Source organism: Musca autumnalis, unplaced genomic scaffold (genome assembly GCF_047663935.1).
Source record: "Musca autumnalis isolate F117 unplaced genomic scaffold, ASM4766393v1 scaffold_4, whole genome shotgun sequence".
NCBI lineage: Eukaryota > Metazoa > Arthropoda > Insecta > Diptera > Muscidae > Musca > Musca autumnalis.
The window spans coordinates 207,939,933-208,058,161 of NW_027411977.1; the positions used below are offsets into that span (position 1 = coordinate 207,939,933).

The following is a 118,229-nucleotide window of genomic DNA, read 5'->3' on the forward strand; positions in this document are numbered from 1 at the left end:
TCAATTCCTATTTTGTTTGGGCTACATAAATACTTATTGTATCACATCAATATCCATTTATATCAGTTTGTACAAACCAGATATAAACAAATATGTTCTTTTTTTTCTGTCTATACCAACTCATATCATACCTGTTTGAAAAAGTATCAGTATCAACTTGTAACTGAAACTACATTCTACATATCCATACTCACTCAATGATGAAAAATGTCGGAACTGATATATTCAGTTGTATCCATGCAGGTGTTTAGTCTGTTCCAGTACTGCAAGAATCTACTAATTTTTAAAAATTTTTTCGATAACATAAAGGAAAAAATTTTATCGTAGTAAAAACTAGTAGCTTCTTGCAGGTTCTGGAACAAAGCAAATTTTGATTTCAATTTTAAAGTTGATGTAGACAGACGGCGAGATTTGAGTCTTCAGCCCTTACATATCCGAGTTCATTCATCATTTTGGAAGTTATGTTCTGTGCGCAAACAGAGCAACCTAAGTAAGTAAGTAGCCATAACATTGTTGTTTACCGACACTGATTTCCATGAATTATCCGTTTAAAAACAAAATTAAATCAATTTAAAACACTGTACAACAAAATTGTTTTTTTTTTTCAATTGCAAGAAACCCAAGAGGACCGAAAACAGAGACACGTGTATCGGCGTTTTGAAAGTTTACGTCGGGAAGTACCCCAAATGCGCAGGGAAAATTCCCCCTTTTTTAAATTTTTGGAAATATTCGAATTAGGATTCCATGGAATATTTGCTTTATAGGCATATAGTGTATTTGGCAATATTACTGTCAACAATGCGAGGAGTCTCTTAGTTACAAAATTTAACCATCAAGCGAGTCATTAAAGGGGTCTTGTTGGTCCCTTTTTCCAAAAACGTTTCAAATCCCCTTTCAAATATGATTGAATCGGATCCGAATATTCTACAAAAATGTTCGCCATAAAATTTCACTAGAATACATTAGAACTTAAAATTTTACCTGAACAACCAGAATCTGTAAAAATCAAAAACACTTGTTAGGTTTAATGTTGTACTTTATCTATGTTTATACCATGTTTATAAAAGTCCCAATTTACATTGGGCGAGTTTACTTGCGGCAATTGTCATTTTGTAGGAGAGAGAGGTGAGGCATATGGTAACCCTTTGCCTCTCAGCACCCTCTCTCACCTACAAACTGACAATTGCCGCAAGCAAACTCGCCTAATGTAAATTGGGACAAAGACTCCTCGCACACGGTGTGCCTTACCCTGCGTTTACAAATGCCAGTATTGGCAAGACAATATCAAAAATACAAACCTTTTTCACAAATGCATTTACAAATTTTTAAATATGTATACAGAAAAGTATGAATGTATTGGTGAAAATGGTTTGTAACTTTGCTATTGTCTTGCCAATACTGTCTGTGTGTAAACGCCTAGTTAACCAAATTTAAATGGAAGGTGCTTACACCTGGGAAGTTTTTGCAGATTCTGAAACTACAATGCTTATAGATGAGAAATATCGAGAAACAAAAACAATCGCCGGAGGGATTTTCAAATAAATCGCGATTTAAGTTCACATTTTTAGGGCTTCTTAAGTTTTTCACGATTTTGCTTGGAAACCGCGAGTCCTATGTAAATGGACCTAAAGAAAATGTTGTAGCTGTGAAAATTCTCCACAAAATTGACGTTCATGATATTTTCGTAGGTTTTACCGTTGAAAATGCCGGTATTGGGTGTTTCTGGAGGGAAGAAGATGCTGGATATACGCTGTGTTTTGGATAGAAAATTACTCCGTGGATATCGAAATATTTTCCTCCGGTTGCAGTTTTGGCAGGAGTGGAAGAAAAAGAAATAAAACACGGGCGTATAAGTGACTTGTAAAGAACAGTAATGGTTCTTTATTTAGTTTATTCAAATTTGGATATTTGAACAAAGCGCTTACCGAATGAACAACAATAATGGTTGACGATTTGGTAACAAGTGTTTATTAAGAAGAAAATTACAATGTAGGTTTAGTAAGAATGTTCAAAGAGAGAAAATGAGAGCATACAGGTACCATTCTGAAAAGAATTAGGGATGCCGATTGCAAGTATTTCGGAACGTAGGAAAATGTGAATTAGGGTTGTCGATTGGGGAAATCCGGCGTAAACATTCCGGGCCCCTTGCAGTATCACTGCAATAAAATATGCATCGCTTGTACCGTGTATTCTCTCATTGCGTAATATAAATATAAATAATTTTAAAATAGAACAATGAATTATTAAAATCTTGTACATAAAACTAAAGAATTTAAAGTTGATCCGCTCTGTCATGGTGCTTCCAAGGTGAGGAAATGAATTGCAGCATCGATTGGCAGCTCTCCTTTCGAATATTGTGTACGTGGATGTATCTGGAAAGGAAGTTTGTGCTTTGTAGGAAAGAAAATAAAATAGTGCTTTCGAAGTGTTGAATGAACAGAAAAGAATTTGGAACATGAGCTTGAACTTGTACTTCGGAAAGGGTACAACAGTATAGGAAAAACTTGTTCAAAGCGGATACTTGAATTTGTACGCTGGAAATAGTACAAAAATATGGAAAATATTTCTCTGCAGTGGAATTTTTTAGTTATACTTTGGAAGCAGTACAACCAACTGGAAGAATGGAACTTGCATTTGGATGGAATCAATGCGCGAATATTATTTGGAATGGACAACGTTTCCACTGGCGCAACACTTACTTTGGAAAACCCCTGGTGAGTGGATACGGACGTACATGTGGCTATTCGCAGGTAGAAAGGAATAATGAGAGAGGTTCTCGGACGTTGAATGAAGCCGACGAACTGGATATAAGAGTGTAGAGAATAACTGCAATGGTTACGATCTTTGATCCAATCTGGAGTCGGTGGAGGTACCCGAAGTGAACACCTAGCTGATGGTAACACACTTTTAGCAAGTGTTTTGAACCGGATTGCAGCTTTATATGAATGTGTAAAACAAAGTACATCACGTCGTGTTCTGCTTACATCAGGAATTGGAAATCGACCTCGTTTATGGAAAATCAGAATAGCCCAGTACGAGTTACAAACGACAAGGAATGTGCCGATTTGTAAATGGAATTCATGAACTATGTCACCTGGGTGGTTGCTAAAATGAACTATCTGGGATGGAGTATGGTTGGAATGACGAGTATTGGATACATGGATGATGAAGTTGTTTCGTAGGAACCTCAATTTTGGAGGATGGCTTGGAAATCTCGAAACCCGCAATAGATTCAAATTTGGAGTCTGATTGTCGAAAAGGAACCAATTCAACTTTGGAATCAGTTGGAAAATCTTTGACGCATTAGTGGCTTCTGGCAGCAAGGAGTAATTTTGATTCCAACGCAGAGCCAGAAAGAATTTATCTTTAATTGGAATAAATTCTGGAAATAGGTGATCACATTCCCAATAGTGGAGAATATGAATCGTATCTTTGAGATATATGTGTATCGGAATGGAGTTGCGATACCCACGAATTAAAATGTCATCTTGCGGACCAATGCATTTGGAAATGGTCTTATACTCCATCAAGCCAGAAAAATTCACGTTGTGGAACGGAATAATGGAAACACAAGGAGACCTCTCGGAAGTGGAGGGCTCTTTCGGATTGTAACCATGAGGTGCAAGAACTGGATAACTAACACCGACATGGAAGTCATTCAGGAACGGAATAATGGATACACTGGGGGACCCCTCGGAAATGGAGGGCCCCTTTGGATTTGAACCATTGATTACAGGAACTGGATGAGTAACATCGGAAGGAAACTCACCCTGGAATGGAACAATTGATGCACAAGAAGACCTCTCGGAAGTGGAGGACTTCTCTGGATTAGAAGTATGGAGTACAGGAACTAGACGAGTAACACTGGAAGGAAACTCGTCTCGGAATGAAAAAATTGACGTACCAGGAGACCTCTCGGAAATGGAGGGCTTCTCTGGATTGGAACCACGAAGTGGAAAATCCTGATGAGTAACTCTGAACGGAAACTCATCATGTAATGGTAGAATATATGTATCAAGAGGCCTCACGGAAGTGGAGGTCTCCTTTGGATCCGGAACAATACATGGAAGAACTGGATAGGTAACACCGACAGGAAAATTATTTACCAAATCAGAACCTAACAGACCACATTTTGAACTTGAAGAACATGTTTGAATGCCTTCATTGGAACAAGTGGACTGGATGAAAGAATCGGAACATTGGATGGAGTCGACATTCAAACAAGGATTGGAAGTTGTGGTAGGTGACTGAGTCGGTGAATAAGTGTTACCAGAATCATCGTGGAGCATAGCATGATGTCGCTTTTGACAGTGGACACATGTGCTTTTGGAAGGACAATTGCTCACACGATGCGTTTTGGAGAAACAATTGCAGCAAAGACCAAATTTTTTAATCTTTGCCGAACGCTGTTGTGGATCCATAGAAGTGAATGACGGACACTTTCGGATTGTGTGTGATGATGAGGAACATAGCCGACATTTTGGAAAAGAACAATTGCTTTTAGTAGGTGTCGAAGTATTTGGAATCATTTCATCTGGAATACTACTTAAGATTGATGAGACGTCTGTATTCTGAAGACGGACCATGACTTCTGTCAATCCCGCCATGCATGTGGAATAAACGGATGAGGCATTTAGGAATTTCTCGTGAAGTCTAGTTAACTTCAGAGATTTATCAGATCTTGTATCTGTATGTTCTCGAACACATGTATCGAAGGCGGATTTTATGTCAGCCCATGTGGATTCTAACTCGTTCATGTGAATTCTCACCAGCTGAGATGAGGTGAGTGGAATAATGCCACTATTTATGGAAGAATTGAATTGAACGAGGCGACTGACGGAATTCAGAAATTTATGAAAAGTCATTTTCATTATTACTGGAAATGGTATCGGAGGGAGTAAATGGAAATACGCTCTGTGAGACGAAGTCGACAAATTATATGAAGTGGAAAAGGAAACGAGAAAAAGTAATGTTCTCGTTATCAAATGGAAACTTCACACGGAAATAGAAATAATAAGCCAACTTTCCCACAAGAGCAGTAACTGCTTCCTTGAAAATAATAAAAAGTAATAAGTAGCACTTCGGAAAAAATCACACGGAATTAATGATATACTTTCCAGAAAGTAGCTAAATCCAGGAATGAATCGGAAAAATATTGAAGGAATTACGTCTTTATAAGTACTTCCTTGTATGGAAAGTGCCCTCTAGCGGTCGCTGTATGTAATACAAGACAATAGAAGTGCAGGAATTCACAAATATTGGAAAAGAATATGGAAAGTATAGAAGAACCGGAAGAAATTCGTTCAGTAATGGAACAATTGACGTTCTTCTAGCTAATTTCGTTTTGTAGAGCGACGCCTAGCGGAAGTATGGAGCACTATAAATCAAGGGAAAGTTAGGCGACTTGAAAATGTTGAAGATGGTGCCGATAAAATACCGAAAAGTCCGAATAATTTGGAAGAAATATTGAAAATCAAGAATTCGCGGCTATTTCGGTTGTATGAGGAGCGACACCTAGCGGCGGTACGCGACACTACGTATTTGGAAAGGAAACCCAAGCCGACGATATCGAAGGATTTTCAGAAGAATTAGTAAAAATCCCGAAGAGATATGAAAAACCGTGGAAAAAATAAGGTTTTTGAAGTATTTTACTTTTTACGGGCGACACCTAGTGGCGGTAAAAGGCACTACAGGTGACGGCGAGTAGCGGATAATGGATAACTATTCCAAAGGATCCGGAATAATAAGAAAATTACGGAAAAATTGGAAAAAATATGATTTATCAGCTCTTTTTGTATATAAACAGCGCCCCCTAGCGGCAATATGGTGTACTATAAGTATGCAGGAAGGAAGTACCTCAATACACCACTTCTGTATATATGTCAATATACGATAATATATATGTGTCGCGAACCAGTTACAGTCCGACCATATAAAAGGGCTTGCTGTAGGGTACACTTTTAGTAAAGAGCACAACGAAGAGAACAGCCAAGGAAAGATCAATCACTGTTGAGTGGAAATCACCAACAAACACTGTGTTGGCGGGGTGGACGAACGACTCAACAGCGAACAACAAGAAGTAATATGTATGTGCGTTTATGTGTGAATTAGTAGTTATGTTGATGAAGAGACTATTCAACAGTGGATATTTCTCTAACAACAACAACAACTGCAGTGGAAGAAAACGGTGATGGATAAAAAGTATAAACACACAAACCAATAGAAATAAATAGGAATATTCTCGCAGTAAGAAAAATAAAAAACGAGAAGCACACTGTCGCGAATGGAAAAAATGAAATAAATGTTATAATTGCAAACAAATAAATACAAATGGAAAATAAAATGCAATTATTTGTAATTATAAATTTAGTGGAAAATATTAATTAAATTACTTTAATTAAATTATTCACTCGATATTGTGGAAAAATTGGAAAATGAATTTACGTTAATTAGCACAGAGAAACAAGTGAAACTAATTAAGCAAATTGGAACACTGTGCGTCGAATAAACGAGAAAAGGAAAAAATCAATTTGCCGACGGCAAAACGCACTTTGACTTTAACACTTGAAATTGATATGCACTATTGTATTATCACTTGGATAATAAAAGCACAAACTTACCTTGATTTTGATGAAAAATGGATTGAAAAAATGTCTGGATGGATGGAAAAATTACACAGCAATAAAAATCCGGCTCGAAGGACCAATGAAAATGCCGGTATTGGGTGTTTCTGGAGGGAAGAAGATGCTGGATATACGCTGTGTTTTGGATAGAAAATTACTCCGTGGATATCGAAATATTTTCCTCCGGTTGCAGTTTTGGCAGGAGTGGAAGAAAAAGAAATAAAACACGGGCGTATAAGTGACTTGTAAAGAACAGTAATGGTTCTTTATTTAGTTTATTCAAATTTGGATATTTGAACAAAGCGCTTACCGAATGAACAACAATAATGGTTGACGATTTGGTAACAAGTGTTTATTAAGAAGAAAATTACAATGTAGGTTTAGTAAGAATGTTCAAAGAGAGAAAATGAGAGCATACAGGTACCATTCTGAAAAGAATTAGGGATGCCGATTGCAAGTATTTCGGAACGTAGGAAAATGTGAATTAGGGTTGTCGATTGGGGAAATCCGGCGTAAACAACCGTTTTTTGAGATATAGAAGTTCAAATTGAGACAATGCACTGACTGTATCGCCTCCTTATAAAACATTATCATGCTCAGTGCGCCTTAACTAACTTTTGATGAAAACCGCCTACCCATGGAAAGATTTCGCGGATTCTGAAACAACAATGTTCATAGATAAGAAAAATAAAAAAACAGAAAAACTCGCCGGAGGGATTTTGAAATACATCGCGATCAAAATTCACAATTTTAGGGGTGTTTTAGGTTTTCACGATTTTGATTGGAAACCGCAAGTCGTATCGAAATGAGTCTAAGCTGTGAAAATTCTCTACAAGACTGATCTTTAGGTTTTTTCGTAGGTTTTACCATTTTTGATATATAGAGGTTCAGTTCAAATTTTTAAGTTTTTATCTTAAGTCTTCAAGATTTTGCTTGGAAACCGCAAGTCATATCAAAATGGGACTAAAGAAAATGTTGAAGCTGTGAAAATTCTATACAAGATTGGATGATTTATTTTTCCTAGGTTGTACCATTTTCAAGATATATAAGTTTAATTTAGGAAATTGCAGTAATGACATTGTTTTATAAGGAGGCGATTCTGTCAGTACATTGTCTCAATTTGAACTTCTATATCTTAAAAACGGTAAAACCTAAGAAAATAGCATAAAGGTCGTTCTTGTGGAGAATTTTCACAGCTATAACATATTCTTTAGGCCCATTTACATAGGACTCGCGGTTTCCAAGCAAAGTCGTGAACTTAAGTCGCGATTTATTTGAAAATCCCTCCGGCGATTTTTTTTTTGTTTCTTGATATTTCTCATCTATGGGCACTGTAGTTTCAGAATCTGCAAAAACTTCCTAGGTGTAAGCACTTTCCATTTAAAATTATTTAGCAGTAATATTGCCCAAGGCATTAAATGCCTAAAACGCAAGGATTCCAAGGAACCCTAACTCGATTATTTCCAAATATGTACAAACAGGGGGAACTTCCACGACGCATTTGCGGTACTCCCCTACGCATGGTGGTTCGGAAACCGATTTTCCTGGCAAAAAAAATCAAAATTTTGTTTTGTCAAAGATATTTAATTTCTATATGGGATTCGATAGTAAACATATTGAAACTAACCCCTTGTTTTTGTACCCTACACCACAATGTGGATAGGGTATTATAAGTTTGTTTTTCGAAAAATGCATGTAACACCGCGAAATATTCGTCGTAGACCCCCCATGTGGTATACCAAAATTCATATCTCGACGAGATAAAGCGATTTTGAGATGTGTGTCCGTCCGTCTGTCCGCCCATTAAAAATTGTACGCACGCTACAGGCCGCAATTACGGACCAATCATCACAAAATTTTATATGGAGGTCGGGTTCAGACCAGAATAGACCCCTATAGTTTTTTCGATGATCGTAAAATATTTAGGGGGTGAAATGTACCAAAAACGAAATTTGTATCCAATTTTGCAGCGGCTCTATAGGTCGCAATGGTAGTCTGACCGGCGGGAAATTGTAAGTACGGTTTAGGTTTACGATAAAGAATATGCCTGCAATTGTAGATAATGGTCACCTAATATTTAGATGTTTAAATGGACCAAAACTTTTGTGTGCAAATTGGTAAATTTTTATATAATGACTATATCTTTATTGCTGGAACACACCCACGTAAGCTATATTTGAAAGTGGAACTCTTGACCTTTCCATTGATTCAAATTATGTTGATGTACCTGGTCATATAACAGAGTTACATCCTATTTTATACAGGGATCCCACAGTTTTAATTGTGTAGTGTACTCATAATCGCGCTAGATATCGCAGTTGTAGCTCAATACTGAAACATTTATGCACGAGGTAAGAGTTTTGGTCAAGGAGAATGCCAATCGTCTTGGATAATAATAGGATAGTAGTTAGCGGGTGAAATTGACCCTAATTTTTGTGGGAAAAATATTCAAATTTAGTTCTTGTTCCATATTTTGAATTCTTGGGGGTATGTTCCGACACTTTATGAACGCGAAACTTGAAAACTTACTCTTGACCTATCCGTTGATGCATATTGTTGCAATATATCGGTTAAATAACAGAACTACTATTGTCGAACATATAAGTCGGTTGCTTTATCGTTTTGGTTTGTTTGCTGTAGTTATTTGCAAACAAACCAAAACGATAAAGCACCGCATACCGCATGCTAGTAAATGTCGCAATCATTATGGAATCATGATAAAGAAATTCCCAGTTTTTTTTAAATTGATGCAAATTACAATTCTGTACTGGGTCTGAAGTTTGTGTACCACCTTTGGAAAAGAAATGCAATACCTCGAAATATTAGTCGTTTTATACATAAGCCTTTAGGCTAACGATGGTTTATACACTTGAATACGACCAAATATGTGTCTAATCGAAATAATGGTTTCAAACTCCAAGCAGGAGTCGATTTAGCCCTGTCTGTCCGTCTGTCTGACTGGTGCAATGAAATTTTGAAGTTCCTAATATTTTTCTCGATATTAGTTTAAGTTCGAAAATGGGCCATATGGACCCACTCCTTCTTCCCACGCAAAAGTTCAAAATTTTTCTGTAAAATGGTGCGAACGATAACTCTTGAAGGGAGCAATCGATTTGGTCCCAACTTTGCACATCATATAATTTCTTCTAGACATACGTAGGGTTCGAATATGGACTATATCGGTCCCGGCCTGCGGGTACCTAACACAAGATATTTGGGAAAAGTGCAGTGTGAGGACTCGGCTCGGATCAATTTGTAGCAAACTCGTGATACAAATCAATATATTTTATTTTTTTGGTCAGAGGCTGGTGATATACATATTAGAGTTGGGCAATCTCGTTCAATTGAACGATCCGGATCACTATATCGAATGAGTAACATCACAAAAAGCAACGTGTGAAATTAAGTATACGTAGTTCTATCAAAGAAATTATCGAAGTCCATTGAACGAGATAGTGATCCGGATCTTTCAATTGAACGAGATTGCCCAACTCTAATACATATATTCTTCGTCAGCACAGCGGTAAAAGTTGTCTAATGATAATTTATAAATTCTTTTAGTTTCATTCTTAATAAAAATTTTAAAACAAAATATAAAGTGTCGCAATAATATAAAATAAATTCCGTGTAAAAGTCCCAATTTACATTAGGCGAGTTTACTTGCGGCAATTGTCAGTTTGTGGGTGAGAGAGGGTGTTGAGAGGCAAAGGGTTACCATATACCTCACCTCTCTCTCCATCAAACTGACAATTGCCGCAAGTAAACTCGCCTAATGTAAATTGGGACAAACTAATGCTCAGGGCAAGTGGTGTAGGGTATCACATGGTCGGCACGTCCGACTATAGCCCGCTCTTACTTGTTGTAATTTAGTTTTGTTCGTTCGTCTATATTCGTAATAATTTAGGCACCCATAGCTCAGCTCCAGAAAACATACATACCTACATTTTCGTATACCCGTTCCATATATCGTTAAGAATTCCTCATTTAAAAATCAGCGCTCTACATCTGCGCTAAAGCGAATAAATCGATCTACAAAATTTGACAATTCGTGTGAAAAGAATACATTTGTTTACAAAACAAGTAAAAAAGTATCAGCATTGCCGACAGAGATATACCCTCAGCCTATGTGAATTGAAACTTTCATCTACGGTCAGATCGAATGCAGTTATGGCCTTTTCATTATTCTGTGGCCTTTTTTCGGACATTTGAACTTGCCGACGAAAATATGTATTAGGATTAAAGTTCAAAAGTGTTGCAGAGGATGTACTTAAAGGAATGGCCCGACATAGTCCATAATGGAATTGGATTTTATTTTGAGAGTCATATGTTTTCGATAGATATCGCGCCCACTAGTCATTTCAGTGGGTCATCGTATAACTTATGGACCAGTATGCCAGGAAGCATGGACTTGTCCACGGAAAGCATAATATCACTGTAAGCAGGACAACAACGAACAGCATCGGTATACATTTTCAAAAGATCTTCGAACAGACCTTAAACTGCACTTAGACACAAATGTTGAAAAATTTGAGCAAGGCCAATTTTGGACCAAACCGGTTAGTACGAGAGTTATCGTGCTCTCCAGCCACTACATATGGTGCCATAGGGTTTTTACACCTTTCGGGCTGTTTTCTCAAGAAGTATTTACTTACCCCTGAAATAACTTTTACCTTCTTAATTGAGACAGCGAATACAAATTGTTTAAAAAAATCAAAGTGATTCTAGATATATTAGGATGTGTAAAGTATGGACTAAATCGGTCACTCCCTTCAAGAGTTAACGTGCGAACAATTTTTTCGAACATTTTTGAACTTTTGTGGGGGAGGTACCTGAAGGAGTGGACCGATATAGCCCATCTTCGAATTTAAACTATGTTTTGATAAAAGATTACGAAGGCCAAAATTTGGACCGAATCGACAGATCCGTTCCGGCCATTTTCTCGGGAAGTATGGACTTGCCCCTGATGAAACTTGTACCGTCGTATTGGGGAAGTGAATACAAGTTGTTGCAACAAAAATCAAAGCGATTCGAGAGCAGGTCCTAAACTGAATTTTTCCGAAATTTTGCGTGGGAGGTACTCGAAGGAGTGGACCGATTGAGTCCATATTGGAACTTTATCTAAGGCTGGTAGAACTTTCACGCTGTACAAAGTGTTGGTCAAATCGGTTACTCCCTTCAAGAGTTATCGTGCGCACAAATTTTCCGAACATTTTTGAACTTTTGTGGGGGAGGTACCGGAAGGAGTGGACCGATATAGCTCATCTTCGAACTTAAACTAAGTTTGGACAAAATATTAAGAAAGACAAATTTTGGATCGAATCGGTTGATCCGTTCGAGAGTTATCGTGCGCACCAGCCAGCCAGACAGACAGACTGACAGACGGACGGAAATTGCTAAATCAACTCCAAATTGTCTGAAACACATTTCGTCCAAACATACTTGGGGTCTAAAACCATTATTTCGATGAGGCACATTTTGCCCGTATGAAAGTGTTTATACCCTTTCTAGCCTAAAGGCTGAGGGTATAAAAATAGCTTTTTGATGAACCGCATGAGGGTTAAAAATATTAACAAAAATATTCCCCATATCCTCCTCAGTAAAGTTGCCAAAGACACTACATACCTAAAATGCAAGGATTACAAGATATTTTAAGTCAAATGGGCGGAACTTGCCCCGCCTACTTTGGTTACTTTCCGATGTAAACTTTTAAAACGCCGTCTCATATTTTTAGCTCTACTTTCATCATCTACTCAGCTTTCCTTGTCATTTTTTGGTTGTCACACAGTATTTACCGACACTGATTTCCATAAATTATCCGTTTAAAAACAAAATTAAATCAATTTAAAACACTGTTCAACAAAATTGAAAATATTACTGCCAACAATGAGAGGAGTCTTTTATTTACAAAATTTAACCATCAAGCGAGTCATCAAAGTGGTCGTTTTACCCTTTACCGTAGCGTTTACACAACATAAGCTATTTTATTTCTCCCCAGGTATGAAATACCCAATTTAGTGGGCTTGAACTTTTGTGGAACAACATCGAACAAAGTTCTGTTTTCACAAAAAGATGCCCGAGAGTCTTCCCTTTCAGCCCATATATAGTTTTGTATCCGTCCGGTTCCGTCGTTTCACACTTTTTTCAATTTATTGAAATTATATGGGTAAAAATCTGTTTTTTTCCAGACCGTTTCCCATATGAATTACAGTTTTTTTACACAAATTGACATTTTTTGAGTATATGAGTTTTTATACGAGTTATATAAGTTTTATGAAAACCCAAGGATTATTTTTTTTTTAATTTCTGAAAAAATTTAATTTTTTTGTATTTTTTTTTTTATTAAAAAAAAATAATCGATTTTTCTGGCTTTTTGGTAATTTTATAGTTTATTTATTGGTGTTTGGCCGTCTTTAATATATAGGAAGATATAAAAATCACAAAAACACTCATATTTTTATGAATAATAGTAAAAAACTCAAAAGTTCAACTTTGACCTTGAATTTCTCTGCAACTACCAGACCGAATTTCATCTGAAAGCTGATTGTGTTACAGAATTTTGACCATACACGTGTCTTCTATTTTTCGCTCCTCTTCCATAATCTGCCCCAGTTTACCTGTAATTATTCTTTGTGTTGTACAGTGAAATGTTCATACTGGTTTGAAAAAAATATTAATATTTTAAAATAATACACAAAAATCCAATCATTTTCGACAATTTTATTTTATTGAGTATAACTTCGTGTTTTTAAATAAATTAAATAAATAATAGTTTTTTATAATTACTTCAGATTTGATTGTTTTTAAAAGTTCTTCCTTCTTCCCTAACTTTAAATCTAAACAAAACTAAAAAAAGAAAACGAAAACAATCAAAACCGTTCACACTATCACTTCCGAAGTCTTTTATTGAGAATAAATAAATCAATCAATACATTCAATTTTTTTTGTTATAAACCAAACTAATTATTTCACACAAAATTTCTTAACAGTTTTTTTTTTCTTGTAAACTACTACGAAAAAATGATAAATAATCACGTTAATGCGCTAACCACGTATATATGTATGTATGTATGTTTTGTATTTATGTTTATATGTCTGTATGCATCATGTACTTATCTATTTTAATATATATATAAATGTATAAATATAGGGGGATGGGGGAGTTGATGTATGTAATTTTATGTTTGTAGTTGTATGTTTTTATTATAATTATTTTTTTCTTCTTCATATTATTTCTTATTAAATATAATATTTGATTTATGTTGTTGTTGTGGTTTTATCGTAAACATATTAAGTTTCTGTTTTGTTTTTTCTTTTTTGTGGTTGTTGTCATCAATAAAAAACGAACTATTCGAATTTATTCAAAGCTATCAAAGGTTGTTTTTATAATAATGTATGTCAGTATGTAAGTAATTAGGTTTGTGTTTCCGCAGGGAAAAGGGAAAGCGATTACAATAAAGTTAGACCAAGAAGAAAGCCATTGATCTTTAATCTTTCCTTTTAGATTGTGATTTAGTTAAATTTTAAACTTCAAAAATTTCTACTGAGATATTTTAGTTTTTGAGCCATTATTAGCATTGATTTGAAAAGTGCTTCTCCATGAGTCCTTCTTGGGCTTCACTGTAATCCATTCCCCTCCCATTTCCTGTAAGTTTCTTTTGTATATAACTCTGTATGTAGCTGTGTCTTATATGAATTGTATAATTGTAAATTATTTAAGAATAGTTTTAATAGTCTGTACGAGCGTATGTGTAGTAATCTGTGTATCCTTGTATTTGTTTTTCATTTATATCTGTATGTATGTGAGTGTCTGTTTGAGTGTCATTTTAATACTCGTTACATATTTGTTCTGTCTTATCTTAAACAAATTCTTCTTTTTCTTCTAGCCATGGATGATTTAGACATTCAGCTGCCGATGCTCTTATAACCGGGTTATATTCCAACATTGGTAGCAGGAAATCGGAGAATTTTTTCGCTTCAATAGGATCCCAATCGTATTTTTCTATAAGAACATTTATCAGACTCCATGGTTTTAGCTTTGTTATATTTCGTAGACTTCCTGCAAATTGTGGGAAGAAAGGGGGGAAAGAAAATAAGGGAGAGTTAGTTTAAAAAATAAAATAATGTTTAATTCGATTAATCAAAAATATTTTATACAAAAGACAGTAAGAAAAGGTTTTAAGCCTGGCGGAGTCGACTATATGATACCCTACACTACTTCCATAGACCGTTTCTGAAAAAAAGGGTGCTTCTATAGACCCTTTCTCAAATAAAGTGTGCTTTTATAGACCCTTTCTCAAATAAAGGGTGCTTTTATAGACGTTATCTCAAAGAAATTGTGCTTCTACAGACCCTTCCTGAAAGTAAGGGTGCTTCTATAGACCCTTTCTCAAAAAAATAGTGCTTTTAAGACCCTTCCTGAAAGAAAGGGTGCTTTTATAGACCCTTCCTGAAAGAAAGGGTGCTTTTATAGACCCATTCTGAAAGAAAGGGTGCTTCTATAAACCCTTCCTGAAAGAAAGGGTGCTTTTATAGACCCTTCCTGAAAGAAAGGGTGCTTTTATAGACCCTTCCTGAAAGAAGGGGTGCTTTTATAGACCCTTCCTGAAAGAAAGGGTGCTTTTATAGACCCTTACTGAAAGAAAGGGTGCTTTTATAGACCCTTACTGAAAGAAAGGGTGCTTTTATAGACCCTTCCTGAAAGAAAGGGTGCTTTTATAGACCCTTCCTGAAAGAAGGGGTGCTTTTATAGACCCTTTCTGAAAGAAAGGGTGCTTTTATAGACCCTTCCTGAAAGAAAGGGTGCTTTTATAGACCCTTCCTGAAAGAAAGGGTGCTTTTATAGACCCTTCCTGAAAGAAAGGGTGCTTTTATAGACCCTTCCTGAAAGAAAGGGTGCTTTTATAGACCCTTCCTTAAAGAAAGGGTGCTTTTATAGACCCTTCCTGAAAGAAAGGGTGCTTTTATAGACCCTTCCTGAAAGAAAGGTTGCTTTTATAGACCCTTCTTGAAAGAAAGGGTGCTTTATTAGACCCTTCCTGAAAAAAAGGGTGCTTTATTAGACCCTTCCTGAAAGAAAGGGTACTTTATTAGACCCTTCCTGAAAGAAAGGGTGCTTTATTAGACCCTTCCTGAAAGAAAGGGTGCTTCTATAGACTCTTATTGGAAGAAAGTGTGCTTCTATAGACCCTTGCTGAAAGAAAGGGTGCTTTATTAGACCCTTCCTGAAAGAAAGGGTGCTTTATTAGACCCTTCCTGAAAGAAAGGGTGCTTTATTAGACCCTTCCTGAAAGAAAGGGTGCTTCTATAGACTCTTATTGGAAGAAAGTGTGCTTCTATAGACCCTTGCTGAAAGAAAGGGTGCTTTTATAGACCCTTCCTGAAAAAAAGGGTGCTTTTATAGACCCTTCCTGAAAGAAAGGGTGCTTTTATAGACCCTTCCTGAAAGAAAGGGTGCTTTTATAGACCCTTCCTGAAAGAAAGGGCGCTTTTATAGATCCTTCCTGAAGGAAAGGGTGCTTTTATAGACCCTTCCTGAAAGAAAGTGTGCTTTTATAGACCCTTCCTGAAAGAAAGGGTGCTTTTATAGACCCTTCCTGAAAGAAAGGGTGATTTTATAAACCCTTCCTGAAAGAAAGGGTGATTTTATAGATCCTTCCTGAAAGAAAGGGTGCTTTTATAGACCCTTCCTGAAAGAAAGGGTGCTTTTATAGACCCTTCCTGAAAGAAAGGGTGCTTTTATAGACCCTTCCTGAAAGAAAGGGTGCTTTTATAGACCCTTCCTGAAAGAAAGGGAGCTTTTATAGACCCTTCCTGAAAGAAAGGGTGCTTTTATAGACCCTTCCTGAAAGAAAGGGTGCTTTTATAGACCCTTCCTGAAAGAAAGGGTGCTTTTATAGACCCTTCCTGAAAGAAAGGGTGCTTTTATAGACCCTTCCTGAAAGAAAAGGTGCTTTTATAGACCCTTCCTGAAAGAAAGGGTGCTTTTATAGACCCTTGCTGAAAGAAAGGGTGCTTCTATTGACCCTTTCTTAAATAAAGGGTGCTTCCATTGACCCTTTCTAAAAGAAAGGGTGCTTCTATTGACCCTTTCTGAAAGAAAGGGTGCTTCTATTGACCCTTTCTAAAATAAAGGGTGCTTCTATTGACCCTTTCTAAAAGAAAGGGAGCTTCTATTGACCCTTCCTGAAGGAAAGGGTGTTTTTATAGACCCTTCCTGAAGGAAAGGGTGCTTTTATAGACCCTTCCTGAAAGAAAGGGTGCCTTTATAGACCCTTCCCGAAAGAAAGGGTGCTTTTATAGACCCTTCCTGAAAGAAAGGATGCTTTTATAGACCCTTCCTGAAAGAAAGGGTGCCTTTATAGACCCTTCCTGAAAGAAAGGGTGCTTTTATAGACCCTTCCTGAAAGAAAGGGTGCTTTTATAGACCCTTCCTGAAAGAAAGGGAGCTTTTATAGACCCTTCCTGAAAGAAAGGGTGCTTTTATAGACCCTTCCTGAAGGAAAGGGTGCTTTTATAGACCCTTCCTGAAAGAAAGGGTGCTTTTATAGACCCTTCCTGAAAGAAAGGGTGCCTTTATAGACCCTTCCTGAAAGAAAGGGTGCTTTTATAGACCCTTCCTGAAAGAAAGGGTGCTTTTATAGACCCTTCCTGAAGGAAAGGGTGCTTTTATAGACCCTTCCTGAAGGAAAGGGTGCTTTTATAGACCCTTCCTGAAAGAAAGGTTGCTTTTATAGATCCTTCCTGAAAGAAAGGGTGCTTTTATAGACCCTTCCTGAAAGAAAGGGTGCTTTTATAGACCCTTCCTGAAGGAAAGGGTGCTTTTATAGACCCTTGCTGAAAGAAAGGGTGCTTTTATAGACCCTTGCTGAAAAAAAGGGTGCTTTTATAGACCCTTGCTGAAAAAAAGGGTGCTTTTATAGACCCTTGCTGAAAGAAAGGGTGCTTTTATAGACCCTTCATGAAAGAAAGGGTGCTTTTATAGACCCTTGCTGAAAGAAAGGGTGCTTTTATAGACCCTTGCTGAAAGAAAGGGTTCTTCTATAGACGCTTTCTGAAAGAAAGGGTGCAGAAAGGGTGCTTCTATAGACACATTCAGAAAGAAGGTGTGCTTCTATAGACCCATTCAGAAAGAAAGTGTGCTTCTATAGACCATTCTGAAAGAAAGGGTGTTTCCATAGACACATTCTGAAAAAAGAACTCTTTCTAAAAGAAAGGGTGCTTCTATTGACCCTTTCTGAAAGAAATTTTGTGTCTATAGACCCCTTCGGAAAAAAGGGTGCTTCTTTAGACCCTTTCTGAAAGAAAGGGGTGCTTCTATAGACCCTTTCTGAAAAGGGTGTTTTTATAATCTCTTCCTGAAAGAAAGGGTGCTTTTATAGACCCTTCCTGAAAGAAAGGGTGCTTTTATAGATCCTTCCTAAAAGAAAGGGTGCTTTTATAGATCCTTCCTAAAAGAAAGGGTGCTTTTATAGACCCTTGCTGAAAGAAAGGGTGCTTTTATAGACCCTTGCTGAAAGAAAGGGTGCTTTTATAGACCCTTGCTGAAAGAAAGGGTGCTTTTATAGACCATTCCTGAAAGAAAGGGTGCTTTTATAGACCCTTCCTGAAAGAAAGGGTGCTTTTATAGACCCTTCCTGAAAGAAAGGGTGCTTTTATAGATCCTTCTTAAAAGAAAGGGTGCTTTTATAGACCCTTGCTGAAAGAATGGGTGCTTTTATAGACCCTTGCTGAAAGAAAGGGTGCTTTTATAGACCCTTGCTGAAAGAAAGGGTGCTTTTATAGACCCTTGCTGAAAGAAAGATTGCTTTTTGAGACCCTTGCTGAAAGAAAGGGTGCTTTTATAGACCCTTGCTGAAAGAAAGATTGCTTTTTTAGACCCTTGCTGAAAGAAAGGGTGCTTTTATAGACCCTTGCTAAAAGAAAGTGTGCTTTTATAGACCCTTGCTGAAAGAAAGGGTGCTTTTATAGAACCTTGCTAAAAGAAAGGGTGCTTTTATAGACCCTTGCTTAAAGAAAGGGTGCTTTTATAGACCCTTGCTGAAAGAAAGGGTGCTTTTATAGACCCTTGCTGAAAGAAAGGGTGCTTCTATTGACCCTTTCTTAAATAAAGGGTGCTTCTATTGACCCTTTCTAAAAGAAAGGGTGCTTCTATTGACCCTTTCTGAAAGAAAGGGTGCTTCTATTGACCCTTTCTAAAATAAAGGGTGCTTCTATTGACCCTTTCTAAAAGAAATGGAGCTTCTATTGACCCTTTCTAAAAGAAATGGAGCTTCTATTGACCCTTTCTAAAAGAAATGGAGCTTCTATTGACCCTTCCTGAAGGAAAGGGTGTTTTTATAGACCCTTCCTGAAGGAAAGGGTGCTTTTATAGACCCTTCCTGAAAGAAAGGGTGCCTTTATAGACCCTTCCCGAAAGAAAGGGTGCTTTTATAGACCCTTCCTGAAAGAAAGGATGCTTTTATAGACCGTTCCTGAAAGAAAGGGTGCCTTTATAGACCCTTCCTGAAAGAAAGGGTGCTTTTATAGACCCTTCCTGAAAGAAAGGGTGCTTTTATAGACCCTTCCTGAAAGAAAGGGTGCTTTTATAGACCCTTCCTGAAAGAAAGGGTGCTTTTATAGACCCTTCCTGAAGGAAAGGGTGCTTTTATAGACCCTTCCTGAAAGAAAGGGTGCTTTTATAGACCCTTCCTGAAAGAAAGGGTGCCTTTATAGACCCTTCCTGAAAGAAAGGGTGCTTTTATAGACCCTTCCTGAAAGAAAGGGTGCTTTTATAGACCCTTCCTGAAGGAAAGGGTGCTTTTATAGACCCTTCCTGAAGGAAAGGGTGCTTTTATAGACCCTTCCTGAAAGAAAGGTTGCTTTTATAGATCCTTCCTGAAAGAAAGGGTGCTTTTATAGACCCTTCCTGAAAGAAAGGGTGCTTTTATAGACCCTTCCTGAAGGAAAGGGTGCTTTTATAGACCCTTGCTGAAAGAAAGGGTGCTTTTATAGACCCTTCCTGAAAGAAAGGGTGCTTTTATAGACCCTTCCTGAAAGAAAGGGTGCTTTTATAGACCCTTCCTGAAAGAAAGGGTGCTTTTATAGACCCTTCCTGAAAGAAAGGGTGCTTTTATAGACCCTTCCTGAAAGAAAGGGTGCTTTTATAGACCCTTCCTGAAAGAAAGGGTGCTTTTATAGACCCTTCCTGAAAGAAAGGGTGCTTTTATAGACCCTTCCTGAAAGAATGGGTGCTTTTATAGACCCTTCCTGAAAGAAAGGGTGCTTTTATAGACCCTTCCTGAAAGAAAGGGTGCTTTTATAGACCCTTCCTGAAAGAAAGGGTGCTTTTATAGACCCTTCCTGAAAGAAAGGGTGCTTTTATAGACCCTTCCTGAAAAAAAGGGTGCTTTTATAGACCCTTCCTGAAAGAAAGGGTGCTTTTATAGACCCTTTCTAAAAAAAGAGTGCTTCTTTAGACCCTTTCTGAAAGAATGGTGCTTCTGTAGACCCATTCTGAAACAAAGGGTTCTTATTTAGACCCTTTCTGAAAGAATGGTGCTTCTGTAGACCCATTCTGAAACAAAGGGTTCTTATTTAGACCCTTTCTGAAAGATGGGGTGCTTCCTTAGACCTTTTCGGAAAGAAAGGGTACTTCTTTAGATCCTTTCGGAAAAGAGGATGTTTCCTTAGACCCTTTCTGAAAGAAATGGTGCTTCTTTTGACCTTTTCTGAAAGAAAGGGTACTTCTATAGAATCTCTCTGAAAGAAAGGATGCTTCTATATACCCTTTCTAAAAGAAAGGGTGCTTCTATAGACCCTCTCCGAAAGAAAGGGTGCTTCTATAGAACCTTTCTCAAAGAAAGGTTGCTTCTGTAGACCTCAAAGGGTGGTTTTATTTTATATAGTCCTATTTATTTTATTCTTAAAAAATTAAAAAAAAAAACTGCACTTTTGTTTTTACTTACCATAACTGGTGAAATATTTCACACCATGTTTTCCGCGAAATATTACCGACGGTGGTATTGTGCCCAACAGCTCCACAATATGAGCCAGGTGATCTTCGTCCCGTGAATACGTTTCACCAGCATGGGGATCAAACAGATAATCTCCGGTGGCCAATTCAAATGTCAAGCATGCAGTACTCCAAATATCAGCGGTATAATTATAGGGGGCACCCAAAAGAACCTCTATAGAACGATATTGTCTTGTTTGGATATCCTCGGTAAAGTGATGATACTGCAATAAAATCCAAACCGGTGATTACAAATTAATCCAGCAAATTTAAAAACATAGTGCCAACCTACCTCATAACACGCATTACCCAAATCGGCGATTTTCACTCGTACATTTGTATTGTTGATCAGCGATTGTATGGCATTCGTATAGGATTGTGTCTGAGGAATTGTATTGGTATTTGTAATATTGATATTATTTAATTGATTATTGGCGGTTTGTTCTGGTTTATCAGAACAACCTGTAGTAGAAGTAGAAGTAGTGGTGGTGGTTGTGGTGGTTTCAGTGGGCGGCTGTGAGAAAATTTTTAACAATGTTTTTTTACACAAAAAAGAAAAGAAGAAGAAACAGAAGGAGAAAAAAAGAAGAAAAATGCAAAAAAGAAACATAAACAAAATAGTTTGGTGCAAAACATTCAGATGATTGTTGTTGTAGTTCTTATTAGTTATTTTAATTGTAATAGACAATATGAAGATGTTAGGTGTAGTCGGTGTTTGCCGACTCGGAATGTAACTCTCTATCAAATATTTTTTTTAAAAAATCCACGTTAATGTCTATTGAAAAAGTTTTAAAATTATATTTCTAAAAAATAAGTTTTAAAAATATATTGATATTAATTTATTAAAACTATTTTTTAATAATTTTATGGGTATTGACAATTCTTTTTATCCAAAAATTGTATTGGTTATTAAAAAAAATTAAAGATTTTTTTAACAGCGTCTATGGGTATTGAAAGACATCAGAAAACATTTTTTAATTACATTTTTTTAATCCAAAAATATGCGCTTTGAAAAAAATATTTTCTTAAAATAATTTTAATGATAAATAAAAAAACTGTTTTAAAAAATGATTTAAAATAGATTATGTTTTCAATAAAGTTTTAAAAATTTGTTAACATATTTTATAAATTTTATTTTTAATATAATTTATTAATGATACTTTTTACATTTTTCTAAATAATTTTTTAAATAAAATTAAAAAAATACTTTAAAATATATGTATATATTTATAACTTTTTTATTTCCTAAAAAATATTATTTTTAAGAATATAATGATAAAATACATAAATATCATTTTTAATACCGTTTTGTGTTTTGATAAAATACTTAAAAATACATTTTTTATCCAAATATCCATGTAAAATATATAATTTATAATATATTGTAAACAATAAAAATTTTTAAACATAATTTTAAAATATTTACGTCAAAAATGTCTTTAAAATAATTAAAAAAAAAATGTTTTTAAAATAGTTTATAAAAACTATGTTCGTAACAATTTTTAAATAATTTTTTAAATACAAATATTTAACAAATATTTTTGAAAAAATATTTAAAATAATATATATTTTAATAAAAAAATCCACGTATTGAAAATAATGTTTTCCTAAAAATATAGGTATTTAAAAAAAATTAAATAATTATTAAAAAAATATTTTTTTTATTTTTCATTACGTAGTTTTTGGGCTTAAAATGAATAAACGTGGTTTAATTGAAATTACATTTATTAAAAGTTTTATTTATATAAATAATTGAAAAAATATTTTTAAAAAAATTATTGAAAGAAATGTACTTGTGTATTTGTATTAAAAATTGTACTTATTAAAAATTATTTTTTCCATATCCATAAAAAATATATTTCTTCAAAACTCATAAATTTGGTATTCAAAAAATATTTGAAAAATTATTTAAAAAATTTTAAACAAAATATTTTTAAAAAATATGTACAAATAATTTTTAGAAATACTTTTATTATTATTTAAAAAATATTTTGAAAATAGTATTTACAGAAAATTTAATAATTATTTTTAGAATTTTTTTAATAAAAACTTTTCTTAAAATTTTTAAAAAATATACTTAATAAATCATTATAAAAACAATATTTTTAAAAAGTTAATTACAAAAATATTTTTTTAAAAATTAAGAAAAAATATATTTTGTAGATAATTTAAAAACAAATTTTTGAATAAAAGTTTTAAGAAAATAACAATCAATAAATGGATATTCAATACGTGGATATTTGTAAAAAATTATTTTTTAAAAATGTTTGTAATTTTTTAGGTAATAAAAATATATTTAAAAATTATTAAAAAGAAATATTTGAAACTATGTAGAAATATTTGAAAAAATTATTAAACATATTTTATTATTTATTCTTTTTTATTTTTTATCTATTTTCATTCTTATATCAAAAAATATTTTTCTTTTTAAATTTTAAAAAAAATATTTCGTTTTTTAATCTGGCTTCATTCCATTGTTGTTGTTTTTTAAACAATATTTGTTCTTTATTAAAAAAATATTTGTTTTTTAGTCCATATTTACATTAAGCTATTTTCCTTGCGGCAATTGTCAGTTTGTCGGTGAGAGAGGTAAGGGATATGGTAACCCTTTGCCTCTCAACACCATAATATATGTAGGTATGGACTTATTTAAAAAAAGTATTTTTAGATACAAATTCTGGAATAAATTTTCCTAAATATTGTTTTCAATATACAATACGTGGATATTTGAAAAAAATTATTTTTAAACATGTTTGGAATTTTTGAGATAATCAAAATGTATTTGAAAAATATTAAAAAAAATTATTTTAAACGATTTTAAAAAATATTTGAAAAAAATTATTAAAAATATTTTATTTTTATATTTTATATTTTATTTCTATTCTATTTTATTTTTTATCTATTTCCAATCTTATTTCAAAAAATATATATTTTTTTTAATTTAAAAAAAAAATATTTCGCTTTTTAAATAATCTGGATTCGTGCCATTGTTGTTGTTTTAATATTTTAATACAACGAACTTATTACTTTATTTACTAAAAAAATATATATTTAAAAAATGTATTGAAAAAATATTTTTTAAAAATTATATAACATATTTTTTCAATTAAACTACGTTTATGGGTATTAAAAATAAAAATATTTGTAAAAAAATAGTTTTATGTTGACAAAATAATTTTTTTAAAATATGTTTTCAATAACTTTTTTTTAAATATTTGTTCTTTATTAAATATTAAAAAAATATTTTTAGAAACAAATTCTGAGATATTTTCTAAATAGTCAATTAAATTTGTCTAAATATTGTTTTCAATATTCAATACGTGGATATTTGTAAAAAATTATTTTGAAATTTTTTAGGTAATAAAAATGTATTTAAAAAATGTTAAAAAAAAATATGTTAAACGATTTAAAATTATATTTAAAAAAATAGTTTTATGTTAACCAAATCAATTTTTTTAAACATATTTTTTCAATAACCTTTTTTAAAAATATTTGTTCTTTATTAAATATTTAAAAAATATTTGTAAAAACCAATGCTAAAATTTTTATTAAATGGTGCATTAAATTTTTCTAAATATTGTTTCAAAATAACTATCATCATCATTCTTTAAAAAATATTTTTCAAAATATTAATAAAAATTGATATTGTTTAAAAAATATTTTTATATATATTTTTTTAAATATATCATTAAAACTAATATTTTTATAAAATATTTACAAAAACTTTATTACGTAAATTATTACAAAAATATTTTTAAATATTAAAAACATAAATATATTGAATATATAAAAAAAATATGTATTATTTTAAATATTTTTTCGAAAAAAGTTTCATTATTTGTTAGTAAAAATTTTTTTTTAAAATTTTTAAAAAATATTTTGTAAATAAATTATTTATAAAATATTTTTCAATAATTAAGAACAAAAAAATAAAAAATATTGTCAAATATTTTTATTGAAAAAATATTTTTAAAAAATTATATAAATAAATATAAATTATATATAATATAAATTTTTTTATTTTTTTCACAAATAGTTTTATTTTTTGTAACTTTTGAAAGTAGCTTTATGTTGAAAAAAATATTTTATTATATAATAATTAAAAATATTTTTTCAATAACATTTTTAAAAATACATATATATTTTTTATATATATATTGTATATATTTTTTATATTTTAAATATTTAAAAATCACCTTTAAAAATATTGTTTTAAAAATTCGTTTTTTAATGATTTCTTGAAAATATTTTTTATAAATATTAAAAAAAATTTACATATTTTTTACAAATATTCACGTACTCAAATAATATTTTTTTTTATAAATTCATTGATAAATTTTAAAACATTTTGTTAAAATTTAAAGAAATTTGTATTGAAAAATGAATTCTAGCGAAGTACCACACACTCAAACACTATGCTACGACCGTTTCGCTGGTGGTTTAAGCCAGCTCATCTGGCATATTTTGAATGTAAATGGCTAGAAGACAAAGACTGATTTTGATAACTTCTATTTATACAACCATTTTTACAAATTTGTAGATATGAAGTATTTCTTGAAGTCTTTTTCTATATCAAGTCACCCTAGTGTCTTGTCTAGGAATCATTTTCTCAATACATACACATGTACCATCGAAGGGGGGTTTCCTTCGGCTCGATTAGTTCAAATAAATTAAAAAACTTTCATAAATAATAGCCTTCGTCCTAAAAAGACAATAAAAAATAATTTTTATTTGAAAATTTTGCCTTTAAGGACGAAGATAATTTTTAATTAATTTTTGTTAGAACAAATTGCATTTGAAGGAAGAAAAGTTCGATGACAGAGAAGCCGCTCCACAGCAGGTATGTCACATAGTGGTGGTTGTGTGGGTTCGAATCTTCGGCTTTCCTTTTTCACTTGCATCATTGGTTATTAAGCTCGATTCCAACGAGAAATTAAGTAAAAAATAATTTTTAAATTTTCCATCATAATTTTTTTAAAAATATTTTTTTAAAAATCATGTTATGAGTATTGAAAAAATATTTTAAATATGTATTAATTGTAATATATTTTTTTATTTTTTTAATATCTTTTGTTTTAATATTTTTTTTAAAACGTTTATTGTAAAAATATTTTTCTTAACCACGTTTATGCGTTTTTAAGAAAAATATTTTGAAAAAAAACGTGTTTATTTGGATTGAAAAATAAATAGTTCTAATCCAAAAATCCATGTTTTGAAAAATATTTTATTAAAAAATATTTTTAATAGGTATTTAAATTTTTTTTAATTTTCTTTTAATATTGCATTTTAATCCAGGTTTATGGGTATTGAAAAAAATTGTCTAAAAAGTCATATCTATAACTTTAAAAGTTTTTTTAATATACATATTTAAAAATTCCCAAAACTTTGATAGAGAGTACATAATTAACACAGTATTGAAATGTTTAAAATTCATTAAATATACCAATTAAATAATTTCATTTTTATTTTTGTTTTTAAAACCATCATTAAGTTTTAATTGATTTACATTAAATGTATGTATGTATATGTGTTATATGTTAACAATTCACAATAAAAGAAGCCTTATATACATGTAATTCTAGTATTGATGTTTGTGTCAGTGTGTTAGTTAAATGATAGCTAAACAAATAATAGCAAAACGTAAACTAATTAAACGAACAACAGACGGTGTTTCAATAGCGCTCCTATAGTCATTTTCTGAAAGAAAGGGTGCCCCTATAGTCCCATTCTGAAAGAAATTGTGCTCCTATAGTCCCTTTCTAAAAGAAAGTGTGCTCTTATAGTTCCTTTCTAAAGCAAAGGGTGCCTCTGTAGTTATTTTCTGAAAGAAAGGGAGCTTCTATAAACAATTTCTGAAAGAACGGGTGTTTCTATAGTGATTTTCTAAAAGAAAGGGGACTCCTATAGTCCCTTTCTGAAAGAAAGGGTCCTTCTATAGTCCCTTCCTCAATGATACGGTGCTTCTATAGTCCCTTTCTGAAAGAAAGGGTGCTTCTATAGTCCCTTTCTGAAAGAAAGGTTGCTTCTATAGTCCCTTTCTGAAAGAAAGGGTGCTTCTATAGTCCCTTTCTGAAAGAAAGGGTGCTTCTATAGTCCCTTTCTGAAAGAAAGGGTGCTTCTATAGTCCCTTTCTGAAAGAAAGGGTGCTTCTATAGTCCCTTTCTGAAAGAAAGGGTGCTTCTATAGTCCCTTTCTGAAAGAAAGGGTGCTTCTATAGTCCGTTTCTGAAAGAAAGGTTGCTTCTATAGTCCCTTTCTGAAAGAAAGGGTGCTTCTATAGTCCCTTTCTGAAAGAAAGGGTGCTTCTATAGTCCCTTTCTGAAAGAAAGGGTGCTTCTATAGTCCCTTTCTGAAAGAAAGGGTGCTTCTATAGTCCCTTTCTGAAAGAAAATGTGCTTCTATAGTCCCTTTCTGAAAGAAAGGGTGCTTCTATAGTCCCTGTCTGAAAAAAAGGGTGCTTCTATAGTCCCTGTCTGAAAAAAAGGGTGCTTCTATAGTACCTTTCTGAAAGAAAGGGTGCTTCTATAGTCCCTTTCTGAAAGAAAGGGTGCTTCTATAGTCCCTTTCTGAAAAAAGGGTGCTTCTATAGTCCCTTTCTGAAAGAAAGGGTGCTTCTATAGTCCCTTTCTGAAAGAAAGGGTGCTTCTATAGTCCCTTTCTGAAAGAAAGGGTGCTTCTATAGTCCCTTTCTGAAAGAAAGGGGGCTTCTATAGTCGCTTTCTGAAAGAAAGGGTGCTTCTATAGTCCCTTTCTGAAAGAAAGGGTGCTTCTATAGTCCCTTTCTGAAAGAAAGGGTGCTTCTATAGTCCCTTTCTGAAAGAAAGGGTGCTTCTATAGTCCCTTTCTGAAAGAAAGGGTGCTTCTATAGTCCCTTTCTGAAAGAAAGGGTGCTTCTATAGTCCCTTTCTGAAAGAAAGGGTGCTTCTATAGTCCCTTTCTGAAAGAAAGGGTGCTTCTATAGTCCCTTTCTGAAAGAAAGGGTGCTTCTATAGTCCCTTTCTGAAAGAAAGGGTGCTTCTGTAGTCCCTTTCTGAAAGAAAGGGTGCTTCTATAGTCCCTTTCTGAAAGAAAGGGTGCTTCTGTAGTCCCTTTCTGAAAGAAAGGGTGCTTCTATAGTCCCTTTCTGAAAGAAAGGGTGCTTCTATAGTCCCTTTCTGAAAGAAAGGGTGCTTCTATAGTCCCTTTCTGAAAGAAAGGGTGCTTCTATAGTCCCTTTCTGAAAGAAAGGGTGCTTCTATAGTCCCTTTCTGAAAGAAAGGGTGCTTCTATAGTCCCTTTCTGAAAGAAAGGGTGCTTCTATAGTCCCTTTCTGAAAGAAAGGGTGCTTCTATAGTCCCTTTCTGAAAGAAAGGGTGCTTCTATAGTCCCTTTCTGAAAGAAAGGGTGCTTCTATAGTCCCTTTCTGAAAGAAAGGGTGCTTCTATAGTCCCTTTCTGAAAGAAAGGGTGCTTCTATAGTCCCTTTCTGAAAGAAAGGGTGCTTCTATAGTCCCTTTCTGAAAGAAAGGGTGCTTCTATAGTCCCTTTCTGAAAGAAAGGGTGCTTCTATAGTCCCTTTCTGAAAGAAAGGGTGCTTCTATAGTCCCTTTCTGAAAGAAAGGGTGCTTCTATAGTCCCTTTCTGAAAGAAAGGGTGCTTCTATAGTCCCTTTCTGAAAGAAAGGGTGCTTCTATAGTCCCTTTCTGAAAGAAAGGGTGCTTCTATAGTCCCTTTCTGAAAGAAAGGGTGCTTCTATAGTCCCTTTCTGAAAGAAAGGGTGCTTCTATAGTCCCTTTCTGAAAGAAAGGGTGCTTCTATAGTCCCTTTCTGAAAGAAAGTGTGCTTCTATAGTCCCTTTCTGAAAGAAAGGGTGCTTCTATAGTCCCTTTCTGAAAGAAAGGGTGCTTCTATAGTCCCTTTCTGAAAGAAAGGGTGCTTCTATAGTCCCTTTCTGAAAGAAAGGGTGCTTCTATAGTCCCTTTCTGAAAGAAAGGGTGCTTCTATAGTCCCTTTCTGAAAGAAAGTGTGCTTCTATAGTCCCTTTCTGAAAGAAAGGGTGCTTCTATAGTCCCTTTCTGAAAGAAAGGGTGCTTCTATAGTCCCTTTCTGAAAGAAAGGGTGCTTCTATAGTCCCTTTCTGAAAGAAAGGGTGCTTCTATAGTCCCTTTCTGAAAGAAAGTGTGCTTCTATAGTCCCTTTCTGAAAGAAAGTGTGCTTCTATAGTCCCTTTCTGAAAGAAAGTGTGCTTCTATAGTCCCTTTCTGAAAGAAAGGGTGCTTCTATAGTCCCTTTCTGAAAGAAAGGGTGCTTCTATAGTCCCTTTCTGAAAGAAAGGGTGCTTCTATAGTCCCTTTCTGAAAGAAAGGGTGCTTCTATAGTCCCTTTCTGAAAGAAAGTGTGCTTCTATAGTCCCTTTCTGAAAGAAAGGGTGCTTCTATAGTCCCTTTCTGAAAGAAAGTGTGCTTCTATAGTCCCTTTCTGAAAGAAAGTGTGCTTCTATAGTCCCTTTCTGAAAGAAAGTGTGCTTCTATAGTCCCTTTCTGAAAGAAAGGGTGCTTCTATAGTCCCTTTCTGAAAGAAAGGGTGCTTCTATAGTCCCTTTCTGAAAGAAAGGGTGCTTCTATAGTCCCTTTCTGAAAGAAAGGGTGCTTCTATAGTCCCTTTCTGAAAGAAAGTGTGCTTCTATAGTCCCTTTCTGAAAGAAAGGGTGCTTCTATAGTCCCTTTCTGAAAGAAAGGGTGCTTCTATAGTCCCTTTCTGAAAGAAAGGGTGCTTCTATAGTCCCTTTCTGAAAGAAAGGGTGCTTCTATAGTCCCTTTCTGAAAGAAAGGGTGCTTCTATAGTCCCTTTCTGAAAGAAAGTGTGCTTCTATAGTCCCTTTCTGAAAGAAAGGGTGCTTCTATAGTCCCTTTCTGAAAGAAAGGGTGCTTCTATAGTCCCTTTCTGAAAGAAAGGGTGCTTCTATAGTCCCTTTCTGAAAGAAAGTGTGCTTCTATAGTCCCTTTCTGAAAGAAAGGGTGCTTCTATAGTCCCTTTCTGAAAGAAAGGGTGCTTCTATAGTCCCTTTCTGAAAGAAAGGGTGCTTCTATAGTCCCTTTCTGAAAGAAAGGGTGCTTCTATAGTCCCTTTCTGAAAGAAAGGGTGCTTCTATAGTCCCTTTCTGAAAGAAAGGGTGCTTCTATAGTCCCTTTCTGAAAGAAAGGGTGCTTCTATAGTCCCTTTCTGAAAGAAAGGGTGCTTCTATAGTCCCTTTCTGAAAGAAAGGGTGCTTCTATAGTCCCTTTCTGAAAGAAAGGGTGCTTCTATAGTCCCTTTCTGAAAGAAAGGGTGCTTCTATAGTCCCTTTCTGAAAGAAAGGGTGCTTCTATAGTCCCTTTCTGAAAGAAAGGGTGCTTCTATAGTCCCTTTCTGAAAGAAAGGGTGCTTCTATAGTCCCTTTCTGAAAGAAAGGGTGCTTCTATAGTCCCTTTCTGAAAGAAAGGGTGCTTCTATAGTCCCTTTCTGAAAGAAAGGGTGCTTCTATAGTCCCTTTCTGAAAGAAAGGGTGCTTCTATAGTCCCTTTCTGAAAGAAAGGGTGCTTCTATAGTCCCTTTCTGAAAGAAAGGGTGCTTCTATAGTCCCTTTCTGAAAGAAAGGGTGCTTCTATAGTCCCTTTCTGAAAGAAAGGGTGCTTCTATAGTCCCTTTCTGAAAGAAAGGGTGCTTCTATAGTCCCTTTCTGAAAGAAAGGGTGCTTCTATAGTCCCTTTCTGAAAGAAAGGGTGCTTCTATAGTCCCTTTCTGAAAGAAAGGGTGCTTCTATAGTCCCTTTCTGAAAGAAAGGGTGCTTCTATAGTCCCTTTCTGAAAGAAAGGGTGCTTCTATAGTCCCTTTCTGAAAGAAAGGGTGCTTCTATAGTCCCTTTCTGAAAGAAAGGGTGCTTCTATAGTCCCTTTCTGAAAGAAAGGGTGCTTCTATAGTCCCTTTCTGAAAGAAAGGGTGCTTCTATAGTCCCTTTCTGAAAGAAAGGGTGCTTCTATAGTCCCTTTCTGAAAGAAAGGGTGCTTCTATAGTCCCTTTCTGAAAGAAAGGGTGCTTCTATAGTCCCTTTCTGAAAGAAAGGGTGCTTCTATAGTCCCTTTCTGAAAGAAAGGGTGCTTCTATAGTCCCTTTCTGAAAGAAAGGGTGCTTCTATAGTCCCTTTCTGAAAGAAAGGGTGCTTCTATAGTCCCTTTCTGAAAGAAAGGGTGCTTCTATAGTCCCTTTCTGAAAGAAAGGGTGCTTCTATAGTCCCTTTCTGAAAGAAAGGGTGCTTCTATAGTCCCTTTCTGAAAGAAAGGGTGCTTCTATAGTCCCTTTCTGAAAGAAAGGGTGCTTCTATAGTCCCTTTCTGAAAGAAAGGGTGCTTCTATAGTCCCTTTCTGAAAGAAAGGGTGCTTCTATAGTCCCTTTCTGAAAGAAAGGGTGCTTCTATAGTCCCTTTCTGAAAGAAAGGGTGCTTCTATAGTCCCTTTCTGAAAGAAAGGGTGCTTCTATAGTCCCTTTCTGAAAGAAAGGGTGCTTCTATAGTCCCTTTCTGAAAGAAAGGGTGCTTCTATAGTCCCTAACTGAAAGAAAGGGTGCTTCTATAGTCCCTTTCTGAAAGAAAGGGTGCTTCTATAGTCCCTTTCTGAAAGAAAGGGTGCTTCTATAGTCCCTTTCTGAAAGAAAGGGTGCTTCTATAGTCCCTTTCTGAAAGAAAGGGTGCTTCTATAGTCCCTTTCTGAAAGAAAGGGTGCTTCTATAGTCCCTTTCTGAAAGAAAGGGTGCTTCTATAGTCCCTTTCTGAAAGAAAGGGTGCTTCTATAGTCCCTTTCTGAAAGAAAGGGTGCTTCTATAGTCCCTTTCTGAAAGAAAGGGTGCTTCTATAGTCCCTAACTGAAAGAAAGGGTGCTTCTATAGTCCCTTTCTGAAAGAAAGGGTGCTTCTATAGTCCCTTTCTGAAAGAAAGGGTGCTTCTATAGTCCCTTTCTGAAAGAAAGGGTGCTTCTATAGTCCCTTTCTGAAAGAAAGGGTGCTTCTATAGTCCCTTTCTGAAAGAAAGGGTGCTTCTATAGTCCCTTTCTGAAAGAAAGGGTGCTTCTATAGTCCCTTTCTGAAAGAAAGGGTGCTTCTATAGTCCCTTTCTGAAAGAAAGGGTGCTTCTATAGTCCCTTTCTGAAAGAAAGGGTGCTTCTATAGTCCCTTTCTGAAAGAAAGGGTGCTTCTATAGTCCCTTTCTGAAAGAAAGGGTGCTTCTATAGTCCCTTTCTGAAAGAAAGGGTGCTTCTATAGTCCCTTTCTGAAAGAAAGGGTGCTTCTATAGTCCCTTTCTGAAAGAAAGGGTGCTTCTATAGTCCCTTTCTGAAAGAAAGGGTGCTTCTATAGTCCCTTTCTGAAAGAAAGGGTGCTTCTATAGTAGCTTTCTGAAAGAAAGGGTGCTTCTATAGTCCCTTTCTGAAAGAAAGGGTGCTTCTATAGTCCCTTTCTGAAAGAAAGGGTGCTTCTATAGTCCCTTTCTGAAAGAAAGGGTGCTTCTATAGTCCCTTTCTGAAAGAAAGGGTGCTTCTATAGTCCCTTTCTGAAAGAAAGGGTGCTTCTATAGTCCCTTTCTGAAAGAAAGGGTGCTTCTATAGTCCCTTTCTGAAAGAAAGGGTGCTTCTATAGTCCCTTTCTGAAAGAAAGGGTGCTTCTATAGTCCCTTTCTGAAAGAAAGGGTGCTTCTATAGTCCCTTTCTGAAAGAAAGGGTGCTTCTATAGTCCCTTTTTGAAAGAAAGGGTGTTTCTATAGTCCCTTTCTGAAAGAAAGGGTGCTTCTATAGTCCCTTTCTGAAAGAAAGGGTGCTTCTATAGTCCCTTTCTGAAAGAAAGGGTGCTTCTATAGTCCCTTTCTGAAAGAAAGGGTGCTTCTATAGTCCCTTTCTGAAAGAAAGGGTGCTTCTATAGTCCCTTTCTGAAAGAAAGGGTGCTTCTATAGTCCCTTTCTGAAAGAAAGGGTGCTTCTATAGTCCCTTTTTGAAAGAAAGGGTGTTTCTATAGTCCCTTTCTGAAAGAAAGGGTGCTTCTATAGTCCCTTTCTGAAAGAAAGGGTGCTTCTATAGTCCCTTTCTGAAAGAAAGGGTGCTTCTATAGTCCCTTTCTGAAAGAAAGGGTGCTTCTATAGTCCCTTTCTGAAAGAAAGGGTGCTTCTATAGTCCCTTTCTGAAAGAAAGGGTGCTTCTATAGTCCCTTTCTGAAAGAAAGGGTGCTTCTATAGTCCCTTTTTGAAAGAAAGGGTGTTTCTATAGTCCCTTTCTGAAAGAAAGGGTGCTTCTATAGTCCCTTTCTGAAAGAAAGGGTGCTTCTATAGTCCCTTTCTGAAAGAAAGGGTGCTTCTATAGTCCCTTTCTGAAAGAAAGGGTGCTTCTATAGTCCCTTTCTGAAAGAAAGGGTGCTTCTATAGTCCCTTTCTGAAAGAAAGGGTGCTTCTATAGTCCCTTTCTGAAAGAAAGGGTGCTTCTATAGTCCCTTTTTGAAAGAAAGGGTGTTTCTATAGTCCCTTTCTGAAAGAAAGGGTGCTTCTATAGTCCCTTTCTGAAAGAAAGGGTGCTTCTATAGTCCCTTTCTGAAAGAAAGGGTGCTTCTATAGTCCCTTTCTGAAAGAAAGGGTGCTTCTATAGTCCCTTTCTGAAAGAAAGGGTGCTTCTATAGTCCCTTTCTGAAAGAAAGGGTGCTTCTATAGTCCCTTTCTGAAAGAAAGGGTGCTTCTATAGTCCCTTTCTGAAAGAAAGGGTGCTTCTATAGTCCCTTTCTGAAAGAAAGGGTGCTTCTATAGTCCCTTTCTGAAAGAAAGGGTGCTTCTATAGTCCCTTTCTGAAAGAAAGGGTGCTTCTATAGTCCCTTTCTGAAAGAAAGGGTGCTTCTATAGTCCCTTTCTGAAAGAAAGGGTGCTTCTATAGTCCCTTTCTGAAAGAAAGGGTGCTTCTATAGTCCCTTTCTGAAAGAAAGTGTGCTTCTATAGTCCCTTTCTGAAAGAAAGGGTGCTTCTATAGTCCCTTTCTGAAAGAAAGGGTGCTTCTATAGTCCCTTTCTGAAAGAAAGGGTGCTTCTATAGTCCCTTTCTGAAAGAAAGGGTGCTTCTATAGTCCCTTTCTGAAAGAAAGGGTGCTTCTATAGTCCCTTTCTGAAAGAAAGGGTGCTTCTATAGTCCCTTTCTGAAAGAAAGGGTGCTTCTATAGTCCCTTTCTGAAAGAAAGGGTGCTTCTATAGTCCCTTTCTGAAAGAAAGGGTGCTTCTATAGTCCCTTTCTGAAAGAAAGGGTGCTTCTATAGTCCCTTTCTGAAAGAAAGGGTGCTTCTATAGTCCCTTTCTGAAAGAAAGGGTGCTTCTATAGTCCCTTTCTGAAAGAAAGGGTGCTTCTATAGTCCCTTTCTGAAAGAAAGGGTGCTTCTATAGTCCCTTTCTGAAAGAAAGGGTGCTTCTATAGTCCCTTTCTGAAAGAAAGGGTGCTTCTATAGTCCCTTTCTGAAAGAAAGGGTGCTTCTATAGTCCCTTTCTGAAAGAAAGGGTGCTTCTATAGTCCCTTTCTGAAAGAAAGGGTGCTTCTATAGTCCCTTTCTGAAAGAAAGGGTGCTTCTATAGTCCCTTTCTGAAAGAAAGGGTGCTTCTATAGTCCCTTTCTGAAAGAAAGGGTGCTTCTATAGTCCCTTTCTGAAAGAAAGGGTGCTTCTATAGTCCCTTTCTGAAAGAAAGGGTGCTTCTATAGTCCCTTTCTGAAAGAAAGGGTGCTTCTATAGTCCCTTTCTGAAAGAAAGGGTGCTTCTATAGTCCCTTTCTGAAAGAAAGGGTGCTTCTATAGTCCCTTTCTGAAAGAAAGGGTGCTTCTATAGTCCCTTTCTGAAAGAAAGGGTGCTTCTATAGTCCCTTTCTGAAAGAAAGGGTGCTTCTATAGTCCCTTTCTGAAAGAAAGGGTGCTTCTATAGTCCCTTTCTGAAAAAAGGGTGCTTCTATAGTCCCTTTCTGAAAAAAGGGTGCTTCTATAGTCCCTTTCTGAAAGAAAGGGTGCTTCTATAGTCCCTTTCTGAAAGAAAGGGTGCTTCTATAGTCCCTTTCTGAAAGAAAGGGTGCTTCTATAGTCCCTTTCTGAAAGAAAGGGTGCTTCTATAGTCCCTTTCTGAAAGAAAGGGTGCTTCTATAGTCCCTTTCTGAAAGAAAGGGTGCTTCTATAGTCTCTTTCTGAAAGAAAGGGTGCTTCTATAGTCCCTTTCTGAAAGAAAGGGTGCTTCTATAGTCCCTTTCTGAATGAAAGGGTGCTCCTCTAGTAGCTTTCTGAAAAAAGGGTGCTCCTCTAGTAGCTTTCTGAAAAAAGGGTGCTCCTCTAGTAGCTTTCTGAAAGAAAGGGTGCTCCTATAGTCCTTTTCTGCTAGAACGGGTTCTCCTATAGTCATTTTCTGATAGAACGGGTGCTCCTATAGTCCTTTTCTGATAGAACGGGTGCTCCTCTAGTCCCTTTCTGAAAGAAAGATGCTCCTATAGCCCTTTTCTGAATGAAAGGGTGCTCCTATAGTCGCTTTTTGAAAGAAAGGGTGCTCCTATAGTCCCTTTCTGAAGGAAAGGGTGCTCCAATAGTCCTTTTCTGAAAGAAAGGTTGCTCCTCTAGTAGCTTTCTGAAAGAAAGGGTGCTCCTATAGTCCTTTTCTGATAGAACGGGTGCTCCTCTAGTCCCTTTCTAAAGGAAAGGGTGTTTCTATAGTCCCTTTCTGAAAGAAAGGGTGCTCCTATAGTAGCTTTCTGAAAGAAAGAGTGCTCCTATAGTCCTTTTCTGATAGAACGGGTGCTCCAATAGTCCCTTTCTGAAAGAAAGGGTGCTCCTATAGTCGCTTTCTGAAAGAAAGGGTGCTCCTATAGTCCCTTTCTGAAGGAAAGGGTGCTCCAATAGTCCCTTTTTGAAAGAAGGGGTGCTCCAATAGTCTCTGTCTGAAAGAAAGGGTGCTCCTATAGTCCCTTTCTGAAAGAAAGGGTGCTCCTATAGTCCCTTTCTGAAAGAAAGGATGCTCCTATAGTCCCTTTCTGAAAGAAAGGGTGCTCCTATAGTCCCTTTCTGAAAGAAAGGGTGCTCCTATAGTCCCTTTCTGAAAGGTTCTGAAGGAAAGGCTGCTCCTATAGTCCCTTTCTGAAAGAAAGGGTGCTCCTATAATCCCTTACGTTTTAGATGTTTTTTGCTCATATTCTAATAATCCACACTGTACCCTACAAAATTACACCCACATATCTAACTGGCTATACACGAGAGAACATCGACAAGTGGACGCAAACACAAATTCTTTTCGAGAGGATGTACTCAACTATAGTTTTTTTTGATGTTGTTGTTTTTGTTCTAAAAGTTAATAATGTTTGTTGATGCTTTTATTTGTTTGACTAGACCAAAGATGTAGTTGTTGTTGTAGTAGTGGTGATTGTGATAGCGAATGTGAAAAAAGGCAGCAACAACAACAAAAGAGAAGAATATAACTGCAGAGATAATCATGGAAATTGTAATGATAATGGGTTGACTGGTCGGTTGGTCGGTGATGGTAATGGATGGAAACCTGTTACTAATGGGTGATAGATGAAAGATAGAAGAGGGAAAGAGGTAATATATGAAGTGGTCAGTTACTGGGTCACACACATATCAATGGGATTTATTTTACTTTATACACCCATTACGCAGTTAAAGTAACAAAAAAACACAGTTATGAGAGGGCATACAATGAATGTCAAAGAGATGGGAGGGAAATGGGTAAGAGCGTGAGATTGAGAGGTATTGTAGTTAAAAACGGTGATATACCGGTAAGTGAATAGATATGGGGGAGGCAATGGAAGACAGATGAGTTATAGATAAAAAAAGCATGAAAGGGAAGGACATGAAAATGACAGTAGTTAAAGCCTGCGATTCCGTTTAGGTCATTGTGGCATTTGATGAAGAGAAATGTTTGATGTTGATGATGTGAAGCGTTTGAAAGACCAAAAGAGGGGGCGGGGAGTTGATAATGGAATGTAGTGCAACTTTTTTGTTGTTGTTTTTCTTTTTGTTTTGTTTTTGGTTTACCTTTAATATCGATGATGTTGATGCATCATTAATTGCTGTTGTAGTTATTACTGCTGCTGCTGCCGAAGTGCCAGCAGCAGTAGTTGTAGAAATAGCTGATGATTGTTGTTGGGATATTGTGGCTGTTGTAGTTGTTGCAGTTGCTGTTGCTATTGTGCTTGTGCTTAGGTTAGTTGGTGGTTTATTGACCATTACCGGCAATATTTGTTCACTTAGATTAATTGGGTTGGTGGAGGTGGTGGTGGTTGTTGTTGTGGTGTTATTGTTGTTGCTATTGGTATTGCTAGTGGGTGGGGAGTTTATTGTTGGTGTTGTTAAGGTCTCATTTGTTGTTTGTGCCAACAACACCGGGGATTTGTGCTCTTCATTAGAGGCCGCCGTCGATGCCATAAGGAGGGAATCATTGAGTTGAGGGCTTTGTTTGGGTTTTTCATCTTCAGCATAACTACAAGCACTTTGGTCCTTTGCCATATCATTCGCTGTCATAACATCAGTGGATTCTACGTCATCGCTCTTTAATTTTGTTTCAAATTCATATTTGTTTTGTGCGTTATAGGCGAATTTGTGATGAAAGGTCAGTTAGGGGTGTATTTTTTAGATTTTTTTTTATAAAATTTACAAAATCAATTTGTTTTTGTGTGATAAATTGTGTAATTTTTAAGATTTAAATATAATATGATAAAATAATATTTTTATATTCATTTTGTTTGTGTATATATTAGGGTGTGGGGTGCAAATTTTACATTAAAAAATATTTTTTAAGAAAAAAATTAAAAAAAAAATCATATTCAAAATAAATCCAAAAATCAAAGAAAAACAAAATGAATTCGAAAAAAACTCATTACAAATCTGACAACAAACAAGCTTTTTGGTGTTTGGTATTTTTATATTTAAAATATATTACAAAATTTGTTTGGTTAGTGAGAGAAAAAGTTGGGTGGGGGAAAATTTGGTGCACAAAAACTCCCTCTTCTTCTTTTTCTGCTCAACTCACTTGTATTGCGTTTTAATATTTTGTAAATTATTTCCATGGCACTTACCTTGGCAGTGATTTTCTTTTCAGCTCTATAACGATTGTTGATATTTCCTGTGGTTGATGAATTGGTGGCATTTGTATTGGCACCACCGCCATTGCCTACTCCTCCAACGCCGCCTCCTCCTCCTCCTGTGCTACTACCACCATCTATACTATCACCCATTAGGCTTGAATACTTCGAAGCAATCGAGGAGGTATCCTCTTTATCACCACTCAAATTGTTACCCGCCACACCCAATGGCGGTGGCAATGGTGTCGATGAGGCAGAGTTATTAGCTGTATTTGTATTGGTTACATTGGCTGCATTCATTTCGATGTTCTGTAATGGCCATTTGGCTCGGGTTTTCGTTTGTTTTTCTATCGAACTTACTGGAATTGGAGAAAAAAAGGAGAGAAAAGGAAATTAGAAGAAATTAAACATAGAACAAATATTATTTTACTTTAAAGAATATTTTTTTTTCAGACCAATAAACGTGGATTTTTTAAATAATTTTTTTCGAGGAACCTCGGACTATTAAAAGTGGATTTTTTAAATTAATGTTTTCGAGGGCTCTCAGACCAATAAACGTGGATTTTTTACATAAATTTTTTCGATGACCCTCAGACTAATAAACGTTGATTTATTAAATAAATTTTTTCGAGGGCTCTCAGACCAATAAACGTGGATTTTTTAAATTAATTTTTTCGAGGGCTCTCAGACCAATAAACGTGGATTTTTTAAATTAATTTTTTCGAGGGCTCTCAGACCAATAAACGTGAATTTTTTAAATAAATTTTTTCGAGCACCCTCAGACTAATAAACGTGGATTTTTTAAATTAATTTTTTCGAGGGCTCTCAGACCAATAAACGTGGATTTTTTAAATTAATTTTTCGAGGGCTCTCAGACCAATAAACGTGGACTTTTTAAATTAATTTTTCGAGGGCTCTCAGACCAATAAACGTGGATTTTTTAAATTAATTTTTCGAGGGCTCTCAGACCAATAAACGTGGATTTTTTAAATTAATTTTTTCGAGGGCTCTCAGACCAATAAACGTGGATTTTTTAAATTAATTTTTTCGAGGGCTCTCAGACCAATAAACGTGGATTTTTTAAATTAATTTTTTCGAGGGCTCTCAGACCAATAAACGTGGATTTTTTAAATTAATTTTTTCGAGGGCTCTCAGACCAATAAACGTGGATTTTTTAAATTAATTTTTTCGAGGGCTCTCAGACCAATAAACGTGGACTTTTTAAATTAATTTTTTCGAGGGCTCTCAGACCAATAAACGTGGATTTTTTAAATTAATTTTTTCGAGGGCTCTCAGACCAATAAACGTGGATTTTTTAAATTAATTTTTTCGAGGGCTCTCAGACCAATAAACGTGGATTTTTTAAATTAATTTTTTCGAGGGCTCTCAGACCAATAAACGTGGATTTTTTAAATTAATTTTTTCGAGGGCTCTCAGACCAATAAACGTGGATTTTTTTAAATTAATTTTTTCGAGGGCTCTCAGACCGATAAACGTGGATTTTTTAATTAATTTTTTCGAGGGCTCTCAGACCAATTAACGTGGATTTTTTAAATTAATTTTTTCGAGGGCTCTCAGACCAATAAACGTGGATTTTTTAAATTAATTTTTTCGAGGGCTCTCAGACCAATAAACGTGGATTTTTTAAATTAATTTTTTCGAGGGCTCTCAGACCAATAAACGTGGATTTTTTAAATTAATTTTTTCGAGGGCTCTCAGACCAATAAACGTGGATTTTTTAAATTAATTTTTTCGAGGGCTCTCAGACCAATAAACGTGGATTTTTTAAATTAATTTTTTCGAGGGCTCTCAGACCAATAAACGTGGATTTTTTAAATTAATTTTTTCGAGGGCTCTCAGACCAATAAACGTGGATTTTTTAAATTAATTTTTTCGAGGGCTCTCAGACCAATAAACGTGGATTTTTTAAATTAATTTTTTCGAGGGCTCTCAGACCAATAAACGTGGATTTTTTAAATTAATTTTTTCGAGGGCTCTCAGACCAATAAACGTGGATTTTTTTAAATTAATTTTTTCGAGGGCTCTCAGACCAATAAACGTGGATTTTTTTAAATTAATTTTTTCGAGGGCTCTCAGACCAATAAACGTGGATTTTTTAAATTAATTTTTTCGAGGGCTCTCAGACCAATAAACGTGGATTTTTTAAATTAATTTTTTCGAGGGCTCTCAGACCAATAAACGTGGATTTTTTAATTAATTTTTTCGAGGGCTCTCAGACCAATAAACGTGGATTTTTTAATTAATTTTTTCGAGGGCTCTCAGACCAATAAACGTAGATTTTTTAAATTAATTTTTTCGAGGGCTCTCAGACCAATAAACGTGGATTTTTTAAATTAATTTTTTCGAGGGCTCTCAGACCAATAAACGTGGATTTTTTAAATTAATTTTTTCGAGGGCTCTCAGACCAATAAACGTGGATTTTTTAAATTAATTTTTTCGAGGGCTCTCAGACCAATAAACGTGGATTTTTTAAATTAATTTTTTCGAGGGCTCTCAGACCAATAAACGTGGATTTTTTAAATTAATTTTTTCGAGGGCTCTCAGACCAATAAACGTGGATTTTTTAAATTAATTTTTTCGAGGGCTCTCAGACCAATAAACGTGGAGTTTTTAAATTAATTTTTTCGAGGGCTCTCAGACCAATAAACGTGGATTTTTTAAATTAATTTTTTCGAGGGCTCTCAGACCAATAAACGTGGATTTTTTTAAATTAATTTTTTCGAGGGCTCTCAGACCGATAAACGTGGATTTTTTAATTAATTTTTTCGAGGGCTCTCAGACCAATAAACGTGGAGTTTTTAAATTAATTTTTTCGAGGGCTCTCAGACCACTAAACATGGATTTTTGAAATTATTTTTTTCGAGGGCTCTCAGACCAATAAACGTGGATTTTTTAAATTAATTTTTTCGAGGGCTCTCAGACCACTAAACATGGATTTTTGAAATTATTTTTTTCGAGGGCTCTCAGACCAATAAACGTGGAGTTTTTAAATTAATTTTTTCGAGGGCTCTCAGACCACTAAACATGGATTTTTTAACTTAATTTTTTCGAGGGCTCTCAGACCAATAAACGTGGAGTTTTTAAATTAATTTTTTCGAGGGCTCTCAGACCACTAAACATGGATTTTTTAACTTAATTTTTTCGAGGGCTCTCAGACCAATAAACGTGGAGTTTTTAAATTAATTTTTTCGAGGGCTCTCAGACCAATAAACGTGGATTTTTTAAATTAAGTTTTTCGAGGGCTCTCAGACCAATAAGCGTGGATTTTTTAAATTAATTTTTTCGAGGGCTCTCAGACCAATAAACGTGAATTTTTTAAATAATTTTTTTCGAGCACCCTCAGACTAATAAACGTGGATTTTTTAAATAAATTTTTTCGAGCACCCTCAGACTAATAAACGTGGATTTTTTAAATTAATTTTTTCGAGGGCTCTCAGACCAATAAACGTGGATTTTTTAAATTAATTTTTTCGAGGGCTCTCAGACCAATAAACGTGAATTTTTTAAATAATTTTTTTCGAGCACCCTCAGACTAATAAACGTGGATTTTTTAAATAAATTTTTTCGAGGGCTCTCAGACCAATAACCGTGGATTTTTTAAATTAATTTTTTCGAGGGCTCTCAGACCAATAAACGTGAATTTTTTAAATTAATTTTTTCGAGGGCTCTCAGACCAATAACCGTGGATTTTTTAAATTAATTTTTTCGAGGGCTCTCAGACCAATAAACGTGGATTTTTTAAATTAATTTTTTCGAGGGCTCTCAGACCAATAAACGTGGATTTTTTAAATTAATTTTTTTTAAGGGCTCTCAGACTAATAAACGTGGATTTTTTAAATAAATTTTTTCGAGCATCCTCAGACTAATAATCGTGGATTTTTTAAATAAATTTTTTCGAGGGCTCTCAGACCAATAAACGTGGATTTTTTAAATTAATTTTTTCGAGGGCTCTCAGACCAATAAACGTGGATTTTTTAAATTAATTTTTTTTAAGGGCTCTCAGACTAATAAACGTGGATTTTTTAAATAAATTTTTTCGAGGACCCCCAGACTAATAAACCTAGATCTTTAAATAAATTTTTTCGGGGACCTCTAGACTAATAAACGTGGATTTTTTAAATAAATTTTTTCGAGGACCCCCAGACTAATAAACCTAGATCTTTAAATAAATTTTTTCGGGGACCTCTAGACTAATAAACGTGGATTTTTTAAATAAATTTTTTCGAGGGCTCTCAGACCAATAAACGTGGATTTTTTAAATTAATTTTTTTTCGAGGGCTCTCAGACCAATAAACGTGGATTTTTTAAATTAATTTTTTCGAGGGCTCTCAGACCGATAAACGAGGATTTTTTAAATTAATTTTTTCGAGGGCACTCAGACCAATAAACGTGGATTTTTTAAATTATTTTTTCGAGGGCTATCAGACCAATAAACGTGGATTTTTATACCCTCCACCATAGCACGATGGGGCCAATGACAGGTTTTCGAGGCAACAAATCACTGGGGCAAGCTAGACCTTCCAAATTTTGTACATATGTTTATAATGGGCTTAGAAACTAATATGCCAAATTTGGTTCATATCGGTTCATATATACATATAGCTGCCGTATATATGTTCGCCCGATTTTAAGCAATTGATGGACCAAACACGCAAATTCTGCCCTATTTTTATGCGATTTGGAAAATACCACGGAATTATGACTACAAATAAGTTTGCCAAGTTATATTGAAATCGGTTCAGATTTTGATATTGCTCCCATATATACTTTCGCCCGATTTTAGGTATTTGGTGCACCAATCCCGCTATGTATGTCCAATCTTGATGAAATTTGAAATGTGTGACGGATTTTGGTCTAGAAACATTTTTGGCAAATCATATTGAAATCGGTTCATAATTGGATATAGCTCCCATATATATGTTCGCCCGATTTCAGGAAAATTATTGACCAAGCATGCAAATTCCATCAAATAACAATAACATTTGGAAAATGTTACGGAATTCGGACTACAAATAAGTTTGTCAAGTTATATTGAAATCGGTTCAGATATAGAAATAGCTCCCCTATATACATATGTTCAAATTTCATGGTTTTGTCTGTGGTTTGTTATAAGTTAATAAAAAAAGGTTCCAAATTTAGTAAAAATCGGCTAAGATTCCGCCACAAAAGCCAAAGTTTGCGATATCTTTGAAATTATATATTATTATTATTATATACGTCTATTAAATTTTTCCGAAATCCAATTGGTAACATTAATGGGTTTCCGATTATTCGCCAACCAAAACATAAATATGTCCATATTTTTAAGTATTACGACACCTGAAATCAGATTTTTATGAAAAGGCGCAGATAGGCGCAGCTAATTTTTTCACAAAATGATAGTACGCATTAATACCTTTCACCACATATATATAATATCCTAGATCTACCTAGATCTCAAAAGTTATACTCCAGAGAACACATGGATAACAAAGCAAAATACTGCAAAAAAGACATAACATCTTAACTCAAAAATACATTTACCACACATAACATTTTTATTATTAGTTAACACTATCTTATTTTACATACCCATTGAAGAGCTTTCCATGTTTAAAAAATATAAAAATGTTGAAATGTTCTTTTTGGCGCCTAAAATGCTTTCAGTACTTATTTATAATGAATGTCGGAAAATGATGCATAAAAAAAATATGTCACCATTGCCACATCAGTATGTCGCTATGTGATGTTACCAGATTGATTTATTTTTTTATTTTTAGTGATTCAGAGTGTTGGCAATCGAAATCCGTTATTATTTTTTTCAAATTGTTCACTTCAAAAATTGACTTTTTGCCTCGAAAACCTGCTATTGGCCCCATCGTGCATAGTATGGAGGGTATATTAAGTTTGTTTTTCCGTTTGTAACGCATTGAAATACTCATTTGCGACCCTATAAAGTATATATATTCTTGATCAGGGTAAAATTCTAAGTCGATCTGAGCACGTCCGTCCGTCCGTCCGTCCGTCCGTCCGTCTGTGGTAATCACTCTAGCATCCACAAAAATGGAGATAGGACGCTGAAATTTTGGGAAAATGCGTCTTTTGTTTGCAGGCAGGTCAAGTTCGATGATGGGCTATATCGGTCCACGTTTTGGTATAGCCCCCATATAACGGTACCCCCCGATTTACGGTATTTTGACGTTTTTAGCTACATTTTCAGACCGATTTGGCTATAATTTGACATTTAGGGTTCTTAAGTATCAATAAACAGATATAACAAAACTTGTGGACATAGGTCCACGTTTTGGTATAGCCCCCATATAACGGTACCCCCCGATTTGCGGTATTTTGACGTTTTTAGCAACATTTTTAGACCGATTTAGCTATAATTTAACATTTAGGGTTCTTAAGTATTAATAAACTTATATAACAAAAGTTGTGGACATAGATCCACGTTTTGGTATAGCCCCCATATAACGGTACCCCCCGATATACGGTATTTTGACGTTTTTAGCTACATTATCAGACCGATGTAGATATAATTTGACATTTAGGGTTCTTAAGCGTTAATAAACTTATATATAAGAAGTTGTGGACATGGGTCCACGTTTTGGTATAGCCCCCATATAACGGTACCCCCCGATTTACGGTATTTTGACGGTTTTAGCTACATTTTCAGACCGATTTGGCTATAACTTGACATTTAGGGTTCTTAAGTGTCAATAAACATCTATAATCAAACTTGTGTACATAGGTCCACGTTTTGGTATAGTCCCCATATAACAGTCCCCCCCGATATACGGTATTTTGACGTTTTTAGCTACATTTTCAGACCGATGTAGCTATAATTTGGCATTTAGGGTTCTTAAGTGTCCATAAACTTATATAACAAAAGTTGTGGACATAGGTCCACGTTTTGGTATAGCCCCCATATAACGGTACCCACCGATTTGCGGTATTTTGACGTTTTTAGCAACATTTTTAGACCGATTTAGCTATAATTTGACATTTTGGGTTTTTAAGTATCAATAAACATTTACAACAAAAGTTGTAAACATAAGTCCACGTTTTGGTATAGTCCCCATATAACAGTCCCCCCCCCGATATACGGTATTTTGACGTTTTTAGCTACATTATCAGACCGATGTAGCTATAATTTGACATTTAGGGTTCTTAAGTGTTAATAAACTTATATAGCAAAAGTTGTGGACATAGGTCCACGTTTTGGTATAGCCCCCATATAACGGTACCCCCCGATTTACGGTATTTTGACGGTTTTAGCTACATTTTCAGACCGACTTAGCTATATTTTGACATTTAGGGTTCTTAAGTGCCATTAAACTTATTTAACATAACTTGTGGACATAGGTCCACGTTTTGGTGTAGCCCCCATATAAAGGTACCCCCCGATTTGCGGTATTTTGACGTTTTTAGCTACATTTTCAGACCGATGTAGCTATAATTTGACATTTAGGATTCTTAAATGTCAATAAACTTATATAACATAAGTTATGGACATAGGTCCACGTTTTGGTATAGCCCCCATATAACGGTACCCATCGATTTACGGTATTTTGACGTTTTTATCTACATTTTCAGACCGGTATACCTATAATTTGACATTTAGGGTTCTTAAGTGTAACTGAACTTATATAGCAAAAGTTGTGGACCTAGGTCCACGTGTTGGTATAGCCCCCATATAACGGTACCCCTGATTTACGACATTTTGACGTTTTTATCTACATTTTCAGACCCATTTAGCTTTCAATTGACATTTAGGGTTCTTAAATGTCAATAAACTTAGATAACTAGTGGACATAGGTCCATGTTTTGGAATAGCCCCCATATAACGTTACCCCCCGATTTCAGGTATTTTTAGAATTTTACCAGCAAGTTTTAACCGAATTATCTGTAATTTGAACATTTGACATTTGAAATTCTTAGTGGTCACCACACCTCTCCACTAAAAATTGTCAAGAAAGCCCCCATATAACGGTACCTCCCGATTTTCAGTAATTTGATGATTTTAGCTACAATATTAAACCGAACTAGCAGTAATTTGACATTTGAAGTTCTTAGTGGTCACAACACCTCTCCATCAAAAATTGTCAACATAGGTCCATGTTCGGATATAGCCCTCATGTAACGGTACCTCCCAATTTTCAGTAATTTGGCCATTTTAGCTAAAATTTTTAACAAAACTAACTGTAATTTGACATTTGAAGGTTGTAGTGGTCACCACGCATCAATAATTTTCAACATAGCCCCAATATAACGATATTTCCCGATTTTCGGTACTTTGAGGATTTTACTTAAAATGTTTAACCGAACGTAGGTCCATGTTTTTGTATAGCCCCAAAACAAACCTCCCGATTTTCCGTACCTTAGCTTTATTTCTGGACGAACTTTCTGTAATTTGAAATTTAAAAGTCAACAAAAATGGTTCATTTAAGTTCATATTTTCGTATAGCCCAGATACCTCCGAACTAGCTGCTAATGACATTTGAAGTTCCCACGTTATGTACCGATTTTCGATATTTTGAGGATTCTATCTAAATTTTTTAACCGAATTAGGAGTTATTTGACATTAAAGGCTCCCATCAAAAACTCTCAACATAGGCCCATGTTTTATTATAACCCCTATATAACAGTACCTCCCAATTTCTAGCCCACCAAAAATTGTCAACAGTTAGATATAGGCACAATAAAAAAGGGCCTCCCGAATGAAGCATTTTATGTACATTATCTGACATTTTAACGTACTCACTTAAAGTTGGGGACAGGAATGAATATTTTATGGTGGAGGGTATGAAAAGTTCGGCCCGGCCGAACTTAATGCTTTTTTACTTGTTTAAATTAATTTTTTCGAGGGCTCTCAGACCAATAAACGTGGATTTTTTAAATTCATTTTTTTGAGGGCTCTCAGACCAGAAAACGTGGATTTTTTAAATAATTTTTTTCGAGCACCCTCAGACTAATAAACGTGGATTTTTTAAATAATTTTTTTCGAGCACCCTCAGACTAATAAACGGGGATTTTTTGAATAAATTTTTTCGAGCACCCTCAGACTAATAAACGTGGATTTTTTAAATAAATTTTTTCGAGCACCCTCAGACTAATAAACGTGGATTTTTTAAATAAATTTTTTCGAGCATCCTCAGACTAATAAACGTGGATTTTTTAAATAAATTTTTTCGAGCATCCTCAGACTAATAAACGTGGATTTTTTAAATAAATTTTTTCGAGCACCCTCAGACTAATAAACGTGGATTTTTTAAATAAATTTTTTTCGAGCACCCTCAGACTAATAAACGTGGATTTTTTAAATACATTTTTTCGAGCACCCTCAGACTAATAAACGTGGATTTTTTAAATACATTTTTTCGAGCACCCTCAGACTAATAAACGTGGATTTTTTAAATACATTTTTTCGAGCACCCTCAGACTAATAAACGTGGATTTTTTAAATAAATTTTTTCGAGCACCCTCAGACTAATAAACGTGGATTTTTTAAATACATTTTTTCGAGCACCCTCAGACTAATAAACGTGGATTTTTTAAATACATTTTTTCGAGCACCCTCAGACTAATAAACGTGGATTTTTTAAATAAATTTTTTCGAGCACCCTCAGACTAATAAACGTGGATTTTTTAAATAAATTTTTTCGAGCACCCTCAGACTAATAAACGTGGATTTTTTAAATACATTTTTTCGAGCACCCTCAGACTAATAAACGTGGATTTTTTAAATAATTTTTTCGAGCACCCTCAGACTAATAAACGTGGATTTTTTAAATAATTTTTTTCGAGCACCCTCAGACTAATAAACGTGGATTTTTTAAATAATTTTTTTCGAGCACCCTCAGACTAATAAACGTGGATTTTTTAAATAATTTTTTTCGAGCACCCTCAGACTAATAAACGTGGATTTTTTAAATAATTTTTTTCGAGCACCCTCAGACTAATAAACGTGGATTTTTTAAATAATTTTTTTCGAGCACCCTCAGACTAATAAACGTGGATTTTTTAAATAATTTTTTTCGAGCACCCTCAGACTAATAAACGTGGATTTTTTAAATAATTTTTTTCGAGCACCCTCAGACTAATAAACGTGGATTTTTTAAATAATTTTGTTCGAGCACCCTCAGACTAATAAACGTGGATTTTTTAAATAATTTTTTCGAGCACCCTCAGACTAATAAACGTGGATTTTTTAAATAAATTTGTTCGAGGACCCTCTGACTAATAAACGTGGATTTTTTAAATAATTTTTTTCGAGCACCCTCAGACTAATAAACGTGGATTTTTTAAATATTTTTTTTCGAGCACCCTCAGACTAATAAACGTGGATTTTTTAAATAATTTTTTTCGAGCACCCTCAGACTAATAAACGTGGATTTTTTATATAATTTTTTCGAGCACCCTCAGACTAATAAACGTGGATTTTTTAAATAAATTTGTTCGAGGACCCTCTGACTAATAAATGTGGATTTTTTAAATAATTTTTTTCGAGCACCCTCAGACTAATAAACGTGGATTTTTTAAATAATTTTTTTCGAGCACCCTCAGACTAATAAATGTGGGTTTTTTAAATAATTTTTTTCGAGCACCCTCTGACTAATAAACGTGGATTTTTTAAATTAATTTTTTCGAGGACCCTCAGACTAATAAACGTGGATTTTTTAAATTAATTTTTTTCGAGGACCCTCAGACTAATAAACGTGGATTTTTTAAATTAATTTTTTTCGAGGACCCTCAGACTAATAAACGTGGATTTATTAAATTAATTTTTTTCGAGGACCCTCAGACTAATAAACGTGGATTTTTTAAATTAATTTTTTTCGAGGACCCTCAGACTAATAAACGTGGATTTTTTAAATTAATTTTTTTCGAGGACCCCTAGACTAAAAAACGTGGATTTTTTAAATTAATTTTTTCGAGGGCTCTCAGAACAATAAACGTGGATTTTTTAACTAATTTTTTCGAGGGCTCTCAGACCAATAAACGTGGATTTTTTAAATTAATTTTTTCGAGGGCTCTCAGACCAATAAACGTGGATTTTTTAAATTAATTTTTTCGAGGGCTCTCAGACCAATAAACGTGGATTTTTTAAATTAATTTTTTCGAGGGCTCTCAGACCAATAAACGTGGATTTTTTAAATTAATTTTTTCGAGGGCTCTCAGACCAATAAACGTGGATTTTTTAAATTAATTTTTTCGAGGGCTCTCAGACCAATAAACGTGGATTTTTTAAATTAATTTTTTCGAGGGCTCTCAGACCAATAAACGTGGATTTTTTAAATTAATTTTTTCGAGGGCTCTCAGAACAAAAAAAGTGGATTTTTTAAATAATTTTTTCGAGGGCTCTCAGACCAATAAACGTGGATTTTTTAAATTAATTTTTTCGAGGGCTCTCAGACCAATAAACGTGGATTTTTCAAATAAAATTTTTCAAGGGCTCTCAGACCAATAAACGTGGATTTTTTAAATTAATTTTTTCGAGGACCCTCACACTAATAAAGGGTTGGACCCATTTTAATTTCACTCTACAGTATTTGTGTCCCTGAAGCGTATGAGTGACCTCACAAATATCAGATACCACTCATACGCAACCTCAAACCCAAACAAAATGACAACCCGTTTTACTCAGTGTTAAAAAAATTTTCTTAGTTTTCCGATCTGTTCACTAAAGCCGAGTGACCAAAGGTTCTAGTTATGTGAACCCTACTAAAATCTAGGTATATATTTTTAAATTATTTACTTACTATACGAATCTGGAAAATCCACGCCCTTTATACGTAAACTGGTGATCTCATCATCGATTTGTTGATTCATAGCTGCCGCATTATCAATTACCAGCAAAATATTTTCCGGCTTAATGTCCGTGTGAATAATGTTACATTTACTGTGTAAATAATCCAAACCCTCCAACACTTGTTTGATAATATTTCGCACTTGGGCCAAAGCCAAACCCTGATAGTTATTCTTAACGATTAACTTATAAAGGCTACAGCCCAGTGCCTCAAAAACCAAACATGTGTGAACACCATTCACGCCGCGCACCGTAAAGTGATTGAGCAAACGTACAATACGTTCACGTTTCACATCCAAGGGATCAGCATCACGTATAGCCTCGAGGAGGCGTATTTCATCAGCTGCAGTCTCAATATAATGGGGGGCACTTTTCACCACTTTCAGGGCGACATACTTTTCTTCTCTGTAAGTAAAGACAAAACAAAAGAGACAGATACTAAGGCTGGAACATTTCGAACTTTCTCTTTTAACTTACTTGAGATCTCGACATAGCCACACCGTGGAAAAGTGTCCCCAGCCCAGTTTACGCACAACTCGAAACCGATTATCAAATATATCACCTATAACCACCGGATGATAACCGCCACGACAATATTGGGCCGCATCTTCCTGCTCCTCATCCGACCCATATAAACTGCTGTCGGGTGAATCGGGAAATATTTCATCGGTGGTGCTTAAAGTACCACGAGGTTCAGATCTGAAATCAAAATAAGAGAAAATTTTATTATTTTCCATATAAGCGAACAGCATAAGAAGATATCGAAAATCAGGTTGAAACAAAAATTAAATCAAAACATAATAAATATAGAATGTCATGCTCAACAAAAATCCTACAAAAATCGAAGCCTACTTCGACAATTAATTTGAAAAAATATTTGTCAGAGCTCTGTTTTTACGGAATATTTTTGTTTTCATCCTCACACCAATAAACGTGGATTTTTAAAAGATTTTTTTTTCAAGCATCCTCCGGCAAATAAACTTGGATTTTTTAAAGAATATTTTTCAAGCATCCTCAGACCAATAAACGTGGATTTTTTAAAGAATATTTTTCAAGCATCCTTAGACCAATATACGTGGATTTTTTAAGAATATTTTTCAAGCATCCTCAGACCAATAAACGTGGATTTTTTTAAAGAATGTTTTTAGGGGATGGAAGATACCAAGGAACAGTCCTGACCGGTTTTAACATGGGAAAGCCCAGGATTTATCTTGGTCCCTCTTTCATCAAAGTGGACACTGACCTCCCCGTGGTGTCACCTGGGGAACTGACTTTAACACCCGTTAAAGGTAGTGAGCTAACATGTGCCGCGCGTTCACCCATAAGAACGTTCAAAACTTGGGTTTGGGCGTCGGGTTAGTAACCCTCCCCTAGAAAAACAGCCTACTATGAAAAAACGAAAGAAAGAAAAACAAACCCCTCTAAAGTTGATGAACCCCGCAAACGTTTTAAGGACCATGATCTGCGAATCTGCACCTGGAATGTTCGCACTCTTTATAGAGAAGGTGCAGTCTTCGCATTGGCAGACGTATTATAGCTGCCATGACGTAAAGCATGAGTTTGGTTGCGCATTCGTAGTTAGTCGGAGGCTAAAACATCTGGTATCAAGCTTCACCCCAGTGAATGAAAGACTTGCTGCAATTCGAATAAAAGCTAAATTCATTTCATTTCATTTTTATTTACTTAATAATGCAAAAGCTGAAGGCAGCCAAATAATTAATAATAATTAATAATTAATTAAATTCTTCAACATTAGCTTTATTTGCGCTCATGCTCCCACTGAAGGAAAGGACGAGCAGACCAAAGATATATTTTACGAGCGCTTAGAAGACACATATGACCGTTGCCCTGCCCATGACATTAAAATTATTCTAGACGATTTTAATGCCAAAATTGGAAAGGAGAATATCTTTGGCCCAACAGTCGGGAAATTCAGTCACCACAGTGAAACATCTGATAATGTTATGAGGCTGATAAACTTTGCAGCTGCAAAAAACATGGTAGTTAGCAGTACCAGATCATCTCGATATTCATAAGGACACCTGGCTGTCTCCAGATCAGAAAACAAGAAATCAAATTGATCATGTTGTGATAGATGGAAGACATTCATCGAGCGTGTTGGATGTACGATCGTTCCGAGGCGCAAACATTGATTCGGACCACTACCTTGTTGCAGCAAAGGTACGCACCCGCTTAAACGTAGCAAACCAAATACGAACAGACACAACACGAAAGTTAGTTGTGATTGCAGTTAGGTAAGCTGCAATCACAACAGATAGCCACAGCATATTCCACTCAACTACCCCAATTGCTTAATCAAAGCACTCATCATCCCGATAAAATATCAGCGCAATGGCAAAGCATTGCCACTCCATGCAAACAGCCGCAAAATCCATACTTGGATACCAGAGACCTCCACCAAGGAATCCATGGTATGATCAGGAGTGGCGTGCTGCCACCGAAGAGAAAAATGCGGCATATAGGCCTACTTTACACTCCGTAGCAACGCGTAGCGCACGAGAGAGATACAGCAAGAAAAGGAGATAGGAGAAACGTCAAAATGAAGTTCGAAAATTCTACCAAAGAGTCAAGCATCAAACTGATGGCTTTGATACAGGCACATCCTCCTGTAGAGACCAGCAAGGTAATTTGGTAACTGATACAGATAGTGTACTCAGGATATGGAAAGAACATTCAAAACTGTTGGTATCCAATAGCAGCGAAGACAACGAAGATACCACATTCCCAATCCCAGAAGATGGTATTGAATTTACACCGCCCATCCAAGATGAGCTAAAGACAGCAATAAATCGGCAGCAGGAGCCGATGGCTTACCAGCCGAGCTGTTCAAAACCGGACGTAAGGTGTATTCATCAGCTAGTTAGCACCATCTGGTAGGAAGAACGAGTACCCGTCGATTGGAACCTGAGTATCATGTGCCCCGTCCACAAGAAGGGAGATAAGACTGTATGCTCTAACTATTGGGGCATAAGTCTACTCCCTATTGCCTACAAGATCGTGTCAGGGATATTGTGCGAACGACTAAAGCCTATGGTCAACGAGATAATTGGACCATACCAATGCGGCTTTAGACCTGGCAAGTCCACCATTGACCAGAAATTTACTCTGCGGCAAATCCTGGAGAAGACCCAAGAGATGCAGATCGACACCTACCACTTTTTGTCGATTATAAAGCAGCCTTCGACAGCCCGTTCAAAGGTATTCCAAGCCATGTCTGAATTTGGTATCCCCGCAAAGCTCATCCGGCTTTGTAAAATGACTTTAACTGACACGAGGTCCTCAGTTAAAATAGGAAAAAAACCACTCCGAAGATTTTGGTACCAAAAGAGGTTTCAGACAAGGAGACAGCCTTTCGTGTGACCTCATCAACATCCTGCTAGAAAAGGTTATACGAGAGGCAAACGTCAAAAGAAGTGGCACAATCTACACCAATAGTCAGATGTTACTTGCTTATGCTGATGATATAGACATCATGGGCCGATCAGTAAAAGAAGTAACTGATACCTTTATGAAGGTCGCAGGAGAATCTGCTAAAGTGGGTCTGGCGGTAAACGGTCAGAAGACCAAGTTGATGGTGTCGACGCGCAATGCGTCCATTGACCGACTATCGAAGTTGGTTCCTATAATATTGAGGTAGTAAAAGACTTCGTCTACCTCGGCACCTCCGTAAACACAACAAACGACATCAGTTGTGAAATAAAAAGAAGAATTATGTTGGCCAACATATGCAATTTTGGCTTAAGTAAGCAGTTTAAAAACAAGGCCACATCTCGTCAAACAAAAATAACGCTCTATAAAACACTGATACTACCCTTGCTAATGTATGGCTCCGAAGCCTGGATACTTGCGCAAGCAGACATGGCAATGCTTGGTGTGTTTGAGAGAAAAATTCTTCGAAAGATCTACGAACCAATCTGCATTGACGGTCAATATCGACGTCGCATGAACCACTAGCTGTATCTGCTATACAACGACATCAATATTGTTAAACGTATCGAGATGCAGCGATTGCGTTGGCTAGGCCATATCATAAGAGTGAGCGATGATGAACCCGCTAAAAAGGCGTTTAAATACGGACTGCTTGGCGGTGCACGCAGAATTGGCAGGCCAAGGAATATATGGCGCAAACAAGTGGATGATGAGATGAAAAGGCGCGGTATTCCAGAGTGCGAAGCAACAAAATGTTCTGTAATGGGCCAGCTAAGTAAGTAAGTTTTATTCTTCTAAAAATCCTCGTTTATTGGTGTCTTTTAAAGTCTTTTAAAAAATTCTAAAAAAATTCACCTTTATTCTTCTGAAGGTCCTTGAACTATGTTCTTTAAAAATACCACTTTTATTCGTCTGAGAGTCTTGAAAACATAATCTTAAAAAACCCAAATTTATTGGTATAAGAGTCCTTATTCTCTAGAAACATGTTTCTGAGGGCCTTTGAAAAAATATTCCTAAAAAATCAAGGTTTATTGATTGAGGGTCCTTGAAAAAAATTCACTTTTATTGGCCTGAGGGTCCGTGAAAAAATATTCTTAAAAACACGTTTATTGTTTAAAACCCATAATTTGAAGATCCACATTTATTGGTCTTATGACCCTTCAATAACTTCAATACTCAATTTTCAATATACATAAGTCTTCCATCACAGCCATTGTTTATGCATAAATCAATTAAAAATATACGTTTGATATTTTGTATTTTAATTTCCAAAAAACTTTGTCACGCATAAAATATAGATATTACCTTAAGAATTTTTAATGGTGCAACAAATCAAATAAAAAACGAACATAATGAAATTGTAATTTTTTTCTTTATATTTTAAAATTCCAACAAAATGTCCTTCCAACGATATTTTGTGTGTGCATGTGCAATTGCAGTTGTATGTGTGTGCATGACACACACATCTTGGGCATGCATGGATGCATGTTTCAGTCTACTAATGTATACTTTTTGGACATGTATATCGTACATACTCTTGTAAGTATGTATGTAAGCAGTAAATAAGATGACCTCATGAATTTCTAACACAAAAAATAACTGCTATTGTTTTCCCTTCATAAAGTGCACAAAGAGTTGAAAACAAACACACACGCACATAAATAATAATAGAAATGTTTTATAAAAACAGAACGAGAGGAATAATAAAAAGAAAATATGAAATTTTATGAAACTAGTTGATGCTGCTAGAAACACAATGTTAGCTTGTAATGGGTAGGTGGCAATGAAGGATAACTTGTATTGTACCGCAATTCCTTTGGTATAGACCTCATTAAGAGTTCAAAAATATTGTAAGTCATCATTGCAGTGTTAAGCTTAGTTAAGGCAAAACTACTCTGGTTGGTCATGGCAGCAGACCCACCTCTGCTGCAATAGATGAAGGATTGTATTCACACTATACTTGTTTATGGCATCTGGGACTGCATTTGTGTGAATGCTTTCAAACCTGTTTGACTAGGCTCGCTGATCTAGAGGTCCTCTCTTGAGGTCTCTCTCTCTCTCTCTTCCTCTAGATGATGGAGGAGCTATCTGTCGTGCTTGGGGGGCGTCCTTTCCACCATATACAGATTATTATGGTTCTCATGGTAACAACCAGCACGTATTGCAACGAGACCATACCATTGTGTTGCTCTACTGGAAGAATTTTTGTCTCCTCATGTGGATGGTCCACTGAAGATGTGAGAAGTCAACCTGCTGCATTTCTCAGAGTGGCTTTCTGACAGGTTTGAATATTTTTCCAAAGCGTTTCACTTATATTCATCGACCACACTGACAACGCATAGCTTACCGCAGATCGCTTTATATGTGGTCAACAAAGTTGGTTGGTAGGGCTTTGGTTGCCCTCCCCAGACTTGTGGACCTTATTCCTACATAAGTTTGTCGCAAATATGTAGCAGTGACTTGCAAAGTCGATGTGAACGTACTATCGAAAATGACCCATACAATTTTGGGGTAGTTAGTGGTCGGAATCCTGTTGCCATCGACAAGGACATTCCGTTCAGTGCAAATATCTGCAGTCCATGTGCTGAACAGAGTGGACTCCAATTTAGTAGCGGCTATTTGCATATTCCTTCCTTAGGAAAGGTGGCGAGATCAGTCAAATAGAAGCTCAGCTTTCCACAAATGACATCAGGGAAGATATCCGATGCCATCTACAAGGTATGGAATCCAGAAAAGGTAGAGGCTAAGCACTTGCGGAGATATCACCCCACCTAGGGGAACAAGAACCGTAGAGGGAAACAGAGCTACTGGTTTTGGACTTCTTTTTCCTGAATTCTACATACAATTTGCGTCCACACATATATTTGATTATCCAAAGTTTCAAACTTGGCCAAAGGGTTTTCTGCTCGATGACCTCAAACAGCATGGAGTGCTTGATAGTATCAAAGGCTTTTGATCACAGTTTACCGCACGGCATGCTTTGGATGAGTTCTGCACTAATTTGTGTAGAGATGGCTTGTAGCGCTGTTGCCGTGCTGTGCTGTTTGCGGAGCTCATGCTGATGATCGAGAGGACTAAAGCCTCATGGGTTTTTGCTCCGGCAACAAATGCAAAATCTTTCTGCACGATTCACGTTTACTTTTACTTTACTTTTATTTATTTATTTCAGTCTTAAGAATATTATAAAAGTATTCCTTACAGACTATGCCTGAATATATTAAGTGCTTGCACATTTGGATAGGACCCCACCCAGGCATATCGGCAGGGATCTTAATGATCAAGAAAGAGAGGTCCAACGTTCCAAGAGATAACCCCCAGATCAACATTCCTATCAAGCAAGTTTAAATACGGATAATATTCATACGGATATATTCCCATATGACACCGAGCAAAACGTCTGCCCAGCATGCGGCGCAGGCCCGCGCGTCTCACACGACATATTTTGAATTTTGCTGCCAAACCTACTCAATTAACTCCAGCAGATCTGTGGTTACATTTCATCGAAACATCCACATTCCTAGGACTGGAAATTAGCCCATAGCCAGATTAAGCAGAAAAAGTAACAAAAAAAGTTAAGTTCGGCCGGGCCGAACTTTCTATACCCTCCACCATAGATGGAACATTTTTCGACCAGAACTATATCCTGATCAAGAATATGTATACTTTATAGAGTCGGGCGTTACAAACAGAAAAATAAACTGAACATACCCTCCATACTATGGTGGAGGGTATAAAAACGAACCTACAAAAATTTAAAAGCGTTAAGTTCGGCCGGGCCGAACTTTTAATACCATCTACCATGAAATACTCTGAGCTAATATGGAATTATTATTTGGAATTATTATTATTTCTTTCTATTGCGAAAGTACCTATACCAAAATTTTAGGTGGAGACGTGACTTGACCACTAGAAACCCTAAAAGACAAATTATAGCTAATTCGGCCAGAAAATGTAGCTAAAAACTTCAAAATACCGGAAATCGGGCGGTACTACTATATGGGGGCTAATTCTGGAGGCTAATTCTGGGGGCTAATTCGGCCAGAACATGTAGCTAAAACTTCAACATACCGGAAATCGGGCGGTACCGCTTTATAGGGTCTATAAAAAAAACGTGGACCTATAACCATAATTTCTGGTGGAGAAGTTTATTGGTCACTGAGAACCTAAATGCTAAATTATAGCTAATCCGGCCAGAAAGTGTAGCTAAAAACGTCAAAATATCTCAAATCGGGAGGTACCGCTCCATGGGGCCTGTGCCAAAACGTAGACCTATGACCATAATTTTTGGTGGAGAAGTTTTTTGGTGGAGAAGCATTTAGAACCCTAAATGCCAATATTACAGCTAATTCGGCCAGAACATGTAGCTAAACACTTCAAAATACCAGAAATCGCACGGTACCGCTATATGGGGGCTATAAGAAAACGTGGACCTATGTCCATAATTTTTGGTGCAAAAGTTTCTTGATTACTGGGAACCCTGAATATAAAATTATACCCAATTCGGTCTGAAAATGTGGCTTAAAACGTCGAAATATCTGAAATCGGGCGGTACCGTTATATGTGGGTTATACCAAAATGTGGACCGATATAGCCCATCTTCGAACTTGATCTAAGTTCAAACCAAAAGCACATGTTTACAAAGTTTTAGCCTTGTAGCTCGACTCGTTCGGAAAATTACAACAGACGGACGGACAGACATACGGACGGGCAGACGCATGGACATCACTAAATTGACTTAGAATTTTCCGATCAAGAATATATATAATTTATAGGGTCGCAAATGATTATTTCGAAGAGTTACAAGCGGAATGACAAACTTAATATACACTTCATATTATGGTGGAGTTGTACCAAAGGCTCACAAACTGCGTATACTTAATATCACACGTTACATTTCATGATGTTACTCATACGTTTTGGAACTAGTACAAGGAACTAGGAACTTGATTACCCAACTCTAGTATACGAATATAGATACTGTTACAACAACAACCCCAGTGCGTATGATTGTTATTATAATCTTTCTAATTAATAACAATCATACGCAATGGGGTTACAATGCCGTCGAATCAAATAATTCCGAGCAAAATCTGTTGATAGCGTTCTATGAGCTCCCAGCAAAAAGTTTGCCTCCAAAGAGGCAGTTAAATCATATGTACAAGTGATCTGGAAGTGCATCAAATTATGCATTTTCACTCATGATTTTTACAAGAGCGTGACTACGGAAAGAGGCACTCCATTGCACTGCATTTTAACTGACCCTTTGGCACTGCATTTTAACTGACCCTTTGGCACTGCATTTTAACTGACCCTCTGGCACTGCATTTTAACTGACCCTTTGGTGGGTTGTCTTCCCATCACCAATTAAGTTTTCGACATGTACTCCAACAGCACTCCATTCGGAAATTTTCTTCTCGTGAGTTACCGGAAAAATGTTCACAAATTAAATATAATTTAGTTTGTATTAACAAATGTTTGGAAATGTTAACACGCTTATCTATTTTTGTAAAATGTATACCGCTGCCTGTAGAGATGTACAAACTGATTTATGTACATGTAGGGATCTCTAACAACTGCTAATAAAATGTAGCGAACGGAGTGCCTTTTTCACGACTCCGTTTGGACTGCATCCGGATGCTGTTAAATTGTGAGGAGTTGGAGTGCCTTTTTCACGACTCCGCTGAACTGCATCTGGATGTTTTTAGAATGTGACAAGTGGATGTGATTCTTTGGATTGCATCCAAATGCGGTTAAAATGTGAGGACTGGAGTGTCTTTTTCAGGACTCCGGTTGAACTGCATCAAAACATGCAGTGACAGAACTAGTCCACATTGCACTACTTCCAATTTATTTTGCTGGGCTATTATTCCAATTGTTTCGCAGACATCATCCGGGCAGTCTCTTAAACAGACTGTTATGATGACTTTGAGGCCCGTGAATATAGAGCGTACTAAGAATAAACTTGTGTACGTCTGTGTTGATAACTCAGATCTCCTCAAAGAGATCAATGATATATATTTTTTATGAGAATCGCCTTCTAGAGATGCTCCGTACCCAGATAGCTCCCTTCTCTGTGCTTTGAATAATTCTTTCAATATATTTATGAATGCTTTGAAGTCGATTGCTAGTTTAGATGACAATAGTTCAGTTCTTATGACCTCAATACACTCTTCCGAGAGATAATTTAATTTTACTTTTTCGCAAACTTGAGACTAAGTCGTTTGTTCCCTAGTCAAAAGGTTGAGAATATAACCAGAACTGTGCAACGGAAAAGCTATGGTGAAACTTGATCGGTCGAAGGCTTTTGATAACGTCTACCAATTCAAATAATTCGAAAATTCTATCGAACAAATGAAGAATTGTACGAAAATATGGAAACTATATTATGATTCTTCCCACCAATGCTAGCATATAATGGAACTCTCAAAAACTTCAAAGTATAGCCATACAAATAATAATGCCGCCATCAGACCATCTGCTTTTTCACATGTATGTTGTCACTTTGGGTATACTAATATACAGACCAGCTGATGTCATAAACGTGAAAAAGCAGATGGTCTGATGGCGACTTAAGAAAGTAACAGTCTCGGCACAGCTGTATACACAAAGAATAGTATCAAACACAACACTTCTGACGCCTATAGAAGTTTATTGAGTTTTTGGGCCAATGTCTCAGGAAGTATGGAATTGCCCTCGAATGAAATTGTACCCTTTTAACCAGGGTCACATACAAAACATGTTGTCAAAAATTTAAAAACGTTCCCAGACGAGTCCTTTATCTGTCCCCTTTCTATACTTTACATGGGAGGTACCAGAAACAGTGATCGATATTCGGACATAATTCGAGGCTGTGAGAAATAATACGATGTACAACGTTTGGACTAAATCAGTTTCTTGCATCGAGGGTTATCTTACATACTACTCAATTTAGTTGGGATACGCAGGCTTTTTTTTGAAGATTTTGGGCCATTATCTTAGGATGTATGGACTTACCCCTTTGGAAAAATTCAAAACGACCTAACGAGCTTTTAAACTACACTTTTCCCAAATTTTGTGTGGGAGGTACCCGAAGGACGGAATTGTTTCTCGCTTCGAGGGTTATCTTATATACTACTCAATTTAGTTGGTATAGGCAGGCTTTTTTTTTTTGAAGATTTTGGGCCATTATCTTAGGAAGTATGGACTTGCCCCTTTGGAAAAATTCAAAAGGAGGTACGCGAAGGACGGAGTACATCACTAGATGATACATCACAAACTGATACATCACTAGATGAAATAATACGATGTGCAAAGTTTGGATCAATCAGAAACTCCCTAGGAGAGTTTTCTTCCGTACTTGTTATTTTTGTTGGAGCCGTCAAGGTTACTTGGATCTTTTAGGCCATTATCATGGGAAGTATGGACTTGCGCAAGAAAAAATGGTACCGTTATAAAGGGAGCCGCAAGGACAACCTACTAAAAAAATTTCAGAACGATCCGAGGGGTGCCCCTAAAATTCATTTTACCCGAATTTTGTGTGGGAAGTACCCGAAGGAGTGAAATTTGAACTTTTGTGGCCTATCTTCGAACTTAAACTAAGTTTGGTCAAAACATTACGATACCCAAAATTCGGTTCGAATCGGTTTACGATACCCAAAATTTGGTTCGAATCGGTTGATCCGTTCGAGAGTTATCGTGCGCACCAGCCAGACGGACAGACATGGCTAAATCGACTCCAAATTGTCTGAAACGAATTTCGTCCAAACATACTTGGGGTCTATAACGGTTATTTCGATGAGACACATGTTTGGTTGTACCAAAATATATATACCCTTTCTAGCCTAAAGGCTGAGGGTATTTGTTTTTGCATTTGACGCGTTTGTTGGTAGTCACTAAATTCTCCGACAATTCAACATCAAGAATACGTCCTTTTTCCCCAAGCAACAAGTTCCCTCATTGGAAAATGGTTTAGACTACGAGGAGATAGGAAATAACTCCCACAGAATTTGATTTAGAATGAGTGAATGTGGGTGAAGATAAAATTCTCATCTTCCACACATTCAAAATAGGGCTGATTTAATTTTGCTTATTTTATAAAAATCGTTTTCCTAAAGAAGACATTCCGGAAGTCTTCTAAAAAGTCTTCTTACATTATCATACTTTCAAAAGGTAAATTTCTTTCAACCATAGAAAACTTTTTATACGTATTCTTCTCACAATAAGACCTTTTAAGGCCCTTTTCAAACAAAGACGCTCATTAAAAAGTCTTCCTCCCTTAAAAAGGTTTGCTTCTTTAAAAATACTTCTTTCCTATGTATGACTTATTTTAGCTAAATTTTTGACCGAATCGGCTATTTATTGGTGCCGTCAAGATTTCTTGAAGCTTTTAGAACTTTCGAACTTAAACTAAGTTTGGACAAAATATTATCAATGCCAAATTTTGAACCCGATCTGCTGCTTCGTTCGAGAGCTATCGTGTGCATTAGCCAGACAGACAATCGACTCCAAATTGTATGAAACTGATTTCGTTCATACATACCTGGGGTCAAAAACCATTATTTCGATAAAGCAAATTTTTGGTCGTAGCCTAAGGGCAGAAGGTCGGAACACAACGGAATAGCACCAGACATATAAATATGAAACATTTTCCAACCAATTAAGATGAACGGGAGTGTATGTATGCATCCCTGTTGTTTCAGGAATTTAGAAATAGGAAGTTTAAGCCCCTAGACAGCTCAAATTATCGCATAAACTACCTCCAAGTCATCACCTCAAAACGCTATTTGAGATAAAGAGATAGAGAGAGAATGAAAAGACCAAAGATACCCATATCAAACAGCCCAACATTGCATTGTAAAAACTGTTCTCAAGACGGTGGCGGAGAACACCATCTGCCAACGGAAAGGAAAGTGGATTTAGTCCAGTCTCAAAGACTGAAATTTTCAGAGTATATCACTCACTACATGGCCTAAAAGTAACATAGGCTATAAAAAGTTTTAAAATTCCGCGTTGATCCGGAGATATAGCATCAGAATCGGATGCACCCCCAAAAAAATTAGGTTTTGTATTTCAATATCTATAGAACGGTCACAGATCCACATATTTGGAATGTGTGACGGAATTTGGCCTAAAAATAAATGTGTCAATAAATGTGCCGTATATATTTTCGGCCTATTTCATATATTTTATGCACCAAACACGCTGTGTATGTTCAACGTCAATGAAATTTGGAATGTGTGACGGTATTGGGTCTACAAATAAATTTGCAAAATTGTATTGAAATTGGTTCAGATTTGGATATAGCTCCCATATATATTTGGTCGGGGTAGCGAAGCGCACCGGGTTCAGCTAGTAAAATATAAGGGTGAGACTATCTTAGGACCATGGATCTTCCAGGCGAATATCGATTTTCGAGTGATTAACATTTCTCCATGAAAATAAAAACGCCAACAAATTTAGATTGGGATAGCTGAGCTATGTATGTATCTGGGATACAATTGTTATATCTCCGTTGCTTGGCCACCTACGCCAGTTGAGAAAGTGAGATGGTTTACTTTTATTGACATGCTTTTCTTTTGGATTAGCCTAATATATTTGCATTCGATTAACAATTTGAATATTCCCCCAACAGAAGCTATTTGTCCATTCTGGCACCCATCTCGTGACGATCGATCACAATTGCGGCCTATAGCGAGAATACAAGGTATAGATGGACAGACGGCTGACACAAAATGCCAGATCGCCTCAACTACTCGAGGTATATATAAAGAAGGTTCTACTTTTGAGCCAACACCAACTTACTTACTGTTTCCACAGTAATCTTGCATTTTTAACATAACTTATATTCGATAGATATCAATAATATTTAAATATTATTTTAATATTCCTCATTCTAAATTTTCATTTTTTTAAGTCGCAGTAACTTCTGCTGAAATTGTCTGCATTGGAAAAAATCCATTTTTTACCTGTAAAACACATCTAATACACGAAATACATTTGCGTGATTGCTATTGACTTTGAATAATAAAAATATGTCACTTTGTGTGTAACTTTAATCTAAATATAGAATGGTCAACAATATGTAGACGGTCAAATAAACTTTGTTATAAATTGTTGTTAAAGGTTATTGTAAGTAAATTACAATAAATCCCACGAGAAACATAAATCAAAAAAATATGTCAGTTTATTTTTAAATTCAAGTGAAGAGAGTACAGGCGGCACAATACCAATTGGGCATATATACAATATTCTGGATCGTAAAATAATAATAACTTAAAAAAAACGAAAATGATGAATTTTACGAGTATCATATAACCATCAAATAGATATTTGGGTAACGCAGGGAATAAAACCTAGCAGGTCCGTTCATTGATGCCAAGTTTTTATACCCTCCACCATTTTAGGAAGGATATAATTAAATTTGTCATTCCGTCGATTCCTCAGTGTTAACCATGGTATTCTGATGAAAACGCACTTCCCGCAGAATACCATGGTTAACACTGAGGCATCGACGGAATGTATTAACTGATCGGAAAAGGCACCAAAGATCGACAGCTTAATGGCCCAACAAGCCATCTTAAGCTTTTCACCATATAAAGCAGCTGGACCAGACCAGATCTTCCCGGCTTTACTACAGAGGGAAGTGGACATTATAGCGTCCAAACTGGTTGGGATCTTCAATGCATGCTTAAAACTTGCATACACTCCTGTAGCCTGGCAGGAGGCAAGGGTAGTCTTTATACCCAAACCTGGCAAGGCAAGTTATGCAACACCAAAATCTTATCGACCGATAAGTTTAACTTCATTGTTACTCAAAACAATGGAACGGACAATCGACACCATGATAAGGAGTAAGATCCCCAACGATATGCTTAAATTCAAACAACATGCATACGTTAAAGGCAGATCAATGGAAACTGCATTGCATGAGGTAGTACACCACATAGAAAGAACCTTCGAAATGAAAATGTACACACTTGCTGTATGCATCGACATCGAAGGCGCTTTCAATAACGTAAGCACCGAGACACTTATCCACTCCTTAGACGAGTTTCAGGTAGACAGGGCCTTAAGGAACTGGATAAGCCACATGCTAAGGAACAGATGGATAAGTTGCGGGCTATACGACGCGAAAATAAGGGACAAAGTTGGACAAGGAACCCCACAGGGAGGGTTACTTTCACCTCTGTTGTGGGTTACCACCATAAACAGTCTCTTGAGGACCTTAACCGAAGAAGAATTTGACCCAGTCTGCTACGCAGACGACGTTATAATACTTCTGAGGGGAAAGAATCCGAATCAACTCTGTCGAAGAGCAGAAACGGCTTTTAAAAGTTGCTTTTAACTGGGCCAGGCCGAGAGGTCTGAATGTCAACCCGAAAAAAACAGAATTATGTCTATTCACTAGGAAAACGAAAATGGGACACTACGAGGAACCAGTTTTTCTAAATAAGACAATAAATATCTCTTGTACAGTTAAATATCTAGGAGTAATTCTGGATAGGAAACTTAAATGGAAAGACCATATACAAGAAAGGGCCAACAAGGCCCAAATATGTTGGTCAACCTGCAGAAGGGCGATAGGCTCAAAATGGGGGTTCAATCCTAGGATGATACACTGGCTATACAGAATAGTAATTAGATCAATTCTAACGTACGCGTCTGTGGTATGGTGGACAGCCATGGACAAAAAATGCAATGTGGCAATATTGCAAAAGGTCCAAAGAACATGCTGCCTAAGCATTAGCGGAGCAATGAGGACCAAATCGACTAGGGCTTTAGAAACAATTTTGTTTGTACACCCAATAGATATTCAGGTAAGGTATGAGGCAGTCATCGCAGCTGCAAGGCTAAAGTCGATGAGCGAGTGGATCGAAAAGAGCCACAAAACATACCACCAAAACATATTAAAGGTCACAACGGGTGAATCTATAAATCAGGTAGTATCGGACCGTATACCTGAAACTAGTGAAGTAGCCTTGTGTGAAGTGTCAATACCTGACAGAGACATGTGGATCGGGGGAGCTCTAGCACAGATTCCCGCTGGAAGCTGTGGGTTTACGGATGGGGCTGTGCTAGGGGAGAGAACCGGACTGGGTCTTTATATAATGGAACCGGAAACGGAAATCTCCCTCCGTCTGCCGGATCATAACACGATCCTGCAGGCTGAACTCCGCGCGATAACAGAGTGTCTGCTTTGGTTTGATACTCACACAAGGCCTACCACTGTAAATATCCTTACGGATAGCAAAGCAGCCATTAGAGCTATATCAACCAAGACAGTGAAATCTAGAACTGTTTTGGAATGTATTAAATCTATAAATAATTACTCTCAACACGGTAAGGTAAACATTATATGGGTATCAGGGCATACCGGGATTAGGGGTAATGACATAGCAAACTCCTTGGCAAAACAAGCCAAGGAGCAACCCACGGTAAGTCTAGAAAACGCTAAGCCGTTTAAAGCTACGCGACTAGAACTAAAGACATGGGCAAAAAATGCACATGTATCCCTCTGGAGTAGTGAAAAGAAGGGGAAAAACACAAAAATCTTATGGGGAAACCCAGACGAGGACAAAACAAAAGAATTACTTTTACTAAGTAAAAAAGATATTAGTAGACTGACAGGAATCCTTACAGGTCACCTAGGTCTAAAAGCGCACCTGCACAAAATAGATTGTGCAGAAAACAGTGAATGCAGAGCATGCGGAGAGGACGACGAAACGTTGGAACATTATCTCTGTCATTGTCAAGCCCTTACAAATCTGAGAACCCAGTTACTAGGGAATGACATTATACCAGGACTCGACCAAATTAGGACAATCGAGTTCAAAAAGATCAGAGACTATGTAAATAGGACAGAGATCCTAGACTAAGTCAAAAAAGATAATCTTCCATAATCCAAAATTAGAACGCACAACAGGCCTACTTATGGCTTAAGTGTATGTCCACATGGGCATGTGATGATCTAGTATCACCCCTCTTTTCAACCTTACCTAACCTAAATTTGTCATTCCGTTTGTAACACATCGAAATATTCATCGGAGACCCTATAAAGTATATGTATATGATCATGTAAAATTCTAAGTCGATATAACCATGTCCGTCCGTATGTTGAAATCAAGATACAGCTCGCAATTTTGAATATAGAGCTTTGTAATTTGGTATAAAAGTTTCTACTACACCTAGGGTGTTTACAAACGGGCTATACCGGTCTACGTTTTGATATAGCTCCCATAGAACGGTATCACCCAATTTTCGGTAGTTTGAGGGTTTTAGCCCCATTATCACACCGAAGTTGCTGAAATTCGGTACTTAGTCTTCGTTGCGGGTATAAAACTTTTACCAGAAATTTGTCGGTACCAATCCACGGCTTAATATAGCCCCCATAGAACGGCACCACCCGATTTTTGGTACTTTGAAGGTTTTGGCCTCAATATTCCACCGAAATGGCTCACATTTGTTATTTAGTCTTCGTTGAGGGTATTGAACTTTGCCCCAGAAGTTTGTCGGCACAGGTCCACCCCTTAGTATAGTGCCCATAGAACGGCACCTCCCGATTTTCGGTATCTTGAAGGTTGTGGGCAAAATAACCTATCAAAACGGCTGAAATATTATATTTAGTCTTTGTTGGGAGGTATTCAACTTTCCCCTCTAAATTTTTCGGTATAGGTCCACGCCTTCATATAGTCCTCATAGAACGGTACCTCCCGATTTTCAATATTTGGAAGCTTGTGTTCACAATAAACAAACGGAAAGACTGAAAGTTGGTAGTTAGTCTTCGTTGGGGGTATTCAACTCCACCCAACCTAAATTTGTCGGTATATATATAGCACCCATAGAACGCTACCTCCCAATACTCGGTATTTTGAAGGTTGTGGCCTCAATATTCAACAGTAACCCCCGTTGAAGGTAGTAAACGAACATATGGAACGCCATTATTAAAAAAACTAATTGCTTTGGAGTCCGATATGAAGAAGGCTTTACAACAGAGTTCAAAACGATAGTTGGACTATCGATCATTTACCAGCTCTATTTCTGGGTCGATTTACGCATGTCCGTCTGTCCATGTACATGTCGCATTTATTGTTCGATTTGCATTGTGGAAGATCGATTTTTTGGGCGCTATTTATTTTGGTAAGAATCGGTGCGGATTTGCATATAGCTCCCATATATATTTTCGCCCGATTTGAGATATTTAGTACACCGACCACGCTATGTAAGTCCACTTTCGATTAAATTTTGAATGTGTGACGGAATTTGATGTAGAAAAAAGTTTGCCAAATTACATTGAATTCGGTTCAGATTTGAATATAGCTCCCATATAATATATATGGTATTTATAGGTATTTTTTTAGGTATTTGATTGGTATACCAATCACACTATATACATCCAAATTTGATTAAATTTGAAATGTGTTACGGAATTTAGTCTAGAAATAAATGTGCCAAATTAAATCGAAATCGATTCAGATTTGGATATAGCTTCCATATATATTTTCCGCCGACTTGGGGTATTTGATACACCAAACAGAAATAAATATTGAAATCGGTCGAGGTTGGGATATAACTCCCATATATATTTGACTTATTCACAATTGTGTAGGGTATCATACAGTCGGCATCGCTCGACTTCTATTCTTTCCTTACTGGATATCACTTGTTATGCCTTCATCCTTGAATAACTGATTTGTTCAAGGGTTCAGAGAATTTCCCTCTGTTCCTCGGGTAGCTGAGAGAATTTCCCGGGATATCATTACAGCGGCTCACTACATATATGATGATCGAATACCCAAAATTATACCAACTTTTCGAGCAGAGGAGACGGGACTAAAAATGAGCGCCACAATTTACGCTGAACGATATTGCAAATGTTATCCGATACGCGAATTCACTTTAAGCGTTGAGTCCACCCGGAGTCTCAATGGTAATGCCTGTGTAAGTGGATAAACCCAGAGTTGAGTATTTGACAAGTGTTCTCAAATTATAGTTAGCCACCCATATAGCACCAGAAGCCTGAAAAGTTGTCTGGATGGTCCCCGCTACTGAAGCCCGGTAAGGCAGCCAACAGAAACGAATCAAACAGGACGAACTCACTCTTGTCGCCAGTACCAATGATTCTAGAGACATTACTAATTCCCATCATGAAAAACAGTTTCCCAGTCTCCCAACATTAGCATGGATTTCGACAAGGCGTGATATTTTAGTAACGGTTTATCCTCTACCTTTCTAAAATTCCACACCCTCCTACATGTAGATCGTAATGTATGCGGTTGGTTATACGATTTTGTCGTCGGGTCATACAAAGTCAAGATCATACAAAATATGTATACAAAGCTGAATTAGTGCAGTTCTTCCACCAGGGGAATATGAAAATATCCGCCGCTAAATCTATTGCCACACTGTTCACTAAATGAAAGGCTGAAATTATGCTCCCCTTGAAAATTTTAGTCGATGGTTTCCCAATTTCGACCACAAACTACCTCAAAGTATTGGATGTAACATTTTTTAGCTCATTTAAATCGTCCGGGCAAGCCACTGATATTTGCGACCAAAGTAAGAACAAGGTCCTCAAATCGTGGTCAGCGACTATAGGGACTAGGTCTTCAACCGGCCGTACTAGGACGCTGACAAAGACATATTTTTGACCTGTTAGTGCTAAACTGATAGAATGTCGCCCTCAAGACTTTAACGGAGTGTTTTTTCATACCACCAATGATCCATGTTCATGGGGAAACGAAGATTGTATCAGCACAACAAGATGTTGTCGATGCAGTATCTGCTTGAGTGTTACCGCCTTAAGTAGCAGGTACACCAGGAGAGATCATTGTGATCGATAGTAGAGATGGGCGGGTGTCTAAAAAATTAGACAAGGACAAGCACAAACACTGACCACAATTTTTACTAATTACACGGCACGCTGAGAAGGCACAACAACGCACTACTCACGGTACAGGGCCATTTTTAGTCTGGAGTAAGAGGTCCAAAGATACAAGCCAGGACATCTAGATCAACGAGCCTATCAGCTAGGCTTGGATATCATTCATACTCAGGCGGTTGCGCAGGCAGTACAAGGTATAGTGTGAATACCTTACTCGAAGACCACCCCTCAGAATCTTCAAAATTTTCTCAAATGTGTAGTTTAAGGACATGTTTAAAAGTTTTTGAATCAGATTGTTTTCGTTACTCTTTTCATGACTGTATAATTTTTCGGTTGCAAGTCCATACTTCCAAAGATGGATGGAAGTATGGATTTGCAAAGCTCCGAAAACGATAAATTACAAATTTCTTCGGACAACACATTCGATTACCTCCCTCACAAAAAGTAAACATTTTTGCTGAAGTGAAGTTGAAGGCTCCTTGTTATCCTCTTTTTCGTGAGCAAGTCCATGTTTCCTGACATAATAGTCCAATAAGGAGTGACTGACATTGGTCCCACTGCTGCACATCGTAATTTCATACCCTAAACATTTATGCTAACGAGGGTATATACACTTTCATACGGGCAAAATGTGCCTCATCGAAATAATGGTTTTAGACCCCAAGTATGTTTGGACGAAATCCGTTTCAGATAATTTGGAGTTGATCTAGCAATGTCCGTCTGTCTGGCTGGAGCGCACGATTACTCTGAAATGGATCAACCGATTCGATCCAAAATTTGGTTGATATAATATTTTGCCCAAACTTAGTTTAAGTTCGAAGATGGGCTATATCGGTCCACTCCTTCCGGTACCTTCCCCACAAAAGTTCGAAAATGTTCGGAAAATTTGTGCGCACGATAACTCTTGAAGGAAGTAACCGATTTGATCCATACTTTGTACATCGTGAAATTTCTACCAGACTTAGATGGGGTTTCAATATGGACTCAATCGGTCCACTCCGTTATGTACCTCCCACACAAAATTTCGGATAAGTTCACATTAGGACCTACACTCGAATCGCTTTGATTTTTATTGCAACAACTTGTATTCACTGCCCCTATACGACGGTGCAAGTTTCATCAGTAGCAAGCCCATACTTCCTGAGAAAATAGCCTGAAAGATGCAAAAAGCCCCTAAGACACCGTGTGTAGTGGTTGGAGAGCAAGATAACTCTGGCACGAACTCTTTGCACATCCTAATATATCTACCAGATATAGATCAGGTTGTCTACTCCTTTTGGTACCTCTTACACAAAATTTCGGATAAGTTCACTTTAAGACCTGTTCTCGAATCACTTTGATTTTTTGAAGCGATTTGCATTCGCTACCTCCATTACGACAGTAAAAGTTTTTTCAGGGGCAAGTCCAATTTCTTGGGAAAACATCCCGAAAGGTTTAAAAACCCCTATGTCACCATATGTTGCGGTCAGAGAGCACCATAAATCTCGAACTGTTCAACCGATTTGGTCCAACATTTGGTCTTCGTCATATTATATCCAAACTTAGTGTCATGGGGCAATACCGGTCCACAACTTCCGGTATTCTGCCCAATATTTAAAAAAATGTCACTAAAATCAATCACTTGAGTAGGGCAACCAATTTGGTCCAAACTTTGGATCTCCTAAAAAATTGCTGCCAGTTTTAACACTTTTTGGGGTTAAGGAACGCTTTGCAGGTTAAAAATGGTAACCTGAGGTAAGTAAAGGAACACAGCTATTAAGAGGTCGTAAGTTTGGACCAAATCGACGGATGAACAGTGCTAGATCAACCCTAAATTGTCTGAAACGGATTTTATCTAAACAAACTTGCGGTCCAAAACTATAATTTCGATGAGGCAGTTAAGGCCTGGGTACATAGGAAGCCACGCCGCATGGCTTTCTGGCTCCGCTTCATAATAAAAGTGGTGTTGTATGATATGCCGTTAGGACGATAAAAAGTAGATTTTGAAAATTTTAGGATGGATGTAGCTGCGGGATTGGACCGATCCGTTCTAGGCCTGGGTTTGGATCGCTTTTTTCCGCAAACTTTTAAGATGTAAAGGGTCGAGCCACTCTGGTGCAGTAGTAAGCACGTCCGCCTTGCACTCAGAAGGTCTGCGCTTCAATTCCTGACCAGAACATTAATATTTTCGGCGGTGACAAATCTCCTCAAAATAATGTTGGCTTACATTTCCTCCTGAGTATTTCAGCCAGGAAAAGTTCTATATAAGTGTTGCCGTAAGATATGCCGTTTGGACTCGGCAATAAAAAGTTGGACCCACATCATTGAGTCAATATGAATCGGCGTGCACTCATTAATATGAGAGAAGTGTTTTCCTTGTCTATTCGGGGATGTTGTGGGAACATACATATGTATGTATGTAGAGGTTCCCGCCTTGGGGAACTCCCTGTTTAACTCTACTTGTCTACAACTATTAATTTCTGAATTCCACAAACTACTGGCGCCCTCACATACAGTTGATGCTCCAACGTTTTAAACATGACTATGTCCTCGAACAGCTTGGCATGGTTGACGGTCTTCTATAGGTCAAGAGCCACCACGACTGTGGCACCGAACTTGATCTAAGTTTGCCCAAAATATTGCGAGATGCAACATTTTGCCCCTGTCAGATGTGTGTCTGTTTGGCCGTACAGGGCAAATCCACTCTAAATTGTCTGTGATGGATTTCGATCAAATATACTCGGGGTCCAGGGGCCGCTGTGGTGCAATGGTTAGCACGTCCGCCTTGCACTCAGAAGGTCTGCGGTTCGAATCCCAGGCCAAGCAACATCAAATTTTCAACGGTGGAAAAATTCCCCCTCAGTGATGCTGGCGACATTTCCTGAGTATTTAAGCCATGAAAAACTTCTCTAAAAAGTGGTGTCGTAAGACACGCCGTTCGGACTCGGCAATAAAAAGTAGGTCCCATATCATTGAGCCAACATGAATCGGCGTGCACTCATTGATATGAGAGAAGTCTTTCTTGTCCCTTCGGGGATGTTGTGGGAACATATGTGTATACTCGGGGTCCAAAACCATTAATTCCATAAGGCACCTGAGACCTAAAGCCCCCAGCCCTTATGGTGAGAAAAATTACAAATTAAATTTGCGGACCGATATTTTGTGCTTGTATCCAGTTCAAGGCTTTGGTTTGGGTCCTTTTGAAATTTTAACTGCATACTTCCAGAAGTAAGGGGTCCAAAAATTTCGAAAAAATAAAACATAGATTTTATTTTAAAAACCTTAGGGAAAAGAATTTTGTATCCAGTGGACAGACACAAGCCGAAGTCTGTTGATGTCTTAGGCTGAGAGTATACGACTGTCGATAAAACCTACCAATACTATTTTACTTGTTAGGTTTGGGATCAGAATTGACCTTATTCCGAGGGTTATAAATATGTATGTAATTTCCGAAATCCCAATTTCAAAATTCTTAAAATTAAAAAATAATAAAAAAATATACACACACATGTAAGCCAACACTTCGCTTTCCTCCACATCCAGTTCAATGTGATTGACAATAATGCCCCGCTCATGATCCACAACTGCCAAGGGCTTTGAACGTAACGGCAAATACATTTCACGATCTTTGGCAGGGGGTAACATTGCCACCGAATATTGACCAAGATCAGTATCCCCGGCAGCAGCAGCAGCATTGTGTTTCGGCTTCTTCTTACGCCTTATGTGTATCAATATGGGACCGGCAGAAACACATTTCCTCTTCTTCGTTATGCGTTTGCGGCGTTTCCTTTCCTCCATTTCCAGTTGGACATCCTGTACAGCTTCGTCAGCGGCACGTATTTCGGCAGGGGTTTTAAATTCAAATTCACAAATAATATCGTGGAGTGTCAGTTGCTCTTTGGAGGAGGAGGTGGTCGAGGTGGAGTTCCTTAAGTGTGCCACACGACCATTTGGTAGATGATTTTTGGTATTTTCCTGTTCCTCTTCTGGCTGTTTGGTGTTCTGCCCTCCCCGCCTTATCCAATGCATAATGAAAAGAAATATCAAAAGGCCACATAATTTCAAGGTAAACATAAATATCGGATCACTTTGTAGGATTTGAAGGATTTTTGTGCCACTACCATATGAGGAAAACTGGGAACCCCAGTTCCTCAGGCTGTGTGGTAGTTCCATGAGGTAATGCCACAGCCAAATAAGGAATTGCATTACGACGCGATAGTATTCCTTTAGTTGAGGTAGATATTTCCATGTTGCTGCTGCCTTAGAGGCGGGACAAGTATTTGGGCGAATTAGTAGAGATTTATAGTCCTGGGATGTTACACAAAATCCCCTGGAACTTGGTGGGACTTGAAACTGTTCCCACAATCTTTGTATTTGAGCGAACAATTTTTCCATAATTTCACAATAAATTTTACTTTTTAAAAATTAAAAATATTTTTTTCTAAATTAATAAAACATTTCGTAATTTCGTTTCAAAACTTTGTTTCGATTTTTTTCAATATATTTTTTTTATTTTTTGTTATTTTTGTTTCGTTTCGTTTTCAAACTTTTTTCACGGTCATTACAAGTCATGCAGACCTGGCACACACACCGCGTCACACATTCACACTCACGAGCGCTCTTTTTATTTTTAACCGGTTCTACGCAACATCAACCAACAACAATGCCAACGACGATTTGATCTTCAGCACAAATTTCCGGTTTCCGTTATCATTCATTATCCTCTTTTTAGCGTAACTTTTTTGGAGGAAATTTTAGGAATTTCCATTAAACCGCTTACATAACTCTTTCAGCGAAATCTTTTTTCTTTTCTAATGAAAATTCTACGCGTCCATTCTTCTTTTTCGAATTCGGGACAAACAAATTATGAAAAACAAAATTATGAACGTAGCCTATAAACGGGGCAAACGTTTCGTTGTGCTCTTCCTAGCCAGCCGCTTTTGTCGTCGTTAAATTGTTGGCCGTTTTTTTCTTTCTTTTATTGCCACTCTCGTTTTGTCTTGTCGTGTTGTGCGAACATATGAGCGTGTCACGAGTACTAGACTCGCACTAGAATGGTACTCAGTGCGAACAGAAATTACTCCTCACCATTTCAAAATCCATAACAAATCAAAGAGAACCCACTCCCAGCCGACCAACCAACCCGCCTTCTTGTCTACCAACAATCGCAACAGAGAAAAGTTCCTTTCCTTTGTCTGTCTGGTCGTCGTTGTATCTATTGAATGTTCGTTCGCTCCCATCCATGTCTTGACGGTTTCATTCATTGTTGCCACCCATCAGCACCACTGGCTGAACTCGACAGAAAAAAAACAGCCAAATGGGGGCACACACAATTATCATTTGAAAATAGTTCAAAATCACTTCGTATAAATATGTCATCAAATTGTGTCATGTCGGGTCGGGTGTTATACACACACATATATTTGTTTATTGAGTGTTGCATATATGAGTCATTTCCGTTCAGGGTCAAATGAAAATTATGGACAGACAGGGTAAGTAGGAAAATTGTTTGTCTGTCAAAGTGAGGTTCGTAGGGAAATTAATTTAATTGAAAAGTAATCATGAAATGGTTTGGAGTTCCCAGGTGTAAAGGAGCTAATGCCATGAGGTTTTAATAATATTTTTCAGGCACCGTCATAGCTAAAGAATTTTGAAAAATTTTAAAATATTTTGAACAGAAACAAATTATATAAGAATTGTATTTAATTAAATTTAATTGTATTTAATTAAATTTTCAAACCTTAAACGGACATAACATATTTTTTCACAACGGATTTATATAATTTTTCTTTTCTTTGGAATATTCGAATATTATCTTTTAAACAAGCCAAATATTCTTTAACAAATGAGTTATAGTGGTCCAAGTGTAAAAATTAATTAATAAACAAAAACTGCTTTTCTTCGTTCTTTAGAAGAATCTTAGAATCTCTGGTTATGGATGGATGTTAGATGCTTGCTTGGATCTAACATCCATCCATAACCATGTTTCGCTTTTGTTAGAGACTCTTCAGACATATCGGCTGTGGAGCGACTTCTCTCTCGTCGAACTTTTCTTCTTTCGAATGCAATTTTTTACAACAACAATTGGTATTTGCCCATTTAGTTGCTTTCTACAAAAATGAAGTGCCCGAAAAAGCCAAATATGTTTTCGTCTTCCATGTACTCTAACAAATCAGAACCCCTTAATAATTTTGATATAGCATGCTATATATATCACGCTTAAAATCAAATAAAAATGCAATAAATATACACACGCATGTAAGCCAAAAACAATCGACAACAATACCCCGCTCATGATCCACAACTACCAAAGGCTTTGAACGTTGCAGGGACGTCGATATTCACCATCAACGCAGATTGGTCCGTAGATCTTTCGAAGAATTTTTCTCTCAAACACACCAAGAACTGTCATGTCTGCTTGCGCAAGTACCAGGCTTCGGAACCATACATCAGCACGGGTAGTATCAGTGTTTTGTAAAGCGTTATTTTTGTTTGACGAGATGTGGCTTTGTTTTTAAGCTGCTTACTTAAGCCAAAGTAGCATCTGTTGGCCAATACAATTCTTCTTTTTATTTCACAACTGATGTCGTTTGTTGTGTTTACGGCGGTGCCGAGGTAGATGAAGTCTTTTACTACCTCAAAATTATAGGAACCAACATCAACTTGGTCTTCCCGCCGTTTACCGCCAGACCCACTTTAGCAGATTCTCCTTCGACCTTCATAAAGGTATCAGTTACTTCTTTTACTGATCGTCCCATGATGTCTATATCATCAGCATAAGCAAGTAGCATGTGGCTATTGGCCACGTTTGCCTCTCGTGTAACCTTTTCTAGCAGGATGTTGAAAAGATCACACGAAAGGTTGTCTACTTGCCTGAAACCTCTTTTGGTACAAAACTCTTCGGAGAGGTTCTTTCCTATTTTAACTGAAGATCTTGCGTCAGTTAGAGTCATTTTACAAAGCCGTATGAGCTTTGCGGGGATACCAAATTCAGACATGGATTGGAATACCTTTCAACGTAGCGGGCTGTCGAAGGCTGCTTTATAATCGACAAAAGGTGGTAGGTGTCGATCTGCATATCTTGGGTCTTTTCCAGGATATGCCGAAGGGCAAATATCTGGTCAATGGTGGACTTGCCAGGTCTAAAGCAGGCATGACCAAAAAGAGATAGGAGGAAATGTGAATGTATTCAAAATATTGGCAACTTATAACAGTGTGTTAGTAAGTTTGTATTCACGCAAGCTATAAAACAATAACAAATCAAAACATTTGTTCTCTTTTGTACGCTCTTTCTGTGCATTCGGGTCGTGTGCGTGTAAATTGCCGAAAATCGTCGGCACCGCCGCACTGTGGGCGAAATTCAAATCTAGCGGGGAAAAAGTCCGAAAACTAACCAAGAGATAAGTAAAAATTATTAATGCAGTATTTTACCAAACATACTGGTAGACCTAACAATAACAATCAGTATTGCATTTAACGGTTATTGGCCGTTCCAACGGTACATTTACTGGGAGTTTTTTTGCAAGTGATAAAATCGACTTTTTTTTGATAACTTGTATGTTGACTAATAATATGGAGAAATGACAATAAAAATGTCGATAATTTAATTTTTTTAGATAGTTTGGAAGTAGTTTTTATTAAAAAAATTATTATACCAGTATTTGATGTTGTAAATATTCTGAAAAAAATGTTTGAACATTTGTATGAAATTTTTCTACTTAGAGAATTTTGAGTAAAGTGCAACTTATGGGAAACACACGGAAACACTATCGGACTTTTTTAATATCAAATTACATACTCCAAAGTATCTACTCCCAAATTTTGGTCTGCCTTTTTTTGCCTTTTTTCATGTTATCAACAATTTTATAAATCCATTTTTACATGAAAATGCGTAATTTAAAGTGGGGCATTTGTGTGGCGGATATACCAAAAAGTGAACCCAAGTGAATAATGTTTGGTGTGTAGATGTTTTGTCTATTAAAAACGCGAAAACCAAATTTACAGCCATTTCCGTTGGAAAATGTTGCTTAAACCTTCTGAATTCTGGAAATCGGGAGATACGTATATATGGGTACTATATAAAATCGTGGATCTAGGTCGAACATTTTTGGTATGGAGATTTTGTGTGTACTTAGAACCCAAAATACCAAAGTACAGCCAATTTGGTTGGAAAATATGAAGAATACCTTCAAAATACCTAAAATTTCGGGGCTAGACCAAAACGTGGACCTACGACCCCCATTATGGGAACTAATGTCATATACCCCCTTAAGACCCTAAATACCAAAATACAGCAAAATTCACAGTGAAATGTGGTCTACATACCCAAAATACCATATGTGCCGAGGTACCGTTACGAGGACGATATGGTTTAACGGTGAGCTATATTTGCCATACTCCGTGTAATCATACCTATACAAATAAGTAACATCTGTACCAAATTATAGCCGCTTACCTCAATTAGTTTAGGAGTTATTAATTTTTCCCCGCTAGATTTAGATTTCGCCCACAGTGCGCCGTGCCAAATGTGACCATGCTTGGTCTAAAGCCGCATTGGTATGTTCCAATTATCTCGTTGACCATAGGCTTTAGCGGTTCGCACAATATCCCTGACACGATCTTGTAGGCAATAGGAAGTAGACTTATGCCCCTAAAGTTAGAGCATACAGTCTAATCTCCTTTCTTGTGGACTGGGCACAGGATACTCAGGTTCCAATCGTCGGGTACTCGTTCTTCCTGCCAGATGTTGCTAACTAGCTGCTGAATACACCTTATCACCGTGTCGCCTCCGGCTGGTAAGCCATCGGCTCCTGCCGCCTCATTATTCTTCAGCCGGTTTATTGCTGTCTTTACCTCATCTTGGCTGGGCGGTATACATCTTCTGGGATTGGATCTGTGGTATCTTCGTCTTCTTCGCTGCTATTGGATACTAACAGGAAAAATGGAAAAAATGTTCTTTCCATATCCTGAGCACACTATCTGTATCAGTTACCAAATTACCTTGCTGGTCTCAACAGGAGGAGGTGCTTGTACCAAAGCCATCAGTTTGATGCTTCACTCTTTGGTAGAATTTTCGGACTTCATTCTGGCTCCTGTACATCTCGATGTTTTCACACTCCCGCTTTTCCATCTCTTTTCCACCTCTCTAGTGCGCTACGCGTTGCTACGGATTGTAAAGTAGCCCTATATGCCGCATTTTTCTCTTCGGTAGCAGAACGAGACTCCTTATCATACCATGGATTCCTTGGTGGTAGTCTCTGGTATCCAAATATGGATGTTTCACTGTGGAGACTGAATTTCCCGACAGCTGGGCCAAAGATATTTTCCTTTCCAATTATGGCATTAAAATCGCATAGAATAATTTTAATGTCATAGGCAGGACAACGGTCATATGTTTCTTCTAAGCGCTCATAAATTATATCGTTCGTTCGTTGTTCGTCGTTATCTTCAGTGGGAGCATGAGCGCAAATAAAGCTGATGTTGAAGAATTTTGCTTTTATTCGAATTGTAGCAAGTCTTTCATAGACTGGTGTGAAGCTGGAGACCAGGTGTTTTAACCTCCGAACAACTACAAGTCCGCAACCAAACTCATGCTTTACGTCATGGCAGCTATAATACAGTGTGTCACCTTTAGATGTTGTTGTGACGCCTTTCCCAATCAATCGTATTTCCTGTATGGCAGTATTATCGGCCTTGTACTTTTTAAGTACGTCTGCCAATGCGAAGAATGCACCTTCTCTATAAAGAGTGCAAATATTCCAGGTGCAGATTCGCAGATCATGGCCCTTAAAACGTTTGCAGGAGTCGTCAACTTTAGAGGGATTTGTTTTTTTTATAGTAGCTGCTTTTTTTCTAGGGGACGGTTAATAACCCGGCGCCCTAACCCAAGTTTTTAACGTTCTTATGAGTGAACGCGCGGCACATGTTAGCTCACTACCTTTAACGGATGTTAAAGGCAGTTCCCCAGGTGACACCACGGGGAGGTCAGTGTCCTCTTGTTAAAGCCGGTCTGGACCGTTCCTTGGTATCTCTCATCCCCTACGTCGTAAGACGTTACTCATTCGTTTTTGAACTACGACAGTGAACTATGCATATATGAACTAGATTGCACAACTCTACTTTACGGGAATTGAATTTGTAGTATTATTTGAGTCAAAATGGTACACCTAATGTCTATTCCAGTAGCTGCAAGAATTTATAAATTTTTTACAACGATATCAATTGTTCCTTTATGATATCAGTAACTTTTCGATAGTTTTAATTTCCGAACTTTTTATACAGTTCAAATATTATGAACTAAAATGAAATAATTATGAAGTTTTCCGACCACTGAAAATCCTAATTACCAATTACAGCAAATTTGGACCGAACATGTAGATTAAAACTTTAAAATACTTGAAATCGAAGGTTATATGTGGGCTGTATCCTTTGTCCACAATTTTAGGTGGATAAATGTTTGTAATGGCTAATTCGGTCGGACAACTTTACAGTATTTGAATTCGAGAGGTACCGTTATAAGTCGGTCTATGTACACAATTTTTGGGGAGGAAGTTTTTGGATCACTTTGCCAAATTGGTTGAAATCGGATTCATATATAATTTACAGTGGAGGGTATAAAAAGTTTGCTGATGGCGCAGGATTTGTTTGTAAAAGTTTAGGTGGAGACTTATTCAGTTTTAATTTGAGGATCACGTTGGCTATTTCCTTAGAGTATCTCCCGACAATTATCTGTGGGAATATTTTGCACCCCTAGGAAAAACTATATACAAAAAGTCAGCCATTTCGGTTGGATAATGGGACTGGAACCTACAAAATGAAAAGGAGACAGAAGCAAACATTCTAGGAGTAATACATATAAATAAAAACTTCTGTAAAAAATTACACAGTGCAACAAAATTCATTATACCCTCCACCATATGGAGGGTATAATTAAATTTGTCATTCCGTTTATAACAAATCGCAATATTCGTCGGAGACCCTATAAAGTATATATATTATTGATCAGCATAAAATTCTATGTCGATTTGACCATGTCCGTCTGTCCGTCCGTCCGTCAGTCCGTCCGTCTGTTGAAATCAAGATACAGCTCGCAATTTTAAAGATAGAGAGTCAAAATTTGGTACAGAAGTTTTTATTACTTGCAGGATGGTTGGTATTAAAAATGGGATATATATCGGTCCACGTTTTGATATAGCCCCCATAGAACGGTACCTCCCGATTTTCGGTATTTTTAAGGTTTTAGTTTCATTATCCTACCAAAATGGCTGAAAGTTGGTACGAAGTCTTTTTTAGGGGTATACAACTTTCCCCAGGATTTTGTCGGTATCGGTCCACACCTTCATATAGCCCCCATAGAACGGTACATCCCGATTTTCGGTATTTTGAAGGTTTTAGCTTCATTATCACACCGAAATGGCTGAAATTTGGTACTTAGTCTACGTTGGTGGTATAAAACTTTCCCCCAGAACTTTGTCGGTATAGGTCCATGCCTTCATATAGCCCCCATAGAACGGTACCTGCCGATTTTCGGTATTTTCAACGTTGTGGCCTCAATATTCCACCGAAATGGCTGAAATTTGGTATTTAGACTTAGTTGGGGGTACTCAAACTTCCCCATTTGAATTTGTCGGTATAGGTCCATGCCTTCATATAGCCCCCATAGAACGGTACCTCCCGATTTTCGGTATTTTTAACGTTGTGGCCTCAAAATTTCACCGAAATGGCTGAAATTTGGTATTTAGACTTCGTTGGGGGTACTCAGACTTCCCCATTTAAATTTGTCGGTATAGGTCCACGCCTTCATATAGCCCCCATGGAAAAGTACCTCCCGATTTTTCGTATTTTTAAGGTTGTGTCTTCAATATTCCACCAAAATGGCTGAAATTTGGTATTTAGTCTTCAATGTGATATAAAACTGTTCGCCAGAAATATGTCTGTACAGGTCCACGCTTTCATATTGCCCCATTTCTGACTAAAATTCGTCGGTACAGGTCCACGTTTCGATATAGCCCCCATAGAATGGTACCTCCCGATTTTCGTAATACTAAGAGTGTGACGTCAATATCCAACCGAAATGGCTGAAATTCGTTATTTCGTCTTCCAAGAGTTATAAAATATTCCAGAAGAGTATTATCAGTATAGGTCCACGTCTTCCTTTATCCCCATAGAAGCGTACTTCTTGATTTTCGGTATTTTTTAAGTTTTAGCCACATTCTCTTACCGAAATATAGGAAATTTGGTATTTAGTCTTCTTTGAGCCTAAAAAGTTTCCGTCAGAAATTTGTCGGTATAGATCGACGTTTTGAAATAGCCCCCATAGAATGGTGCCTCACATTGTTTTACCGAAATTGCTGAAATTTAGAATTAAGTCTTCTTCATACACGAAAGGAAACTAATTATTCCATTTTACTTCAATACAACTTGTGGTGGAGGGTATAACAAGTTCGGCCCGGTCGATCATAACGCCGTTCTTACTTGTTTTTTTTTTTCAAAATGATGGGAAAACCCGAGTAGATTATAAAAGTAGAGCTAAAAATATGGGACACGTGTATCGCCGTTTTTAATGTTTACATCGGAAAGTAACCAAAATAGGCGAGGTAAATTCCACCCATTTCTAGTTTTTTTTCGAAATATTCTTGTTAAGATATTAAAAAAAAATTAACCCTCATGCATTTCATCAAAGGGGTCTTTCTGGTCCTTTTTTCGAAAATCTTTCAAAAACTCCTTTAAAATGTATTCACATAAAATCCAAATATTCTACAAAACTGTTCGTCATAAAATTTTACTATATGTCTCAGAATACACCAAATCTTTAAATCTTATCTAATCCCCAGAAATCTGTAAAAATTAAAAACACGTTTTAAGGTTAAAGTCGGACATTATGTGAGTTTATTCAAAATTGTCACACAAAACATAATTTTAGAGAGATGACGTCAAAGACAAAAATATTCTTCGTTAAATTTCACTATGGGTCACCAAAGAAATGAAATGTTTATTTACATTATATATCATAAAAATAGCAGTATCAATTTTGCTGAAAAACATGAAAATATTTCGCAATTTTTTTGATGAAATTTTTTTCCTTCTTTTTCGAGTTTATACATGAAAGTAATATGAAACTTGGTTCTAGGTGAAAAGTGTCAAAAGATGAAAAATTCTACACAAAATTTCACTATGAGTTTCAGAATAAACCATATATCTATGTATACTATTTCCTTAAGAATATTAGATTATCAAATGTATATATATTAGGATGAAATTATACTGATCCATACTGGATCAAAATCTAGCAAAATCCTTTAGTTTTTGGGAATATTGTTAAAGAAAGAAATGTTCCAAATGTTCCATCAGAGGTTATAAAGTCGTGTGGTCTGAACAAACGGAACTGACCGGTTGCGTCCTTGTTCAGTGTGCTAAATGTAGATCTATCAATTTGCTCGGCCAGCGCTGTAGTCTGGTGTTTGCTTAGGGCCGAGTTCCAAACCTCATTATGAGCATTGAATTCCCTTAGCACCAGATGCCATATAACGCAGTGCACAACTATTCATCGGTGGTATATATTCGTACGTATTAAGCACCTCTAAACTCCTTATACATTGCATGTATGAGTCGTTAGAGTCAAGCTCAAGCGGGATAGGTCTGTTCTGAACAGTCTGGTGTATAAGGAATTCAAGTTCTCCTGCTCCGTTTCTTGTACCAACCTTCAACGTTGTAAACATCGCAACGTAATAAGCTACGGGTGACAGTGATCTTTTTTTCTGCATAGCAGTGACCATTATGCTTCTAATAAGCTTTTGCGTACGAAAACTGAAGATCAGGATAAAGTATATATTGGCCAGTGGTTAAATCACTCTCGAATCAGGGAAAGGAGGATGACGGTGTGACAGTGACAGATACATAGAGGCGCGTGTTATATTAACCGGTAATTCATAGAGCACCCCAAGAGTGCTAGGAGCGTGCAAGAAGAAGAGTGTGCTACGCCGTGTAAGAACTTTCTCAGCCAAGGATGTTATCCAAAACACGAAATCATCCAAAGTGTTGGGTCCACACGGAATCTCAATGGTAAAATTTAAGAAACCGGAACCTGGAGTCTCCTCAATTTATCGTTAACCAACCAGAAGCCTGGAAAGTTGGCATGGTGGTGGAACTACTGAAGCCAGGCAAAGATACCAGCAGTGCCGAATAGTACAGAGAGATTTCCCTACTGTCGCCAGTAGCGAAGATTCTAAAGGAACTACTCTTCCCCTTAATGAGAAGCTTTTCGTAGTTGCCCAACATCAGACGGGATTCCGATAAATGCACCGTATCACATGAGCATCACACGCCACATCCACAAATATAAGTAGAGAACTGTATCCGAAGATACTGAACAGTCATGGTGGCTCATGATGTATCGAAGGGCATGCAGAATATTTAGCTCCAGGCAAGTTTGAAACGTTGGGTAATCAACCATAGGTGTTTGTGGAATTCAGAAATAAGAAGTCTAAGAACCGTGAAGTGAATCAAGGAGTTTGCTAAAGGCGGGTTGATATCTCTGATACATTAAAACCGTTGCCTTTCTGAAATTTCGCTCCATCCAGACGGCATGGAAACGTAATGTATGCGGATGTTAAAAATCTACATAGCTTAATGGTGGACGAATATGGAATTTGAGGAGTATGAAAATGTCCGCCGCTAAATCCACTGCCAAACGGTTTCGCACATGGACGGCTGAAATTAGGCTTCGTCCAATCATATTGGACGATGGTGTCCTGATTTCGACATATAACTACCCCAATGTATTGAGTGGCACGGTGCTCTTGAATGAGCTTTAAATGGAAGGTGCTTAAACCTGTTTTTGCGGATTCTGAAACTACAATGTCCATAGATGAGAAAAATCAAAAAATAAAAAAATCGCCGGAGCGCTTTTTAAATTAATCGCGATTCATGTTGTCATTATCTACAAGACTGACCTTTATGATTTCGTAGGTTTTACCGTTATTGAGATATAGAAGTTCAAATTGGGACAATGCATTGACTGTATCGCTACTTGTTCATAGGTGAGAAAAATCCAAAAACAAGAAAAAATCGCTGGAGGGATTTTGCATAATATTTTCGTAGGTTTTACCGTTTTAGAGATACAGAAGTTCAGAACAATCATTCAGATTTTTTTCTCAGGTCTTCAGGTTTTTGCTTGAAAACCACAAGTCCTATAGGAATAGGACTGTCAAAATAACTGTGAAAATTCTCTGCAAGATTGGATTTCGTATATTTTTCCTAGGTTGTACCATTTCTGAGATATATAAGTTTATGTTGAGAAATTGCAGTCATAACACTCTTTTATAAGGAGACGATACAGTCAATGCATTATCCCAATTTGAACTTCTATATCTCAATAACGGCAAAACCTACGAAATAATCATAAAGGTCAATCGTATAGCTACAATAGCTACAATATTTTCTTTAGTCCCATTTCTATAGGACTAACCTAAAAAACCCTAAAAATATGAACTTGTATCGCGATTTATTTAAAAAGCGCTCCGGCGATTTTCTTTATTTTTTGATTTTTCTCATCTATGAACATTTTAGTTTCAGAATCCGCAAAAGCTTCCCAGGTGTAAGCACCTTCCATTTAAAGTTGCTTCAAAATCACCGTGGTGTAACGTTTGACAGCATGTTTAAGTCGTCCGCACACAGCTTTTTTCGACAAGATCAGAAGTAAGAACTAGGTTCTCAAGTCGCCGGCCGACAGCACTTAGGTTGCTGACAAAGAAACTTTGTTGACCTCTGATAAAGCAACCGGCGGGTTTGTGGTATGCTATGCGGCGCCAAGAAACAAATGTTAGCGTTACCCAATGGGAGAATATTCAAACCTGCCAAAATGCCACCCAAAAGGCCGTGACAGAATCAATCGTGGCTTGTTTTGCTTGCTTCCCAAATGTCAAATTATAAAGGAATGCCAGAGCCTCTTTGCAATTCCGCCAGCGTTCCCCCATATAATTTGACATTTGACAGCAAGCAAAGCAAGCTGCGAGCTGATTCTCATGACACCATTAGACCACCTTGGTGATGTTGCCGATGCAGTGCCCCCTTGGGAGTTATCGCCGTGTGCTTCGCTGGCACAATCTATTGGAATCCTGTCCACCCAGACGCGTCAGGAGAGATCAGCATGATCTAGAGAGAGAGCAAAAGAGTGATCCAAAGGTACAAACAAGAACCTCTTGAACAAGGAGCCTATCTGGCAGACTTGGATATCATTCACACTGATTCAACTGCCTGAGCCGTTCAATGATATAATGTGAATGTCGTGCTCGCAGTAGAAGAACGCCAGCTGCCAAGACAAACAGGAGTAGTTTTAGCCCAATTCAATAAACGATGCAGCCGCCTCAATTCGTATTGGACCCAAGTTAATAGCACGATACCTAACTCATTTACTGCATGAAACACTCACGGTGCGCCTTAACTAATTTTAAATGGAAGGTGCTTACACCTGGGAAGTTGTTACAGATTCTACAATGCTCATAGATGAGAAATATCAAGAAATAAACAAGTAAAAAAGTATCAGTCGGCTTTGCCTGCCTCAGCCTGTATATATTGAAACAATTTTTTTTTCCAAAAAACGTATGTATTTGGGGGTTTTTATAAATTTTGGGAATTTGAACCGACAAAAATGTTCATTAGGATTAGGGATCAAAAGTTTTGCGGAGGAGATATTAAAAGGAATGGATCTACATTGACCATTATGGAAGTGGATCTTCAGCCACTACATATGGTGTCATATGGGGTTTTTACACACTTCGGGATGTTTACTCAAGAAGTATGGACTTGCCCCTGAAAAAAACGTTTACCATCGTAATTGAGACAGCGAATGCAAGTTGCTTCAACAAAAATCAAAGTGATTCGATAGCAGGTCTTAAAGTGGACTTATCCGAAATTTTGTGTGGGAGGTACCGGATGGATTGGACAAATATAGTCCATATTTGAACCTGATCTATATCTAGTAGATATATTAGGATGTGTAAAGTATGGACCAATTCGGGCACTCCCTTTAAGAGTTACCGTATGAACAAATTTTCGGAACATTTTTGAACTTTTGTGCGGGAGGTACATGAGGGAGTGGGCCGATATGGCTTATCATCAAACTTAGACTATGTTTGGACAAAATATTACTGAGGCCAAATTTTGGACCGAATTGGCAGATCCGTTCTAGAGTTATCTTGCGTTCCAACCACCTCACACGGTGTCATAAGGTTTTTTTACAACTTTCAGGCTATTTTCTCAGGAAGTATGGACTTGCCCCTAATGAAACTTGTACCGTCGTATGGAGGGCAGTGAATACAAGTTGCTAAAACAAACATCACAGTGATTCGAGAGATGGCCCTATACTGAACTTTTCCGAAATTTTGTGTGGGAGGTACTCGCAGGAGTGGGCCGATTGAGACCATATTGGAGCCTCATCTTCCTCTTGCAGAATGTTTACGATATGCAAAGTATGGACCAAATCGGTTACTCCCTTCAAGAGTTATCGTGCGGACAATTTTTCCGAACATTTTTGAACTTTTGTGGGGGAGGTACCTGAAGGAGTGGACCGATATGGCCCATCTTCGAACTTAAATCAAATCTGGACAAAATATTTCGATACCCAAAATTTGAACCGGGTCGATTGATCCGTTCGAGAGTTATCGTGCGCAGCAGCCAGCCAGACAGACAGACAGACGGACGGACATTGCTAGATAGACTCAAAATTGTCTGAAACGGATATCGTACAAACATACTTGTGGTCTAAAACCATTATTTCCATGAGGCACATTTTTGGTCGTATCAAAGTGTAAATACCCTCTTTAGCCTAAAGGCTGCGGGTATAAAAAATCGCCGGAAGGATTTTCGAATAAATCGCGATTTAAGTTCACATTTTTAGGAGTTCTTTAGGGTTTCACGATTTTGCTTGGAGACGGCGAGTCCTATGTAAATGGGCCTAAAGAAAATGTTGTAGCTGTGAAAATTCTCCACAAGATTGATCTTTATGATACTTTCGTAGGTTTCACCGTTTTTGAGTTATAGAAGTTCAAATTGAGACAACGCACAGACTGTATCGCCTCCTTATAAAATAATGTAATTACTGCAATTTCCCAAATAAAACTTTTATATCTTGAAAATACTACAATCTAGGAAAAAATAAATCATCCAGTCTTGTAGAGAATTTTCACAGCTTCAACATTTTCTTTAGTCCCATTTGATATGACTTGCGGTTTCCAAGCAAAATCTTGAATACTTAAGATAAAAACCTATAAATTTGAACTGAACCTCTATATCTCAAAAATGGTATAGGTTTTACCAACCTAAAAAACCTAATGGTCAGTCTTGTACAGAATTTTTTGCTGTTTCAGAATCCGCGAAATCTTCCCATGTGTAAGCCGCTTTCATCAAAAGTTAGTTAAGGCTCACTGAGCATGATATTGTTTTATAAGGAGGTGATACAGTCAGTGCATTGTCTCAATTTGAACTTCTATATCCCAAAAACGGTAAAACCTACGAAAATGTCATAAAGGCCAATCTTGTGGGAATTTTCAAAGCTACAGCATTTTCTTCAGGTCCATTTACATAGGACTCGCGGTCTCCAAGCAAAATCGTGAAAACCTAAAGAACCCCTAAAAATGTGAACTTAAATCGCGATTTATTTGAAAATCCCTCCGGCGATTTTTTTGTTTCTTGATATTTCTCATCTATGAGCATTGTAGTTTCAGAATCTGCAAAAACGTCCCAGGTGTAAGCACCTTCCATTTAAATTTGGTTAAGGCACACCGTGCACTGCATTTGTTTAAATGTCTTCTGATTCTTTATGAACGCAGCCAATCTATGTTGCAGAATTTGAATCTGGCCGCAGAGATACCAGGACCAGATAATTGATAAGTTATATTACGTTGCTACAACAACAAAAGTTCAAAAAATGTCCCCTAAAACTCTCTAGGAGAGTAATCGATTTGGCCTTGCGGCACCTATTACGACGTTACAATTTATTTCAGGAGAAAGTCCATATTTTCCTGGAATATTAGACCAAAAGCTCTTAAAAACCTTTCCGACGGCATCTAAATGATCTATAATCAGGATATCTAACGAATTAAGTATCCGACTTGAAATTAGTCTCCCTCTGAAAATATAGCTCGATGGTGTCCTAATTCCGATACCTAACTACCCCAAGATATTGGACATATATCTGCTGGTCGAATACCTGAAGTAAGACCAAATTTACCCGAGATTAGCAAATGAGCGTGATGAGCTTCGTCGAACCAACCCGACGACCCCAGAGTCAGGGAGCTGACACTAGAAGTTAACAGGCTGGTCGGCGAACATAAGCGAAATAAGTGGTTAAATCATCTGAAGAGTTGCAACCTTGGAGCCGGTATAAGTAAATAGTGGGCAACGGTTAAGTCACTTTCGAACCCCGGAAGGACAGGACCTCAGTCACGTTTGGCGACGTTACGTTGACTGACCCGAAGAGGTGTGCAAATTACTTCAATCGACAGTTTGTCGAGCACCCCGAGAGTGACAGGGCGAAGAGAAGAGTGTTACGTCGCATTAGATCTCATCCTGCCGAGGATGAACCAACGCAGTTTCAATGGATGATGTTGCGAATGCCATCAGAAACGCTAAATCATCCAAAGCGTTGGGCCCTGACGGAATTTCCATGGTAATGTTGAAACAGCTGCATGAGCCGGGAGTGGAGTATCTCACTAAAGTTCTCAACCTGTCGCTAGCCACCCTTATTGTTCCCAAGGTCTGGAAAATGGGCAGGGTGGCCAGGCAAGGATGCCAGTAAAGGTGAATCGTACAGGCTGATTTCGCTTTTGTCACCTGTAGGCCCTTGAGGCCTTAAGGCCAGAACAGAATCAATCGTCGCTTGCTTTGCTTGCTTCCCCAAATGTCAAATTATAAGAGAATGCCAGAGCCTCTTCGCAAATCCGCCTGCGTTCTCCTTTAGGAGGCTCTGGCATTCCTTTATAATTTGACATTTGGGAAGCAAGCAAAGCAAGCGACGATTGATTCTGTTCTGGCCTTTAGTCCTCCCCAGCATTAGAAATAGCTATCATGTTGCCGATCATCAGCATGGATTCCGTAAGCAGCCATCTCCACATATATTTGTCGACGACTCAACCAGGAGCGGCCGTGTGATAGAACAGTGATGGTGGCGCTTGACTTATCAAAAGCCTTTGATACTGTCAAGCACTCCACGCTGTTCGAAGACATCGAGCAGACAACCCTCCGGCAAAGTCTGAAACGTTCGAAAATCAACTATATGGGAGGTCGCCAGTCGTATGTTGAATTCAGGAACAAGAAATCCAAGCCGCGTAGAGTGAAACATGGAGTTCCCCAAGGAGGAGTGATATCTCCGGAACTGTTTAAACTCTACCTTTCCTGTATTTCGCCACCTCCAGACGGCATTGAGATCGTAACATATGCGTATGATTGTACGATCCTGGCGTCAGGTACCTACCCTGATGACATCCGTGAGAGACTGAACTCCTATTTAACCAATCTCACCACATTTTTCCACGCGAGGAATATGCAGATATCCGCCATTAAATCGACGGCCACTCTGTTCACCACATGGACGGCGCAGTATAGAAGAGAGTTGAATATCAGGGTCGATGGTAGCAGAATTTCGACCACAAACTTCCCCAAAATTCCCATGCCACAGCTATCTGCGATAAACTGAAATGTAGGAACAAGGTCCTCAAGTCCCTAGCCGGCAGCACTTGGGGTGCAGATTAAGAAACCTCGTTGACCACGTATAAGCGATAGGTCCGGTCTGTAGTAAGCTATGCGGCGCCAGTTTGGTCCCCAAATTTATGTGACACGCAGTGGGATAAGATTCAAATTTGTCAGAATGCCGCCCTGAGAACAGCGACAGGGTGCCTCCTCAAATCTACAATGGACCATCTACATGAGGAGGCAAAGATTCATCCAGTACGACAACATAATGAGATGCTATCGTTGCACTACTTGTTCGGGTGTTACCGTGAGAGCCATCCCAATCACCATCTGCTGGCCACCGATACACCCAGGCATATCAAGAGGGATATTCATCTTCTAGAGACTGCGGTCCAACAATATAGGAGAGAACCTCTAGAACAACAGGAATATCAGTTTGAACAGCAGTCTCATGGATACAGTTACCAATGTCATAAGCAATTATTAGCTATGTTCCTTTACGTGCAAGAATCTTCAAGTTTTACCATTTTTTACTCGAAAAGCGTTTCTTAACTTCAGACACCATACAATTCATATGGAAGCAGCTTACAAATTTTACTACTTTTGCCGGTTTTGCCATTTTCAAAAGTAAAGGAACAGACCAATAGTATGAATGCATTCATCGGAGTACATCCCCCATCTATCGCAGGTGAAGAGCGTCAGTTGCCACGACAAACCATAGTAGTTTTGGCTCAATTACGCTCGGGATATTGCAGTCGCCTAAATTCCTATTGGGCGGGAATCGATAGCACCGTGCAAGACATCTGCCCAGTATGCGGCATGGGCCTTTATGATAGTAAGCACCTATTTAACTGCCCCGCCAAGCCTACTCATCTGACTCCAGTGGATCTGTGGTTGCATCCCATTGAAGTAGCCACCTTCCTGGAACTGAAGATGTAGAAACCTGTTAGAGGTCATAATTTTTAAATACAACCATTAAAGATCATCTTTGGGAAAAGGACATTCCGTGGGTGTAATAGTCTCCTATTACAGAAGGACATTTTTATACCCTCCACCATATGGAGGGTATAATTAAATTTGTCATTCCGTTTGTAACACATCGAAATGTTCGTCGGAGACCCTATAAAGTATATATATATATATTATTGATCAGCATAAAATTCTATGTCGATTTGACCATGTCCGTCTGTCCGTCCGTTCGTCCGTCAGTCCGTCCGTCTGTCTGTTGAAATCAAGATACAGCTCGTAATTTTAAAGATAGAGAGTCAAAATTTGGTACAGAAGTTTTTATTACCTGCAGGATGGTTGGTATTGAAAATGGGATATATCGGTCCACGTTTTGATCTAGCCCCCATAGAATGGTACCTCCCGATTTTCGGTATTCTTAAGGTTTTAGCTTCATTATCCTACCAAAATGGCTGAAATTTGGTACGTAGTCTTCTTTTGGGGGTATAAAACTTTCTCCCAGAATTTTGTCGGTATCGGTCCACATCTTCATATAGCCCCCATAGAACGGTACCTCCCAATTTTCGGTATTTTGAAGGTTTTAGCTTCATTATCCTACCAAAATGGCTGAAATTTGGTACGTAGTCTACTTTAGGGGTATACAACTTTCTCCCAGAATTTTGTCGGTATCGGTCCACACCTTCATATAGCCCCCATAGAACGGTACCTCCCGATTTTCGGTATTTTTAAGGTTTTAGCTTCATTATCACATCGAAATGGCTGAAATTTGGTTCTTACTCTACGTTGGTGGTATAAAACTTTCCCCCAGAACTTTGTCGGTATCGGTCCATGCCTTCATATAGCCCCCATAGAACGGTACCTCCCGATTTTCGGTATTTTTAACGTTGTGGCATCAATATTCCACCGAAATGGCTGAAATTTGGTATTTAGACTTCGTTGGGGGTACTCAAACTTCCCCCTTAAATTTGTCGGTATAGGTCCACGCCTTCATATAGCCCCCATGGAAAGGTACCTCCCGATTTTAAATATTTTGAAGGTTGTGGCTTCAATATTCCACCAAAATGGCTGAAATTTGGAATTTAGTCTTCAATGTGATATAAAACTGTTCGCCAGAAATATGTCTGTACAGATCCATGCTTTCATATTGTCCCATTTCTGACTAAAATTCGTCGGTATAGGTCCACGTTTCGATATAGCCCCCCGATTTTCGTAATACTGAAGATTGTGACGTCAATATCCAACCGAAATGGCTGAAATTCGTTATTTCGTCTTCCAAGAGTTATAAAATATTCCAGAAGAGTATTATCAGTATAGGTCCACGTCTTCCTATATCCCCATAGAATTACTTCTTGATTTTCGGTATTTTTTTAGTTTTAGCCACATTCTCTTACCGAATTATAGGAAATTTGGTATTTAGCCTTCTTTGAGCCTATAAACTTTCCGTCAGAAATTTGTCGGTATAGATCGACGTTTTGAAATAGCCCCCATAGAATGGTGCCTCACATTGTTTTACCGAAATTGCTGAAATTTAGTATTAAGTCTTCTTCATACACGAAAGAAACTAATTATTCCATTTTACTTCATTAAACTTCTGGTGGAGGGTATAACAAGTTCGGCCCGGCCGAACTTAACGCCGTTCTTACTTGTTATTGCTTTCTTTGGGAAGAGGACCTTTTGAGTGTATTTTACTGGAAGAAGACTTTTTTGGGAAAAGAGCTTCTGGAGATCTTTTATGGTAATTCGATTGTTTAAGTTCTTTTAAGAAGCCAACATAAATATAATAAATATCGATCTGCTTCTCAGGAGATGTGTCTGGTTTTGATGGATAAATTGTAATATTGAACATGGACTTTAGTCGTTGACGCTGTAGGATCTATGGCATTTAGATGGGGATTTTTTTTCTTAAATAACTCGGTTGGGAACCCGCCCGAGTGCTGCCTTATTAGTTTTTATTCGACCTACAGCTGTCTGGTACTGGTTCCGTTGAGCGAGAATACATCAAATACCACATTCCAGAACATTTTCGATCTTCGTGCATCTTAACATCTTAAAAAAAAGTACATTTAGCAACCCTAAATGCCTGCCTGCTCCTCCACATTTATTATCGACAAATCTCTACTCTTACTCTTGTGAACAACAATTTGTCTCTGAAAAAACAACATATATTTGTCAACCACGTAAGAAAAACAAAGAGAGAAAGAGCAAATATACGAATTCAAACAAATCCCCAAACAAACCAACGAACTTTCACATTTCCTTGCCAAAAAATATATATTTTTGTTTTTAATTCGTCATTAATTCAACAGCGTCATTTCATCTTTCGGTATGTGAGTGGTGTATAGGCAAACAAACAAAGACGAAAAAACCGAAACTTGCCAAATAAATAAAATGTTATGCCAATGTATCGTATCGAAGAAGAAGAACTATTCGTAATCTTTTAGTTTCAATTTCAACATGCTCAATAAAAGCGGAAGCATCATCAAAATCATCATCATCGTGATGCACATTATCATCAACATCATTGAGTGCCGACTTAGTGTATTTTGCTTAGGTGGGTATTTTATTGGGTAGTGGCATTTTGAACTACAGACAAGTTATTGCCTTTTCACCTACAAATATTTCACTCTCACTCTTTGATAGCTTTAGTTTTTTCCATCTGATTTTTATGTGTTTTTTTATTTGCTGTTAATCATGTCAAGAAATCCCTTTTGTACTGTGGTTACAGGTGAAAAATGTATCAACTTTTTAGATAGGGAATGTTAGCACATAACTAGATTCTGGTTCATACCTGCGTCCGCTCCATTTATGCACCATTTTTGTCTAACGTTGTTAAAAACTTTCCCAAAACAAACTCTTTTTCATCAGCCAGTATTGCTAATACTAGGTAATGGCGCCCAACGTGGGGTAAAAACATATTCATCGCTATTCATTACTCTGCCCAATCAGGTTGATTTCCATGGGACTCATATATAGTACCAAATATTCCGATTAAAAACAAGCAGATCCACAATATAACCTTGAAGGCATAAATATTCCCTCAACAAACATCATATAGCCATTCAAGGATTCGGAATTTTAGACAACTATGCGATTTCGTTTCTCTCGAGTGACTAAACCTATTGTTGATAACATTTTGAAACTTTAGTTTATCTCAACAAATGATGTTTTACGAAAATGGCGCCCAACGTAAAAATGAAAAATTAATATTAAATAATTAATTTTAAAATCTTTGGATATTCCATTTTGGGAAGTCAGATGAGTGATAGAGTATCATACAGTTGGACCTGCAAATCATCACCATTAATTATTGGAACTTAATAAAATCACCCATAAATATCTTAACGCATTCACTGTTCCGCACTTGCCGCTTTCAATGTCGTTGTCGTTGTGTGTTTTTATGTTGCCACATTGGCTGCTCATAGATCTTTCTTTCTGTTGTTGGCTGAATATACACATATGTGTTGTTGTTGTTTTTATGTTCGCCTTTTTTATTATAAATAGTTGTGATTTATAAATAAATGAGAAGAAAATAAATAGAACAGGCATTCAAAAAAACTACAAACTAGTTCGGCAAATATACTTCTGTAGATAATTCCCATTAGAATTTATAGTCATGCAAAATTTGCAATACCAACAAAGTAGTACGAGAAATGTTAGCAGCAGAGGCGTAGATATTAGGGGGATATCTTCTATGAATAAACGTGGATTTTTTAAAGAATATTTTTTCAAGAATATTTTTTAAACAATAAACGTGAATTTTGTACAGAACATTTTTTCAAGGACCATCACAACAATAAACCTGGATTTTTTAAAGAATATTTTTTTTAGGACCCTCACAAAAAAAACGTGGATTTTTAAGAATATTTTTTCAAGAACCCTCACAACAATAAACGTGGATTTTTTAAAAAATATTTTTTAAGGACCCTCACAACAATTAACGTGGATTTTTTAAGAATGTCTTTGCAAGGAACCTCACAACAATAAACTTGGATTTTTTAAAGAATATTTTATAAGGACCCTCACAAGAAAAAAGAAACACAAAAAAATATCTGGATTTTGTGCAGCCCCATGAACCGGCATTGCCTAATTTTATGTATTCCGAAATTGATGTAATTTGTTGTTGTCAGAGGATACAAAAGCTTAATTCGGAAAATGTTAAATATTGGTCAATTTTTTTGAAACAGCTCATTTTAAGGAGTTTGCCGAATTTTCTTTCTGAAGTGGATTTAACTTGGTATTTTGAACCCACAATGGGTTGAAAACCTCCACGCACAAACTTGGTACTTAGGACTCACAATAGGTAGAAAACCTCCATGAAGAAACTAGGTATATTTGACAGTAAATGGGCAGAAAAATTATCAATATAAAATTAGTTTCAACAGTTAAGGTATTCTACTCCTCCAGTTTAGGGACATCTCTCGAATCGCTTTTATTTTTGTTTTAGCAACTTGTATTCACTGTCCTCCGTACGACGGTATAAGTTTCATCAGGGCAAGTCCATACTTCCTGAGAAAATAGCATGAAAGTTGCAAAAAAAACCCTATGACACCGTGTGAGGTGTTCGAGCGCAAGATAACTCTCGAACGGATCTGGCGATTCGGTCCAAAATACGGCCTTAGTTATATTTTGTCAAAACATAGTTTAAGTTTGAAGATAAGCCACTCCTTCAGGTACCTCCCCCACAAACGTTCAAAAATATTCGGAAAAATTGTTCGTACGGTAACCCTTGAAGGGAGTGTCCGAATTGGTATATACTTTACACATCCTAATATATTTACCAGATATAGATCAGGTTCAAATATGGACGATATTTATCCACTCCATCTGGTACCTCCCACACAAAATTTCAGATAAATTCACTTTTTTGGGGTCATTATGTCAGGTAGCATGAATTTGCAGACGAAATAAGATATATCGTTGTTATAGAAATCTCTAACTTCGATGATAAGTCAAAACAATCCCTAAATTGCACTTTAGCGAAAATATTTTAAACTTTTGTGAGGGATGTAACGGAAGGGTTGTCCGATATAGCCCATCTTCGAACTTGATTTAAATTTGGACTTGCCCACGAAAAACATTAGAACAGTAAAATGGGTCATAAGAAGTAGGATCGTAAGAAGTACCTTCGGTTAAAATGTTAAAATGATACTCGACCAATCTTTTGAACTTTTGTGAATGTGTAAGGTTTCGGCCAAATCGGATACTCCATTCGTAAGTTATCATGCTCATCAGTTATGTATTTTAGTTGGTGCGGCATATCAGGAAGTATGGACTTGTCTACGAAAAATTTTAATGTCATAGAAGGGACCACGAGGACAACCTACTGCAAAAAATTCAAAACAGCACTTGTGCAAACAAATCGGTTATTTCCTTCGAGAGTTATGGTGCGCACAATTTAGCGAAAACTTTGGAACTATTTTTGCGGGTTGTATCCAAAAGAGTGAAACTAAATTTGGACAAATATCACTGTGGAACAAATTCAGGTTTTTGCTAACCTGATATCACCCCTTTGAACCATAAATTCGGACATAGATCGACTCAGAATTTTACCCTGATCAAGAATATATGTACTTTATAAAGTCGCAAATTTCAACGCGTTACAAAAGGGAAAACGAACTTAATATATCATATCCTCCACATTATGGTGGAGGGTACAAAAAAGGAAATTTTTTTCTAGCTTTTTCTTACAGGAAATGTTTTTCTTTTCCATAATTTCCGATGACGACGAGTGCTAGAAAATTACACAGAAAGCCAATGGTGGACCAAGGTCTCTGCGAATGATATATCTTCGCAGAAACTTGACATTACGAACGATGGCAAAGTTTTAATGCTATTCAATAAATAGTACCAGATGACCAAGAATTAGCAATGTTGGGCAAAGCTGACCGTAATAGGCGGACAAGGCAAAGATTATATTCTCCTACGACATATATGCATGCAATAGTAAGGTTGTAATAGTTTGTCCAGACTTAGATCAATTCTCCCTAAAGTTCAATTTAAAAACATACGATTCAGCAGGTTGTCCTCGCGGTCTCTAGTTCACACTTTCCGGGATAATGGACCAAAAAGTACAAAAAAACACCGCCGGCACCAACTAAAATGACTGGTGAGTCGAAACTTTGGCAAAAGCTTTACACATTGTAAAATATATTCCAAAGGTACATCAAGTTCCAAGAAGGTATATATCGGAAAAATCCTTCCGGGTCCTCCCAACAAAATCAATATTTTTGCTCAAGTACAGTTTAAGGGCTGTTCGAGGATTGTTGTGAATTTTTTACCGAAAGTGTTGTTTTTTAAAGCGATATAATGTTTTTCGTGGTAAAGTCCATGCTTCCGATGGTCCAAAGGTAAAAAAAAGTAAAAAAGTATCATTCAACTTTGCCGACAGAGATATAACCTCAGCATATGTGAACTTAAACTTTCTTCTGCGGACAGATCGAATGTATTTAAGGTCTTTTCAGAATTTTTTGGCAATTTTTGGACATTTGAGCTTGAAGACAAAAATGTGGATTAGGATTAAAGTTCAAAAAGTGTTGCGGAAGAGGTAGGAATGGATCGACTTGGTCCATTATGGAAGTGGATATTTTGGGAGTCAATTTTTTTTTGATAGATATCGCGCCCTTAGTCATTTCAGTGGGTCATCGTATATCTTTTTGAACAGTATGCCAGGAAGCATGGACGTGTTGACGGAAAACATAATATCGCTTTAAACAGGACCACAACGAACAGCATCGGTATACATTCCCTAAACTGCACTTACACAAATGTTGAACTTTTGTGGGGAAGGTACCATAAGGAGAGCGCCGATATGGACTATTTTAGAAGCTAAACTAAACTCGTGCATACCATTTTAGTGACCTTTTTGAATAAATATTGAGGGGAATTTCCGGAAGTTGTGGACCGTATTGCCCACCTTCGAACTGAAACTAAGTTTGGATAAAATATGTCGGCCAAATTTCAATTGATCAGTTCGAGAGTTATCGTGCTCTCCTGCCACTACTGTTTTCTCAAGAAGTATGCACTTGCCCCTGAAAAAAACTTTTACCGTCAGAAAGGCAGTGAATGCAAGTTGCTTCAACAAAAATCAATGTGATTTGAGAGCAGTAGTGAAATTCTGTAACACATTTTTTGAGTTACCGACCAAAATCGGTAACATTAAAACGCAAAATTACGAATAAAAAGTATAAATAAAATACTGTTGCTATCGGTAGGATTTAGCTAAAGCTTTATTTTGGTTGTTAACTTACCAAAAAATTTCGTTAATTACCGAAATTACAAGCATTTTAATTTTACCGATATTTTTCGGTAACTCGAAAAATGAGTTACAGAATTCCACTACATGTCTTAAAGTGAACTTATCCAAAATTTTGTGTGGGAGGTACCCGAAGGAGTGGACAAATTGGTCCATATCTGGTAGATGTGTAAACTATGAACCAAATTGGTCAGTTCCTTCAAGAGTTATCGTGCGCACAATTTTTCTGAACATTTTTGAACTTTTGTGGGGGAGATACCTGAAGTGGTTGACCGATATGGCTTATCTTCGAACTTAAACTAAGTTTGGACAAAATATTACGAAGACCAAATTTTGGAGCGAATCGGCAGATCCGTTGAGAATTATCTTGCACCTTTCAGGCTATCTTCTCTGGAAATATGGACTTGCCCCTGATGAAACTTGTACCGTCGTATGCGGCAGAGTGAATACAAGTTGTTACAACAAAAATCAAAGCGATTCGAGAGCAGGTCCTAAACTGAACTTTTCCGAAATTTTGTGTTGGAGGTACCCGAAGGAGTGGACCGATTGAGTCCATATTGGAACCTCATCTAAGTCTGGTAGACATTTCACGATATGCAAAGTGTAGACCAAATCGGTAGCTCCCTTTAAAAGTTATCGTGTGCACAAATTTTCCGAACATTTTCGAACTTTTGTGGGGGAGGTACCGGAAGGAGTGGGCCAATATACCCCATCTTCGAACTTAAACTAAGTTTGGACAAACTTTTAAACCGAATCGATTGATCCGTTCGAGAGTTATCGTGCGCTCCAGCCAGCCAGACAGACAAACGTACGGACATGGCAAAATCACCTCCAAATTGACTGAAACGGATGTCGTCCAAACATACTTGGGGTCTAAAACCATTATTTCGATGAGGCACATTTGGCCCGTATGAAAGTGTATATACCCTCGTTAGCATAAATGCTGAGGGTATAAAAAATCCTACAGTGGCCAACTAAAATGGCCGGTGGACAGGTATCCTTCATTGCTGCAACCTTTGCACATCGTAATATTGTTCTCAAACTCAAATATCGGGCAACTTTTTCCGGTATTACTCTGACAAATGTTCAATATTTTCGCTTAGGTAGTGCTTGTGATTTTGATAACAACGTGACCAATAAACGCAGATTTTTAAAGAATATTTTCTCAAGCATCCATTGACCAATAAACGTGGATTTTTAAAGAATATATTGTCAAGGATCCATAGACGTGGATTTTTTGAAGAACATTTTTTCAAGAATTCATAGACCAATAAACGTGGATTTTTTAAAGAACATTTTTTCAAGAATCCATAGACCAATAAACGTGGATTTTTTAAAGAACATTTTTTCAAGAATCCATAGACCAATAAACGTGGATTTTTTAAAGAACATTTTTCAAGAATCCATAGACCAATAAACGTGGATTTTTTAAAGATTTTTTTTTTTCAAGGACCCTCAGATCTATAAAACTTTTTTTAAATATTTTTTCATGGACACCATTAAATTTTTAAAAAATATTTTATGGGCACCTATAAATATGGATTTTTTAAAAAATATTTTTTCATGGACACCATTTAACTTGAATTTTTTAGAAAATATTTTCCAAGGACCCCCAGTTCTACCAACGTGGATTTTTTAAAAAATATTTTTTTAAGGCTCCGATAAAAGTGTTTTTTTTAATATTTTTCAAGGATTTTCAGATCTATAAACGTGGATTTTTTAAAAAATATTTTTTTAAGGCTCCGATAAAAGTGTTTTTTTTAATATTTTTCAAGGATTTTCAGATCTATAAACGTGGATTTTTTAAAAAATATTTTTTCATGGACACGATTAAACGTGGATTTTTTAAAAAATATTTTTTCATGGACACGACTAAACGTGGATTTTTAAAAAAATATTTTTTCATGGACACAAATAAACGTGGATTTTTAAAGAAATATATTTTTTCATGGACACGATTAAACGTGGATTTTTTAAAAAATATTTTTTCATAGACACGATTAAACGTGGATTTTTTAAAAAATATTTTTCCATGGACACTATTAAACGTGGATTTTTTAAAAAATATTTTTTCATGGACACAAATAAACGTGGAAAGAAATATATTTTTTCATGGACACGATTAAACGTGCATTTTTTAAAAAATATTTTTTCATGGACACGATCAAACGTGGATTTTTTAAAAAAATATTTGTTCATGGACACAAATAAACGTGGATTTTTAAAGAAATATATTTTTTCATGGACACGATTAAACGTGGATTTTTTAAAAAATATTTTTTCATGGACACGATTAAATGTGGATTTTTTTAAAAAATATTTTTCATGGACACAAATGAACGTTATAACAAACTGGTGTCGATTGTTCAGGAAAACACAGACGAGGATTGATGTAGACTGCCGGATGGACAAATTGTCTCATTGTGATTTTATCTGATAGTTACCATAACGTGTTAGAATGGAGATCACCCCTTGTGAACGCGTTAGATTGTACATCACAAACTGAGCGATTTTATTGAATTTTGTTCTAGCTTAAGTACTCATCGTGAGAAGAAATAGTAGGGCGTAAATATATTAGTAATAGTTTACAGTTGCATAAAATGGTACATTAATGAGTTGTTTTACAAGAGTAGTAGAATAAATTATTTACATAGTTGCATTCTGTCAGTTAACTTTAAAATACAATGAATCAATCACAATGGGAAATTGGAATATTTACAAACTCACAATGACAAAGTTACAAAACTATGAAAATTGTTACTATTGAAATGTAGATGGCATGAAAGTGTAATTATTGAAATATGGATTGCTTCAACGTGGATTTTTTAAAAAATATTTTTCATGGACACAAATAAACGTGTTTTTTTAATATATATTTTTTCATAGAAATCGATAAACGTGGATTTTTTAAAAAATATTTTTCAGGTCACCAATAAATGTGATTTTTTTAAAAAATATTTTTTCATTGACACAATTTAACGTGGATTTTTTAACAAAATATTTTTTCATGGACACCAGTAAACGTGGAGTTTTTAAAAAAATCCTTTTTCATGGACACCAATAAACGTGGATTTTTTTAAATACTTAATCATTTGTTCGTGGGCAAATCCATGCTTCCTAACATCATGACGCAACAGCTCTAAAAACGGTGGCGAAAATTCCCCTCAGTGGAATGTTGACGACATTTCTTAAAGCACGCCGTTGGGACTCGGCTAAATTTGTATCAGACTGCGCCCCTTTTGAAATGAGAGTAGCCCAGCTTGTCCCTCCGGGGATGTTTGTGGGAACATATGTATATACATTTACAGTACAATCTAAATGTAATATAAGTGGGCCGGACAAGCTGAATCAAGACATGTTTGTGTATATTACTTCCTTAACTCTGTTTGGCACATCTCAGGGTACTTTAATAAAGGAAATGGGGAACATCTCAATAACAATTACATACATTTTCTGTCAAAATCCCACACTGGCCATAACTTTCAATTAATAAAAATTAGGATGTAATTTGTTCGTATGGCCACTTTTTGGCGACATAATGACTAAACAAATAAACTTTAATTGCAGACATTTCCAAGTGACTAATACAGCCATGCAGCAAACCATTTCTAGGAATTTCCAGAGAGTTGTGCGATTGCAAAAAAACAACGAACCACAAAGCCACGTACTGGGGAATAGCAGCAAATCGTGAAGAAGCTGACAGAGTGACTGGCAAACAAACAACACAAAGGCATAATCACAACAAAAGCACTTCCTTCTCGTTCTCGTCCCTTTTGCTGCAGCAGCAATAGTGAGTGACACAGCACAATGGCGAGGATTAATAAACTGAATTCCGGTGGATAAACTAGGACCCCCTTGCTTTTGCCATCATCACCAAACTACACTGTCATCAACAGGATTATGCTGATTCCAAAGAACTTCCCTCACGACTTGGGGAGTGCATTCCGGTTTGTTGCCACACACAGACAGACACAGACTAATTTTGTTGCTGGCTGGCTGGCTTGGCTCACTTTGTTGCTTGGCATCCGTTCAACAATGAGGAAACGGAAATGATAAAGAATGTGTAATGTAATGAAAGTAAAATGAAAAAAGGAAAAGACAATAACCACAAGAAGAAGAAGAAGAAGCAGTTCACTTCATACTTACAAACTAACGTATGGTCCACGCAGTGCAGGCATATCACGACGTCGATTTAATGGGGGCGACAAGGATAACGACAAAAAATCCTGCTGTGCCTTATCCTCATCCACTAGACTGGATGGAGTGCTATAAATCCGTGTGGTTGGCAAATATCCAATTTGTTGCAAGAAATCATCACGATGCGATAGTTTGGTGGTCGACTGTGACGATGTCAGCGGTGCATACAGAGGCGGAGGCAAAAATGAGGCGGCAACGTTGGCAGAGGCGACTGAATGTTTCGCGGCAGATGACATGAAATTGCTGTGGAATGGACCAACACCACCACCACTGCTGCTGCTACCGCCACCACTGCTGGCGACGCCGCCGCCACCACTTCCACCTCCCAGCTGATGATGCGTTGTCGTGGGAAGAGTAGGACCATGATGATGATGCGTTAGACCGGCCATGTGGGCAGAGGGATGATGATTGTGCAAATGATTGTGATGCAAGTGCGAAGGATGTTGGGGATGGTAATGGGCAAAATGTGGTATCTGGGGAGACTGTTGCTGCAAGTGATGGTGATAGTGATGATGATGTGACGCCGTGGCCGGGAAATGGGAGAGGTAGGGAGAGGCTGACACAGCCGCACCACCCAGTGACGTTTGTGACTGACTACTGACGGGCCCAATAACGGCCGCAGCCGACGTTGACACGGCAATTATTTTATCATCAAAGCTTCTACGAAACGTAAAACCTTTAATGGTAGGATAATTCCGATGTGTCAGTGGTGATGAGCCCAAGTCAATTGAGGCAGCTGGTCCCAGCATTTTGATGGTATTCAAATAGTTGGAGCCTCCTCCGGTGGAGTTTTGAGTCTGACTTAAGGAGGAGGAGGAGGAGACAACCACCGATGAGGTGACCCCCGAAGCATATGGTGACATGCCGCTTATGGAAGAAGTTTGTAGAGGACTTAGGGTTTTGGTTTTACTGCTGCCCAACATGCTGAGGGCTGGAGATGTGCGCTCGGTAAAGAATAGAGGGCTGCCGGATGATGAGGGCACCGCTGAACCATAAATGCAGGAGGATGAGGCCAGGCCATTGCTAAGATTTGCTGTTATTCCACCAATTATTGGACTGCAACGTCCCCCACTGCCACTACCACTGCCTGGGGTACAACTATTGCTGCTACCATTGTTGTTGGTGATGGCGGTACTGCTGCTGGAGGTGGTTATAACACTGGAGGCCAGTATGGCCAGGGAGACAGCATTCGAAACAACAGCTGGTGGTGGAGACAATTGGGTTAGCGAGGGTGTTGAGGATATTATTGATGAAATGCCACTATCACTGCTGCATATGACCGAGGCACCACCCACCGAGGCCATATTACTCATGGTTGCAGAATTTCCATAGACCATGCCTCCTCCACCAGTGTTGCCTATACCCGTTGCTGGGTGTGTGGGTGACATTAAATGTGGCGATGTGCTTAGTTTTGTTAGGGTGGCTGCAGATGTATCGACGTGGTGCAATAGACCAGCTCCAACACCACCACTACTAACAGCCAAACTACCGTTAAATGCGTTAATGCTGTTGACATTTAGGGCACTCTCCAAACGCACAGCAGCAGCAGCCGCAGCGGCAGCAGCTGTTGTACCACCTGCTGCTAGGCTATTTGAGGGCAATACCGGTGCCAGTTTTTCGTTCGGTAGCTATGCGAAGTATTGGCAAGCAACACTTTGGGGCCGATACAAAAGAATGGGAGGCTTATTGGTCCTTTGTTGTTGGCAATTCCTTTGTTGCCTTTCGTCTTTGTTTTCTTTTTTCTTTACTTGGTTAGCCGATCAATTATTCGTTTTGTTTTTATATAGCTGTTCGTAATTGTTTTTGAGAATGCCGCCTCTAATGTAGCAACAACGTGTAAATATTGAGAGAGACCTAGCCGAGAGAGAGGCAGAAAAAGAGCATAAAAAACTTTGAGTATTTACTCAAATAACACCGCTTTATTACCGTTAGTTTTTCCGTTTTTCACACTCAACTTAGTTCAACGTATCTCGTATCTCGAATTCGTCTTTCGCTCTCTGTCACTTCTTGCCTGTTGTTACTCACTCTCCTGTGACAGTTATCTTTTGTGTATTTGGTTGTTATTTTTGTTTCGTTGTTGTTGTTGTTGCTGAAGTGTAAGGTTATTTTGAATATTTTATATGAGGTTAGGTTCTGTTTTTTTTTCCTTCCTTTTTTGTTGTGTTTGTTTGTACCGTTACTTATATTTTTGTGGCAACGAACTTCTTTCTTTCTCTCGTTCTTTGTTGTTGGTTGTATTAACCTCTTCTTGTTCTAAAAAGTGGCTTTGATGATTTTAGCTGGTGCCAATAGCCCTTCGTCTTCTTCTTCTCCTCCTGCTGCTACTGTTCTCTGTGTACTGTTATTCTGCATCTTTGAGAGTTGCTTTGTTTCGTTATTTTTTTATACTACGCAGCCAGCCATTTTCCACTTTGATTTCTATGCAGCAGCTATGTATGTGTGTAGAAAAATTATAATAGATTTTTTCACGTTTTCTTTAGGGGCATTCATTCACTGAATGGTTTTCAAAAATTTTCACTATTTTGTTATAAAATTCGCATCATTATTTTCAGCACAAAGAAAAGAAAATCACTTCTTTCTACACCTTTTAGAAATTTCAAGAAACTTCTTTCTTCCTTTCTCTTCACTGGGAATAGGAAAATTTTTCTAGACACTCGCCCCTAATTTTCTTGTATTGGCTTTTCTTTTGGGCTTCTTTTTCTTTATTTTTTTCTATAATAAATTTCCACTTATCTACAAAATTTTCGCTAAACTATTCGCACTAAATTTTCTTTACTTTAAATTTTAAAAATTTTCCATTTTCTCCTCTTTTTTTTTTCTTGTTCTCCCACAATAGGAAACGTCAAGCGACCGACCGACAAATCAATGCGTCTTGTTTCTTAATCCGTACTTCTCGTTATGATGTGTAACAAATTTTCCAGCAAACTTCGTGTTTTTTTCCAAAGCGAAGTTACCGTCCCCAAAAGCTAAAATACAGAGATTTAGTTTTCTCTATTTTTTCTATGTCTTTTTATTTTATTTTACCCTGTTTCGCCATGCGCTTTCGCATTGTTTTGAGTGGAAAATGTTAGTTACCATTTCTCCCGGCTTTGTTGTGTGTGAAAGTTTAATAAACTCATCAAGTTTTGCTTTCACCTTAACTACCCTCTTCGCCTTGGAGCCAAACAAAAACAGTAGCAACAACACGACGAACAACGGTAACATAAACAAACAAAACAACAACGACACCGTTATACTCTTTGCCAAGCCAAACAATAACAGTTAATCAAAGTGTCAAAAAATCCTTTGTAATGTTTTTAGTCATGCAGGCAGGCAGTAGAAAGACAGGGTAGAAGAGGAAACAGGAAATGTAATTGAAGTAAATATGGGAGTGTGTGACATATGATTGTGACATGTGTGAGAATGTTGCCATATTTAACGGAAAATATGGGCATTTTCTGGTAAATAGTATGCCTGTTGCGATAAAAAATTTTCGTTCATGTTATCAAAAAAAAAAAAAAAATAGAAAAATTAGTAGATTCTTGTAGTTCTGGAAAAGACCAAGTATATATCGTCGGTGTCATGCTTAAGTGTTCCATACGCCAATTGCCTGTTTTGAGATAATCGCATTTTAATGTTTTGCGTCACAACTGTGTGGAGCTGGCTAAAGCAAATATTTATATTTTTGACATGAAATATTAATAATAGTATTTAGAACATATTTGCAAAAATATAGAAGAATATGTATTGGAATATTAAAGTTATAGAAATTTTTTTAAAAAAAAGAATTTTTGTCGATTTTTTCCATATCCGCACTTATGACACAAAAGTGAAATATTGTAAATCACATGGAACAAAGTGACAAAAAATTTTCCATTTTTGCTTCAATAAATTAAATACTTCTAAATCGAAAATTAAAATTCTGATTTTTGAAATGTGTTTTAAAACTTGTAAATTTTTAAAATATTAACTGAAACTGAAAAAAGTTGATGATTTCCAGTCGAGGGGCGGATATCTCGGAAACTAGAGCAGATAGGAGAAAGCCGACTAGAAATTTAGAAAGAGCATACCGGAAAACCATAGCAACCACGTATGGAACACCTAAGCATGACACCGACGATATGTATGTAGAAGATTTTGACATATTTTTTAAAACCTAATAGTACGTTTACATATAACCGGATATAATAAGTCCACTGGGACTTAAACTAACTCCAAAGCAATGAAACAGTTCTTCAACTTTAAGCAAAATAAATAAAAAATAATTATAAATATATTAATAAAATAATCAATAAATATAGCTGAATCGTAATATTTATAGTATTTTTCCACAAAAATCAGATAAACAATGAGCAGCTGACCATTAATAGATGATTTAAAACAACTGTTTGAACTTGCTAAATGTAGCTGGGAAAAATTCTTTTAGCAATTTCTCAGTAAACAAGTGTCAAAATTGTTCTCTCACTTCGCTCCCTTTTTCTCAGGCTGAAGAAGGTATATACAATCTGATACGATAACAAGTAAGAACATAACGCCGTTGGGCCGGGCCGAACTTTTTATACCCTCCACCACCACCGTATTGAAGTAAATATGAACAATTAGGAACTACTAAGTATAATTCCCTGGAGGAGAATATTATCTTAACTGATGATAATCACTTTATACTGATAATTTTCTATCTACCCATTGAGATTCTAAAGTAAGTAAAAACCCCTCGAAGTACATAAAATAAGGCAATACCGGTCCATGAGGCTTAGACTAAAACCTTACTATATTTACATATATTGATAGTTTTTTGCGAGAAAGTTTTCTATCTTCTTCTGGAAACACAAAATTCCAATTAACAACCAATTCGGTAGAAAAATGTGACTAAAATCGTCAAAAAAATCTTAAAAAGGGTGGGACCCTTACATAGGGTCTATGTCAAAACGTTGACGTATGATGTTTGATTTTTTGCAAGGAATGTTTTGTAAATTTCACCCATTCCGGGGGGATATTGAGGCCACAACCTTTAAAATGCCGAAAATTGTGAAGTACCATTCTTTGGAGGCTATTAGAAGACATTGACATATACGGACAAATTTCTGGTGGAAAGTTTTATAGCCCAAACGAAGTCTAAGTACCAATTTTCAGCCATTTCGGTGGGATAATGAATCTAAAACATTAAAAATACTGAAAATCGGAAGGTACGATTCTATGAGGGTTTTATAAAGACGTGGACCTATACCGATAAATTTCAGGTGGAAAATTGTATACCCCCAACGAAGACTTAATACCAAATTTCAGCCATTTTGATGGGACATTGAGGCCAAATCCTTCAAAATACCAAAAATCAGGAGGATCCGTTCTATGGGGGGCTATATAAGGAAGTGGACATATACAGATATAGAGGCCACAACCTTCAAAATGCCGAAAATCGTGAAGTATCATTCTTTGGAGGCTATTAGAAGACATTGACATATACGGACAAATTTCTGGTGGAAAGTTTTATAGCCCAAACGAAGTCTAAATACCAATTTTCAGCATTTCGGTGGGATAATGAATCTAAAACATTAAAAATACTGAAAATCGGAAGGTACGATTCTATGAGCGTTTTATAAAGACGTGGACCTATACCGATAAATTTCAGGTGGAAAATTGTATACCCCCAACGAAGACTTAATACCAAATTTCAGCCATTTTGATGGGATATTGAGGCCAAATCCTTCAAAATACCGAAAATCAGGAGGATCCGTTCTATGGGGGCTATATGAAGACGTGGACATATACAGACAAATTTCTGATGATAAATTTTATACCCCAAACGAAGTCTAAGTACCAATTTTCAGCCATTTCGGTGGGATAATGAGGCTAAAACCTTCAAAATACCGAAAATCGGGAGGTACCATTTTCAATACCAAACATCCTAGGAGTAGTAGAAACTTCTATACCAAATTACAAAAATCGGACATTCCTATTTCGACTTAGAATTTTATACTGATTAAAATATATGAGGATTTCTGAGTGAAATCGGACATTTTTTCAAGTTGAGGTTTTTGATTTTTACATTTAGCTGTGGTGATGCAAAACATTTCAGTATATTTTCAGAAAGTCAAATTCTGTAAAAACTATATGTAAAGAAATACTCATAACTTCTCTAATATTGGTCCAATTTGAAACAAGTGAGCCAAGGCAATAGTCGGGTCGGGGCCGACTATGTGATACACTACACCACTACCCCTGTGCATAAGCTTTTGACTGGTAAAATTTAAAATATTAAAATTGGGATAGCTTAGCGCCTTTGCTCTGAATGTCTGCATTAATACAGGTCAATTTTGTTGAAACGCATTTAAGTACATCGTCAGTATAACTTAAATAAAAAATGGAAATGTGGGATGTACGTCAACCATCAATAGGCTTCTTTCCTGTGAGACCCCCATCTACCCCCAAAATTTCGAGAGGATCCGATCAAAATTCCGACCTGTAGTGTGATTGCAAAAAAAATTAAAAAGGGATTCATTACCGACTATTGCGATATCTTCGTTGTTTGACCACCTACGGCAACCTACTATACATCTTTGTAAAGGTGATATTTTCTACTTTCCTAGCCAGGTTTTGCTTTCGATATACCTCTTAAGGAAACAGAGATATTGGCTTTGAAATAAAACGTTGACCTTTTCTCCAAATAAGTTTTTTGCCCATGCCGATCCCTGAATATTATCCGACCATCATCAAGATCAAGAGGCTTCTTTCTCTGTGGGACCTCATTAATCCCCAACATTTCGTGACTATCCGATCAAAATTGCGAGCTGTAGCGCGATTTCGAAAAAAAAAATAAAAAACAGGATGTATTACCGACTATTGTTATATTTCCGTTATTTGGTCACCTACGCCAACCTACTTTGCATCATTGTAAATATGGGATTTTCTATTTTCATAATCAGACTTTGCTTTTGGAAGGTCCCCAACCAAAGCTGTAATATTCGTCATTATTATTAAAATCGCAAACATGAAAAGTTGCGTTCTATTAGTGGCTATTGCGATATCGTTGTTGTTTGAATACCTACGACAACTTAAGTTACATCGTTGCATAGATGATATTTTGTACTTTTATTAGCAGGTTTTGCTTTTGATATACTTCTTATAGTAGCGGAGATATTCGCTTTGAAATAAAACGTTGACTTTTTCTCCAAATAAGTTTTTGCCCATTCCGACCCCTAAATATTATCCGACCATCACCAAAACCAATAGGCTTCTTCCCCTCCGGGACCCTCATCAACATCATTGTGACATGTAGCGTGATTACAAGGTTTAGACGGACGGACGGACACACACAGCCAGATCGACTCAGCTCGTCGAGACAATCATTTTGGTATATATAAGTATGGGTCTACCTACGACCATTATTTCGATGCGTTACAAACTTTTTGGGCAAAACCAACTTATAATACCCTCCCCACATATTGGTGTATGTTTTGTTGTTTTATCAGCTATTTAATAAAATATAGAACAACAATTTGCACAATGGGCTTGAATGCAATTTTCGCCATTTATAATTTAAAATCACTTTTTATCTATATATGTACTTTTCGATTTTCAACAATTTTGCGGAAAAGGTACTTAAAGGAATGGACCGACATAAACCATGGGGGTGCCATAGGGTGTTTTTACACCCTGTTTTACCATCGTAATTGAGGCAGCGAATGTAAGTTGCTTCAACAAAATTCAAAGTGATTCAATAGCAGGTCTTAAAGTGAACTTATCCAAAATTTTGTGTGGGAGGTACGGGATGGAGTGGACAAATATAGTCCGTATTCGAACCTAATCTATATCTGGTAGTTATTATGAGAATGTGTAAAGTATGGACCAAATCGGTCACTTCCATCAAGAGTTATCGTGCGCACAATTTTTCCGAATATTTTTTAACTTTTGTGGGGTAGGTACCTGAAGGAGTGGACAGATATGGGTTATCTACGAACTTAAAGTAAGTTTGGAAACAATATTACGAAGGCCAAATTTTGGTCGAAACCGGCATTTCCGTTCGAGAATTATCTCGCGCTTCCACCCATAAACATGGTGTCATAGGGTTTGTTTTTCAACTTTCAGGCTATTTTTTCAGGAAGTATGGACTTGCCCCTGAGGAAACTTGTACCTTCGTATAGGGGACAGTGAATGCAAGATGTTACAACAAAAACCAAGGCGATTCGAGAGCAGGTCCTAAACTGAACTTTTCCGAAATTGTATGTGGGATGTACTCGAAGGAGTTTACCGATTGAGTTCATATTGGAACCTCATCTAAGTCTGGTAGAAATTTCATAATGTGCAAAGTATGGACCAAATCGGTTATTCCCTTCAAGAGTTATCGTACGCACAAATTTTCCGAACATTTTCGAACTTTTGTGTGGGAGGTACCGGAAGGAGCGGACCGATATAATCCATCTTTGAACTTGAACTACGAAAGCCAAATTTTGGAGCGAATCGGCAGATCCGTTCGAGAGTTATCTTGCGTTCCAACCACTACACACGGTGTCATAGGGTTTTTTGTAACTTTCAGGCTATTTTCTCAGGAAGTATGGACTTGCCCCTAATGAAACATACAGCGTCGTATAGAGGACAGCAAATACAACTTGCGTAAACAAAAATCAAAGCGATTCGAGACCAGGTCCTAAACTGAACTTTTCGGAAATTTTGTGTGGGAGGTACCCGAAGGAGTGGACCGATTGAGTCCATATTGGAACCTCATCTAAGTTCGGTAGAAATTACACGATGTGCAAAGTATAGACCAAATCGGTTATTCCCTACAAGTGTTATCGTGTCCACAAGTTTTGCGACAATTTTTGAACATTTGACAGACAGACAGACAGACGGACGGACATTGCTAGATCTACTCAAAATTGTCTGAAACGGATATCTTGGGGTCTAAAACCATAATTTCGATGAGACACATTTGCTAAAAAATTTGACTGACATTATTAACGAGGCTATTGAAATTAGCGTACCGAAAACTAAATTCCACAATAAACCTATACAAATACCTCAACACATCAAAGAAATGATTCAGTTCAGAAATATTTATAAAAGAAATTGGAAGCGTTTTAGGGATTCAGATGACAGATACCAAATGAATGTGCTTAGTAAAAAAAATTAATATTGAATTATCCCATTTTCGAAACAAGAATTGGAATAAAAAATTAACAGAAATGGAAAAAGCCTCATCTCCTTTTTGGAAAATATCAAAGGTGTTGAGGAAAAAGAAAAATATTATTTCACCTTCAAATTACAAGAATTATACACAGCTACTTAATAGAGAGATCCTTCTGTATGCACCTTGGAAATTCTAAATCCAGGCAAATTACAATACCAAGTGTATGTCCTCAAGGTTCGTGTTTATCTCCAATTTTGTATAACATCTACACTGCAGATATACCTCAACTAAGTAATTGCGTTGTATCTGTTTTCTCCGATGACACATCTATAATTAGTTCTGGAATGCACTCCAACACCATAACAGTACAACTACAAGAAGCTCTCGTTAAAATAAACGATTATTTTACAAAGTGGAAAATTCTTGTTAATCCGGATAAAACACAAGCCATCTATTTTTCAAGAAAACGAAAACAATGTTATTTGCCGCAACAACCACTACTATTTCTAAATCACAGCATTGAATGGGAAGCAAACGTTAAACACTTGGGAGTTATATTGGACAGAAAACTCAATATCGCTGACCACATTTCATATCTCGTCGATAAAATGAATAAGATTACCAGGATTATGTACCCACTAATAAACCGTAAATCCGGTTTAAACAAAGAAAACAAGAAATTGATAATTAAATCAATTTTCCTGCCAATAATGTTTTATTGTGCACCGTTATTTTCGTCAGTAGCCAATAACCACGTCAAGAAATTACAGATTGCACAAAACAAATAATTAAAAATGATTTTTAATCTGCCTTGGCATTATTCTACGCAAAGACTGCATACCCTATCTGGATTCCCACTAGTAAGAGACAAACTGGAGAAATCTAGGGCCAATTTTGAGGCACGATGTCTATCCTCGTGCTATGCTCATATTAATGAAATCATTTCATAAATGGATTTAACATAAAAATCCACCAAATCTAGTCAATACAATAGTAAGGTTTATTTTTTTTTTCCTTACATAAACATCATAAATATGCTAAATCATATCTCTTAATGTTACAAATAAATATCATAACTAAGTAGAAAAGGAAATGTGTCCCTAAACTCTTTATATTTATGTATTCACCACTGTTAAAGGACTCGAAATGTTATTGAATAAATAAATAAATTTTAAATCGCGAAAATTGCATCCAAAACCACTGTGCAAAATGTCTGTCTATTTTTCATCAGATAGCCAATAAAACAACAAAACGTCCAAAAAAAGATTTTTTTCTATTTGGACCAATACTGAAGAAGACATGAGTATTTCTTTGCACATGTTTTTTACAGAATTTGACTTTTTGAAGGCGCGATATCTCTGGAACCGTTAGTCAAAAAAATCTGAAAATATACGAGAATGTTTTGCTGATGAGCAGCACCATCTCAGCAAAAAAAAAAAAAAAAAGAAAATCAAAAGCCTCATCTTGAAAAAGTGTCCGATTTCACTCAGAAATCCCCATACATATATACTTTATAGGGTCTCCAGTGAATATTTCGAGCGTTACAAACGGATTGACAAATTTAATTATACCCTCCATATTATGGTGGAGGCTATAAAAATGTAGCTCATCGAAATAATGGATTTCGACCTAAGTATGTTTGAGGGAAATCCTTTTCAGACAGTCAATTTAGCCCTGACAGTAGAGCTGGCAAACAATCCATATTCCCAACATTAGATATTTTCAATATTTCATTAAAAAAATCGATTGCTATCGAAATTATCATTAATTTGTCATTACCATTAATTTGGAAATGAAAATGGCAGAAATGTCTCAGCCAAGGCGAATTTAACAAGGTGATCCAATAGTTGACGTTAGGTTGTAGTCTTCATTTGCTGTCAAATTTTTTTTTGCGCGAAATATCCACAAAAGTTAGAAGAAAACGTTAAAATATTATTCGCGAAGCTTAAACAAAGATGTTGTACACAGATATTTTTTATAGAAGCGAAATATTTGTTATTTATTTTTGATTAAAAATATGTTTTGACAGCAAATGAAGACATAGGTTGCTATTAGGTGTGTTCGTTTACTCAACAATTTGTACAAATTTGTACAAGTCCAGTAACTTCTTGTAATCGACTAAGGTCTTTTGCATTGCACTGTAGAGTAAACGAACAACATCCAGTAACAATTCGTACAAATTTTGAGTAAACGAACACACATATTATTGTATCACCTTCTTTCTTACACCATGGTCTCAGCTTTTTTGGCATTTTGTACAAGTAGTTCACAGAAATATATATAAAGAGACAAAGACATAAATACAACAAGATAAGACATTTCTTTTGCTATCATTCTTCAGTGAATGGCTTTTGAATTTAACATAATGTTATGTTACGATATGGTGATATAACATTTTTTTCTTTTATACATTTTTACGTATTTAACCGAATTTACCAGTCCAATTGACATGGAATTATTCTTGAATAGATCCTTGAATTCATAAGTTTCGTTTCTGATACCATTACATGAAATGTTCCTCCTTGGTTGTGATTTTGAAATAACTGCAACCTGTTAAGGGTAATGTTTCTATCCATAGTTTCGTAAACATTTTTTTGTTGCATGCATTTTGTCAGGTCTTTATTACTTTATGTCTTTGAAAGAGAAAAAACAATTTCTTTTATTTCATAAATGGTCTGTTCCAGAACTGCAAGAATCTACTAATTTTTACTTTTCCTCCGATAACATAAAGGTAAAAATATTATCGTAGTAAAAATAGTAGCTTCTTACAGGTTCTGGAACAGAGCAAAAATATATTTATTTTTCTGATAAATTTGTACATGTGACTAGGACTAACTTTCTCACATTCACCAAACCGAAAAGCCGCAAAATTTATACTTATTTCAATGAATTTTAGGTTAGCTGTTGTTAATCCGATAATATCGAGTGACAAAACTATCTATCGATATTGAATTTTAAAAAAATAATCGATATTATCGATAGTGCCATAGATTTTTTGCCAGCTCTACCTGACAGTCTATCTGGTTGGCTGCCTGGTGTGCTCAATAACTGTCCAACAAATCAATGGATTTGGTTCAAACTTTCCATATGGGTCCACCCCTTCTGGTAACTCCCCCACAAAAATTCAAAATTTTTTGTTAAAATTGTGCAATCTTTGAACATCGTAATATTTCTCCTTCGTAAAATTTCAAAAGTTTCCTCTCGTTTCCTATTACGGCGGTACAATTCTTCTCGGAGGCACGTTCATACTTCGTGAGATAATGCTCCAATGCTGCTGGAGCCCTGTTGACACCAACTAAAATGGCTGATGTGGCGATAACATTCGAATTGAATATCTGTAGTGCGATTCTCTAACTCATTTTTTGAGTTACCGACAAAAATCGGTAAAATTATAATGCTTATATTTTCGGTAATTAGAGATATTATTTGGAAAGTTAGCGACCAAGGTAAATTTATAGAAGGTATGTGCATGAATTACAACAACTAACAAATTTACAAAAACAACATTGTTGGTATTGAAAATTAATTGTCAAAGAAAATATTGAATAATAGGGTCGTTCCAAAAATGTCCTCACGAAAAACATAAATATGTACATTGTGAAAATCCGCCAAAATAGAACAAATTTGAATGACAATGTAAATATAAAGCATTCAGAACTGTGGTAGGTCATTTTTACTACAAGTTTAGGAAGAAAAACAGTATTTTATGGAGGCAAATTTCGAAGTTTCAAATTTCATGAGTAGACCCTATTACATTTTGAAAACTAAATTTACAAAAAAAGTAAGAATACAGCTGATTGTCACTTCTACCTTCTATAAATGTACCTTGTTAGCGACCAATAAAAAGTAGCCAAAAAGTTCTACCGATAGCAACAGTGTTGTCAACTTCTATTTACACTTTTCATTCAATATTTTGCATTTTAATGTTACCGATTTTTGTCGGTAACGCAAAAAGTGAGTTAGAGAATCGCAATACTGATTGGAACGAAATTTTGCACATTGTAAAATTGCTTCCAAAAGTGCATCAAGTTCCAAGAAATTCTATATCGGACAGTACCTTCGGATACCTTCTCAAAAGCCATGCTTCTTATGTGTCGAGGCCTTAAATTATGTTTTAGTGCAGTTTGATTTCTGTATGAATCAGAGGTCTCCTTACGAAAAATTGTTGACATAGATAGATTTTGGTACATCCCCCTGATAACGGTACCAATATATTTGATTGTACACTCGACAGTCCATAAATGAACGTCTCAATTTTTGGCGAATGACTGCCTCATACGAAAACTTTGATTTCAGAGTCAAATGTTAAGCCGCATTTACAACAAACAGATTTTGTGGCTTTAAAAGACATCTACACGTTGGTCGCCATTAACTTTCATGCTGATACTTGATAAAATTCTAATATCTGTAATAGAAAATACACATTGGGCGCCATTTTACGCATAATATTTTTCATGAATATGGTGCCACCGTGGTGCAATGGTATGCACACCCGCCTTGCACTCAAAAGGTCTGCGGTTCGGTCTCCTTATAAAACAATGTCATGGCTGCAATTTCCCAAATCAAACTTATATATCTAAAAAAATGGTACAACCTAGGAAAAATTACATAAGCCAGTCTTGTAGAGAATTTTAACAGCTATAAGATTTTCTCAGGTCACATGCCGATAAGACTTATCGTCTTCAGGCAAAATCGCGAAACCCTAACAAAACACCTAAAAATGTAAACTGAGCGTCTTTATCTCAAAAATGGTACAGCCTGAGAACGAATTGATTGGACTTGTGGTTTGCAAGCAAAATCGTGAAAACCTAAAAATCACCTAAAAATGTTAATTTTGACCGCGATTTATTAAAAAATCCCTACAGCGATTTTTTCTTGTTTTTGGATTTTTCTCATCTATGAACATTGCTGTTTCAGAATTCACAAAAACTTCCCTTCATGACATTGTTTTATAAGCGGTCAGTGCATTGTCCCAATTTGAACTTCAATATCGCAAACATGGTAAAACCTACGAAAATACCGTAAAGGTCAATCTTGAAGAGAATTTTCATAACTACAACATTTTCTTCATTTTTATTTTGATAGGACTTGCGATTTCTAAGCAAAATCGTGAAAACCTAAACTACCCCTAAAAATGTCAACTTGAATCGCGATTTTTTAAAAAGCGCTCCGGCGATTTTTTTTTTTTTTTTTTGTTTTTTGATTTTTCTCATCTATGAACATTGTAGTTTCATAATCCGCAAAAACTTCCCAGGTGTAAATACCTTCCATTTAAATTTGATTGAAGAGCACCGTGTATTATTATGGCTCCCCATTGAAAGTAACAACTTCTTGTTTGAGATCTCCCAACATTTCCGTCCGTTGAATACCAGATTGACAGCTCCATATTTTGACCATCATCCATCTCTTCAACATGTATTACGTATATTTTTCACAATGCAGGGAAAGAAGAGAACCTGGGCCATGGATCTGTTCCGTTTGTTAGATCTGCATCCAGCAGCACTTTCGAGGCTGCTGTGCTCTTAGTCGGCTCCAAGTTTACGGCGATATGTTGCTGCTTGCTCCAACTTCGTTGTCGGAGTACGAGACACCATCGCAGTCTCCCCAATAACAACAAACGCAGCATTTAACACCACATTTTGTTGTTCAGTGCCCCGAAAAAGCACCTTTCCTGCAATTCAAGTGCAACGGTCTTCGTCAAAAGTCATCGATATTGTAGACTTTATGAATCGGTGAAACACCATGGTCGCCACGATTCAGGAAAAAAGCTCACTTTCACCTGAAACTTTCAACGTTGCGATGGTTTTAAAGTTTTGCAGAAATATCGTAGAAGAAGCGGAGAAGGATGACTTGCCTTCCTTATACACAAGTCTCTTCAGTACAGACCTATCTCGCTTGAGCTGTACTCTAGTGACCCATACATGGAATGTAAAAGGGCAGCAGTTAAGTGTGGTACTTACGAGGCTGAGCTGATTAATGTGTACATATCGTCAATGCCCTGCGTTATATGCCCGACATTAGATCGCTTTTGGAGGGTAATAACCGTCTGGTGCTAGGGGACTTAATTGTTTATCATGAGCTTTGGCATTCCGTCCTAGACAATGACCAGCGGGGCACAGCGCTGGCCGAGAAAATTGATAGTTTCATGTGTTACAAGATGAATGAAGATGCTCCTATGAGGTTAACAGGAGATTGCCACAGCTCGACAGATATCACTGTTGTGGCACCAGGTCTTATAAATTACGTATCCTGGCAACCCCTCATTTCCCTTGATTCAGATCATCATCCGATTATCGTTTCCGTTAACAGACCACCCGACTTCATAACCTCTGAACGCCATACTTTTCTGAACCATGGGAAATCTAATTGGCAAGGGTTCAGAGAATTTACCAATCAACGCTTCAGAGAGTTGCCTATTCTCTCAGATCATCGGGTAGCTGAGAGAACTTCATCACTGCAGCAGCCGCTTGCTACATACCTGCTGGTCGAATATGCGAAATCCCAAAATTTCCCAGTAGAGGCGACGGAACTAGCAAATGAGCGTTATGATCTTCGTTACACGAACCGTGAAGATCCAAAAATTTGAGAACTTACTCTTGAAGTCAGCAGGCTAGTAGGCGAACATAAGAGGAAAAAGTGGCTAGACCATCAGAAGCAATGCAACATTGGTACAGGGTTAAGTAAATTGTGGGTAACGGTTCAAACAATCTCGAATCCGCGAAAGAAGAATGCTAGAACGGCTGTTACTTTCAACAGCTTGACAATAAATGACCCAAAGAGGTGCGCGTGTTATTTCAAACCGCAGTTTAGAGAGCACCCCGAGTATGATTGGGTGAAGAGAAAAGTTGGTGGTCAAACTATTGAAGGCAATGATGCCAGCAGAGACGAATCGTACATGCCGATCTCTCTCTCTCTCTTGGCACCAGTAGCCAACATCAGTATGGATTCCGGAAAATGCGCAGCACCACAACAGCATTACACTCCATATCGACTCATATCAGTCGAGGACTGACCGAACAGTTATGGTGGTTCTTGAACTATCGAAGGCCGTCAGCCATCCCAAGATGTTCGAGGGCATATATAAGACTTCCCTCCAGCCGTTGGATAATGTGGGTGCCAGTTGTCTGTTGAATTCAAAACGAAAAAATAACAAACCACTAGATAAGTTAAATATCTACATAGCTGACTTAGAACAGTTCTTCCATCTGAAAAATATCCGCCACA

The 118,229-nt window shown here is 36.9% G+C and overlaps 1 protein-coding gene across 12 annotated transcripts; it reads right to left on the reverse strand.

Annotated features, from left to right (window-relative positions):
• Positions 1-13,328: 13,328 nt before the first annotated feature.
• On the reverse strand, positions 13,329-104,827 carry Srpk79D (Serine-arginine protein kinase at 79D). Of its 12 annotated transcripts, XM_073985518.1 has the most exons (10): positions 104,679-104,802; positions 103,829-104,331; positions 101,852-103,756; positions 49,989-50,210; positions 49,465-49,916; positions 37,694-38,058; positions 36,654-37,166; positions 20,906-21,127; positions 20,567-20,837; positions 13,329-14,679 (listed from the first exon to the last, which is right to left on the reverse strand). In XM_073985518.1, exons 3-10 carry the CDS (start codon positions 103,288-103,290, stop codon positions 14,480-14,482), a joined length of 3,684 nt encoding a protein of 1,227 aa, XP_073841619.1. In that variant the 5' UTR covers positions 103,291-103,756; positions 103,829-104,331; positions 104,679-104,802; the 3' UTR covers positions 13,329-14,479. The 12 variants fall into 12 exon arrangements, with proteins under 12 accessions (XP_073841619.1, XP_073841620.1, XP_073841618.1 ...); XM_073985519.1 differs by having other exon boundaries at positions 20,906-20,995; positions 103,829-104,805; XM_073985517.1 differs by having other exon boundaries at positions 103,829-104,805.
• Positions 104,828-118,229: the final 13,402 nt, after the last annotated feature.

Excerpts from the sequence above, each read along its gene's own strand:
- Srpk79D (XM_073985517.1), bottom strand. The coding sequence starts at position 103,290 with ATGTCACCCACACACCCAGCAACGGGTATAGGCAACACTGGTGGAGGA. Across the intron at positions 50,211-101,851 it reads CGTGGACCATACGTTAGTTT|ATCTGAACCTCGTGGTACTT; the intron begins GTAAGTATGAAG and ends TTTTGATTTCAG. Across the intron at positions 14,680-20,566 it reads GAAATATTTCACCAGTTATG|GAAGTCTACGAAATATAACA; the intron begins GTAAGTAAAAAC and ends CACAATTTGCAG.